This window comes from Trachypithecus francoisi, unplaced genomic scaffold (genome assembly GCF_009764315.1).
Source record: "Trachypithecus francoisi isolate TF-2019V2 unplaced genomic scaffold, Tfra_2.0 Lachesis_group17, whole genome shotgun sequence".
Lineage (NCBI taxonomy): Eukaryota > Metazoa > Chordata > Mammalia > Primates > Cercopithecidae > Trachypithecus > Trachypithecus francoisi.
The window spans coordinates 72,519,410-72,663,588 of NW_022681462.1; the positions used below are offsets into that span (position 1 = coordinate 72,519,410).

General features: G+C 35.6%; 1 protein-coding gene across 1 annotated transcript; it reads left to right on the plus strand.

The window, feature by feature from the left end:
* The first annotated feature begins 31,164 nt into the window (after positions 1-31,164).
* LOC117062856 (60S ribosomal protein L23a-like) lies at positions 31,165-91,773 on the plus strand. Its single transcript, XM_033176743.1, has 4 exons — positions 31,165-31,269; positions 33,264-33,374; positions 40,263-40,384; positions 91,287-91,773. Exons 1-4 carry the CDS (start codon positions 31,165-31,167, stop codon positions 91,771-91,773), a joined length of 825 nt encoding a protein of 274 aa, XP_033032634.1.
* Positions 91,774-144,179: the final 52,406 nt, after the last annotated feature.

Sequence of the window (144,179 nt, forward strand, 5' to 3'; positions counted from 1 at the left end):
GATCATCATCAAATCCCTCTTTAAAACAACTTGACTATCCATATATCTTTAGTAAGATTTTATGCAGCTAATTATCAAAGAAATAATGAAGTAAATTTAAATGTATTGCTATGGAATGATTTCCAAGACATAGTGTGAAGTGAGAAAATTGTTTTTAAAAAGTTTGTACAATATAATCCCATTTAAGGCAGAAAATATAACCAGTACTGAGCTTTGAATTGCTCTGCATTGCTTTGAAATCCTGAGGCTCCACAGAAGAATGGCTAGAGAATAAAATGCTCAGACCACAAATTGTAGATGGAAGGCATTGTAGAATCGATCTTAGAGGCTGGGGGAAGGGGCCGAGAAGAATACATTCCCAAGCTACATAGCACATAAATAATCTTAGATAGTTTCACTTGAAAAGAGGATAATATAAAGAAAATCATAGCAACTACGTAAATACACCATTATGGTGGGTGCCAGGGTGGAGAGAAACCTAACACGCTACTAAGTCAGATAAAGAATCCAATATGGAAAATAAGTCCAAGAAGCAGAAGAAAATTCCCCAAGAGAGCTCGTCATTAGCAAAGAATGTAGTAAGTATATTAAACAAAATATCAGAGCTCAAACAGAAGACAGTTGATAACAGGCTAAAATGAATAATAATTCTTAAGTGCAAAAACAAACCTGACAGGCAAATGAGCAACAGTATAAAAGCTGTAATAAATTCAAAATATCAATGAACAGACTAGACACACCTGAGGAAAAAAAAATTATGTAGAAGAAAAACTTGCCTTTTCAAAAGTTGAATAACAAGGAAAAGAGCACACAAATTATAGAGAATACAATAATATATGGAAGAGGAATAATCTATTATAAATATCTCAGAAGTAAAAAAATCACAAAAATGGAGCAGAGAATGTTGGAATTTAACAGAAGACAACCTTCTGAGTGTAATCTGCTGGTGAAAAGCAAACATTGTGTTCAAATTATAACAGACACAGACAATTAACACAGAGAATTATACTATTTAAGAGACTAAATCTGAAAAGACAAAAAGAACTCTGGGAAGAAAATTTTCCTACAAAGATGAAAAAAAAAAAATCAAGCTGATTTTAGACTTTTCTACAACATTAAAAGCCCAAAGGCAATGATGAAACACATCTTTCTGAGAAGAAGAAAGTATTCTACTAGAATATGTACGAAAAATTGCATCCAGGTATAAAAGCTATGGACAGATACTTTCAGATGTTTAGATTTCCCTGAGATCATTTAGGGAATAAAATATCCTTGAGTCCTTGCTAACCAAAACAGAAAATCAAAATTCCCAAAACAAAACTAGTCAACAACCAAATTAAGCTAATGAGAAAATAGGTTAAAGTGAAACACTCAAGAATGAGAAAACTATAGTAAAAAGACCAGTGGTGTATATATGTCTTAGTTGATTGGGCTGCTATAACAAAAATATGGTAAAATGTGCGTCTTAAATAACAAGCATTTATTTCTCACATTTCTGGAGGCTGGGAAGCCCAGACTAAGGTGCTAGATTTGATGTCAGATAAAGGCCTACTTCCTGGTTCATAGAACCACACTTCTCACTGTGTCGTCACATGGTGGAAGGAGGTTAGGATTTCAGCATACGAATTTGGGGAGGACACATGCATTCGATCCATAGTAATATAAAATCACTTAAATATAGACAAAGACTAAACACACTTGATTACAAATCATGATTGGAGAAATAAGAATGGATGGCTCGAAACCAGCCCTCATATTATTCAGTTAGGACAGGTTCTGGCAGCATATGGCAACATCATCCTTTTCTCAGTATGAATGTTGGTCTGGCAGTTCTGGGTTCTGGTCTCAGTAATAGTTGTGCTCCTATTCCTAGCCCCAGAAATTTTCCAAAAATGTTGTAAAAATGGATGCTTAATACAAATATGAGTTGAAGAATAATTTTTAAATGTCTTTAATGGCAGGATATATTACTTTTAATGTCAAAACCACAATTCCTTTTGTACCAATCTAATAATATTTGCATCAAGCTATTTGACTTTAAAGAATACCTATTTTTAACTACAGCCATACATCACATGCAATGCTTTTGTCCATGATGGACAACATAAATGACGGTGGTCCCATGAGATAATAATGGAGCTGAAAAATTCCTATCACTTAGTATTTACTGTAAATCACTTTCCGTTGTTATTTTAGAGTGTACTCCTTATAGAAAGAAAAAAGCTAACTGTAAAACAGCCTCTGGCAAGTCCTTCAGGATGTATTCCACAAGAAGACATTGTTACCATAGAAGGTAACAGCTCCATGCCTGACATTATTTTTCCCTGAAGACCTTCCAGTGGGATAGAATGTGGAGATAGAAGACAGTGATAATGAGTAAAGTGGTGGATACAAGGGGATAGGAGGATGGGGTGATGTAGGGTACAAAGTTGCAGTTATGTAGCATGAATAAGCCAAAAGATCTAATGTACACAACATGAAAACTCTAGTTAACATATTGTATTACATATTGGAAATTTACTAACAAAGATTTTAGGCGCTCTTACCACACACAGACACGCACGCACAAGGATAACTATGTGAGATGATGAGTATGTTCATTTGATTGACTGTGGTAATGATTTCATTATATATATGTATGCAGAAACATTGTGTTGTACCCCTAAAATATATACAGTAAAAAATATTATCTGTTCTATTTTTTTAAGCTCTAGCTCTTTGTATTAGTTTCCTGGGATATTCAGACAAGGTAGACAACGTTAGAACTTTTAGGGTACCAGTACACTTTTCTCTGACACTCCAGGGGTCCCTGTCAGCGCAACTAGAACACTGCCAAGACCTCTCCTGCTGTGGTTTCTCAATCTTCAACTCATTCATTTCTTATTTATTGAGTTCCAACTGTGTGCCAGGCATTGTCCTAAGTGCTAGTCATAAAGCAGTGAGCAATACAGACAAATTACCTACCTGTAAGTTTTAATTCGAGTAGATCAGACAAACAAAATGACAATGTTAAGAAGCATTCTTTTTCCATTGCAATAACACTGCCTTTGGGCTAACCAAGGATTTCCCAACATCAGCATGAATCACATGTGAGGCTTGATAATTCTTTGGGTGATGGACCACCCTGCACATTGCAGAATGTTTAGCAGTATCTCTGGCCTCTACTGTAATGGATTCCAGCAGCACCCCAAGTTTGGGACAACCTAAAATGTTTCCAGACATTGTCAAATGTCAACTGGGGGAAAATCACCCTGAGTTCAGAACCACTGGCTCAAGCAACTCAGAGGGCCTCCCTTTCAAAATATTCATGTTGTTATTCTTCCCAATGCTGTGTTAGTGTGTGCTCTTGCATCCTAGCTGATGCTCCTCTTTAATTCTGTTCTGGACAAATGTAGCCATTTTCCAAGTCTACAGTTTTGCAAGCCAAAAGCACCTCACACCTGGGAGTAGATACCCTCCTGGCAGAAATAATTGAAGAAGTTTCTGGCAACGTTACTGTTTTGTTTCAATGGTATATTTATTTCATTTGGATTCTAGGTGTAAGAGCTGCATATTGATAATCCATTACTTTCTTTAACTGATTCACAAAATGTCTGCTGATATTTTTGTTGTATACTACACAACTTTCTTGCTGGATGTACAACTTTCTGTAGGCCTATTTTCTGGTATATATCTAGATATGCTGGTGACTTAGCCTCTGAACTATAGAAAAGAATTTATCATTCAGGGTAGGGCTAAGTCACCAGCTTATCTAGATATATACCAGAAATTAAATGTACATTTGACAAAGCAAAGACTTAGCATTCTTTGCTTTGTCAAATTACCTCTCTTCTCTTCACTGGATTAAAAAGGATCAAATCAATGAAGAAATTAACTGTAATGTTCTTCAGAAACTAGATTCTATATCTCTCTTTGTAGCTTATTATTTGGGGGTGAGGTGGGCATTGAGTTACCCCATGATGGAAATTTTTTATTCAGAGATTTTAATAATTTTGTGTGAAATTTTGGACACCTAGCTCTGTAAACATATCTAAACTAAATAATGCTGTTATTAATCACAGCACTTTACATCCTCCTTTGGTTGTCCTTGAGAAAATAGTTACTGGCAGGGCTTAAATTTCCATTACCAATAGGAAAAAAGACAAGTAAATGTATTCTTCAATTACGAACAGTAGGTGACGATATATTTATAGTCTGTCAAAAAACTGTATAAGCTCCTTTGCAATGTTGCTCCATTTAAGGCCGGCACTGAATGGTATTTATACATGCGTCACCCCAGTTTTCTCTGCCCTGCCTTTTGTGCAATCGGTTGTGAATGCCTGTCATTTGTGGGCCTGTTGTGGCACAGGCTCCAGTGGTTCACATGCCTGAACTGAGCACCTTCCAGGTTTCCTTGTACTTCTTTTCTTATTGAAAACAATTGCTGAGAGATTTATTCTTGGTGAGCCAGACTGGATGAAACCATTTTGTGAGTAGCCATCACAACAGTAGTAGAAGCAAGATGACTGAAAAACATTCTACACTAATACACATGCACACACACACACACACGCACACACACTTTCATCTGTTGCACAGTTGATTCAAGAGCTGCAGAACTTACCTTGTAAAGTAGTATCTTAACCCTCCCATTGAATCAGGCAGTTGGTTCCTATGCTCCCTTGAAGTATATGATTAAAGATATGTGTATGTTAGAAAAGTCCTCCTTGAGAAAGTTGTATCACTATTTTGCAAAGTTCATAAAATATCTGAGAATTTTCTTTTTTTTAATCATAGAGGAATTAAAAAAAAAAAAAGGTTGTGAAGTGCGTAGAACCCAGTGGGGTGTCACTGACATGAACTTTATGCTGTACTGAATGTTCTTTTCTTAATGATGCAGAACATGTAAATTTTGACAAAAATTTCAAGGCAAAGATATGGAACTTCCAGTTGTACTCTGATCAGTGCTCCCTGACTAATGATCATGAAATTTTCTTCCTGTTTCATCTCTCACTCCAGTATGCAATGTCCAACAGTTCTTTATTTTAGCTGTAGCAAAAATGGGGTTGTAGCCTAAAGGAAAATGACAACTAGGCAACAACAGACATTAAAGTCTGCAACAACAGACTTTAATGGCTGTCTATTCCAAAATAATGGTTATTCCAAAATATAAAAATTGCAACCATGAACCCCCTTTGAATTCCTGAAGGGTTTTCAGTACTTTGCCAGTCACTTTTTCATAAAATACATGAAGATAACAAAAGAATGACAAATCTAAATTGCAGATGGTTTTTTCCTTTCTCTCATTTCATTCATTTTCAATGCAGAGGATGGGATGTTTGGGACATAGAGTCATATTTGATAGCATTTTCATGTTTATTTTGATTGTGAGACATGCTACAATTTGGATTTGAGGCACTCTTTCTAAGAATAAGTCATTTGCAATCTATGTATTTTGTTGCAGCAAAGTTGTAAATAAGCAGATTTTATTGTATCTTTCTAGTGATTTACAGTCTTCTCTATGTGTATCTTTTTCTAACCAAAGACTCAGTTTTCTTCTGATTTTAGTCAAAAATGGTTGGCTATATTTCTGGTTTTAATGCAGCATTGCTGACAGCTGTGAAGGCAAACAAAAAAACTATTAAAGTGAAATCCCACTGTTTATTTTAGGAAATAAAAATTTTCCAAATACATAAATAATGTGCTTTATGTATTTGTAATGTGAGTTTCTTCTTCAACATTTGTCTCAGAACTAGTTCCCAACATTCTACACAGTCTAGTTGCACAATAAATGCCTAGTGTCTCACTGAAGAAAACAATTCATTTTATAAGCTCTTCCTGATGACTAAGATGAACCTCATCATCAAGAAAGCTGCTCTGCAGTATTATAGACCCTCAGGCTATTTCTTCCCTTGCAAAATAAATGTTATTACAGGTATTTCATTTGTAAAAAAAAAAAAAAAAATTGTAGATAACATGCAGTTTTCTGCAATGTGTCAAATTTTTAAAAAAAATCTTTATTCCTCATTCCTACATTCATCTTGTTGCCCAACCAATTTCTCTTCTTATTGTGTAGTAAGATTTGAGATGGGGACAGACATTAAAAGATCCCAAAACTGGACAGAGTGATTGATATACTTACCTTCTTCTTCCCTTCATGGCAGAGAGCTCTTGTTGCCTAACCAATTTCTCTTCTTATTGTGTAGTAAGATTTGAGATGGGAACAGACATTGAAAGACCCCAAGCTGGACAGGGTGATTGACACACTTGCCTTCTTCTGCCGTTCATGGCAGACAGCACAGAGCGTGGTATCTCTCCTAAAGTAGAAGTTGGCTTCAAACTTTATTTAAAAGCATCATAAGAAATTTTTTCTAGTCTACAGAACTCAGGAGGTGTTTCTTTTCCTCATCCTCCTCGTGATTTCTTTCTATGCAATGGGCACAGAACTAAGTGTTGACATAGTTGTTAAGATATCTTGTTGATTTTTTTGAAATTCATTGACTCTTCCTCCTGACATGCTTAACTCCTGCAGATTTTTGAAATTCTCTTACTTAGATAAATACTGTCCAAACTGATCTCTGCTTTCTCTGAAATCTTATAAGGCCTCATACAGTTTTTGGTTATACCATTTATTTGGAACTTCATAAACTAAACTGAGAGCTCCCAGAGAGCAAAGACCATGCCTTATAATATTTAATCAACCATTTCCAGTATTTATTATTACATTCAAAAACATATTTAACATTCTAGTCCCAGATCTGCTAACAATGAATAATAGATCTCTAATGTATCCAGATGTCAGTTTCTTAATAAATAAATAATAGAACAGACAAGTAAATAAATGGAATATACAGATTCCTCTTGTAATACCAAAGAGGTCATCAGATTATTTCTACTCTGGGCTGTAAGAACTGGTTGGATATCATCTGTTAATGATATCAAAGAAAATCCTAGTTGCTTGAAAAAATAAGCTGATAAAATTTTCTAGTTTAACATTTTTTTCTATGTATTTAGACTTTTCAATGAAGGCATCTGCTATCGTTATCCTCTAAATGAGTGCTAATATATTATCATGTGAATAAAAAGTAGCAATATTAGTTAACCACATTAGAAATAGCCTATAATGTATAACTCGGCTGCTTGAATTGTTTGGTAATCATGCGTGCTTGAAGGCTTGCTGTGCTATTAAGACTTGGTGTCATATAAAACTGATTTCCTCTAAAATCTGCCACTTATTTTGTAAAAGGGGTAACAGAATCTCTGAAGCTCTATAAAATGTAGAAGTAATGCCACCATCTCCACTGGAACTGGCACATAGAAATTTATGTGTGCATAGAAATACATCAAGATAATAGAACTGTTAGAATACTTGAATCAACTCACTGGCTAAAGACAATTTAAAGAGCTACAAAGAATATATTAAAAAATTCTTAAGTCATAGAAGAAGGCTGTGATGAATAGGTTACAGTAGACCAAAGTTGCCACTAAATGCAATGAGAAAAGCCAGGGAAAATATATGTTAAGATCTATTTGAAGTTATCCAGAGCTACCAGGTAAACAACATCAAGACACCAAGATCTTAGAGAAGGGGAAGTCATAGGGAGAAGAGTCCACAATTTTGTCATAGTTTACCAAATAATAGAATTACTAAGTCTTAGAGTTAGGTGGGAGGCTGCAAGACCAGGCAGAGTGGAGCTGCCAAGAGTCAGAGAAGCGAGCAGCTTTGGCAGCCTGACAGTATTGGAATGCAAGAGTCTCAAGGCAGGCAGGATTTGAGAGGCCTAAATCTGGGGGAAAAGGTAGGTGCTGAGCAACAAGCCAAAAAAAAAAAAATTTTTTTTTTTGCTTGTTTGTTTGTTTTTGTTTCTTTCCCTAGTAGGGTTTGTTGAATTCCTAAGGTGCTTGGGAAAAGAGACAAGTTTAAACTAAAAGCATACTTGAAATGAAAATCAATACAGTTACAAAGGGTGACGTGGTAAAGGGGAGACAAAAATGGGAGTTTTTCACCAGCAAAGAAGCAGGGGCTACTGTAAACACTCCTCAGGCTCTCAGTTGAGATCTCTGAGAGCTCAACTAAGGAGCTGGCAAATAGAGATCCACAAAGCTTTCCCAAAACTGTACCATGTCTTCAAATCAACTCATTCCCTGGTTGAATAAACTAATCTGCTTCTGCTTAGGTTGCCTGAAAAAGGATAGAATCAATTATACTTGAAAGAAAAGATGTTACTTAACCACTCTAAATTTTTCATGCACAATATCTAGCACTCAAAGAAATAAAATATTAGAAAATAGGAATATGGAAAAAGCCAAGATAAGAAAAATGAAACTAACAAGAGCAACAAAGCACAGATGTTTCAGTTGTAGTTCTGAGACTAGACACACATTCTTGATTAATATATCCAAGAACACAGATAATAACAGGAAGGATTTCACTACAGAACTGTTGTCTAATGGAAAATAAACAAATGGAAATTATTGAACTAAAATGTAATAATGGAAAATAATAACAGATAGCATTACCTACAGGTTAAGCAAAACTGAATAAGTACTTTAAGTAATAATTAGTAGAATGTTAAGTGAGTAAAAATAATCTGGGCTTAAAAAAGGAAGACAAAAAGTATGTGGATGTCAGAGAAGAAAGTATAAGTGATCTATGGGACACAGTGAAGACTACTACAATACAGGTCATTGGTATCCCAGAAGGGAAGAGCATAGAGAGGCAGAAGCAATATTTGAAACAATAATTGTTGAGGACTTCCCCAACTTGTGAAAATTCCCAAGCTACACAAAAAGTACACATTATGAATCCCAAGCCCATTAAATATTAAGAAACTCATTCCTAAGTGTATTCCTGTGGAGCTTGATAACAGAAAACAAGGGGAAAAATCTTGCATGCAGAGATGCCAGAGGGCATTGCGATCGACAACTGACTTTGAAGCAGAAACAAAAGAAGTGGTAATATGATGGGATGATATCTTTAAAGAGGCAAAAGAAAACAACTGTCTTGAAAGAATTCCATTGCAGGTGAAAGTATCCTTTAAAAATATAGATGTCATAAAAATATTTCCATTCAAATAAAAACTAAAAAATTTACTGCCAGCGGATCTACACTTGAAGAAAAAAACACTAAGAAAACAAGGATTTATTAGACAGAAATGTGATTGATCATAGTTAGACGTTAAAAAATGCATGAGGGAAGGAAAGGTCTAGTAAAACTTAGTATATGGATAGATATTGACTGTACAAAACAATATTAATGTATTGAGAAGCACAAAATATATATGGAGTTAAAAATACATGATGAAATAACACAAAAAGAATTAATGGCATAAATGTATTTCATGATAATCACATTTTCAGATAAGATGTAAAAAATAATTTATTTCTAACTATAATAAGTCAAATTTACATATTATAACCATTGAAATAATTGTAAAAAATGTATAGCTGTTAAGCTAATTAAATGAAAATTGATTAATAATAAAAAAATTGAATCACAAGGAGAGAAGAAAGAACATAAAACATGTGGGACAAATAGAAAAAAATAGTAAAAGCTAAATACAAAGTCAACTATTGTCAAACAATACATTAGGTATTAGTAGACAAATGTTTTGATTAAAACAGAACAATTTAAAAATACGTTTTTTAAAAATATGATCAAAATTACTGACAAAGACAATTTTAAATATAGTGACACACAAAAGGTTAAAAGTAAAATGTTGGGAAAAGATCTATCACACAGAAAAGCTACCTTGTCAATAATAGAAGTTAAGGAGATAAGAAATATGACAAGAGATACTTAGCAGCAGTTCACAATGATGCAAGGGTTACTGTAATAAAAGGACATAACATTGTTACATTTGTATAAACTTGACAACAGAGATTCAAATTATATAATAGTAATATTAACAGACTTACACAAGAAATTCCAAATCAAAACCATTGTGAAAACTAACAGAACTCTCCCAGTAACTGATAGTACAAGCCAACCAAAAAAAATAAAATAAAATAAAACAAGAAAACAAAACAACGACAACTGTAAGCATATAGAGAATGTAAGCATTGTGATCAAAATAGTTGCCTGGTTGAAATGGATGGATTACTTCCTTGAACAAGGAAAGAATGTACAGAATTTTCCAGGGCGTGTAGAACATGTGTGCACTGAATTTTGGAAAATGTTTTATGAGCACTTGAAATATTTATGTATCCAGATATTGCTTGGAAACTAAGAAATACAATTCTATAAAATCCATAAGTTAAAAATGAAAAGAAAATATTTTAAACTAAATAATGATAAATAAAATAAATGTATCAAATTTGTGGCTAAATGTGTATTTTAAGATAAGTTTATATGTTAGAATTCATATATTCAAATAAGTTTATAAATATTAATTATATTTAGGTATCCACTATAACAAGTTGGAAAGAGATAATTGAATTCCAGGAAAGTAGAAGGAAGAAAATAATACAGATAAAGGTAAATTTTTGAAAGAAAATAAATATATAATAGAAAAAAATCATTAGGCTTAATCTTTCAAGATATAAAATTGACATGATCATCTCGACTGTGATAAGAATGAGGGAGAGAAAGAGAATAAAAGAGGAAAGAGAGAAAAAAAGGAGGAAAGAGAAAAAGAGATATGAAAGAAAGAGAGATAGGAGAGCAAATTATCATTATTAGCCAATTTTATAAATAATTATTAATTATGAGAGACAAGAGCATCAGTAAAAATCTTCTATGTTGAAAATAAGAGTGTATAATGAATAATGTTTTGCTGATAAATTTCTATATTAAACCGATAACCTCCTAGAAAAATATAATACATCAAAACAAAGGCAGGAAAAAATTTAAAAATTAATCTCCCAGTGTTATATTAAATTAATTAATCTCAATCCATATATTTTTATTGCATTTTTCAAAATATTTAAAATATAACACCAATTTTACACAAAACTTACATCAGCAAAGAAAATAGGAAATGTTTACAAATCATTTTAAAGGGCTATCATAACCTTGTTAGCAAATTATCACAAGAATATTGTAAGAAAGAAAAAAATATATAGCCAATTCCTCTCATAAAAATACATGTTGCAGCAAAAGAAGTTCCAAGAGGGAAGTTTACAGCATTAAATTCCTACATAAAAAAATAAGAAGCATCTCAAATAAGCAACTTAATGTTATAATTGAAGGAACTAGAAAAAGAACAAATTGAGTCCCAAATTAGTAAAAGGAAGAAGTAATAAAAAGCAGAAATAAGTAAAATAGAAACTAGAAAAACAATAGAAAATATTGCTGAAACTAAGTTGTATTTGTAAGGATCAACAAATTGATAAAACTTCAGTTAGACTAACACACAAAAAAGGAGAGAAGGCTCAAATAAATAAAATTAGAAATGAAAAAGGAGATATAATGATGATATCACAGAAATATAAAGGATCATATAAAGCTACTATGAACAATTATATGCCAACAAATTGAATAACCCAGAAGACATGGATAAATTTTTAGGAACATAAATCTGTCAAGACTAAGCCATAAAGAAATAGAAAACTCAAACAAACCAATAACAAGTAAGGAGAAATTCTTAGACACATACAATCTGTCAAGACTGAATCATGAAGAAACAGAAAATCCAAACAGATCAATAACAATTAAAGAGATTGAATTAGAAGTCTCCCATCAAAGAAAGGCCCAGGATCTGATGGTGTCACTGCTGAATTTTACCAAACATTTAAAGAAAACCAAACACCAGTCCTTCTCAATTTCTTCCAATAAAATAAAGAAGGAACACTTTCACACTCATTCTATGAGGCTAGCATTATCCTGATACGAAACCCAGACAAGGACACTACAAGTAAAGTATATTACAGGCCAATATCCCAGTTATACATAGATGCAAAAATCCTCAACAAAATACTAACAAACTAAATTCAACATGACATTAAAAATATTATTCAACATAATCAGATGGGGTTTATCCCAGTGATGCAAGAATAGTACAACATATGCAGATCTATAAATGTGATTATTCCAAATTAACAAAGTAAAGAAAAAAACCCGATCATTTAAATAGATGCAGCCAATTTATTTGACAGAATTCAATATCCTTTCATTATTAAAAACTCTCAAGAAAGTAGGTATAGAAAAAGAAGAAATGTACCTCAACAAAGTAAACACCATGTATGATAAATTCACAGCTAACATCATACTCAATGAGGAAGGGTTGAAGACATTTTTCTAAGATGAGAAACGACAAAGATGCCCACTTGTACCACTTCTATTCAACGTTGTACTGGAAGAGCTAGTTAGAACAATCATGCAAGAGAAAGAAATAATAGGCATTCAAATTGGAAAGGAAAAAGTTAAATTTTGCCTGTTTGCAGATGACATAATCTTACAGGGAGAAAATCCTAAAAACTCTACCAAAATCTGTTAGAACTAATAAATTTAGCAAAGTTGAATGACACAAAACCAACATACAAAAATTTGTAGCATTTCTAAATACTAACAACAAACTATCTGAAAAAGATTCAAGAAAAAATATCCCATTTGCAATTGCAAATAAAATAAAACACTTAGGAATAAGTTAACCAGGGAGGTGAATACCTGTACATTAAACTATAAAACATTTATGAAAGATATTGAGGAAGATACAAATAAACGGAAAGATATGCCATGTTTATGGATTGAAATAATTAATGTTAAAAAATACCTCCATTATCTTAAGTGATCTAGATTCCTTGCAATCCCTATCAAAATTCCAATAACATTTTTTCCACAAAATAGAAAAAAATTAATTTAAAAATTAGATATTAAAATGGAAAAATTATATCCCCAATATTAGGAAATCAATTTTAGCAATATTTTAAAAGGTTAATATATCATGACCAAGTATAATTATGCAGAAAAGATAATTTGGAATAAAATTTAAAAATCATTTAAAGTTAGTCACTACACAGAATAAACAAGGAAAAGCATCGATTCAGAAAAGGCATTTAATAAAATTCAAAATTCATCACTCATTCATGGTATAACTATTAGCAAAGTAAGAAGCTAAAGAAATTTACTAATCTGATAAGTTATCAATAATAAGCTGCATTAATCATCTAATTGATGGTAAAATATTGAATATTTAGGTCAAAATTTGGAGAATATAAAGATGTCTACAATGATCACTTCTGTACAACTCTTAATTGAATGTCTCAACCTATGCAACAAGGCAAGGGGAAAAAAGTTTTAAGCATTAGAATAAAAACTTTTAAAAATTATTTGCAGAATGCTGATTCTATACATGAAAAATCTAGATGTGTTCATGGATAATCTGGTCAATTTGGTAGGTAAATTTTAAAAAGTCACTGGATAAGTCAATACAATAAATTCAGTTGTATTTCTATACATTTTAAACAATCAGAAAACTATAAAATATTGTTTGAAAAATCAATAGAAGGATAGCATATACTCATGGATTGGAAGACTCAGTATAGCACTTCTATTAATTTCACTAACATATGTCTTCAGATTACAATATACAGATGCAATTCCAATTAAAATCAGAACATATTTTGTTATATAAACTGACAAGTTGATTCAAGTTATGTCTAAAATTTTCATACAAATGTAAAGAGCCAAGCATAGCCAAGACAATGCTGGAAAAGGACAACTATTAAAGAGGAAATAGCAGGTTGGTAGGGTTTTAATACTATATATTAAGATTTATTATATGAATCCAGTAATTAAAATTTGTATTAACACAAACATAAACAAATAGACCAAGAAAACAGAATGAAGATTTCAGAAACAAGCCAGAAGTTTTATAGCCAACTGATTTATGACAAAGGTGACACAAGTGCTACCGTAGTGAAAGCATGTCTTCTGCAATGAAGGTTGTTAAATTGACTGGGTATCTATTTGGGAGGAAACAAACCTTGGCCTTACTTCACACAATACACAAAAGTCAGTCCCAGATGGACAGATCTAATTACAAAAGGTAAATAGTAGAACTTTTGCAGTAAGCATAGGAGATTATCCTTATTCCCAGACAAGAAACTATAATTATTCATAGAGGACATGTAAGGAATCACTAATAAAAGCAAAGCTTGATAAATTGGACTTCACTAAAATTAAGACCTGTGTCCATTAAAAGACACCATTAGCACCTAAACCCATTCTAATCATGGGAATATTATGCAGCAAGTCTCAACTGAGCAGCATTCTATAACATACCTGACCAGTATTAACCAAAACTCATCAAGATTATTAAAAACAAAGTCTGAAAAGCTGTCACAGCCATAAGGAACCTAAGGAGGCTTGATGACTAGATGTAATGTGGCATGATGAATGGGATTCTGATTGTATATATATTTTAAAAAGAACATTTGAATACAATAAAGACTTTTATAAAAGATAATTATGTAAAAGTTTTGAGTAATAACAAACCAACTTCATATAAAAGTAGAGAATATATTATTCCAGAACACATAAAATGTTTCCAGAAAATGAGCATGTGTTGGATGCAAAGTCTTAGAAGTTTTCAAAGGATGGTAATAATGCAGATTACTTTTTGATCATAGCCTGATACTTCAATTAGGCTAGAAATCTATACTTAGGAGATAATTTGAAAAACACTATATGCTAAGAAATGATGGAATGTAACTTTCAAAACAAGTAAGTCAAAAATGAATTCATAATAGAAATTAAAATTTTGAACTGAATTATAACAGAAACACCATAATTCAAGTATTGGATGAAGTTAAAATAAACCTTAGGAAAAATATATCGCTTTAAGTGACTATATTAGGAAAGGTAAAAATGCATAAAATTAACTAGTAAACATCTATTAAAGAAAAACTATATATTTGATGGCATTTACTTATAATTTTCACTTTGTATATTGCATACACACATGTGATAAACCCAAAGAAAATATATTGAAAGCAATAAAATGATACAGGTACATATTAATAAAATATAAATCAAGTAATCCCTTAAAGGAAAGATTAATCATTTGAAAAGAAGAACAATAATAATTGACTTTCAGTGATCCTAATCATGAAAGAAGATATAAATCCCAAATGAACAACTTTAGGATTAAAACAAAAGATAAAAACAAATGTTACAGATTTAAAAGACAGTAAGAAAACTTAAGAATTATTTTATGCCAATAAATCTAGAAGCACAGATATGAAATGTTAATTATTCAGAATATATAACATCAAAATGAATTCAAGTAGAAATTGAAATGAGTAATATTGAAGACACTTAATCATCAAAAATATTTTCATTAATTTATTTTAAATTCAGATGGCTTCACTAGTGAGAGGTAATAACTTCAGAAACCTAACTCTGGTGTACACAAAATATTACAGGAAACAAAAAATGGGAGGGTGTGGAGAGATTGCTCCAATTAAATTAATAGGAATACAGACACATTTTGTACAGAAAAAGAAAACTACAGGTTAATTTTATTCAAAAACATTGATGTAAAACAAAATATTTGCAAATCAAAGTCTAGGCAACATATATAAAGGCTCATACCATGACCAAGTTGGAAGGTTCATTACAGAAATTAAAGGATGTTTTAACTTAAAAAAGTTATTAATAAATTCCTCCAGATTAACAAACCAAAGAAGAAAAGTCATATGATTATTTTAATAGCTGCATAAAAAACTTTCAAAAATTCAACAACATTTATTCATTTTAAACTCTTAGAAAACTAGGAAGAAAAAGAAACTTTGTGATTTATTAAAAAAAGTACCATTTCATAGGATGAAATTTATTAAATTAATGTTCCATATCATTTCTTAAAGGACATCAATATATCCAGTCATTTTACTACCTGAACACATTAAAAAAAAAAAACCTAGTAATCTAATATATCTCATTTTGTAGAAAGCATTGCTTTGTCAAGAAACTCCAATAATTTTTTGTCTGTTTTGATAAAACATTGCTTTGTTGAAAAACTCCAAGAATTTTTTGTCCCAAAACATGCAATGTTAAGCATTGCTTTGTCAAAAAAACTCCAATAATTTTTTTTGTCGAGAAACTCCAATGTTTTGCTGTCAGATTCTTTTTGCTTCTATTACTGAAGGATGAATGCCATAAATATCTATGAAGGAAAAAATCTCTTTTTCATGTTTTTCAAGTAGTTTTCAATAAAGTTAATTTCTTTTTTGTTGTTTTCTCTTCTGCATTTAATACATAATTAATATACTCTTAGAAAAAAAAGGAATATTTACCTATTATGGCATTGTAAGTATAAATTCTCAGTTTACTCATCTGTTTCTTTTTTTAGAGCGTTGTTGGTATTGTTGTTTGTCTGTTTGAGAGACAAAGTCTCCCTCTGTTGCCCAGGCTGGAGTACAGTGGCCTGATCTTGTCTCACTGCAACCTCCTACTTCCCAGGTTCAAGTAATTCTCATATCCCAACCTCCTGAGAAGCTGGTACTACAGGCACATGCCATTATGCCTGTTTTTGTAATTTTAGTAAAGACAGGGTTTCACCATGTTGTTCAGGTTGGTCTCCAACTTCTGGCCTCAAATGAATCGCCCCCTTTAGCCTCCCAAGGTGCTGAGATTACAGCTCTAAGCCACTGCACCTGGACTTTTTTAGGGATTTTATGGTTTATTTTTATTTTCTTATTCTCATCTGTTTTTTTCCCTATTATAGCACACATATGGTTGCAGATGATTACTTCTGAACATCTATGCTCATATCTTAGTGTCCAGAATCATTCATGCCTGAAAGATGATACTTTCTAAATGAAAAAATACAGTAATTTAAAAATTACCCATAAAAATGTATATTTTATTAAATAGGAGACATATTATTTCCTGTCCGAGAATACATGAAGATGGAAAGTGGATAGAAGCATGGTAAATGATCTAGTAAGAGAAGAGGAAGAGCAACTCTACCAGGCTGCATCATAGCCAGAAGAATGTCTGTTTCTATAGCAGAATCTAAATTTGCTCAGAAGTCAGGTCATGTTTCATGAAAGAAAGAGGATTGGAAACAAAAAAGACATTAAGAAGTACACATATGGAGCAGTTAGAACCCCAAGTCTCCACCTCCTGCTTGGATAATCAAATGGCTATCCATCCTTTACCACTGCAGAACATGAGTAGTGTATTCTCAGGATAAATGGAAGCAGAGAGATTTCTGATTCCAAGACATCTGGCCAAAAAGGTGGGAAAGAGTGTCATTATGAAAATATTTATGCTGAAGAATGGGAGATTCCAGTTTGCTTTTCAGCCCAAATCCCTGTGCAATAACAGAGACTTACATTTTCCTAACTTTCCTACCTACATCTCCAAAGAGGAGACTGTCAGATTCTTTTCTAGTAAATGGAGAACCCAGAAAAAAACATTCCTAAATGGTGCTATGTGGATGACTGGAAGTGAAAGACCTTGCTACATTCCCATCACTACAAGGAAGCTCAATGGTTTATACACAAGCCTCATGCACCCAGAAGTTTTTAATAGCAAAATTTAAAGCCATGTTTATTGCGGCACTATTCACAATAGCAAAGACTTGGAATCAACCCAAATGTCCATCTGTGACAGACTGGATTAAGAAAATGTGGCACATATACACCATGGAATATTATGCAGCCATAAAAAAGGATGAGTTTGCGTCCTTTGTAGGGACATGGATGCAGCTGGAAACCATCACTCTTAGCAAACTATCACAAGAACAGAAAACCAAACACCGCATGTTCTCACTCATAGGTGGGAACTGAACAATGAGATCACTTGGACTCGGGAAGGGGAACATCACACATCGAGGCCTATCATGGGGAGGGGGGAGGGGGGAGGGATTGCATTGGGAGTTATACCTGATGTAAATGACGAATTGATGGGTGCTGACGAGTTGATGGGTGCAGCACACCAACATGGCACAAGTATACATATGTAACAAACCTGCACGTTATGCACATGTACCCTAGAACTTAAAGTATAATAAAAAAAAAAAAAAAAGAAAGCCATGTCAAAATATTGAGTGATCTGAATTTCAACCAAGGGTTCAAGTACTAAGTCGCTAAAAAATGTGCCCATCTTTTAGTATTTTTCAGGGAATAAATGTAAGTTGTGCTTTAGTAAAAACGAGGTGGTAAACCAGAAAAAGAAGATAAAACAGGATCAAACCAGAAGAAGGGTGAGGAAAATTCCCTGTATGGTGGGAAAAGGAAAGCCCATGGTGATACCTGTGTTAAAAGCCAGGAGAGTAATCAATACAACTGTAGAGGGAGAGTTGGAGGATACCTAAACTGATAACTTCAAAAGAAAGAATAAAATTAGAATTGCTGATTACTGACAGGATTTTTATGAAACCATTATAGCGAGCTGGTAAATTAATTTACATATGCAAAAACAACTAAACAGATGCAAAAATAAAATAAAACTATAATAAACTCCCGGAAAAATAATTAACTGCAGATCAAAAGATATTCTACAAGACATTCAGCAGTGAAAAATATTTACAGAGATGTAATGCTGGAAACACTGTTTATAGATTTAACCAGAAGCAAATACGACAGTGGAAGTAAGTGAAGTTGGATCATCACCTACCATGTTAGGTAGTCATTTTGTAATGTTGAATGGTAAACACCAGATAGCAATACAATAGCAGTATTTAGAAAGTGAGACTATCTGCATTTAATACTGTATCAGATACAAATAAATCATGAAGATAAAAAATGAATTAGTGCCATATGAATTGTGAATAGAGAATAAATATGGTACAATTTTACTTACTGATGAGCTTTTCCTCCTATGGTAGGTTATTAGACATTCAGAATTATTTTGAGGAAACTTTCTGGTTCAAACTATCTTGTTATACTTTCTACACTGAAGAATACATCACCACCCAGTTAGGAATACCTCAAATATCCCACATTTAAATAACCTGCTGAACGTTTCTATAGGTAAAAGAAAAATCCACTTGCAATTGTTTGAGCCTTGAACTTAGTTCTGTTTTATATATAATCACCAATAGTTGGTTTTAATATGCACTGCATTTTGCAAGAATGAAACTTCTGTGTAATTCCAGAGATGACAATGTTCTTTGTGGTATTCACCTAGCTGATACAGCATACCTAGATCACTCTATATTTGTAGCTGTCTTCTTTATAATAAATAATTTGCATTATGGATAGTGGGATAGCACTGGCCAATATTAAGCTATCTAATAAATTGTTTTTATCACAAATTACGTTCTATTTTTCATTTATATTTACATTATAATCTACTGATAGCTTTTAAATTATACATATGGGGAGATTAAATTATCTCTGAATTTAATTTAGGATACTACATGGGGATTTGCAAAACATCTGCTTTAAACAGTGTTATTCTGTTACATTTGGAATAACTACTGCATAAAGATAACACATACTCTTTGGTCTTTCCTTGCCATTTGATGTTTCAATGTCCAATCCTTCCTGAACTACCTGAAATGGTCTTTTTTGAGACAGAGTCTTGCTCTCCGCCCAGGCTGAAGTGCAGTGGTGCATTCTCAGCTCACTGCAACCTCCACCCACTGGGTTTAAGCGATTCTCCTGCCTCAGCCTTCCTAGTAGCTGGGATTACAGGCACCTGCCACCATGTCCAGCTCATTTAGTATTTTTAGTGGAGATGGGGTTTTGCCATGTTGGCCAGGCTGGTCTTGAACTCCTGACCTCAGGTGGTCCACCCGCCTCAGTCTCCCAAAATGCTGGGATTGTAGGCATGAGCCACTGCTCCAGGCCCTGAGATGGTCTTTAAATAGCAATTAATTAAATAGTCATGGTGCTCTTTCCTGTTGATTCCAGAATCCTTTTACACACTGTACTCCAAGAATCCCCTTTTAATTTACCCACATTGAGATGTAATACAGAACTTACTTGTCACTTCTGAGTAGAGGTGTGCCATACCACATATTCTTATTCCCTCCTTACAAATCTGCTGTGCATTCTAAGGAAACAGGATTTTCCAAACTAGTTCTGAGACTTTATATTAAGAAGCGATAAAATTTAACTTTTTTCAATTCTGATATAATCTCGTTGTTTATAGATAATATTTCTGGTAAATTACCATGATTTCCCTTTTTCTGTATAACAAACCACTCTAACTTTTGTGGCGCAAAATAGCAATCATCTTATTTCCTTATGATTCTGTTGGTCGGCTGTTCCTTGCTTCTGATTTAGCATTACTTCTGCTCTGGGCTGACTTGTAATCAGTTGATGACTCAGGTGGGCCAAAATGTTCTAGAACAGTCTCCCTAACATGTCTAACAATTTTCAGAGTCATTGGCTGGGGCAGTTAATCTCTGCTACAGGTATCTTTTATCCTCCCCTAGGTGATCCTTTCTTAGATAGTGGTCTCAAGGTTCCAAGAAGAAGGAAGAGAGAGCGAGACCAAATGTGAAACCATTTTTAAACTCCTGCTTGCTTCATATTTGCTAATATCTCACTGGTCAAAACAAGTCACTTAACTAATCTGTTAAGTCACTTAACAGATTCAAAGGCTTGAGAAATAGACTCATCACCTGAGAATAGCTGCAAAATATTGCAGCATTGGTTTGTTCAATATACTACCTTCCTCTGAATTCTTAAGGATTATAGATAGAATCCTTATTATCTGATTGTTTTGTGTGTATATATATATATATATATACACACACATATGTACACATATATCTATATGTGTATATCTACCTATCTATCTAATCTATGACACCTTAATTCTGTTCACAATTTGATGATGTTAGTTTACATTTTGAAGTTAAGGGTTTTTTTGTGTGTGTTAACTAAACACACTTACCCACACACATATGAACCAATCTTCCAAAGAAACAAGAGTCAAATGTTATGAAAGGTTTATTTAATCATTAATTTCTGTCCCATTATTAGATCACATTTGCTGAATCAGATTGTGTTCCCCTAGGCCAGAGTAAAACTCTGCAGTATAAAAACAGTTTAAGATTCAATTCTGTACATATATTTTGGTCACCATGTACATTTATTTTAAGGGGTTTAAATAATCTAGTAAAAAGTAAGGCTATAATCATAGGCTGACATCTGTTGCTGGCATTCTTTTGGTCACTTATTTAGCCATGCCAGACAGAAACCATAGATAGCTAAAGATAACTAAAAATAATTCAGTATGTTTTTCAAATCACTTAAACAGAGATTCAAATAAAATCCTTTTTTTCAATGCAGATGCACTTAGGAATATTATTAAGTGTGAATCTAATAAAAATAGTCCTATGGAGCACTATTTAAAATAATTAAATACATAGGTCAAATATGGTATCCTTTATAATTTTCATTTCTAAATTATCTTTTTCTCCTCCGTCCAACTTATTTATGCTTGGTTTAATCCTTTGATCTCACCGAGGGAGCTTCATAACTTACCCCATATCCTTACCTTGAAATCGAATACTTTACAGGACAAACAGAACAGGCTGCATGGGTCAAAGTCTTTCCTAGGGTAGCAGCTTTTCTCTGTGCAGCTACAAATAGCTCTTTTCCATATACAGAATTCTAGGGAAAAAAAAAAAAATGCATGGACTTCGTGTTTTTGGTATTTTGAAGAGTAAATGAACTTTGCCTTATTTCTCACTCTCATTTTACTACAGATGAAACATAAGAAGAATTTGCCTATTTAATATAATTTAAAGCAAGAAAAAGTCACTTAAATCGACTTGACTATATTTTTCAAATTTGAAAAATATACTTTTCATTCTGCCTTTACAGAAAAGAGAAATCTACTTTCTTCTGAAAGATGATAAGGTGTCTTTTGAAATCCAAGTACAACCCCTAGAATTAAGCTGAAGTTGTAAATATCTAAGGACTTGTCTTATAAGACAGCTCAAATTATCTTCTCCTATAAACTGCTATAGTTAAAGAAGCAATATCACATTTCCTAGATTGCAAATATTGAATAATGAAATTAAAGATTTAAAACATACTTAAGGTAATTTCATCATAAACCCAAATAACAGATTATTTTCTTTTTTTTTTTTTTTTTTTTGAGACAGAGTCTCGCTCTGTCGCCCACGCTGGTGTGCAATGGTGGCACAATCTCAGCTCACTGCAACCTCCGCCTCCGGGGTTCCAGCTATTCTCCTCCATCAGCATCCTGAGTAGCTGGGATTACAGGTGCACGCCACCATGCCTGTCTAATTTTTGTATTTTTAGTAGAGATGGGGTAGATGCTGGGATTACAGGCATGGGCCACCACACCCAGCAGAACTATTTTAAATTGTAGAATTTCAAGTTCTAGTGTATACATGAGTACAATGTCTATTGAAACATATAGATTGTGAATGAAAAATACAGTCACTGTACATAGTGTTTGATGTTATAAGTCATATGAGGTTAACTCAACATTTATTTTTGACTTAATATTATTTTTAACAGGAAGCTCATTAGATTATAATAGATTGTCTGATTTTCCTTACATCTAAGAAATAATTGCTGATTGTTTTAAGTTTTGGTATCTCTGTCCCATTAGGAAAAATATTCTTCAGGTAAAGTTTCATTTTATAGGTGAAGAAAAGTCAACTATGTGATTTTTAAATTAAAGTTCCAGAGCAAATTAGAATGTGCTTTAGGATTGACAACTTAGTTCAAGACTGCTTTTTCTCATTTTCACATGTGGAAATTTTTACTATGCCTTTTAGTCATTGGCAAATTGCCAAAATACAGTAGACAAGGCTTCTAAATGAGGTGTAGATTGATGACTGGAATTTAAGGGTTACAAACAAGACCACCAAGGCCCAATTACCATCGTTAGGTAAATAAATTCCACCCTTGAAAGTGGCTTGAGAGAGGAATCCCAAACTCCCTATGCGAAGAATCCTGAGCTGAACAGAATCAGCAGAGAGTGAAGCAAAGACGTATGTGCATTGGCAGTAGTCCAAAACTTTATGCAAAGGTTTACTGGTGTCCATTTGAGCTAAGGAAGAGGGGAAAAAATAGTACTAATAAATTTTTAGTGCTGAAAACATGAAATTTACCTTCAAGATGAGAGAGCAAATCCATTTACTATTTGAATTATTTGTACCTACAGCTTTTTGCCCTTAACATGGTTCTGCCAGAAATTGCTTTTTTTTCTCAGTAGTTGTACATGAAAATTTCATGGAAAATGAATTCAATTTTACCTTGATTATTTTTTTCAAGATGCATATATATAGCTACAGTTATTCTTGTGAAATTGGTTTTCATATACCTCATTTTATAACACATAATACCCTAAAGTAGCAACTCAGGAAATGAACAACTATGAATTTTGCCTTGGTTTTGGTCAGGCTGACTTCACATCAGGAACAAGTGGGGACAGAGGAGAAGAAAACTACACGGAGTTTCACAGCCAATGAAGAGAAACAGAGGATAAATGTCCATTAGCCACACTTAGGCAATTATAGCATTCAGTTGATTTCTCTTTTTTTTTTTTTTTTGGTTTTTCCTTTGTACAAAATACTGTGAGCACAGTAGTTGCTCTCAATAATTTGACACTGCAGTGTAGAGAAAGGAAATGTAAACCAATGGTTCCATTCAAGAGATCCTAGTAAAATACCGATTTCCAAATTTAAGTGGTTGAGATGCAGTCTTCCAAAGGCCTGGGCTTACTCTCTAGGGCATCTGTCCTCCATGAGGTGGCTCAGTATTGCAATTCTTTATCAAACTGTGATTCCACTATTGCCTCAACAAAGAAAAGAGAGAAAATGGAGAGTTGGGCTGGGCAATTTAATGCCTCTACCTCGGTCACTTCCTCCAAGGGTTCATTGTGCATTTCAAGTCACAAGGTTCATACCTACATCAAAGATATGGGGAAGTATATCCTTCCATAAGCCCAGAAGGAGAGGATTCCTGTTCACTAATAATATTTATCACTTACTAGTTACAAATAAAATGCCAAAATGGTACAAATAGAGATTTTTAAATATTATAAAAGCTAGAAGGAAGTATAGTAAAGGACAGTGTAGAGAATTATCTTGAAGCATAATTATGCATATGATAAGTGAATATGGCAGTTCTGCATGGGAGGAACAATGGCATAAATGACACAAATATGAGAGAGAAAAGAGGCAGTGTTTAAAGCTATGAGAGTTAAGACTTGAAAATGTGTCAATTTTATCCCAAGGAACTTGGAATTTTTCATGTAGGAAGAGGGGAGCTCTCTAGGGTTTTAAGGAAAGGAGCAAAGTGATAATATTTTTTCTTAAAAAATTACCCTTGTGGGAGAAGAGAAGATGGATTTGAGAGAGATGAGTGTAGGATATTATACTTTAGGCCCAAGATGATGTGGCTCCAAAGCACATCACCAAAGCATCAACACTAAAGATGGATTTGAGAGACACTGGGAGGTAGAAACCAACATGGTCATTGATAGACTCCTGTCTGTTGGGAACTTCACTGTCCGTAAGAATATGAAGAGACAATATCTCCACCTCTAAATAGCTTATAATCAGATATGTAAGAAACAATGGTGAAAGCGTAGGTGTTCTGGGGGACAACAGAGTCTTAAGAGAAAACTCCAGAGAGCAGAGAAACATCAGATTCTGCAGTCATGCCAACATTTTCTGCCTTTTCAGACTGATATGCCCCAGGGTTATTTTTTGCCTTTCTTCTTTCTTAGTTTCATATAATGAGATTCAGCTGTTTCATACATGTCTAGCAAAGAATATGTTCTTACCTGTAGTGATCTGCTTGCCAATTCATTCTGAACCATCCTGTCCCATGAACACTTCCTGAATGCTATTGTCATCTGGAATCACCACACTGAATGAATTAATAAATTTAATAAATCTTATTCTGTGACCATGTCCTGAGGTGATAATATTTGCAATCTGGACACTTGATGGGGACAAGTAGGTTGGGATGCACCTGAAACAGAACCATTCCTCAAGTCTTTAGTGTTTTATCAATATTCTGAAAGACCAGCTTAACTTTCACTAATTATTAATGTTCTCATCATACATATAGACCAATATAATTCAGAGGACACTGCTGTCTTATTCCCAGTCTTCATTCTTCCTATGTCTTTTTTCTTTTCAGTCATCTCTGAGAATTTCTTCTATAATCCACTGCAAATAGTTTCACACTACCACACTCCTTTTTGTGCAGTGGTGTCTGAAGAGATTCTGAAATCCCTCTGCTTTCTCCTTCCCTGCCATTTCCAAGTTCTGCCAACCAGGAAAGAGCATTAGAAACTTAAGCAATTATCTCTAGCTGGTATACAGTCCTTCTCTTCCCAAGCAAGGTAAACTTTATTATTAAGTACTGGTTGAAATAAATAAGCTACTATTTGTGGCATAGAAATCATTCATGGTAATGTTATTTAGTGTAATGGAACTTGTCCTAATTCGGTTCTGTTTTCTTTATGCCATTTACTTATAATCATGTCGCACTTATATGACCACTTTAAATTTTAAGCTCACAAAGGGCAGGAAGCCCATCCCAGTTACTCTAGATAGCCCTGCAAAGTCGCATCCATAAGCTCATGATGGTTTGATGTTACTGACTTTGTTGTTTACATTAAAATTATTTGAAATTTTGGTTCAACTGTGCCAATTTATCACTAAAAAGGCCTTGCCATAAAAATAAATTTATTTACTTTATTAGATGCTAATATTCATTGGTAAATGCTAATTTCCCTAAAATATTAATATAAAGAGATGTTGAAATTCTATCTAAACCTTTTGATAATCACCAAAAGACATTGATTAAATTTATTTTCACCTTAAGTTTTTTGACAGAAATATTTTGAAATAAATACGCTGTTAAATCTCCATAAATTTTTGTTTTGTTTTGTTTTTGGTTTTTGAGATGGGTTATCACTCTGTTGCCAAGGCTGGAGTGCACTGGCTCAGACTTGGCTCACTGCAACCTCTACCTCCCAAGTTCAAATGAGTCTTCTGCTTCAATCTACTGAGTAGCTGGGATGACAGGTGTGTGCCACCATGCCTGGCTAATTTTTGTATTTTTGGTAGAGATGGAGTTTTACCATATTAGCTAGGCTGGTCTCGAACTCCTGACTTCAGGTGATCCTTCTGCCTCGGCCTCCCAAAGTGCTAGGATGACAGGCGTGATCCATTATTCCTGGCCTCTCCGTAAGTTTTTTAAATGAAACAAACTTTTCACTTGTTCATCAAACCAATCTCTCTATACATGTAGAAATTTAAAAGATTTGTGCTATTGATACAGTACTGAATTCTAATACCTAACTCAAGAGAGACCTTGGAAGCTGTTTATATTATAAAGATGAAAAAAATAAAGTCACAGGAGGTTAAGTGACTTTTTCAAGATATTTGACAAAGAGAAGCATGATTCAGTGGCATGAGCACTGGCTTGGGCTGAGGCAGGAGAATTGCTTGAACCCAGGAGGCGGAGGTTGCAGTGAGCTGAGATCATGCAATTGCACTCCAGCCTGGGCAACAAGAATGAGACTCAAAAACAAATAAATAAATAAAGCACTGTATTGGATGTTAGAAATCTCTAATTGCATTTCTAGCTATGCCAAATATTTGTTATACCTGAGTGTTCTAATTTCTTGGACAAAAAGATGGAAGGGCTACAAAATCTTTAAGTTTCTTTAATTTTAAAAGTTCAAATTTGAAGTTAAAGTCACACTACAATTAAAAAGATTAGTCAATGACTGAATTCCTGAGAGCTCAGTGTTGAGTGGACAGTCATCCCACCAGCCCTTTGTATCTGCATGTTCTGTAGCCACAGGCTCAACAAACCATGAATTGAAAATATTTTTAAAAATAATAAAAAATAACAATATGACAAAAAAGAATCGGAATTACAAAAAAATCCAATAAAGTATATCTACTATTTACATATCATTTGCATTGTATTAGGTGTCAGTGGTAATCTATAAATGATTTAGGGTATACAGGAGGATGTGCATAGGTTATATGTAAATACCATGCCATTTAATATAAGGGATTTGAGGATCTACAGATTTTGGTATGAGACAGGTCCTGCAAATAATCCCCACTGGATACTGAGATGATTTCATGAATGACTGTGTGATAGTTAACAGTGGCAACAACAGGACAGGGCAAGCAAAAAGTGTTAGCATCAGGAGGCAATTAGATAAGATGAACATACTTGTTACCAATAACAATGCATGTGAGAGAGGGTCAATTCAAGACCTGGCAACCCAGGCAGGTCAGTGCATTCAGGATCTGGTGGATAAGAAACTCTAAGGCCAGGGAAATCAGAGAGGACAAAGCAGGAATTATGAGAAAAGTTTGCAAGATCTTGAGCAACTAGACACTGGTTTGCAAGTGGTCTGCGTAAGCAGAATAGTTGTATTTCAGCAGGTAAATATGCAGTTAATAACAATCATAGAGTTTTGAGTCCAAGGTTAGAAATAATCTCAGAGGGTGGCCAGTCTTGAAGCTACAGAGAGTATACCTTATTAGAGACAGAAGGAGGCACAAAGGGACAAGGCAGAATCTGACACGGGTATATACATATATTTCATTTACTTGACTTCTCATTAGAAAAGATCTGAGCCAAGGGAAGAAGCAGCGAGACAACTAAATGCTCTGAATAGAAAGAGGATAGCAAGATTGGGTTAGTGAACTTCTTATAGAGAGTGAAAGTCTTGATGACTCAGTTACAATTTGAAAAAGAGAAGAGGAGCTGAGCTGGTGCTCCAGAAAAGATATTTGAAAAGGATTTTTTCTGAAAGATACTTTGCAGAATTTGTAATATGCAACTCTTCTAAAAATATTTGATTAAATATCAATTTCATTAATGCAATATGGGCACTTTGAGCATGTGTCAAACAGGAATGCTGCCCTTGTGTGCCCAGTTCCACTTGTTCTCTGAAAATATTCCCTCCCTCTAGGAGAGTGATTCTTAAAGCAAGGTTTGTAAACAGTAGACTCTTTGGGGAAATGTACTGTCAAATTACAAATATTCCTCACAAATATCACACAGTCCTATATCCGTACGCTTTGTGCAAACATACCCCATATCCTGCCAGAGCTACATGAGCACAATGTAATTATTCTGGTGTCCCTTTGATTTTGAAAAACCGTACTCTAAGAAATATATGCTTATTTGTTTCTGCTGCATAATAAACATGTTTTAACGTGCTTATCATAGACTTTTTTACTCATTGTATAAAACACTTTTATCTCTTAAGGCATGTTGTTGTCCCTCATTCCAGATAACTGTTGAGTTACATTCTGGTTACAGCTGAAAGGATGCTGGTAATTGAACTTCTGAGGTATGGAAAGGAGGGCAAGATCTGTGTGCCCCTGAGAATTCTCTGGCTCTTGCCCATAGCTATGTTTCCAACTGGGATAGGTACACATCTCCTTAAAAAGAAGAAAATATTTTCCACTTTTCAAAATTCATTATCTGTTCTGCCACAGATGAAGCAGGATGTAAACCTGACCCACTGGCAGCCCATCAGGAGAGATTTATCTGGAAACTTCCCCTGAGGATCCATAGCACAGCTGAAAACAACAGGTGAAACCAACACCTGAAAAGAAAGGGGAAAAACTGGTTCAACTTCTTTGAGCATGAAATATCATCCTCTTCAGCCAGCCCCCTTCACTCTTCCTCCTGTTTCTTCTGAGAGTTGAGTGCACCTTCATGAATTTCTTCTCAAGATTCTCTTTCTGTTTTGCACCCCTCCCCCATCTTTATTTACAATTTCATTTTTTGCTTTCTCTCATCCATATAATTTTATTTCATGTTTTCCCCAATGTAAAATCTTCTTCCATTCTAGCAATTTATGCCATTCCAAAGTCATATTCCTTTATTTCTTCCTTGTTTTCCCACTACTGTCACAGGATCCTTGGGGTGATTCCTTTCCAGCTGGAAACCTCTGGCCAGAGGCACCTTTGCCCAAGTTTTGCTGAGGCGCACTGGGCTTGTTCTGCCCACTCAGCTGCTCTCAGCTCATGCTACTGGCCTAGATCCCATGCCCACCAAGGCAAGTGGAGCGGCAAGTGGTGTGTGAGCTAGTGAGCATGGGGTAGCATGGGGTCCAGCCCCTGTGCACAGCCAGGCACGCTGGCAGCAGAAGGCAGGCAGATTTAGGCACTGGCCTGGGCACCAGCTCCCTGTGAGGCTGCATTTTGGACCAGGCATACTGCAAGCAGCTTTCATGGCTGGTACCAGGAAATGCAGTGATGCCCAGAAGCTTGGGGATGCCAGAAACTGCAGAACACCAAAGAGGGTGTCATAGCCTTGGCTTTGGGGTCTTCTGGGTCTGGGCTCCCTGAAGGGCCACAGCTCTTCTCTCCTTTTTTCTTTCCCTCTTGTTGCCCACAACGTGGCAAACAAAAGGCATGTTTCAGCCCTATTTGTGTTACAGATCTTTTAGCCCCACCATTCAGCAGGTCCTGAGTCCTGGTCCTGCATCTAGGAAGAATGAGGTACACAGACAAGTTGGGGGTGAGCAAGGTGAAGAAATGTATTAAGCAAAAGAACAGTTCAGGGGAGACCCAAATTGATTAGCTCCTTTCTGCAGGCGGGGTGTCTCAAAAAGTGTTTAGCTCTCAGCAGAGAAGAGACCCTGAAATAGGTAGCTCTTCTCTACAACTGGTAGTTCCAACATCTGCTCAGCTTTCAGCAGAGAGGAGACCATGGAGTGGGTAGCTCCTTTCTGCAGCTGGTCATCACATCTCTGCTCAGCGCTCAGCAGAGAGGAGACCCTGGAGTGGGTGGCTCCTCTTTGCTAATGGTTGTCTTATCATCTCCTCCAGTCTGACTGAGTCCAGGGTTTTTATAGGCTTCGGAAGGGAGGAAGTGTGTGCTGATTGGTCCATGGGCAGCCATGGGCAGCCCCAGAGAAAGCACTGTAGGTTCTCACTCCTGTCCATGGGACTTGCAGCCCGGTCCCCAGGCTTCACTTCTTTCCTGGCTTGAAGGTGGGTCTTCATCAAGGACCATCCCTTTTTGTGGCAGAGTCTGTCTGCCTCTTGCCTCTCTTCATAGCACCCAGGCTGTTCATGCTGAGGGGTGCCTGCAGGCCAGCACGGAGCTGCCCTCAGCACCCTCACACCAACCTCCCATGCTTGTTGGTGCCCAAAGTCCAGAGTCAACACTTCCCCAAGCATGTACACAACCATCTGGGTTGCTACAGTACCTGGGCTCAGCCTCAGATTTGCTCAGAGATCAGAGCTGGTGCCAGGAGTGGGGAGAGGCCAGGTAGTGGGAGCAGGCATTCCCGAGCTTGCAGGGGAAGAGGGGGGCCCTCCTGGGTCCCTTACAGTGCATAGATACCAGGGTCTGCAGCTGAGGCTTGGGCAGCTACAGCTGTGCCTGGGAGGGCAGGATTCCTGCCGGCTCCTGAACCCAAGAGCACAGGAATGCCCAGGTCCACAGTAGTGGTTTGGGAAGCTTGGGTGACTGCAGCTCTGCCTGGGAGGGTGTGGCTCCTGCTGGCTCCTGGCCCCCAAGAGCACAGGGATACCTGGGCCTGCAGTTAGGGCTTGGGCAAATGCAGCTGTGACCTGGAGGGCAGGGCTCTTGCCTGCTCCTGGCTCCCACTGGCCTTATGGAGCATGCTGCCCCACTCCCATGCAGTGTACCTCCCCCACTGCAGCCAGCATCATGGCAGTGGTGACTCCAGACAGGCGGACCCTGCCATCACTACTACCCTCAATAAATTATAACTTCTCATTTTCTGCTGAAACTATTTCCCTAAAACAATTCTCTCAAGTAGAGGACAGCCTTCCTCTTACTCTTTTCACATTGTGGTAAAAAATGGAGAGCACTTTCCACATGTCCAATGCTTCTTTTAGCTTTTAGTATTACCAATATTATATGTCAGCCCTTTTCCTTTGATGTCCTTTTCTGTACCACTTATTTGTATTATCCTCTGCTCATCCCTATTTTTATTTTGCTGTCACCAAGTTGAGTGCCTATAATGTACAAAATATCATGGTTGATACAGTGCATAGGTATTTATATTAGTATGAGACAGAAGTATAGGTAAAGTACCATGTGGCATCAGAGGAGATAGACATTTCATCTTGTTTGTATAATAAAAAAAGTCTCCTGGGAAGAGGGGACAGTGAGATCAAAATTAGGATTGTAAAATAGAAGGGAAGTGTGTGGGAATAACATTTAAAGGCTTAGTGTATACTCCAAGAAAGCCAGTCTGTCCAGTTGAATATCGGCAAATGCTAAGTATTGAGAAATGCATGTGGAGGTGATAATGAAACTATGCCAACTGGGGAGGGTGCTCAGAAAGATGGCAAAAGGAAAAGGATAGCTGACAAGACAATGGAGTACCCTTGTCCAGCAGGTGAGAGAATGGAGGGGAGACAGGTCAGAGGACAATTGTAGAGCAAAAGTCAATGGAAGATAAGAACTTTATAGAGAAATCTGCTATCAAGTTCAAAAAATGAATGTAGATCAAGTGGATTATGATCTGAAAGGAAGTTGTTGGTTTGAGGTCATTAGTGAATTTCAAAAGCATCATCTTAATAGACTTGAGGGACTAAGTGCACTGAATTAAGTGATGAGCTGGTAACCCATGAACAATTCATTTATTATACAGCAATATATAAGCATATTTTTAATTAGTGAGAAAAAATTGGGTTAAGTGTTTAGGAACTTACTGTTTCAAAGATGGGGCATTTAAAAGTTACAATGTAAAATGAAAATCTCACTATATTATAAATTTTGCTATCTTTTTCCCAGGACCCTACCTTTCCAGAATGAGAGGATTCTTGCTTTTCCTTTAACTTACTAACTTCTCTGACTTCTATAGAACCTACATAATGGGGAAATAGAGATATTGTAAGATATAAAAAGGATAAAATATATTAAATAAGGACCTGAGCAAGAGTGAGAGTTGAAAAAGATAAAAGCCTACTCAAGTGGATTTTTGAGAGTGTTTTTAGAAACTTAGAATTGTATGCGATTGATTCGGAGACAGCTGTAGTTTGTGAGGCAGTGAGAGTGAAAACTCAGCTGTAGTTTGTGAGGCATTGAGAGTGAAAACTCAGCTGTAGTTTGTGAGGCATTGAGCATGGAATTGGATGAAGAGACCTTTAGAGAAGCAGTGCTGTGTCTTATAAAGATACTCCTCTTTTGGTGACTTTGCCATAAATTTTCAGTTAAAAAATTTTTAAATTAGAAATTGTTTTGTATGCTAGATTAATAATTCTATAATGCCACATCCTGCTGATAATGGAGTGAGTGGCTCTGTTACATAGTGTTTACACAGGAATGTATGCTGTAGTCAGGTATACATTTCTGTGTGTATTTTGTGTTTAAATGTGTATAATTTAGTACAAGCATATGAGAATGCAAGAAAAAAAAAGGATAGCGATGAACTAGGCAGGGTGCATGATATCAAAAGCAGAAGAGGATAAATCCACAAGAAGAAGGGAAACTACATCCTTTGAGATGAGAAGAAAGCTAGAAAGAACTAAGAGAGAAAAAAGCTAAAGATTTTTGTATAGAGAAGTGGGTGAAATACCCTCTATAGAGAATGAGGGGTTTACTTCAATAAGTGGGAAAGAATTGGAATAGGCACGTTGGCATGGAATAGCAATTTGTTTAGAAGTATTGCCAAGCAGCAATGTCAGACCTGATGGAGATGGACAATATTCATTTCTAGGGTATTTTCTCAAATGTCTTATGAACCTGTCCCACAGCTGTCATTATGAAGAAGTAGAGGCAGGAGAATTTTATAGTGTAAACTTTACAATGAACTGTAAGCAAGGATAAACTGATGGTAGTTGGCAGTCTACTGTTAACTACTGGTGAGTGACTGGCTCTAAATTCCCTCAATCGTACATATAAACTCTCACATTCTTTGTAGGGTTTTGAAACTGAGTATAGTGATAGTAAAACTGGCCTAATTGTCCCATAGAACCATGTTTATGATTTCTTTTGAATAAACATAGAAAATATCCAGTCTTAAAATTTAAGAAAGTTACATTTGTCTTATCTGAGTTCCCTTCTCAGGAAACCAACCATAAGGCCTTCCAGATAGTATCAAGGAATTGAAACTTACCAGGTTATTGCATCTGGACGACGAGACACAGACCCCTTAGGCACCATGACTGCTTAACTGACCACCTGCTTCCTATAGACCAAATCCTCTACCTTGCCCTTACCTCATTCCTTTTTCCCCATACCTGGTTACATTTTTCTATGCTATATAAACACAAAATTTTAACCAGCTGACATGTATTTGAGAGTGATCTCTCATCTGCTCAGCTGCAGCACCTGAATACAACCCTGGCAATACTTGTTGTCTCAGTGATTGGCTTTCTATTGAGTAACCCCTGGTGTTTTGGTTACAATAGAACAAATGCAGTGAGGAAGTCAAGCTTGCAAAGGTGAGCGAAGGGAAGAAGGAGCTGATATCAGCTGATACAGGTCCACAGCTGGATCTTCAGATACATGAAGAAGGAAGGGTAAGAAAATAGCTCCTAAGCAAACAGATTAAGGTATGTACAACCTTATCAAAAGCTCATGGACAGAGGTCCATTGCATAGACATTAAATATAAAGCACTCAAGCTATGAAAAATCATGGAAAGGGCATTTTCCAATTCCTAAGCATTCCAAATATACATTATTGACCAGAGATATTAGATAGCATATATGTTTTGAATTTTCAGTGCTGGAAAGTTGTGATTTTGTGGACCACTGCTTAGTGCACCAATAATAAAGTTATCCTTGTGGAATGACCACATCTTTATACTCATCATTATGTCCTCTTCAGAATCTAGCACTTTATATTGGGAACTCAGGAACATTAAAAAATAATGATTTCATGGAAATAAACTTTGCCAGGACCGAAAATTTACAATTTTACTTACCCTTTTCTCTACCATCACCTTTTTTTTTTTTTAAAGTTTCAAATGATCATTAATCAGATGGTCATGTATCTTGTAATAACTATATACACCTCAGACTTTTGACAGCCTTTTAACTTTGCTGATAAGACCTTCCTTCCAACAAAATCAGTTAATGAGTGATAACTCTAACATTGTGTTCTTATTAAGAAAATTACCTCAAACATTTGTAGCAAACGCCAGCTTTTGGGGAAATAGTGGAAGGATAATTATATTGCTACTACCAATAATAATACTGACAAAAATAATTTTGAGTCCATTCTATGTAAGTTATGTACAATTATAAGGCTTTTACCCATGCTAATACAACTCAGTTTTCCAGGCTTCTGAGGACAGTAACATTGTTACCCCCCATTTTACAAACATACATGAGAAATAATTGTTGTATACATGGACTCCTTAACACCTCAGGTTGTTTTCTTTACTTCTTGCCTTTACTAAATGCCAAGTGATGGTGAAGAATAGACAGTCACTTCATCCTTTTTAAGAATAATCTTTTCAGACTGAGTGCTACCGCTTTCATGCCTGTAATACCAGCACTTTGGGATGCCGAGACAGAAGGATTATTTGAGCCCAAGAGTTCAAGACCAGCCTGGCCAACACAGTAAGACCTCTACAAAAAACAAACAAACAAACAAAAAAGCAAATTTAAAACATTATCCGAGTGGTACATGCTTGTAGTCACAGCTACTCTGGAGGCTGAAGTAGGAGGATTGCTTGAGCCTAGGAAACTGAGGCTGTGGTGAGCCACAGTTGCACCACTACACTTAAGCCTGGGCAGCAGAGTGAGACCCTGTCCCAAAATAAAATAACATAAAATAAAAATAACCTTTTTATTTTGAAATGGTTTTAGATTCATGGAAACATGGTGAGAAAAATCTCATATATGTCATATACAGTTTTCCTTATTGTTAACATCTCACATTAGTATGGTACAGCTGTCACATATAATGGACCAATATTGATGCATTATTACAAAGTACAGTTCATATTTGATTCGAATTTCCTTAATTTTCACCCAAAGTCTCTTTCCTATCGAAGGATCCCATTCAGGATTCTACACTTCATTCAGTCTGCGTGCCTCCTTAGGCTCCTTGAAACTGTGACAGTTTCCCGGCCTTTCTTTTTTTCTTTTTCTTTTTTTAATGAACTTGACAATTTAGAGGAGCACGGTCAGGTATTTTGAAGAATGTAGAATGTCTTATGGATTTTGCCTGGTGTTTTTCTCATGATTAGACTGGCATGATGGATTTTTGGAAGGAATGCCACAGAGATAAAGAGACATTCTTATCATGTCATTATCAAATGTATATACTATAAATATGATTTATAACTGTTTATGCAGACCATGATTGTCTGGCTGTGGAATTATTTCTCAGTTTTCTCCCCTCTAAAGGTACTCTTTTCGTCTTTCTCTATTCTCCTCTTTGAAATGAAGTCACTGTGGCATCCTGTAGTCAAGAAGTTGGGGCTATATGCCATCTTCTTGAACTAGGAGTATACATATACTTTTAATTTTGGAATTCTTCATGGAAGATTTCTCTATTATCTGCTATTTATTTGCTTACTTATTCAATTATCTATTTATATTGGTATGAACTCATGGATATTTATTTCATATTTTGGCTTATAGTCCCATACTAGCCATGATTTATTTTTTGGCTCAAAGTATTCCAGCTTTGGGCATTGGGAGCTCTTTCACAGTTGGCTGCTGTGTTCATTTGACATATGGTACTTTCATTGTTGTGTATTTAAGGTCTGCTTTTGAAAAGAGAGGGCACTTTATATAGTCTCTCAATTTTTATATCTCTATATAGATGATAATTTTAGATTATCTGTGTTTTCTATGTCAATAAAGAGCAATGCACAAAGAAGCACTTAAGCTGAATTAATATTTACCTTCCTCCAAAGCCTACTATGAGCATTTGAATGCTGTATTATGTTATTTTTTCATTTGGACCTCGCAGTGTGTGCATTTTATAAGTAAATAAATGCTTGATGCTTGAACCTGAAAGTCTTTGCCTGCTATATTTTTAAAAAGTGTGAATTTAATAGAAAGGAACCTTAGTTACATTACCTTATATAGCAAAGAAATTTGCCATTGTCTAATACTTGGTTAAACTCCCATCACAATAATCTTTATAATGCATCATTTGAAGAGAATCTTCAAGTATGCATGATTTAAGCGTAAACTATTGTATGATGATAGATGTTCCCTTTGATATCACAGAATTTCATTTCAGACTATATTTATTATCATCTACTTACTATATTTTGCCATCAGAAATTGTATTTTCACATGTATTTTTAATTCATCAGTTCTAGTGTGTCGTTTATAATGTATTTGCAATAAAATCTCAAATTAAAATGTATTTTTATTTGTGAAATTAAGCACAATTTAACAGCAGAACAAAATATTATTTGTTAAAAATTATCACGCTGTTGAAAGCCAGAATATTCTGACTATACTTTTTGATCACACAATTTTTTAACATAGCATTTTGATCTTAAGAAGGTTTGTATACTAAATGTTTAAAGTAAAACAGTAACAACATGATTGCCTTTTCATTGTGAAGCATTTTCTGGAGTAATAGTCATTTGATTCACTTAATTTTTTTACTAATCCTCTCTATAATGCTTTTAAGATCCTTTAGGATCATATGGTAGGCAGGCCCAAAACATCTTGACTCTTGTCATTCATTTAACAACTATTTAATGAATTTTATGTTCCGGGCAAAGTTACGTTTCCATGGGATACAGCAGTAAACAAACCAGGGAGAGTGCTTCTCTTATGACACTTGAATATTCTCTATACAGTGCTGTTCATCAGAATTACAATGCTGGCCACAAATATGAGCCAAATATGCAATTTGGTATTTTCTAGTAGCCATGTTTTTTAAAAAATGTGAAATTAACTGTAATATTTCTATTTAGTCCAATATCTCCAAAACATTACCTTGTGTAATAACAGAGGTAGTTAATAATACATTTTTATTCTTTTTTATATTAAGTTTTTGAGATCCAGTGTGTATTTTACACTTATAGCATGTTTCAATTTAAACCAGACATTGTTAAAGTGCTTACTAGCTACATATGGCTGGTGGCTATTTTATTAGTCAACACATTTCTATGCTATAAACACCACAATCTTGGATAATGTTAGGGTAGTTTAATTTAAGCTTGGAAGATTTGAAAGTGGATATCTTTTATTCCAAACCATAATAGAATTTGAAGCACAAATGTGAATTTTTTATATTCTAACAGAAGTTTTTATAAAATTCATCTATCATGAAATATTTTAAAAATGAGAGTAGGAGAACATATATTACACATTTTTATAATATCTGAACACCAATGATATCATTTTTAATTTGTTAAGGAAATAAAATGCAACAATTTACTTAGCATTGCTCACAGAAACTGTGCAGAAACAGAGGTAGGTTTGAAGTTTCTCATGTATGAATTTTATCGATAATTGATTAGGTGGTGAACAATCCCATAAATGGGTTATTTATCCAGTTATTTCTTCCCTCTCACTACTGTACTATTTTTATTTCAGGATCTTGTTATTCTTTCTTTATTGGTTTCTGAATCACTCGAATACTCTTATCTCCTTGGACTGTATCTTTTATCTACTGCTTAAACAAGGTGAATGGCTTAGTGATTACTAAAACTGTTTCAAAACTTTGATTCTTAGCTCAATATGTAATGTTTTTCATGCAACTTCTATTTTTTATTGGTGGGAGAATTCAAGGGAGTCAGTGATGGTTAAAAAGTTCAGGACAATTAGGAGAGGTAGGGCAAGGGCCCATAAGAAGAAAATCCAACCAAAGCGTTTTGACCACAATTCTTACCGTTAAAGTTTATGCTATCTTCATTGACATACTTCTTTCAATTATAGCAGGGCTGTTCTTGATCTGTTCCCAAACCTACATATATTATTAGAGACAACTAGTAAAAGCAGATTTCTCCTTAAATGTTGAGTAAATGTATATGTGCCTTCAAAAGTGATTACATAAATAAATAAGATAAACTTTTGCTGCCTAACAAATATTGAATTAGTAGATAATATTCAGAATTCAATTTGTTCAACTGTAATATGGCAATTTTACAAGTAAGGTATGTAACAAATTAATGATGTTTTGCCAAAATCATATCTAACACTTCTCCTATTTAAATCTGCCGTTCACTGTGTGCAAAATTTCTTCTCTACACCTTGCTTAACTACCTGATCATCACGTCCAGGGGGATGGGGGGGGGGAAGGTTGAGGTCCTTGGGTGGCCCTGTCTCTATTTCTAAGTGAATATAGTACTCTGAGCTTCCTTTGTGACTTTCTCCCATTTTATACAATTAGGAAATTAGCTCAAGATTTTCTTTCTTCATTTAAAAACACTAAGATAAAAATTACTGTATTTTATCCTTAGAACTTGAATTTAATGACTTAAAAGGAGAATAATTATCACTGGAATTCATTCCCTTTCTGCTCTACAAATGTCACGTTAGCCTGAACTTCAGAACAGAGAATAATTAATTTTATTTTGATTTGATTCTACCTAATATATAATTAAGTTTTTCTTGTTTACTCTTAATTTTACTTCTTGATTATATGTGTTTAATTCATTGTTAAGGGTGTATTCAAAATTTAACTTTAACTGGGAGTAGGAAAAAACACTTAAGGAAATTAGATTGTGTGTGTATAATAGTAAAATGTAAAACAGAAACAATACAAAAGAAAGAATATGTTTTTCTTATACTACTTTCATGTGTAGCATTACATTTTATAGAAATTAATATCAGAAAGTAGTTTTCAATTGTATATTTTAAAATAGATCCCCGTTTTCTAAGTCTGGTCTTTAGGAGACAGCAAAGGGAGTCGGAGATGCCCATGACCAAAGTCTGGCATTGACCATATTAATATGGCAAATGCAAATTTACTGGGCTGAATGGTATTTTGTAATCACATAGTTAGAACAGATTGGTAAAACATATCTGCCAGCATGGTATCTTTTACATGTAGGAGAACTTCACAAAGCTTTTAAAGCAAAGAGTAACTTAGAAATAACCTTTTTAGACTGAGTATGTTTTCTGAAATTTATGCTTTGTTTATTATAAATAAAATATAATAAAATTAATTAAATATAAATTATTTTTCTACACCTCCATTTATTGAGCTATGTCTCATCTGATGTTGCATTTCTATTCACCCACCAAAACATGCACTCATCTGTTTGTATGTACATTTATTGATGAAACATTTTTTGGAAAAGTTCACAGTTGCTACCGTCTCTATTTATAACTACGAGGCAGCCACGTGGAATTCTTCAACTGATTCCGTTCATTGTAATGAAATTTGCTTGTTTAGCAAACTTCTTCAACTACAGTATTCAGATGTTAAGTTTGGATCTTAATATCAAAGGAAACCAGAAAAAGTGAGTGACTAACTTCTAGTATCCTTGGTTCACTGGGCATTGTGATCTGCATCCCCTGTTTATTATTGCCCTTTCTTCTTTTACTTATAATATCAAAATATTTCCTCCAGTCTGAAACAAAAATTACTTAGTTCCTCAAGCTCTAAAATATTCCTGTCTCCCCCTTATGTGAGTGATCTCCAAGGACTTATTATCAGCACCTGTATTTATAAAGAAGAAAGAATAACAAAATGTTCTTACATTATGGTCTTCTAAAAACTAGCCAATATTGGTATGGCCATATATCTCCCAAAAACTTTTTTCTAATTAAAAAAATATGATAAAAATAATTTTAGAGACATACAAAAGAATCGTTGGCTGAATATCAATGTATTTACCCCCAGCCTAAAACATAAAATACTACATACAAAGTTAAAACTCCTCATGAATCCTTTTTTGATACCATTCCCCTCTCTCTATTCCCAGAGGCAACCGCTATGTTGAAATTTATATGCATTATTTATACTTTTAAAATACATTTTGTATCCATTCATGTGAAGTAGGAAGTGAGACTCCACTCCAAAGGAGGGGCTTGAACCCTAGAGGAGACTAAGGACTAGATTAAACAGGGTCAGAGCAGAAGCCGTTGTCCAATCGGACATGCCCACTAATGTGCCATGTAAATTTACCATTGCCATGGCAACATCTGGAAGTTACCATCCTTTCCATGGCAATGACCCCAAAGTTACTACCCCTTCCCTAGAAATTTCTGCATAAACTGCCCCCTAATCCACATGCAATTAAAAGTGGGTCTAAATATGACTGCAAAACTGCACTGAGCTGCTACTCTGCCTCCGGCATAGCTCTGCCCTGCAAGAGCAATCAAGAAGCTGTAATACTGCTGGAGCTGTAACACTACCTCTTCAATAAAGCTGTTTTCTTCTATCTCTGGGCTTGCCCCTGAATTCTTTCCTGGGCAGAGCCAGGAACGCTTGTAGGCTAAGCTACACTTTGAAGCTTCACCTACCCTACATTAGCTTGGTGTCCGACAAGGGATAAAGAAAGATGGCATTATGGAAGACAGTAGTCAGCAATTCAGGAGTGGCAGTGTGCAAACAGGCAATCCAGCGATGGGCCAGCAGCAGTCTGTGAAGTGGCAGTCAGTGATCAGCTAGCAGCAGTTGGTAATCAGTGGGGCAACAATCGCTGGGCTGGGACAGCAGTTGGAATGCAACTGGCAGGATGGCACTTGGCCAGGCCATAGTCAGCCAGATGAGGAGTGAAGAGGCAGCAAAACAGAGCTGTAACATCAACACTAACCAAATGCTCTTTCCGAAGTCATCATTTTCCCTAGCAGGCAGTGGAGCCAATCAGACCAGCAAGTTGCTGTAGTGCTGCTGCTTCATGTGGAACCCGCCTCTCTGATCAGCAACCCCGTGAATTACTGGCCTGCGCAGGCCCCTTCCACCCTGCAGCTGAGCCCACTGGTGGGGCATCATAGTGCTGTCTACATTGTATGACACCTACCTCTCCAACCAGCAGACCAGTGGGTTATTGCCTGGTGTAGGCCCCTCCCACCACCACAGCCAAGCTGAGCCCACCGAAGCTAAGGTATCCTGGAGAGATCTTCACCTGGATCCCATGTGGAAGATCAATCATTGCCATTTCTGCTCTGGTGGATGGGTGAGTGTCCCTTCTGCCCCTATCCTCAGAGTATCAGGATAACTAGGGAGTAAAATAAAGCCTTTGGCTAGGTGATCAGTTCAAAGTCCCTCATTGTTTGAGTGCCCCAAAGCACATCCTTGTCACTCCTTCCTCTGGTCCTTTCTCTTCTGACTCCATTGTGTTGTTCCATCAGTCATTTTATTTTCAGTCCTAAAATATGCGCAGTATTATTCTTGCTTTTAGCTTTCTATTAGTTATGTGTGAGCAATTGAGGCAGGACACTTGGTTGTATTGGTTCTTGGATGCCAGAGTCATGGTGTTCTGCAACCTCAACTTGGTCTTGAGTTCACTGTTGGCAGCTCCTGGATTGCTCCAGGAGTTTAGCGTCTGGTTGGGAGTCTTACATTGGCTGAAACTTGGGTACTACATGTTTTCACCATTGGTATTTTTGGCCACCCCTAGATGATCTCGGGTTTTTGGCATTGACATTCCCTCTAGGACTGTGGGTTATAACCCCTCTCCATAGGAGAATATTAGTCTTGCCTTTTTGTGCCTTACCAATTAGAAGTATTATTTTCCTAATAGCTGGTTGCAAGCCCCCTTCTTATGTGCTGTCTTACAAGTGCCTTGCTCAAGACCCTCTTGGTCAAAGGAACTGGGAGTTTCCAGGTTCTGGACCTAATGGATAGCCACCTACAGCAGTACACAAGTGGTCACCTGAATACTTTTTTAGTCTCTCTGCTAGTGGGTATGTTCTCTGATAAGTCAAGGCCTCTGAGGTCTCCCCTTAGGCAATGCTGTTTACTCCTTTCCCCTCCTCCCTTCCGCAGTAACCAGCCCCCTCTCTGTGTAACCCTCGCTGTCAATGGAATTTAGACTCAATATCCAACTGCCATTTGAAGCTTGCAGTCCACTTTTGTAACACTTTTTTACTATCTATAGAAAGTTGGAAATTAAAAGTGACTAGGCATTTGCTAAACTTAGGCTAAGTGAAACCCCTTGTAGTGATCCTTCCTAGACATGGGACAACAGCAAACATCCCAGAGGACTCACCAATAGAGTATCTTTTAGGTGATTGGAGCCAGGTCAAATTCAGCTTAAAGAAGGAGAAACTCATTTTCTATTGCAACACCATTTGGGTTCAATACAAATTAGAAAACCAACAAATTCGGCCTGAAAATAGTTCTATATGTTATAATGATATTTTACAATTAGACTTCTTTTGTAAAAAAGAAGGAAAATGGGAGAAGGTCCCTTATGTACAGTTTTTGACGGCGCTTTACCATCTCATGTTACTTTCAGAAAGCCATGCCTAAAAGATCCCCTCCAAGCTACTCCTCATAGAAAGCTTATGCCCTCTCCAGGGTCTCTTCAGTACCCCAATTATCAGGGAGTGGTCCCGTCAGCTCTCTAATGAAGAATTCCATTCTAAGGTCATCAGCTACCTCTCCCCCTTATCCAACTAGCTCCAGCCTGGGCCCCACACTGCCCAAGAAATTAAACCCAACAAGTGCCACCATGAATGGGCCTCATATTAGCCCCTAAAGTCAAACCTAAGTCCATGGTGGGAGGTAGCTAATGGAAGTGAGGGAACACTTAGAGTACATATGCCATTTTCTTTGTGTAATTTGGCTTTATACCAGGAAAAATTTGGACAGTGTTCAGAGAATTCAGAAAAGTTTATAGAGGAGTTTGTGAAGTTGCCTATGTTCTTTGATTTAATATCTCATGACTTGCAAATATTATCATCCACTTGCTGTGCTGTGGGGAAAAAAAGTAGAGGGAAAAGTGTATGGTTAAGCCAGTGAATTATGACAAGTTTAGAGAAATAACTCAGGGCAAAGAAGAAAATCTCACTTTGTTTCAGGGTTGTTGGGTGAGGCATTGAGGTAATATACTCATGCAGACCCAGACTCCCCAGAAGGGCAAGCTCTCCTGAATATACATTTTATTACTCAACTTGACCCTGACATTAGGAGGAAGCTACAAAAAGCAGCAATGGGACTTCAAACCCGTATGAGCCAACTCCTAAATATAGCCTTTAAAGTTTGCAGTAGAGGAAAAGCAAAAAAGGTGAAAACAAACAAAAAATGAAATCAAAGAAATACTGAAAAAAAGCAATTGTTAACAGTTGCTTTAATCCCTTCCCTCTCAAGGTTACCTGTCTTGAGAAAATGTCACAAAATCTGTGTCTGGGATGCCCAGAAAAGAGCCCTGAACTCACCAGCCCTGGGCCAGAATCAGTGTGCCTACCATGAGCTAGAGGGCCACTGACAATGAGAAAGTCCTAACTGTCCCTGGTAAGAGAAGCAAAAAAAAGGCTCCCCATCGATACTAGTGCTAACCTTCTTCCTCTAACCCCAATAAGCTGCCTTGCTTATTTTTACTGGGAGTCTTGAATCCTTGACCCAACAAGCAGCTTACTGCAGTGGCAGACAAGCAGTTGTCTGAACATTTTTCTTTGGTTTCCCCACTGCTGAATGAGCTCTCTGGTGGCTTGGGGACTCTGGGATCTCACCCTGAGCAATGCAGTTTTCCCCCTACCTTTATTATTTGATGCTATGGGATCCCCTTCTTTGTCTCCTCTTCTTTTCCATACATATTGAGGCAAACACAATTTGTCCAGGTAGATAAGTCCCAATTTAGTAAGTAACTTGAATCCAGTTGTCTTGTATGGGTAGCTTTATTTAATGTGTTTGTTTAGGTGTACATACAGGTATTGTGATATGTGTTGTGTCTAACATACTATCAAATTGGTTTATGGATTTAAAAAAGTGCTCATAAATTCAACAAGACTAGTCAGAGCTTATCGGTTTGAAGAGAATGTTATGTCTTAAATTTAACATTAAGATTTTTACTTAGGTAAATCACTGATGTTCATAGGCTTTAAAATGGTTAAAATGGTTTTCAATGGTGACTAGTTTTGTGTGATATATTGGTTCTTAGACGTAGTCTAGATGAAACTGTTGAAAGTGAAAGAGTTAAATACATGCAAATGGAATAGATGCTTAAATACTGAGTTTACTGTGTGGTTTAAAGTCTTAATGGTGCAATAATTTTCATTTATAGAATGACAATATCTGGTGTGCAGTTCAGGATTTCTTACTTCCTAGGTTTATATAAAATGTGCCAAAGAAATGTATTCTTTATTGAGAAAAATTGTCTAATTCAGAAGTTATTAAAGGGGAAGTTCAAAATATGAGAGAATCAGTGAGTTAAAAAGAGAGAATATTACGGATAGAAAATGCAGAGGTTTTTTGTTTGTTTGTTTTGTTTGTTTTACGAGGGAGGCTATAAAGAAAGAGTAATCTTATATGAGGAGGGATATTATATAGTAAAGTTTTGTTGTAGAGTAAAATGACTGCTTATTTAAGAAAGAGGTAGTATAGGACAAGTCAGAACATTCAAGCATGTTGTAGATGGTCTGTGTAAGTCAGGATGAGGTTCATAAGGGGGAATCTATGAAAGGAATTTTGTGTATAATTAAACTTGCTAAGATTAAAGAAAATCATTTGTAGTAGACTCTAAAATCTGGTCTATATATCAGAACTAAATTTTCTCAAGGTGTTAATTTGCTACATTACCAGAAACTTTGCTTTTTAATCCAGTCCTCTAATTTTTTTCTTTTTAAAGTTTCTCAGATTCATTTAACTCTCTGTTTTTAGCAATTTTTGTCAGCTACTATCTTTTCTTCCTTGATCATACCTGCTATTATGGCCTAATGCTACAGTGTTTTGTCTTAGAGGTCTGTGGGAGCAGTGTTTTCCCTCAATATAGCTTAATTCTATGGTTTATTCTTGGTTTTTCTTTATGTGTAACCTTAATTTTAGCTTTTGTTTTTCACTCTTACACTGCTTAGAAGGATTTTGGGGCTGGTGGGGGCCTGCCAAACTTCATTCCCTTCAGCTAGGAGTGGGGTACTCATTCAGTCTGTTGGGGGCTATGGCCTAGTCTGGGAGAGTGGGAGTACTTCCCCCTTCTGGAAAACAAAGACTATCTGAGAATCCCCATTGGTACAGGGGAAAAATATCTCTACAGACCCAATTTGGCAGCAAAGAATAAACATTATGCTCTGTAGGGCTTCTTTTTGTGCCACCCCGGGCTTATTTTTGTTTGTGGCAATGGATAGGAAGAAGTCACACCCTGTAACCATTCCTGACTCTCTAGGGAGTCACCTTTTGTCTTAGGACTAGCTTCCCCATATATATCAAAAACCTGAAACAGAGGTGAAGGCATATTAGCCACCCTTGCCCCTTCTGGGGTCATGGTCTCTAACCTAATAAGACTCAATTATACCAGAGGTAAGCAAGGAATAGGATTAATTCTGACAAGAATTGGTACCATGATAGGACAAACAGCACCCTGGGGTAGCTTTGCCTGCCATGAGTCAACCCTAAGAAAATTGATTCAAAGCCTAGAAACCTTCACCATCAACACAGGGCAGGCATTAAAAGGAATTTAAGAGTCCTTAGACTCCTTGGAAAATGTAGTCCTCAATCACAAACCAGCATTGGATTATTTACTAGCTGAACAAGGTGGAGTCTGTGAAGTTATTAATAAAACTTGCCACACATATATTAACAACTCTGAGCAAGTTGAGATTAACATTAAAAAACCTGGCCAGGCACAGTGGCTCACGGTTGTAATCCCAGCACTTTGGGAGCCTAAGGTGGGTGGATCTCCTGAGGTCAGGAGTTTGAGACCAGCCTGACCAACCTGGTGAAACCCTGTCTCTACTTAAAAAAAAAAAAAAAAAGCTGGGTGGGGGTGGACACCTGTAATCCCAGCTACTCAGGAGACTAAGGCAGGATAATCACTTGAACCCAGGAGACAGAGGTTGCAGTAAGCTGAAATTGTGCCATTGCACTCCAGCCTGGGCGACAGAGCAAGACTCTGTCTCAAAAAAAAAGAAAGAAAGACAGAAAGAAAGAAAGAAAGAAAGAAAGAAAGAAAGAAAGAAAGAAAGAAAGAAGGAAAGGAAAGGAAAGGAAAGGAAAGGAAAGGAAAGGAAAGGAAAGGAAAGGAAAGGAAAGGAAAGGAAAGGAAAGGAAAGGAAGGAAGGAAAGAAAGAAAGAAAGAAAGAAAAAAAAAGAAAACATTCAAAATAATTATGAGCAACCTACCTGATTACTAGATGTAACCAGAGCACTGACCCCCAACTATATCTGGCCAACTATCAAAGGTGCCTCTGCAAGTCTCACCTGGTTTTTAACTCTCTCAGCACTTTTGGTAACTATCTTATTGTTACTAATTTTTGGCCATTGCTTGTTTAAGCTCTTAGTAACGTTTGTGTCTTCTAAATTACAATAGTTCCAAGTAAAAACAATGCTGGCATAAGGCTTCCCATCTACCAACCTGGAGAATAAAAGCATCCTGCCTCTTGGCCCCTTAGATCAAGTATCCGGAGATTTTTACTCTTCTGGTACTAGGCAGGGCCTATGTCCATAAGCTTAGCAAAAGCAGTTACAAAAGACATACTTCTGCCCTTCTGCAGCACCATTAAGAGTAGGAGTAGGCCAGGTGTGGTGGGTCATGCCTGTAATCCCAGCACTTTGGGAATGCTGAAGTGGGTGGATTGTCTGAGCTCAGAAGTTCAAGATTAGTCTGGACAACATGGCGAGACCCAATCTCTACCAAAAATGCAAAAAATTGACCAGGCGTGATCAATGGTCCCAGCTACTCAGGAGGCTGAGGTGGGACTATTGCTTGAGCCTGGGAGGTGGAGATTGCAGTGAGCGGAGATTGTGCCTTTGCACTTCAACCTGGGTGACAGAGTGAGACCCCTGCATTAAAAAAAAAAAAAAAAAAAAAAAAAGATTAGGAGGAATATCTAATCTCTGAGAGGGGAACGAGGTAGGAAGCAGGAGGCAGGACTTGACTCCTATTCACACTGGTTTAAAGATTCTTAATGCCTTGTCATGGCATTAAACACATTGCTTATCCTATAAAATACATTAGATCATATAAATACATAGATAATATACTTCTGTGACTACTGAGACATAGTGTTTCTTCAACTTGTTCAAAGCTTTGCATATATCACAGAGGGAGCCAGATATCAAACTTAGTTTTTCCTTTATTTGCAGCTTGTGACATTATTATATTATAATCTCTCGTATGCCATTTTCTCAAATGTCGTCTTTGACAGTGTTCATTACTATTAGCCTCTCTCCACATTCATGAACATAAAATTTGTGATGAAGATTCATTACATTTAGCCCCAAGAAATCAGTGGACTTCCATGTTGGCTGTGCACATCTGCATAATTTTTTTCTGCTTTGTGGTTTAGGTGAAGTTAACTATGCAGTTCAAGTTATTTGAGAGTTGTTTGAATTAATAATGGTGGTAAGAGATAGGCATCAAATAGACTGGAGGCCAAAATGTACAGTGTGGCAGGCATTCATTTGTGAAGATGTTAAAATGTGTATTTGGAGAACTGTTGCCCTCGGAAGACATGACAAAGGCAGGAGTGGAGAGTTCCTGGTGATTTAGAAGGAGCAATGCTAAGATTTGCTAGCAAATTGTTAGAAAATAAAACATTTGTAATCAAGAATTGGGATTAACATTTGATTTAAGCTTCAATTTAGGGTTCAAGTTTTGGCCTAAATTACTATAATCCAGTATTTTGTGTCCGATGATCTAGGAAGATAGCAGTTCTCTTGATGAGAGGCAGCAGAATGTAAAAATTCAAAGCACTTGCTCTAGAGCTCAGGCTTCCTGGGTTCAAAATTTGCCTTTATTACTTTCCATGCTTAAGTTACTTTCTGTACTTCATGATCCTTATCAATAATTGGGCATAATAGTATTTCAACATCACAGGGTTTTGATTACTGAGGATTATTAAAAATTGCTAAGCATGAAAACTGCTTAGCAGAGTGTATATAATGAACGGTATAAGTGTATTATGATTCTCATCATTATCAGTGATAGAGAATATATGATAAATCAGCACTTTCAGGTGTCTTCTAATAAACCATTTTCCTGTCAGTGTATTTTAATCTAGGGCAGAGTACCTGAAAAATAGTTTTATTATTAAACCGTCTGGAGAATTAAACAACAATTTGGTCTCTGAGTGAAAAAATTACAAATATTCTGTGAAACAAAAGGAGATTTTCTTTGAAATGGCAGATATTCAACATCAGGAAATACACTGCAGCTGGAACATGGTGAGAGCAATAAAAACAGAGCAGTGACGAGGCCTAGGTCAGCACATGCCAGAGAAGCCCCTACAAACAACTATAGATTTTTAGTCTGTTTTTCTATGTGGGGCTCTTTTTGCCTGGCTTTTTCTAATGCATTCACAGAGGCTACCTTGACTAAGCTGAAATCATTCAATGTAAGACTGTTGTAAGTTTTAAAAGTGACTTGTCAATGCTGTTATATTTAATGACTCTACATTTCCCTGGAATGGCATACGCCTCAGGTTCCTTGTGTTTCTGACTTGTTTCTGGGTCATAATGGCAGTTGGTACAATAGTGAACCTAGTATCGGAATATTTTATTCTTTTATTAAAATTTTTCTTATAATAATAGACTTGCTATTTTATTATACATATGTGTACTATATAATTTGTCTATCATTAAAAGATGTTATATATGTATAAGTATGCTGTTACAATCATAAACATAATATTATATTTGTATTATATGTACATATGATCATCTTCTTTACCACCTAACAACTGTAAGAAGCATGTATAATGAGAGCCAATTGCTACATCACCTATTTCCTTCCCTCAATTTGGGCAATAGAAAAATAAAATAAACAAAACAACAACATCAATATTTACTTTACCGTTAAAAAACAAATATCTATTTTTAAAAAATTAATATGTTTCTTTGGAACTAATCTACCCAAAGAGCCTAAGAAAGATTGATTTAAATTAAGTAATCATAGTTGCCCTTTTGAAATTATGTCAGCTTATTAAGCATTATATAGAGAAGGCAACAATTGGAAACAAATTAAATACCCCAAAACAGATAACTGATAAACTATATGATGGTAAGTTCATATGTGCAGAATCCTTAAAAGTCACAGTTAAAGAGAATATTCAATGGCATAGAGGACTACTTCTACATTACATTATATTTTAAAAATCCAGAAAGTGAAATCTCTATACAATGCAGTTTTTCTCCCCTGCCCTACATGTGCACATCCCCCTCCTTTTGTGTATGCATAAAAATATATGCTTATACAGATTTCACATTTTTAGAAAAAAAACTAGAATGATATCACTCAGAGAGTAACAGTGCTTATCATTTGACTGTGGGATGATAGATCATTTTAAATTTTGAATCTGTCTTTTTTTTTCTATTTTTCCCCCACTGGATGTGCATGATTTTATAATGTATTATAAGATCTGTAGTGCATTTTTCCCCAGTGGATGTGTATTATTTTCTCATTTTATAATGAGAAAAAAATGTTATTTTTTAGTAAAAAAGAAAAAAGAATCAAGTTATCCTAGTATTTAAATACTTTTCTAGGTGAAAAATTCAGATGAGATTTATATCCTAAAGAATCACCCAATCTACCAGAGAACTGAAATAATTCAAAGTGTGATGAGCTTTTATAATACATAAAAACAGTATGGGGTAGAACTACAGCAGAGTATTTAATCTAGTTGTGAAAGAAAGCCCTCCCTGTGGAATAGATATTTGCATTGAGGCCCAAAAGATAAATGTGAGTAGAATTATTTTGTGTGGAGAGAAAAAGTTAGTATGAATGCTCTGGGAGCATATTTTCACCTGCAGAATAACATGGGTAAAGGCCCATAGTGGGAGAAAGGATGACACATGCAAAGAACTGAACTAGAAGCAAGGGAGAAAGGAAGGATTTTCTAATGTGAGAATGGACATGTTGGTGGGAGTTCAGATGTGGTGGCTCACACCTGTAATCCTAGCACTTTGGGAAGCAGAGGCATTTGGATTACTTGAGGTCAGGAGTTCGAGACCAGCCATGGTGAAACCCCGTCTCTACAAAAATTAGCTGGGTGTGGTGGCATGTGCTTGTAATCCCAGCTACCTGAGAGGCTGAGGCAGGAGGATCACTTCAACCTGGGAGGTGGAGGTTGCAGTGAACCAAGATCGTGCCACTGCACTCCAGACTTGGTGACACAGTGAGACTCTATCTCAAAAATAAATAAATAAATAAATAAATAAGACATGTTGGCAGGTGCCAGATCCTGTAGGAGCTGTACGCTTATTAATTGTGTTAGACTTACACACCAAGGGCTAAAAAAAAAAAGCATGAAATAACCAAGTCTTCAATTCTAATTGACCACATTGACTATGAGTAGATAACAAAACAAAGAGGACAAGAGTTAAATCTGAGAAACCAGTTAAAAGATTATTTCAGACCCAGGAAGAAAAACTAATGAATTAAGGAAATAGTAACAAGGGATAGATAAAAGGAAAAATCAAGAGAAACTTAATAGTTTACCTTGAAAGGCTTATGACAGATCTGGATGGTATGAGGAAGAAAGAGGAGTCAACAGTGGTTTGCAGGATATTGGTATGAGCATTGAGAAGTAAACACAGTCTTTGTAACAACGATCTCAGTATAAAAGGAAGAAAAATTGTATTAAGCTACTATCATAAGTAGGCAGTTGAGTTTCATGTAATTTCCAGAACCACAACACAAATGAGCTCCAAATTGTAATCCAGGGCAAATTACAATATTGAAACCAGCCCGATTGTCTGGTAGAACTGATGTTTATGGTTTCTTTTGAACAAATATAGACCCTTCCAAGTCCTAAAACATAAGAAAGTTACATTTTTTAAAATATTAGTTCTATTCTCAGGAAACCAATCATCAGTCCCCTCAGACAGTATCAAGGAGTTGAGATTTACCAGATCACCACATCTAGATAACGAGACACCAGACCCCTCTCTCATCAAGATTGCCTAACTGACCATCTACTACCTGAAAACCAGCTCCTCTTTCTTACTCCTCCGTAATTTACGTTCACCTACATGTAGTTGCCTTCTTTCCTCACTGGATAAACCCCCAATTTTGGTTGGTCAAGGAGATGAATTTGACACAGATCTCCCATCTCCTCAGCTGCAGAACCTGATTAGAACTTTCTTCCCCAGCAATACTCATAGTCTCAGTGATTGGCTTTCTGTGTGGTAAGCAGCAGGACCTAGATGGAACCCCTGGTGTTTTGGTACCAATATTCAAGCAACTCGGATCAATTTAGTCAAACTTAAATACTGTTTGAATGTTGTAACATTCACCCATTATCTAATGAGTTTCAATACAATTAAGTTTGGTGAAACACCCTTTCGGTTTCCAGGATTATCTCAGTACCAGAGCTCCTTACAGGGTCAGCTAAGGCCCTTGCTGTGACTGCATGTATTTCAGCTTCTCCCTCTGCCCAATCTTGCCCCCTTCACTCTCTCCACAGGTGTTCATTCTGAAAGCTCTCCCCAGTACATTTACTTCAGGCTAATCTCCATTTCAAAGTCTGCTTCCTGGGGAAACCAAGGTGTAGCATCATTTCAGCAAGGCCTCATTTGCTGTCCTTTCCATCTCTGATATGGGCAATATTTCTTAAGCATATATCTGTGATTTTGCAGCTTATATTCCAGTATTTAAAAACACTGGATTTTAGAAATTTAGTTGCATATGCTGATCTTTCTTCAGAAGTTAATGGTGGCCCTATAAAATTGGTATTAAGGATGAACACACTTTTGAACAGTTAATTCTTTATAGTTTTGGCATTTAACTATTAAATCTTGTGAATGGTCTTTGGGCAATTTTGATAATACTCGAATCTTATTGATGAAGTAAAATATGGTTTAGAAACAGGAATAACTATATGCCAGTCTTCAGACATGCTTTCCGTTATGGTGGTAATTATGTCAAAAGTCATCTTGTCTAGCGCTGCTGCTATGTGTAAATTAACACCTAGTTTTATAAATTAAGTGTCTCTTGAGATTAGAAAATCTCAAAACAAGGACTGCTGAAGGTAATGCAGTAGTGGAAGAGAGGCTAATTATAGAGGCTTAAAAAATCCTGTTTGCAAACCAATGTGGCATCTGCTTTAGCTTCGACTTCTCATTCCCTAAAAGGCAACCATGGACCTCCTGCTGTGTCTTTATATTTGATGTCAGGAAAACTGCTGGAAACTGGCAAGAGAAAAGCTATGTTCATCTCTAAAAAGAAGAGATATCCATGTCTTACAGGGATGTGAGAGGGTGAAGCATTATTTGAGGGAAACAACACTAGAAAAATATAATGTTATATTTTGCATCTTTGTGCTTAAGATGCAAATGCTTTGTGAAGGAAAAATAAACTGGGAGATGTTAAAAAATGGATAGATTAGATAATGTGAAAAATAGCTTTATGAGTTAAATTTTTAGGTTTAATTCATAAAATGAGACATATTGGAGATGTAGTATTGGCTCCTAACTTAAGGGTCCTACCATTCTGTAGTCCTGTGTTGAGCAAAAGATAGATTTTGTTTTACTTGTTCTGCAGAATATTGACTGCATTGGCATGAACAGATGGGCACTAGATGATTACCATTTGATGAGTGCTGCTAAGTGTCTGCAGTTGGGCTTTCAGGGTTGACTTTAACATGGCCTGAAGGGCAAAATGTGATCGTAGATTCATCTATGCTCATTGTACTTATTTGTATGGGAGGGGGCTCCTGTATCAGACAGATAGCAACTTGAAAAAGTGAATAAGCAAGATTCCTTAAGAATAAATTGCTTTCAGTGAGTCTCTGGAAACTTTAGTTTTTACCATAAAGTATTTTAATAGTTGTTCTGTAAACATAGCAGGCTACATCCTTTCTACCAACTTCCTGAAAATCGAGACATAAAAACAAAAACAAAATCAAACAATGTATAAAACCTCAAAGTATATATTTTGTAAAAAGATAACAAAAACATGAAATATAGTGAAACCAAGCAAAATATGAAAGAAACACCCAGAACATCATCTAAGCAAGTATATGTTTCAAATGTGCAGGGCATGAACTAGCATATGACATTGAATGGAAGCAAAATGTGCATAACTCATTGAAAAAAAAATTGTTTTCTTCCTAGGACAGTTGAAATTGAGAAACAGCCCTGCCTGTCCAAGATTAATTTTTATACTGAGCCGTAAAGCTGACAAAAACTGCTGGTGTGTATGAATTCATTTTCAGATCTAAAACAGAAACCTGAGACATTTCACGATTTCAAGCTTAATGCTAAGTAGATTTGAAAAACAAAGCTTTGATATGATCTAAAATTCTCATTTTATTGCTATATAATGTCTACAGTTATTTTAATAGTTCTTAGTTGTTTTTTATTTTTCTTTCAGAGTTTTAATTATTATTAAATTATTGGGCTAAATCCCTGTAAAACATGTTATTATGTGTAAGAGATAAAGACACTGAGTCTCAGTCATACTGAATATTTTCCTCCAGGAATGAGAGCAAGTCCCCTGCAAACTGAAAAACGAATTTATAGCCTTTAACATCATCACTTGCTGCGTTTATCTCCTTTTTATCTACATGAAGAAAGCTTGATGTCATTATCATATAATCTGTGATTTTTGAGAAAGTTTGTTTCTCACTTATCCTTTCATATATTTGTTCCTTTCTTATTCTCAGTACATAGTATTATTTATCAATTTAGATTCCTTAGGAGACCCAGATCAGGGAATATATATATTTTCTACAGATACATATATCTGTATAGCTGTAGATAGATAGAAATATATAGATATATGTATCAGTATATATATAGATATATGTGTGTGTGTATATGTAGATACAGATTTATATGTTTATATACATATGTATCTATCTATATATCTATAGAAAAAGGTAACCAAAGACAGGCAATTCACATATTTTGGGAATTCTGGTGTTTTAAGGGCTCCAAAAGAACAAAGTAATTTTGGAGCTGATTATCATCTTTATCCTAAATATCTGTGATTGAAATTTCATTTTATTTTTGGTAGGTACAAACAAACAAAAGCAGCTTATAAGTCTTTGTCAGTCAGAGTATTACATGCTTTACATGTATATGTACTTATTCGTTCATTTATTTAGTTAACATTTATTGAAAGCATTTTGTCATGAATGGTTTCTCACTCTATGAGAGAGAAAGACCATAAGGAAAAATTATATAACAGATACCAAGGCCGAGCACAGTGGCTCATGTCTTTAAAAACCACTACTAGTGCCTGTAATCCCAGAACTTTGAGAGGCTGAGGGAGGATCATCTGAGGTTAGGAGTTTAAGACCAGCCTGGCCAATATGGTGAAACCCCATCTCTACTAAATATACAAAAATTAGCCAGGTGTGGTGGCATGTGCCTGCAGTCCCAGCTACTCAGGAGGCTGAGGAGGAGAATTACTTGAACCTAGGAGGTGGAGGTTGCAGTTAGCTGAGATTGTGCCACTGCCCTCTAGCCTGGGCAACAGAGTGAGACTCTGTCTCAAAAAAAAGAAAAAGAAAAGACTGTATTAATACATAATATCCTTTAGGGTATCAGGGAGCATGTTAACTAGAACTCTGACTTTAAGAAAGAGAACATCAAAATGGCTGACTAGAAGCATTCAGCACTCACCTCCTCAAAAAAAGGACCAAAACAGCAAATACATAACTGCACATCAAATAACAGAACATTTGCCCACTTTTTAATCAGATTATTTGTTGTTTTGTGGTATATGGTGAAGTCAGGTAGTGTCATGTATCCAGCTTTGCTCTTTCGGCTCAGTATTTATTTAGCTATTCAGGGTCTTTGGTGGTTCCATATGAATTTTAGGATAGATGTTTCTATCTCTATGAAGAATGTCATTGGTAAATTCTTACCAAAGGTAAGAATTGCACTGAATCTGTATATGGCTTTGGGCAGTATGCCTACTTTAACAATATTAATTCTTCCAGTCCATAGTCATTTCTTTTTTCCTCTCCAATTTCTTTTATCCAAGTTTTTTAGTTTTCATTGTAGAGAACTTTTACTTCCTTGGTTCAATTTATTTATAGATATTTTACTTTTATAAGGGATTGCTTTCTTGATTTCTTTTTTGGCTAGATTGTTATTGGGTATACAAATGCTACTGATTTATGTACGCTGATTTTGAATCTTGCAACTTTGCTAACTTTGTCAATTAGTTCTAAATGCTTTTTTGGTAGAGTTTTTAGGATTTTCTATATAAAACATCATGTCATCTGCAAACAGGGACAATTCGACTTACTCTTTCCAATTTAAATGCCCTTTATTGATTTATCCTGCATAATTGCCCTGGCTAGGACGTTCCAGTACTATGGTGAAAGTGGGCATCCTTGCCTTGTTCTAGTTCTTCGGAGGAAATGCTGGAAGCTTTTCTGTATGATGCTAGCTTTGGCTTTGTCACATATGGCTTTTATTGTGTTGAAGTATGTTGCTCTTATACCTAATTTGTTGAGAGTTTTTATCAAAAGCTTTTTCTACATCAATTGAGATAATTATATTGTTTTCGTTCTTCATTCCTTGATGTGATGTATCACATTTATTGATTTGTGTATGTTGAATCACTCTTGCATCCCTAGGATAAACTCCACTTGATCCCAGTGTATTATCTTTTTGATGTGCTGTTGATTCCACTTTGCTAGTATTTTTCTGAGGTTTCTGGCATCTATCAATTCATCAGGAATATTGGCCTGGAGTTTTCTTTTGGTTGATTTTGTTTGTCTGGTTTTGTTATTAGATTGATGCTGGCCTCACAGAATGAGTTAGGAAGAATTATATCCTCATCATTTTTTTGGGATAGTTTGAGAAGAATTTGTGTTGAATTATCTTTAACAGTTTGTTAGAATTCAACATTAGAGCCATCTGGTCCTGTATTTTTCTTGGTGAGAGACTTTTTATTAATGATAGAATTTTGATACTCATTATTGGTCTATTCAGATTTTCTCTTCCTTCCTGGTTCAATCCATGAACAGGTTTTGACTTCATTCTATTCATTGATTTCCTTGATGTGGAGAAGATTTTTAGTTTGATATAGTCCTATTTGTCCACTTTTTTGTTGCCTGTGCATTTGAAGTCTTGCCCATAAAATATATGTGCATTCCAATGTCCTGAAGCATTCCCCTACTTTTTCTTCTAGTAGTTTTATAGCTTCTGTGTTACATTTAAGTGCTTAATCGATTTTGAATTGATATTTGTAAATGTGGAGACATAGGGATCTACTTTCATTCTTCTGCATATGAATATCCAGCTTTCTTAGCACAATTTATTGAAGAGGGTGTCCTGTCCCTAATGCATGTTGAAATTCAGTTGGCTGTAAATATGTGGATTTACCTCTGGGTACTCCATTCTGTTCCATTGGTCCATGTGTCTGTTTTTGACCAGTGTCATGCTGTTTTGGTTACTAGCAAGAGTGACCTTTATTCAAGTTCCCAGCAAGTTTCTTATCTCCATCTGGATGAGCTCGGCTTGGACTTCATTGCCCATATCACTATCAGCATTTTAGTCAAAGCCATTCAACAAGTCTCTAGGAAGTTCCAATGCTTCCCATATATTCATGTTTTCTGAGCCCTTTAAGACTGTAGGAAGTTTCAAGATTTCCCATATTTTCCTGTCTTCTTCTGAACCTTCAAATTGTTCCAACCTTTGCCTGTTACCCAGTTCCAAATTTGCTTTCACATTTTCAGATGTCTTTATAGCAGCACCCCACTCTCTGTGATATCAATTTACAGTATTAATCTGTTCTCACACTGCTATGAAGAAGCATACAAGACTGGGTAATTTGTAAAGAAAAGAGGTTTAATTAGCTCACAGTTCTGCATGGCTGGGGAGGCCTCAGGAAACTTACAGTCATAGCAGAAGACACTTCTTCCCAGGGTGGCAGGATAGAGAATGAGTGTCAGCAGGGGAAATGCCAGATGCTTATAACACCATCAGATTTTGTGAGACTCACTCATCATCACGAGGATGGCATAGGGGAAACCAACTCCATTATCCAATTAATTCCACCTGGTACTGCCCTTGACACATGAGGATTATTACAATTCAAGGTGAGATTTGGGTGGGAGAACAGAAAAACCATATCAAAATGTAAAAACAAAAAAGGGTCTGAAATGGATGCTAGATACATTGAACTGAAACACAAAGGCCAAGCAGTGTAGCTTTGTAGGAAAAATACTGATAGCAGCCTCCAAAATCCTAAAATGAAGTTGTGCCAGCAGGAAGGAGAGGGAGGTATTGAACATCAGGCTACTGCATTAGCTGAAACTTTCAAAGGGAATAAAAGACAAACAAGAGTTCTTAAAAGCAGCTGTAGAAAGGAAGGCAGATAATCAACACCTGAAAAAAAAAAACAAAATGTGATTAATAGAAGGCTTCCTCATAGCAACAATGAAAATAAGAGGCAAGAAAAAATATTTTCCAAGTGCTGAGGAAAAATAACTGTCAAATAATACAGTTTCAGGTAAGAATGTAGGGTGATACATGTAAATCCAAATATATCTGTAGAAAGAATACACCTACATGAACACAATTACCATTGATTATCAGATTAGAGTCTGATGCAGAGGAATATGTTATATGTCATATAGAAGAGACACGTTTAAACCTGAAACATGAAAAGTTTGAATGTACAGAAGGTCAGAAATGTTATACTAGATAAATACACATAAAATAAAGCTGGAAATGCAATATCGGTATCAGAAAATGTGGGCTTTCAAAGACAAAACACATTATTGGCAATAGAATGAGTCATTACTGAATGACCCTTATAATTATCTTTTAAGAATAGCCTTATAATTTTTATAATAATAGTCCTATGATTATCATTGTAAGAAAGATAATAACTAAAAATAGCTGATGTCAATATAGCAAACACTATATGCTAGATATTTTCCTAGAATCTTGGATACATATCTCATTTTATTTTCACCAAATTCTATGAGATATCTACTATCATTATCCTCATTTCACCAATGAAGAAATTAAGGCACTGAAATGCTAGCTTATAGTCATACAACTAGTTAGTGAAGAGACAAAGAGTCAAACCAGGAAGATAAACACCAGTCTCTATATTCTCAATTCTAATCCATAAATCTATTAAAATATTATATTCACTGAAAAAAATGTAGCGACTAAGCCAAGCAAGGTGGCTCACACCTGTAATCCCAACACTTTGGGAGGCTGAGGTGGGTGGATTACTTAAGACCAGGAGTTCAAGACCATCCTGGCCAACATGGTATAACCCCATCTCTACTAAAAATACAAAAATTAGCTGAGCATGGTGGTGTGTCCCTGTATCCTAGCTACTCGGGAGGCTGAGGTAGGAGAATAGCTTGAACAAGAGAGGCAGAGGTTGGAGTGAGCCAAGAACACACCAGTGCACTCCAGCCTGAGTGACAGAGTGAGACTCTGTGTCTCTCACACACCCACCCCCACACACACACAATGTAGCAACTATGAATATGAATGTACCTATTTTTTTAAAAGCCACAGGATAAATGAAGCCCAAATTAATAGAACTAGAGAGGAAAGTTGATAACTCCACTACCATAGTGTAAGATTTTAGCAAATTTCCTCCAATTATTAATCGATCAAACAGACAAAATATTTATTCATAAACGTGATATGAATAATGTAATCAATAAGCTTGATTAAACAAACATACAGAGTTCAGCATCCAACAAGTGGAAAATGAACATTCTTTTCTTTTTTTTTTGTTTTTTTTTTTTGAGACGGAGTCTCGCTCTGTCGCCCGGGCTGGAGTGCAGTGGCCGGATCTCAGCTCACTGCAAGCTCCGCCTCCCGGGTTCACGCCATTCTCTTGCCTCAGCCTCCCGAGTAGCTGGGACTACAGGCGCCCGCCACCTCGCCCGGCTAGTTTTTTGTATTTTTTAGTAGAGACGGGGTTTCACCGTGTTAGCCAGGATGGTCTCGATCTCCTGACCTCGTGATCCGCCCATCTCGGCCTCCCAAAGTGCTGGGATTACAGGCTTGAGCCACCGCGCCCGGCCAATGAACATTCTTTTCAAGCAGATATTGTTACTGTAGCTTGGACCCTGAGTCTTCACTCTTGGATAAATAGAAATGAACACCAGGTCAAATAGAAATTTTTCTCAGGCAAGCTTTAATAGGCTTGCAGCTTGAGCAAAGCGAGGGAGCAATGCATGGGAAAAGGATCCCAGTGCCAGGTCTCTGAAGGGCTTGGCTGTTGTCATTTTATAGAAGCTGAGGCCAGAAAAGGAGTGACATGTAGGCATCTAGAGGCAGGGAACTTTCAGCACCTGCTGCACTTTAACATACGATATGGTTTAGCTCTGTGTCTCCATCCAAATTTCATGTTGAATTCTAATCTCCAAAGTTGAGGGAGGAACCTGGTGGAAGGTGATTTGATCAGGAGGTGGATTTCCCCCTTGCCGTTATCCTAATAGTGAGTTAGGTCTCATGAGGTCTGGTTCTTTGAAAGTGCATAGCTCTTCTCTTTCTCTCTCTCCTGCCAGCCATATGAAGATGTGTCTACTTCCCCTTTGCCTTCTGCCATGATTGTAAATTTTCTAAGGCCTCCCCAGAAGCAGAACAGCTTGTACAGCTTGTAGAACCATGAGCTGATAAAACCTCTTTGGTTTATAAATTACCCAGCCTCAAGTATGTCTTTATAGCAGTGTGAGAGTGGACTAATACAACATGTTTCTTAATGTGTTGTATGTGTTATTAGCATGTTGAGTCTCCACCCCTGGGTGTGATTTTCAATACTGTAATGAGATTATAGTGAGGAAAAACTCCCTGAAAGGTCAGCACTGTAGTTTATCTTGTCTTTATGCTGCCCGGATCTGGTCTGGTTCTTTCTGGAAATGCCAGAGTCTGGCTTCAGTAACCTCAGAAGACATTACTCAAAGAGGTAAAGAGTTGGTTTCTTCTTTTTATGGTTAGGAGTTCAGCCTGGTCAGCTGAATCAGGAGAGGCCCCTCTTCTGGCGTGTAATTTGTGTCAGCTTGTAAGGGAGGCAAAAATAGTTAGGGGAGGAAATCTGCCTAGTCATGTGTGACCCATGGGGCCTTGGTTACATTGTCTCTTATCTGCCAGGACCAAGTCTCTTCTTTATACTGTTTTGGTATCACTCTATAGATTGCTTCATGAGTGGGCTTCCAGTAGAGGACTATTTCCCTAACAATTATAGCTGAAAAAAAGGGCCAAAGAACCTCCATGTAACTATGTATTCAAGGACATTTCCTGTTCAGAAGAGTGACCTTAACAGAAAGGGGAAGTTTTCCAGCTGTACTGATACAGAAGTCCCTAGTGACATATGGCCATTGAGTACTCCCAATGAGGTTAGTTCAAAGTGAGATGTGCTTTAGTCATACACACTAGAGTTTGAAGACAAAATTTGAATAAAATGCAAAATATCTTATTAATTTTTATATTGCTTTAATGTCAAAATAACATTCTAGATATAGCAGGTTGAATAAACACTTTATTAAAATTAACTTCATCTGTGTCTTTTCACTTTTTAAATACTATGGCTACTAAAAAAAATTAAATTACACATGTGGCTTGCATAATGTACCTATTAGAAAAGATGATGCTGGTCTAGAGTTTTACTGAATTCATACCAACTGAGCCAGAATTTTACTAAGCTATAGAATTGGTGGAGGAGATCAGCCTCCAGATCAAACCAAATTTTTCTGAAGGACCTAAAGAAATGAAGATCTATACTATTCCTATAAAAATGAAAGCTCAAAAATCATATACACATCAGTTGTCCTTTAATTTATCTGAAATTCAATGCAATTTTGACCAAAATACCAACAGCCTTTTTCATGAATCTTGACAAACTAATTTGAAAATTTATCTGTAGGAGTAAAGACCAAAAATGGCCAAAACTGAATAATGTACCCTACCAGTTATCAATGCATATTGTAAACCTCTAGTGATAAAGTCAATATGTTATTGCTACAGAGATACAAAAACATTGACCCACGGAACAGAATGAAGATCTGGGAAATAAGACTGTGTTTTATAACTTAATATATCACAAAGGTGCAATTGAAGATCATCGTGGAAGAAAGAGTATTCAAAATGTGAGACTGAACAATTAACTGCCCACATAAATTGGATCCTTAAATTGGATTCTTACTTTCCACCATACACATAAGTTAATTCTAGATAGAATAAGGGGAATGGTTCAAGGGGAATATTTGAAACCTTAAAAGAAAATAAGATTTTTTTTTTCCTAAATTTGAGCTAGGGAAAGACAAATTAAAATACATGTTAAGCGTTTAAAATGGACAAATTTTACTATATGTTCATTAAAAACTTCTCTGCAAAAAACACCTAAAGACAGTGAAAAGACAAAACACAAACAAACGTCTGCAGTACATGAAATTTGCAAAGGATTAGGAAGACTCTTACAAATCAGTTAGAAAAGGACAAAACTCAATAGAAAATTGAGAAAAGGACACAAATGGGCATCTCACAGAAGAGGAAACATGTTGCAAACAAGCCCGTGAAAGATGTTTAACTTTATTAGTACTAAGGGAAATACAAATTAGCATTTAAAAACTATTGGCCTGATTTTATTCCCACTGACGATAATCCCACAACAATTACAAAACCAGACAAATCCAACAATCAGAGAGGAGATGAGTCAACCAATTGCTGGAGGAAGTATAAATATAAGCAGAAATAAGCCGTCGTTATTCTTTGAGGCTGAAAATTTACATCAGCTATGATCCAACAATTTCACTCCCATGGAATACATTCTATGCTTTCTCTCTGTCAAGTGTTAAGAGAGCTACAAGAATGCTTATTGTGGCCGGGCGAGGTGGCTCACGCCTGTAATCCCAGCACTTTGGGAGGCCGAGGCGGGTGGATCACGAGGTCAGGAGATAGAAACCATTCTAGCTAACATGATGAAACCCCGTCTCTGCTAAACACACACACACAAACACACACACACACACACACACACACACACACAAATTAGCCGGGAGCGGTGGCGGCGCCTGTAGTCCCAGCTACTCAGGAGGCTGAGGCAGGAGAATGGCGTGAACCCGGGAGGCGGAGCTTGCAGTGAGCCGAGATCGCACCACTGCACTCCAGCCTGGACGACAGAGCGAGACTCCGTCTCAAAAAAAAAAAAAAAAAAAAAAGAAAAAGAAAAAGAAAAAGAAAAAAAAGAATGCATATTGTAAAACTGCTGTAATAAAAAAAAAAAAAAGAAAAAGAAACAAGGAAAAACAAAGAAGGAAGGAAGAAAGGATGAATGAAACAAAGAAGGAAATAAAAGAAAAGAAGAAGAGAGGGAAAGAAGGGGAGAAAAAGAGAAATAAAGAAGAAGGGAGGGAAAGAGAGAGATGCAGGAAAGAAACGAGGGAAAGAGAAATAAGGAGAGACCTCAAATTTTCAGAAAAAAATGGGCATGTAGAAGGATTCATTCACCCACTCAGATATTTTGCATGTGGAAATGAGTGAAATGAAGATATGTGGTACAATATGCATGAATATGGTGTAATTCATATTCAGGAAACCTACTTACAGTAAGATACTCCTTTTACAAAGGTCCAATAAAAGATAAACTGGCAATTGAATGTTTATGAATGAATATATAAGTATTGTATGTAAATAAAAACAATAAAGTATATAAAGATAGCATTTTTATATGAGTGTGCTCACATTTGTAGGAGAGGCAGTTGTAAGGAGGAACACTTAGATGAAATGGTATTGTAAAATTTTACTTTATAAATTAAATAGTGGTTTAATGGATATTCATTTTATTACTGTGCTTTAGTATATAATACAGGTATGTTACACTTTTTCATGGATCAAATACTATTACATTAAAATGTAATACCTTACATTATTACATTAAACATAAACAAATATGTAAATATGCACACCAACAAATGGTGAGTTGAGAAGATGATAATGTCATTTTCTTTGGAACTTTCTTACAACTCCCTGAACCACTGTCCCTTTCCTACCTCTTCCATATCTCCATTATAGAGCCATTTGTTTAATCTCCTTATGATTTCCTCTTTGGCTCAGCTGTTTAGTGCAGAACAATGCATGAGTTTGTTCAATCTCTGCTCAGTGTGTTGCCTCGCTCCTCATTAGTGGATGCACAACAGATGAAAAATGATAAATGAGTAGCTGTTCCAGATTGTGGAAATATTGCAAGTGATAATTCTATGAGAATTTTTAAGCTGAACACCCACCTATTTGGTTCCAAATTGCATAAATCATCTTGAAAGTAGGTTTTGTTCTAGCTCTCAAGAAACAGCACAGTCTGACATATCTGTAGGAAAATTGGATTTTTCATAATATGTTCTTAAGAGAAAGCAGTAAAAAGGGCTTCATAAAAAAGAGAAGCAAAATGCATATGCACCCTTCTGAAAATGTAAAAGCTGATGATATTTCTCCTTTGGGCATGAGATCAATCTCATACAGACTTACTAAGGAAATAGATCATTGGATGTCTAAAAGCATTTGTATTATGGGACTAGTAGAAAAACAGAATATTTTCTGCCCCTGCAATATAATGCAGACAGGTTTGATAGGAAATATATGTTGCCCATAGTCAAAATTCATTGGGAAATACAACCTCAGCATATAAGGGTCCAAAATTAAATAATTAAATATTTAAATAGTCTTTTCAACCTTATTATTATAAGAAATGACAGTTAACCTCAGAGAGTATTCTGAAGGAAACAGTTTTGGCTCAATGATTCTGCTTGCAGGTATCTTATTCTATCTTCAGAGAAGCTTGTGATATGCCAAGTAAGATCATGTTTCCCTTCAGCGTTTGTATATTATCTTGAGAATGACACCACATTTGCTGATGATATTATCAAAATATCCTTATGGTATTGACTTGGTAAATGAACTGATATGGTTTGGCTCTGTGTTCGCACCCAAATCTCACCTCAAATTATCATCCCCATGTGTCAGGGGAAGGGCATGGTGGGAGGTGATTGGATCATGGGAGTGGATTTCTTTTTTTTTTTTTTTTTTTTGAGACGGAGTCTCGCTCTGCCGCCCAGGCTGGAGTGCAGTGGCCGGATCTCAGCTCACTGCAAGCTCCGCCTCCCGGGTTCACGCCATTCTCCTGCCTCAGCCTCCCGAGTAGCTGGGACTACAGGCGCCCGCCACGTCGCCCGGCTAGTTTTTTTGTATTTTTAGTAGAGACGGGGTTTCACCATGTTAGCCAGGATGGTCTTGATCTTCTGACCTCGTGATCCGCCCGTCTCGGCCTCCCAAAGTGCTGGGATTACAGGCTTGAGCCACCGCGCCCGGCCGGGAGTGGATTTCTCTTTTGCTGTTCTCTTGATAGTGAATGAGTTCTCATGAGATCTGATGGTTGAAAAGTGTGACACTTCCCTCTTTCTCTCTTTCTCCTGCCACCATTTAAGATGTACATTGCTTCCCCTTCACCCTCTACCACAATTGTGAGTTTCCTGAGGCCTCCCCAGCCATTCAGAACTATGAGGAAATTAAACCTCTTTTGTTTTTTTAATTACCCTGTCTCTGGTGGTTCTTTATAGCAGTGTGAAAATGGACTAATACATGGACACAATTAAAAACTACATTTCCTAAATTCTTACTTCTAGCCTTATTTCTGCCTTTTGTAAAGATTATTAAATTTCCTCGCTCTTTGTTAGATTCCAATGAATGTGACCTTCTTTGTACTTTTTGAGAACATGAGCAAATATAAAGACAAAGGCAAAAAGAAATTTCTACCATCTTTTAGTGTTGGAGATTATATTTTCAATATGCCTGGTTTACTAATTATTTTTGATTAAATGTGGTTTGATTTTTCCTTTGTTGTTCTATTTCAGATCTTATAATGTAAGGAAGAAAGAGTTGTCTTAAATAATTACCTTTCATTATGAGGGAGTATAGTATGTTGTTTGAAAGTGCAGACTGGAGTCAAATAATAATTATTTTTAATGGAAATATATCTAATAGAATAATATTATTGGTAAAACCGAAACGTTAACTGGTAAAAATAATAAACACTAATAACACTAATTATATACATCTCTCTGTCCACTTCATGCCATCACCCACACAGCTGAAGGGGATTGGAGATAACACATACCCATGCCGATTAGTCTTATTTTGAATATGTGACTTCAAACTTCAAATGGCCCCAAAATGCTGCTTGACAATCACACTACCTTTTTCTGTTTCATTTATTCTGGAACTCTATAAGGTGACTCATTCCTTTTAATCTCTTCTCAAAATCTCAACCCTTTTAAGATTGCCACATTTAGTCAAACGAATACAGGATGCTCAGGAAAATTTGAATTAAATCTAAATGCTTATGTATATGTACACTGTGATAAAAGAAGAAGATGACATGTGGAATACTTATACTTAAACAATAATTGTTTACCTAAAATAAATAACAAGTATGTAAATCACCTACCTCTGTTTTTAAAAGTCATATTCCCTGATGGTTTGGCTCTCCTAAACAGTTTTTTTGTTTCACAGAGTTTGCTTATAAAATTCCTTGCAGTATGTATTCCATTTATATGTCATTCCATAATGACACAGTTTCTATAGTGGTCATATCCAATTAATTTTGTTCATTTGTTCACTGAAAAATTATTAATGATATAATACATTCAACGTTGACACTATGAGCCACTATGTTAGTATGTACTGGCCTAAAATTCACAAAGTCTCTCGCTTTTCAAACTTGATTTGTTGAAACTTACAATGCCATCTTTTTTTTTGGCATAACTTTATTCATTCCTTTCCATGGCCTGAAGAGAAAGAATATGGTCTTCAAATTTTATTCCCTTGTTGTTCAACACTACACATGAGGATGCCACTTGTTCCCATGTAACCATTATGTAAAATCAAATTCTTCAAAGTATAAAATATATTTAAAAGATACTCATGGCAAATGCCATAATAATGATACACTTAAAGATGAAATTTCTTTTTTTTTTTTTTTTTTTTTTGAGACGGAGTCTCGCTCTGTCGCCCGGGCTGGAGTGCAGTGGCCGGATCTCAGCTCACTGCACGCTCCGCCTTCCGGGTTTACGCCATTCTCCTGCCTCAGCCTCCCGAGTAGCTGGGACTACAGACGCCCGCCACCTCGCCCGGCTAGCTTTTTGTATTTTTTTTAGTAGAGACGGGGTTTCACCATGTTAGCCAGGATGGTCTCGATCTCCTGACCTCGTGATCCGCCCGTCTCGGCCTCCCAAAGTGCTGGGATTACAGGCTTGAGCCACCGCGCCCGGCCAAAGATGAAATTTCTTTTCTTGTTCTTAAGTAATGTCTCTTTTAAAACAGCTTTGACACTTAAAGAGATATTTTTCCATCACTTTTTGCTTTAACATGTTCAACAAGCTTCTGAAGCAATGGAGCACTTTTATGACACAGTGTGCTTTTCCTTCAATTTGCATAATCCTATTGTTAAAGAGATGTTGAAAAGTATTAACAAGGAATAAATAGAATTCATTCAATGAATTACTTAGAAAATCAACAAGCATTGGGAAGGGCCTGTTCAGAACTAAAGTATGATTTCAATAAGCTGGATATTCTCTCACTGTATTTGTTAAAAGAGAACCAATGGGCTTCTGAATATGAGAGAACTGAACAATCCTGAATTCCAACAAAATCTCAAAAGTCCTTTATCATGGGTTTGATAGCATACATACTGAAATTAGAAAATAATTTCATGTGATCTCTGTAATGCCAATAGGAAATATTTGATGCCAATAGCATGACATTCTTTGAGCAGTGTCATGTACAATATGGATCAAAAAGCTAACACCTTATGAAGAATCATTCACACTTTGATTCAGCTTTAAATAAACCTTGTTTGCATATTTACACATTTACTTTTATTTGTATTTTTATTACTTATACTAAAGTCAGTACATTTTTTCCTCATTAAGTCCTAACTAAAAAAGAGTCTGCAAAAATTTGCTGTTGTTTCTGAAGTTTCATCTAAAAGGAATTTTACGCTTCATAACCTTCTAAGGAAGCCTTTTTCATGAGGAAAATATTGCACAAGCAAAGGGAATTTTTTTTCTGCCTTGTGATTATTTTCACCATGGCTCTTTTGTAAAATGGCAAATCATTTTGATATTTTATGATCTCTGCCATAGTAAATGTAACTATTATATATTTGTATTATTATAGTAGATGTAATTTTGGTACTTAAAAGTTTGCTTGTGATTTTAGAATCAGAAAATGCTTTTGGTAGCTGTACATTCCAAAGAAATTTGAGCTTAAATACTGATGCTGATGTATATCGTATGGAAGGTATTCCAACTTCTACTGCTTCATATGAATTTCCCTTAATCAAATTTTTATTTTTTGCCACAATTATAGTATTAGTTAAGAAATCACATATCACTTGTGCCTATATGCTGGTTTATATCTGATTTTTTGCCATTTTCCATATCGCATGAGTAATTGTATACTACACACAGAGGTCTAAAAGAGCATTTTCTTTGTTTAGTAAATGTCACTCTTCAGAAAATTTATTGCAAAGTTTATTTCTGTGTTTTGGCATTTGAGGATTAAAATATACAAAAACACAAATAGGTAATAGAAACCACCACAAGAATTGAAAAGACTGAATTTAATAATCTCAGGGAATCTTCATTGCATTTGTCACTCACAAGTCCAAATTAATAAGTAACCATAAACAAGGGTTGAGTTGTTGAAAGGGTTGTGAACTTGCAAACTAACAATAAAGTTGACTAATATCTGGAGCAAAAGGTGAAGTTTTCCTTTGCTTACAAGTAATAGCAATATCTGTAAGGCATTGTCTTTATGTAATGTCAGAGATAACATTACATAAGGTTTCGGAAAGACTGGCTTATCAAAGCTTGGCAGACTTTCAGAGGTACGAGGGTTTAGGGACTACAGAACTTCATATTCTACTGGTGTGGTCATTGTACTAAGGCTGATGTTCACCAGCTGACTTTTAGAAACACAGAAGATACACTGAAACATTTGTTGATTGACTAATGTTTAGAAGCATGGAGTTATCACTGATTAGTCTATTTTCAAAAATGAAGTTTAATGATTGATTGACTGACTTTCAGAAGTCATAGTTACATGAATCAGGCTAGTGTTTGACTGATTTTCAGAGCATGGGTAGTAATCTGATTTTATTCCTAGTGGTGGTTACTTATGCAAGATTTGGAACCTTGGCCAAAGAATAATCTTTCATATCCTAAATATGAAAAATAAATAATTTTAATTCTTACATGTTTCTTTTGGCTTTCTTTCAGCCAACATTGCAAGAAGAAACTTAAGAGACTCTCCAGATCTTTATTTGTAGAGGTATGACTTTCAGCTTGTGTTGCCATTGAAGTGATTTAAGCTGCCAATGGGTATGATTGAAAAATTGCTCTAAAAGCCAATGTTTTGTCATTGACTGGAAAAAATACTGAATATAGAACATCTAGAGTGTCCTGGCAGAGACAATACAAGACACAGGGGAAGAGTGTTAGATTCAGAACATGTTTGCACTATAAAATAATACTTGGCAACCCTAAACCCTCATCATCATTCTTAACTTTGTTTTCTATTTCATTGAGAAAATAATAGAAAATAAGAGAGAACTTCTACAAACTGTCTACCACATCTAACCCTTACTTGAATCTATTCCCAATTATTCTAACTTTTCTCCAGTTAATAATGTAGATAAATTAATTGTGCAGCTGATAAAAGTAATCAATTCCACTTACCTAGTAGATCTTATCACCTCTTACATGAATAAGGGCATAATTCAATCAATCCTCATATTTGTCTCAAATTTATACCTATAGGTAAGACCTCTTCCCAGAACATCAGACTTGTATATCCAACTGCCTGGTAGACATTGCCACTTGATTGTCTAATAAGCATTGCAATCTTTAAGTGTATATGACCAAGATCCTAACCCATCCCTCAAGAAGCTCCCAACAACTTTACTGCCAAAACTGTATGCCACAATATTTTCTAACTCTGTCAAAGACAACACCATCATTACAGTTGTTCAGGCCAAAATCTCTACATTCACACTGTCAGAAAACCCGATTTTTCTACCTGTAAAATAATATTCAGAATCTTACCACTTCTCATTACTTCCATCATAACACCTTGATCCAAACCAAATTTAGGTTATTGCCACATCCCTCTTATGGTCTAGCTGTTTTTCTCTTGGACTTTCCTCAGTCTTTTCTTAAAACAGAAGTCAAAGAGATTCTATTATAGAGTCCAAGCATGACATGACTGTTCTCAATTCCTTTCAATTACCCACACCTCACAGAAAGAAAAAGCCAAAGGCATTGTTGTGACCATCAAGTTTGAACAGGATTTACCTGCTGTAAATTCTCTGACGTTTTCTCCTATTACTCCCTTTTTTTTTTTTTTTTTTGGCTCACTCAGGTCTAGCCACACTTCCCTCCTTGCTATCCCTCATATACTAGGCACCCTCCTATTCAGGACATTTATATTTGCTGTTTTCTCTTCCTAGAATTCTTTTCAGGATACTCCAGTTCCTCTCTTACCTGGTGTGGATCCTAACTCAAATGTAACCTTTGCCCCAGATCATAGTATTGAGGATTACAATATCCCAATATTCTGTTTTCCCTTTTCCTGCTTTTTTTTTTTTTTCTCTGTAGGATCTATCATCATTTAGCACTCTATATATTTTATGGTTTATTGTCTGCCTCCCCCAACAGGATAGTAAATTCAGTGAAGGCAGAGGTTATTGTCTAATTTTTTTTGTCTGTATTCTTGATTCTTAGAATGTCGCTTAGGTATTTAATGAATGTTTACTATTACTGTTTTTACTTTATTTTGTCACTGTCATTGTTATAAACTGCAGTAATCTCATTAAAAAGTCGAAGCTATTAAACTGCTTTCAAAATCTATTTTGAGTCTCGCTCGCATAGCTTTGCCCTTTCTCCAAATGAATTACCTGACTAGAGTTATTCAATTTAACATAATGAGTACTCTTCAAATATCTGCTTTTGCTTAATTTTAAACTACTTTGATTAAGGGAGGAATAAAAAATATAGATACTCTGTATTATTCTTAAAGAGCTTAAATATTTTTCAGGAAGATAGAATATGCACGTATAAAGAAAGAAAAGAAAATGTATGAATAATAAAATAAATATTCAGTCATTGTTTCAAATATGCAACAAATATTTCTTATATATTTATTGCCATCCATGGCTCAATCTAGATGTTATTAATGTAAGTCAATGGAGAGGAAACTACCCTTAGAAACTCATAGTACAATCAAATGCCCTAAATGCATTGAACAGAACACAAGAATGATGAGCACTAATGAGAGAGAGAAACTAAAGATGAAATTCAGGAAGGAGGTGGTATGGGACGTTTTGTCTGGACCATGTAGACTAGACAATCCCCAGTGGAAACTGAAAACTCAGTGTGTCAGTTCATTACCCAGGAAATATCCCCATCTGTCTTACCACCTTAAATTATAATTATTGTCAAGATTTCCTTGATTTTTGCTCTGGGTATAAATTATTACTACACAGGAATATTTCTACTTTACAATGGAGCTTGTGAGAAATATCATAACTTTGAAATAACATTGGGCTACATTCAAATTTAATTTAGGGATGGACTATGGATGTGGGCTAAGAAGATTCTTTGACTATTCCCCTCCTCTCTTCTTTTTTCTGGCTCAGAGTATGTATAAAGTGAGGTTTCTCTGTACCTACAAGGCTATATTTCAAAGTTTGTGTTGTTCCCTGACATAGGCTGTGAATCTGTTTCGCTTCCGTCTCTGCATGGATGTGCAGGGCTGTTATTCTGGCAGAGTTACCCACCTAACTACTCCAATGCACTTAGTTTGCCTTGTTTCCTAGCAACGGGTTCCATCTAATTTGTTTTCCTGTAGCATCCCTCCTGCATCAGACTTTCTTGTTCCTCTTTCTCTTGCTAAATAGATTTACAAGTGTCTAATAGTCTTTATGCCATATGTCTATCAAGCAATTCTTTCTCCAGAAAAGTAGGGGACTGGATAATACCATGTACCTTCAGGAGAGCAATTTTAAATTAGGGGCCTGAACATAAATTTCAGAGAGCTGTGGTCATGTACTTTGGTAATACTGTTTTATTTTGTAGTATTAAAATAACTCTGCAGTGAGAAACCACTTTTACCCCCAAGGGCTCCTTATTAAAAACAACATAGGAAATTTTTACTTTCCTAAATTCAGTTTGTAACTAATCCAAATTATGTGAATTTGATCGAGTGTGAGCAAATCATTTAATTCTTTATTGTTTCCATGACAAGTTCTATCCTTGTTTTTTAATGACTGTTAAGGAGAGTCAACTTTACATTAATCAATGGGGAACTGATCATGCACACACATCCTTTTTATAGGGTAGTGCCCCACTTCATAGAGGAATGACAGATAAGCAGCAACTCACTTTGCCAATGGCCAAGTTATACCTGCCCAATTCAAACAATAATGTAGTAATACATATAAATAATAAATTATGAGCTACTGCTTGTGCCATATATGTAAAATATAGGGGAACAGCCATGGTAAAACTTATTCCATAAAGTCTTTTTTTAAGAGACATCCTCCCAAGTAAAGGGAGGAGTGCTGTGTCAAACATCTACAGGGCTCTCCAAGGCACTACAACTCTCTACCAGCAGAGTGAATAAAGAAGTGGGAATAAGCCAGTGTTATTCTTAGGGAAAATTCCATCCTCACAGTAATTGGTAATGGTTAAATAATATTCCACTTTAACTATAAGTGTCATTGGTGTTATTTTATGGATGAAGACTTGGGTAGATTGGATTAGAAGTAAAAATGACAGCCTTGTGGGGTAAATTAAATACCCTAGACTATAAAAGCAAACACTGGAAGGCTCCTCTATAGCAATGGTTTGTAGTTAGAAAGGGACTTCAAAACAACCTGAAGATCTTTACCAACGATTTGCCGAAGACCTACTCATGGGGAGATTCTTTTCATGCAAAATGGGGTTACAGAGGCACATCATAACAAATATTAAGGAAAAGCTTTTGTAATAATAAAGACATGTGTATTCTGTACCCAAAGTAATGCTATTCTGAAATTAGGACTAGACAATAAATTTATTGCATAATTAAGGGATATTCTAGATAAATAGCTTAAGGTCACATATAAATATTGATTACTTACTATAAATTAGGTATAAATTATGTATTTTAGATATATGGAATGATTTGAATTATATTTCATCATCATTAAAAAATTACTATGCTGGAAAGTCAGCTTCTCCCTTCTCTTTTTTGATTCCAGGATTGCTCAGTAGCAATGCTCAGAATTTCAACATGGATGGAATTCTGAGCCTTGAAGACAAGTAGCCTTGTGTTCAAGGCTCAGAAATTCTCTACAGTGATTCTAATTGAAAGGGTTCTTGCTATCTTTCAAAAAGCCATTTGAATTGCCAGCTCTTACTGCAAAAAATTTACTGACAGCTCAAGTCCATGGACAATAAGTATTGTCTGTATATATTATGTTATGGTTAAAGGTTAAAGCCATCTGGGAAAATGGAATCATGTCTAACACAGAGGGAAATGTATTATTTCCTTTGTATTTTTGTCTTGCATGTTGACAAATTTTAGTCGTATATGTTTATGGAGTACAAAGTGGTGTTACAATTTTTGAATAAAATGTGGAATGATTAAATTAAGCTAATAAACATATCTATCACCTCAAATATTCAACTTGTTTTGTGATGAGAATATTTGAAATTTATTCTTAGTGACATTGTAATGTGTAGTACTCAGTTATTAGCTATATTTACCATCCTGTGCTATTGATCTAAAAAAATAAAATTTATTCCTTTTGCCAAACTGAAACTTTGTACTCTATTACTATCAATTCCACATTCCTCACCAGCATCTGGTAACCACCATTCTACCCTTGCTTCTATGAGTGCCATCATTTTAGAGTCCACATATAAATAGGAACATGCTGTATTTGTCTTTCTGTGTTTGGTTTATTTCACTTAGGGTGACATTCTCCAATTCCATCTATGTTGTCATGAATAACAGAATTTTTTCTCTTTTTATGAATGCATAGTATTCCACTGTGTGTATAGTAATTTCTTGGTATCCATGGGGCATTGGTTCCGGAATTCCTGCATACCAAAATCCATGGATGCTCAAGTCCCTTATATAAAATGGTGTAGTGTCTACCTATAACCTACGCACATTCGTCTATGTATTTTTAAATTGTCTCTAGATTTTCTAAAATGCCTAATACAATGGAAATGCTGTCTAAATAGCTGTTACGCCGTATTTTTAAGATTTGATCATTTTTATTGTCATACTGTTAATATTTATTTCAGATATTTTTAATCTGCAGTTGGTTGATTCTGCAGTTGCCAAACCTCCAGATACAGAGGGTCAACTATAAATACCATATTTTCTTTATCTATGCATCCCTTGATGGACTCTTACATTGATTCCATAACTTGACTACTGTGAATAATGCATCAGTAAACATGGGAGTGCAAACGTCTCTTCAGCATACTAATTTCAGATTTTTTGAGTAAATAACCAGAAATTGAATTGTTGGATCATTTGGTAATTCTATTTTTAGTTTTTGGAGGAACCTTCATAATGTTTTCCATAGTGGCTGCACTAATGTGCATTCCCATCAATAATGCAAAGTGTTATCTTTTCTCTATATCCTTGCTAATACTTATCTTTTGTCTTTTTAAAACTTTTCTAAATTAGCCATTCTTATAGGTGTGAGGTGATATCTCATTGTGATTTTGAATTTTCGTCTTCCCAGTGATCAGTGATATTGAGAATTTTTTTGCTTATCTGTTAGATGTACATGTCTTCTTTTGAGGAATGTCTATTCAAGTCCTTTGCCTAATTATTAATCAGATTATTCATTGTCCTTGTATAAAGTTTATAGATTCTTTTAGAATCTTAAAATTTCTCCCAATTCATAGGTTCTCTTTATTCTGTTGTTTTCTTTGCTATACAGAAGCTTTTTGGTTTGATTATCCCATTGGTTTATTTTTTTCTTTTGTTGCTGCACTTTTGGGGTGAAAATTAATATATATATATATGCACATATATACACATATATATACACATATATACATATATATACATATATATACATATATGTGTGTGTGTGTGTGTGTGTGTGTGTATATATATATATATATATATATATATAGCTTTTCCTCTGTTTTCTTCTGTCAGCTTGGTGCAAAGGTAATTGCAGTTTTGGCCAAACCCCATCACTTTTGTACCAAACTAATAGTAGTTTTATAGTTCTTGGTCTTATGTTTAAATCCTTGTCCTGCCTGCCTACTTCTTCTTATATGGGGCAGGTAACTTCATACATAAAAGATAATCAAATGTTTTTTGAGTGAATAAATAAATAAATGAGTTAATGAATTAAAATTTTTCTATGATATTTGCTGGAATCTGGCCAAGACCAAGTTCGATGATGAATTTGTTAAATGTTTAATATTTTCTAGAGTTGGATAATTCTATCATATATGCCCTAAGGGTTGTCTTTTTTGTGGGATGATCAATTAACCACTATCATCTGTTATCTCTATACTATCCTCTGGCCTCTACCATCCTCTGGTCTCTGTTGCCTAACATTATCATCTTCTGCCATTAGGGGGAAATTGGTTCCTTCCCAGTAATCTAACACAACTTTCTAATTTGAAAGTAAAAAGGAAAGGAAGGAAGAAGGTTAGAGAGAAGAGAGGAAGGAAGGAGGGAAGGAGGGAGGGAAGGAAGGAAGGAAGGAAGGAAGGAAGGAAGGAAGGAAGGAAGGAAGGAAGGGGAGAAAATGAGAGATAATGAGGGAGGGAGCAAAAGGCTATTGGCCCCCATCTGTGTTCAGCCACACCCACAACATTGTGCCTTCCCATCCTGCCTCATGTTTCCTTTGCTCTGATATGACAGTTGGAAGGCCTTCTGCCATATGATAAAATGAAAATCCATAGCAACAAGATATTTCTTACTATGTGGAAAAAATAATATAAAACCTTTTAAAATTGTGTTAATACTTTAGCATACACTGGCTGGGCATGGTGGCTCATGCCTCTGATCCCTGCTCTTTCAGAAACTGAAGTGGGCAGATTGCTTGAATCCAGGTGTTCAAGAGTAGCCTGGGCAACATGGCCAAACTCCATTTCTACCAAAAATACAAAAAAATTAGCTGGGCATGGTGGCACATGCCTGTAGCCTCAATTACTCATGAGGTTGAAGCAGGAGAATTGTTTGAGCCTGGGAGGTGGAGTTTGCAGTGAGCCAAGATTGGGCCACTGCACTCCAGTCTGGGTGACAAGAGTTTGTCTCAAAAAAAAAAAAAAAAAAAAAAAAGTTTTGACATATAAATAGGATTGATTGAGTTAAGAAGTCCCAGATTTCTCCCCATAAAAGATTCAGACTACCGAAATTTCAGATTTGGGAATATAATCTAGAAGTGTCTCATCCTGCCTGATCTGCTGCAATTCACTTAGTTCATTTGACTTCATTATAATTTGTGTGGATCAGGCTAATTAACCATAATTTATTCTGTGAATTTCTGTCTAATTAATATAATTTACTTTGCCTGTAGGCAGCTAAAAATAATATGCCAAGCTCTCTTTGTCAGAAACTTTACCAACATTTATCTTGGATTCAATTACTAGGATTTAACTGTAGTTTCAGCATAGAACTGAAGATCTGCTAGCTCCTCATGCAGAGCAGATATTATCCTAGGTCTAACATTCTAGTGAATAGTAGATATACGGTCCTTTTAGGAAGATGTATTATTGACCCTCTGGTCCCAAAGTATAATCTCCATCCTCTTTAAACATATTTCAGACAGTCTAACTAACTTGTAAGAGTAAATTGATCCAGCTCTCATTTAGCAAATTCTCCTTCATCACTTAATAAAAAAATCTATCATCAAACAATTTTATATGTATCTTGAAGGTAACTCATGTTTCTTGCGACATTTAACATGTTTCATTATGTAATATAATTTCCTGAACTCTTTTCTAGAATTTAAGTCAATCTGTACTTTTGAAGAGGATAAAAAAAGAAAAAGTAATTCTTCCAGTGGATAAAGCTGATTTCCTTTTCTTGATAAATGGAAATTTATTATTACTGTAGCAAACATAACGTTTTTGTTTACAAGAATCTAGAGTTAATTAATTAAGCTGAACTTTGTACGCTATAACTGAAGTAACAAAAATGCTGAAAGATTCCTGAATTGCATTTCACATGGACAAGCTACATAATCATTGTTTAAACAAGTCAGTTCTCTAGGAGTGTTAATCATTTTGTCCATGAAATTCATTCTTATCATAAGTGAATGTAATAATTTCAATAGATTTGAGATTGTACTACATTTAAAAAAGAAAAAGATGTTTAAAATTAGGTAGATCGATTAGATACTCTCTGCAACATAAAGTAATAACTAATACTTATCTCTGAACATGAAAGCAATAAAACCATCATAACAAAGTCAAGATGATCTTGCTCCACATAGAATATGAAATCAAAAACAAGGTTACTTCCTGGGGAGGCTTCTGTTTTCCTTCTCAGGACCTGTAGATTTATCCTGTACTAAACTTAGGTTCAGTTCCCAGAAGGGAGAAGCCAAGTATCAGTGAGATCTTAGGCAGAAATCCCGTGAAGAACTCAGTTTCCTCTGTCTGGACCAAGTGGTTCCACTAGCTAAAGGGCAGTCCTTCAATAAGAGATACAGTGGCTGCTGGCTGTTAAAAGTCCATGATTGAGACAGATATATTAGGCAAAAAAAAAAAAAAAAAAAAAGGTGAGGCATTGTCCTCCATAATATTTGTTACGTAACTTGATTGATTTTGGTGGTCTCTATTCATATTTGCCATGCTATAAGATTCCTGAGATCACGATTCATGTTTAATTTGGCTTGGTAGCTTCTAAAATAATCCACAACTAGTATGATCCCATTAAATACACATGGCACTACAAGAAATTAATTCTACCCTGCTCACAATATTTTCCTGCCTGCATTTTGAATTTTTGCAAAATTCAAAATATTGCAAAAGTATATTTGCAATATACTTTTATTTTTCACTTGTATTTTAATTCACCTGTTACTATATTGCTTTGGAATAGTTTTCAAATATTTTTATAAATTTGATGTTGTCTGATTTATGAAAGAAAGTCTAAGGATTATGAATTCCAACATCAAATTTTGTTACAGTGAAGAACTGCTGTGAAATCTATTTGGTTTCCAGTTTTTTTTTAGAAAGGTCTAGTTGACTCTGGAAATTGCAGAATAACTTTCTGCCTCACTGTATTCAGTCTGAGACATCAATCCTCTTCTGCCTTTGGATTCAGACTCAGACTGGAACTTAGACCATTGGCTCTCCTGGTGCTCAGGCCTTCAGACTCATTCTAGAACTATCCCATTAGTTGTCCTTTGTCTTCAGCTTACCAAATGCAGATCTTGGACTTTTTGGTCTCCATAATTGTGTGCATCAATTTTCTCACAGTAAATATCTTTACATATGTGTTTGCATGTGTGTATGTGCGTGTATGTTTGTTCCCTATTGGTTCCATTTCTCTGGAGAACCCAGACCAATACACCCATGCAAGAAAATTATTCAATTTATTAAAAACAAATTTTTGTTTCTGTGTACCAGCAACAAAGCTGGAAAATAAAGTTTTAAAACAAAAGAAAACAAACATCAAAAAAGAAACTACAGAGCACCTAATGTAAAAAGATGGCTCCTGCTGATTGTGCAATAAGGTGAATGCCTGGAGAGTATTTTTTTCTTTGCCCTAACTGAACAGTAAGTTATCTGAGAACAAATACTCCTCTCTTATTTCTTTAGAATTTTTTCATTAGCTAATGAAATGCTTTGTTCCATGTATGGGTACCATATAATTTATCTGACAAACTGAGTAAGACTATGATTATAATGCTAAGTCACCGAGAAACATAGTTTCTGGGACCTCTGGGCCCTGTTTGGTCTCTATTTTCTCTACCTCTGTTAATATGACCAATTGCATCAAAGAACTTTAATGTAAAACAAGTAATCAATTTCTACTTAGCTTATTATTTCAGCATTGCCCATGCTTCTGTGAACCTTGTCAAGTATGAAGTTATGTGTGAAACAAAGTGAAGCTGGGAAATTCTAGTTACTCATGTAAAAGCTTGGAAGCTTTTTATCCAAACAACTGTGAAGAAGGAGACTTCTTCACAAGGCAGCAGGAGAGAGAAGGAAAGTGAAGGGGAAGAGCCCCTTATAAACCCATCAGATCTCATGAGAATTCATTTTACGAGAACCACATAGAGGAAACTGTCCCCATGATCCAGTCACCTCCCTCCAGGTCTTTCCTTCAACACTTGGTGATTACAATTTGAAATGAGATTTGAGTGGGGAAACAAAGCCAAACCATATCACATACCATGCAAATTATTGAAAAAGAATGTTGTCAATTTAAGGAAACTACTTGCATGTGCTTGCTTCTTTCCAGTCTCGTAACCCTGTCTCATTCCAGAAATAGTTATTGTCTTATATATTATATTTATCACTCATATACTTTTTAATATTGAGTTTGCCTAATTTTATTGATTTATCACTAAACAACACATAATTTAGCTTTTATTCTTTTCATGTCTTATAAATATGGTGTCACACCGAAGGTAGTCATCAGAATTGCTTTATGGTTTCTAAATATAAGGATACATTTAATTCACTGGTTTTTCTTCAAATCAAATAAATCTTTCGCCTTTTACTAAAAAAAAAAAAAGATACATTTAAAACTCATGCATAAATTTGCTTGTATTCATTTTACTTTCATTGCTATGTATTATGCTGATGAACAAATATATGTTTCTTTCTCCAGTTGATGAGCATCAGGCTTTTTTTTTCTTACAATTTTCTTGATATGAATAAACATTGTGAAGTCATTCTATAGTCATATGACTAGGTCTTGGTCTTTTAGTAAACCTGCCTCTCTTAACTGTGAAATTCACAAGTGCTTCTGGGCCTCCTTGCACCCAGCTTAGGTGTGATAAGACAGCCAAAGTGGGCTAGAGTTAGGCACTTCCCTTTTCCCACGTGGAAGGCCAGAGAGGGCTTGAGTCAGTATTTCCCTTTCCCCAGATAGTCTTTTATTAAAACCCCAATAGTCTAGGCTCTGGTAATATAGTTTCTCTTGAGGGTAGGCCTATTTAAAAACAGAATTCCCTGGTATATTTCAATATGGTTTATTTTCCCCTCCTCCTGACAGAAACATGAGAGAATTTTTCTCTTGTATTCACTGGGAGAACATGGTTGAGGTCCCGGATGTAAATCTCACAGTGTCAGGGTCTCTCTGTGACTGGGTCTCTCTGAAATGTTTAACTCTCAGACATGCTCACTCTGAGCCTCCAGCAATTTATCAGTTACGGTCAGGTTCTCTTATTTTATTACTCGTTTTCATGAAGGTTTCTGCTTAGGATTTTTGTTTCAGTAAATTGGGCAGGAGTTTACCCTATAACTTTACTTCTGGACAAATTTATAAAGAGTTGTTAATTTTTCACTTTGTTCAGCTTTTTACTTACTATTAGGACAAGGTGACAACTTCCAAGTCCCTGACATGGTCGAATGGAAACTCAAACTCCCTCTTATTACCTAACTTTTATAGATACAATTTATATATACCGTGTTAGGGAAGATCTTTTGTGTGATATTCATTAGTATTTTCATTTTTAGAAAAACACGGATTCTTTTTTAGTGATATAATATAAGGTACATTTTTGTAAATATTCCAGGTGATATTTAGAAAAATGCACATCTTAATTCATGTGCACAGAGTTTTGGTTACATGTGTTAAATTAATCTTTTAAATGTTTTCCAAGCTTTTATCTCAATAAAAATCAGAATTCTTTTATGACATAATAGAGAAATAATGTAATATAAATAGTAGCTGCAATTGTGTAGTGTTAAAGTTTTGGTACAATGAAAGCTCTAACTCACATTTTCTCTGGAATATGATAGTAATAAAAATCTAATTTGTGTTGATGGGATTATATGGAATTATACCAATGATCTCTTTCATAAAGTATAGAGCAACAGTAACAATATAATGTACTACTATGTAAACTAAAATGTACTACATAATGTACTATTTAATATATAAAATAAATATTTTATTTATTCATATCTGAGGTTCATAATGGGTGTGACAGCTACCTCCAAGGTGCCCACAATCAATTCCATCTTTTTTGTATACATATGCCTTTTCTTCATTTAGTGATTGGCATAGGCAGGAGAACAGATATGTGGGAACAGGTATTATAAGTAATAGAAAAAATAAAATAAAAGCTTAACTTCTACAAAATATAACAGGTAAAAAAGAAATGTGTGCTTCCTGTAAATATGCATAAATGCAGAGTCCGACCAAATGATGCAATATATTGCATAAAAGACAAAAATAATATAATTTATTATAATTGAAATTTAATGTTTTACTATACATAAAAGAAATTCTTAGTATCTTTATATCTTATTTATGTATTTCTGCAACTGTTAATAGAGCTTAGTGTAATTGGCTGGCCAATAAAGGAAAGAAAGTGTCACCAGTAAAAAGGAATATGATAAGGTTTCTCAGTTATTTGTATTTTTTTAGAATGTCATCAATAACCTTCTTTCTGCAACTTAAGCAAATTGTGTTTCAAAAAGAAAGCTTGCTTTCTTGGGGCTGTCAGTCACTTCTCTTACTCTGCTGTGAAATTAATACACTTACCTTACACTCACTGTCAATCTCACTGAACTCCCATGCTTATGGACCCACTAGAATTTTATGTTCATGGAGCATAATTGACTCTGTGTATGAATGAATCATCAAGAAACAGAGGGCACATATTGCATGTATTTCCTCTGCCCGCAGGCATGCCCCATTTTTAAAATCACCTTCCACTTACAAAACACAAATTCTAAGATAAAATTAAGAACATAAAACTATAACAGATCATCAAACCAAGTGAAGAGCCCTCCTGAGTGCAGGGTCCCATGTGACTATACAGGTGAAACACCTATGAAATTGATCTACCAAGATACATCTCACAAAGAGCATAATGTCAGTAGAATGTTAGAAAATACTGAAGATTGGTTAGAAGTTTATTGATGTTATTCCATCTAGAGATCTCAATATCCCAAAAAAGCAAGAAAACAAAATAAAATTATAGATAATTATTAAAACTGTAAAATTAATAGGACTAATAAAGTTTGGGAGGTTTGGTATAGTATAATAAAACACCGTCTTCTTCTTACTGGTTCTTAACCAAGAGAGAGTAATTATAAGGAAGCATGAGCTCAAAATTAAATATCCGTTTATTCTGCAAAGAATAAAACTCCATAAGAAGTGAAATAAAAGAATGAGTCAGGAACCAGAGACTAATATGATGATTCTTCATTTTTTCTTCATCCCCAAATAAAGGCAGCTGGGGACATTGTAAAGAGCTGTCACAACTTATTAAATCAATCAGGGTTAGCGAAACTGGGCATAGAAGAGAAAATTCTTAACCAGACCTTTTAGAACTACGTTTTTCTTTTTCTTTTTCTTTTTTCTTTTTCTTTTTTTTTTTTTTAACATCTTCTACATGCAGTAAAATGAGTTAATCACATTTGAGTACAATTAGACCTAAGAGGCTAAAGGGGCTAACAACAGGGAAAAATAGGGTAAGCAATGTGAGGGAAAATCAGGCACAAGCATCGGTTTTCATATTAGTCCACCTAATGAAATAATATAACCTATTTCGTCAATTGGAGAAGTCACCTCTTTCCCATTGTGATAAACAAATCAAGGTACTGAAAATTTAAATTGGTAATGATAATGAAAATGTTGTTCCCACCTGGAAATAAATGGGGAAGTCATCTTTAGGAAACAAGAGGTTGGAGAAAGAGTAATTCTTTGTCTTTGAGAGTGATCAAATGTGAGAAGTGAGGGAGAATAGTGAGAGATGGCTCCACATTTCCTTGGGTGCAAAGTGAGTCATTCAAAAGAGAGGAATGCATAGCCAAAAACATTAAGAAAGGGCTTGGGTGTTTGTTTTGTCACTAGAGTATTTATTCTGCCATTTGGAAGAAACTCTCATAGTTAAGAGAAGTGCTTGGCTGACTTCCCCATACTCAGACGATGGGAGTTATATTTTCATTTTATAGGTATTATCTTTAATAAGTAGTAACAGTGCATTACTTATTAAAGGTTTTCAGAAGCAGTTTACTTACTGTGGTTTTCTTGATCAGCTCTGTTCCAAGTTACTTATCAAGAGCTCTATCATAATGAAATAAGCTAACATCTCCAGTGAAATCAAACATTGATAGAAAATTTTAATGAAAAATAAAAACTAAAAAAGACTTTCAGAATCCTTGGGAATAGTAAAATAAAATTGTTTAATTTAAGGAACTTCCAAATTACTCTTCTAGTCCTGCTACTTATTTCTACTTGCCTATTTTTTTCTAGATTAAGATGTGTAATTGTTTACCCATCTCTCAATTTTTATTAAACAACTGAACTGAATAATCCATGTTCTACTCACTTCTCTATCCTGGCACAAAAATAAGCACTACCATTGGTTAAACTGTCCCTATAAGATACCACTGGAGGATATTTATAATATTTTAAATAGAGTTCACAGTGAATCTTGACCACAATTCATATATCACAACAATGATTAGGGCATGCTATAGCCCATGACTCAGTTACAGTAAATACCATTATCCATATTCTGATTTCACCTTGCCTACATATTGGACTTAGTTTAACACTTTGCCATGCATACTTTAGACTGGAACCTTAAAGATGTTTTATTCATTAATTCAACAATCATTTATTAATTGTCTTCTTTGTGCTAGGCTTTTACTACATGCTTGGGATTCAGTTTATAAATGCATCCCTCAACCTCTTACACATTTGGCCCTCTTGCGTCACTCTGTTTCTTCATACCTGTCTGTTTTGTGGTCTTTCCCCACTAATTGTGGTGCTTGCTATATGCATCTCTCTTTCCTTTCTTGTTACAACAATTTGTTCTTCCATTTGTCATCTTGGATCTAGCAAGAAATATAACTCATAGATACATTAAGGGGATAATTGTCCCATGAATATGTTTGTTGACTTTCACTGGCCATTTTTGAAAGTGCAATAAAAATTTTACTGGTTTTCTATTATGACTGCCCTCACTCTGATTACTGCCCAAGCTTGCAAAGAGAACCAGACAAATCAGGTAATTTCTCCTCCTTCAATTCAGTAGAGGAAATAGAATTAAGTTAATTTACCTATTGCTTAATTGGTTCATTGTTCCATGAGGACTTTACCAGTTTCTTGGGGTTGCTCTAACAAATTACCAAAAACTTACTGACTTAAAATAATACACTTCTTCCTTTACAGTCCTGGAGGCCAGAAGTCTGAAATTAGTTCCACTGGAACAAAATCAAGGTGTCAGCTGTGTCATGGTTTGCTTGTAGGGGAGAATCACTTCCTGGCCTATTCCAGCATTTGGAGGTTACTGGAATTTCTAGGCTTGTGGCTCCATCACTCCCATCTCAAGAGTAACATCTCTAAATCTCTCTCTACTCCATCTGCATATCACTTCTCCTGTCTGTCTATATGACCTCTCCTCCTGCCACTCTCTTATAAGGACATTTGCAATAACATTTAAGACCCACCTGAATAATCCACTGCAATCACTCCATCTCAAGATCCTTAATTTAATCACATCTGTGAAGATGCTTTTTCCTTATAAGATAACAGACACAGGTCCCTGGAATTAAGACACGGATATCTTTGTGTGATCACTATTCAGCCTGCTACAATGATAAATACAAATCAGTACATGAACCTGAATTAGACTTGCACAGCAGAATCGTATTGTCATCTTCATCATCTAGAGGGTCGTTCTCAGGTATTCACCAGAATCCCTTAGGGTATTTGTTAAAAATACAAAATTAATAACATCAATCCTAAAATTCTGATTAAGTTGATTTTGTTTTTGATACAAGATTATAGAAACTTAAGAAGCAAATCTGAGTTCTTTGACCTAGGTGGTCTTTAGGAAAATACCTTGGAAAATAATGACCTGAACTACTTTGCTTTGTACTATATAAAAAAGGACTTCCTATAATAAGTTTTTATTTTAGGATTTAAAGTGAGACAAACCAGATAAATCAGATTGTTTTCTCAGTGACTTACAGGAAGTTCTGTAATTCATCAATGAAGAGTAATAATGTGATAGTTATCTCTGTGTCACAACTATGTCAGGCACTCATGTATCAAGGAATCAAAGGAATATTCTGCCTTTGCTTTGGGGGAGCTGTTAAAATGGGTGATCTGTGTCTAATTTCCCAAAGAATAAACCGGACTGAGGCAGAGTTATCTAATATTATTTCCTACCAAATCTCTTAAATCAAGTCTCAGAATCTTACTATTGACAGAGTGTATCCTGGTCCTTTTCTCCTTTCCTCCTTTCTTTATTTCTTCTCCTTATCTTAGGTACAGGTGGTTGAATTAAAGACAGTCTTCATGTCGTACTTTATTACCATTGGTCTGTACATGTACTTGTATTCCTATCTATCTGTCTATATATTTATACACATATATATGCACACACGTGTATATATATATGCAGACGCACACATGCACACACATTGCTTTTTTGGCATATCACACTCACGTTTCCCTCTTTGTTCCTTAAGAAAACATTCTCTTTTTTTTTTTTTTTTGAGACAGAGTCCCGATGTGTCGCCCAGGCTGGAGTGCAGAGTGGCAGTCTCAACTCACTGCAAGCTCCCCTTCCTGGGTTCAAGCGATTCTCCTACCTCAGCCTCCCAAGCAGCTGGGACCACAGGCATGTGCTACCACGCCCAGCTAATTTTTGTATTTTTAGTAAAGACAGGGTTTCACCATGTTGGTCAGGATGGTCTTGATCTCTTGACCTCATGATCTGCCTGCCTCAGCCTTCCAAAGTTCTGGGATTACAGGTGTGAGCCACCGTGCCCGGCTTAAGAAAACATTATTGTTTGTGTGTTTAATGTTTATATTTTATCTGTTCCTGTAAAAGGTATATTTTGCATTGTATGGCTGCCTGTATCATTTTTTAATAAACTCAAAGGATTTCTTTAATTTGAATTTTAACATGACAATAAAAGGATCAGTTAATGACTCAAATTGTAGTAGAGGTTCAGATTAAATGTTCAGATTTAATTGAACAATTCAGATTAATAAGATATATGGTAACATACTAGTGATATAATGATGTAATTTTGGTAATAATGCTAAGTGTTTGCAATAAGGGAATTTGGAAAAATGGTTAAGAGAGGAATGTCTCTTCTTGTGTTATTCTACTGGTTCTCCTGTTCTACATTCCATTTGGTCTATGTCTCAGGCTGATATGTGTTATATAACTTACATAAATCCTGTAAATCTATACTTGGAATTTCTCAAGTGAGAACTTTTAAGTGTAGTGTCTTCATCCATTATTGAAAGGACATTTGCTGTTTGGAAGTCACTCTGCCACTGTGTATCATGAATGACAGTAGGAGGTGTCATCTGGGCTGTAACAGCATAGATTTAGCTATTTAGCTAAATGCTTACCTATGTTTGAGGATACAAACATCACAGTGTAGTATTTTCCCCTAATAGACCACAAATGTGTTGGAAAATACCTAGTTCCAAATAAATGGACTTTTTTGAGATCCCCCCAATTAGATATGAGATCCATTATGATTGACTTAGTCAAGACGAATGTTTGGCAAAGCACAGTTTGAGGGCCACCTGCATCAGAATCACTTGGTATTCTTTGTTTTAAATCAGTTTCCAGAATACAATCTAAAACTACAACACAGAAATATTTTGGATGTGATCTGCGAAGATGCAATTTTAATAAGCTCCCCAGCTTATTCTGGTGCATAATAGAAATGGAGGAGCATTTAGATAAACATAATAAAATGACCTGGAAAGTACTTCACATTTTGGATAAAGATATATAAATTGGTTATCAGCTGATAATTTTAAATAATATATTAAGTACAATGAGTTCAACGAAAAACAGCATTATCTCCGACAGAATCATAATCATCAAAAGATGCTCAGCCAATGGTGTTCAATGTTCTATGTCTAGCAAGTGTATACATAAGGTCACTGTATGAGGCAGACAAATTTTAATTTAAAGATATGTACAGAACAGGTCAAGTTGTGGAAATCAGATGGCCAGTGAAACTTCAATTTTTATATGTTTTAATTAAAATGTTTTTGACGTTGTTAAATAAAAATAATACATTTATAAGTTTTGAGAATTTAACTTGTTTAAAAAGCTAAACATGATGAGAGAAAAATGTCTCATACCTTCAAATATTTTGTCCCAAATGTAACCACTAGTAAGTTTCTTGATTCAATTTAGGGAAATAAGTTGTATATTCGTGTACATACGTTTATTTGTGTGTATGTGTCAAAGCAGAATACAAATATATATATACACACACACACATACATGCATACAGATGTGTATACATACACACATTTGTGTATATATGTATATATATTCACAAGCATATATATGTGTGTGAATATATATACTTATATATTATGCTTTTTAAACTAGCTTTACTGTGGAATAATTTACATATCATAAACCTCTTTATTCTAAGTATATAATAAATGATTTTAGTAATGATTTAGTTTTAAAAATATTTTCATCAGCCTGAAATATTCTCATTCCCATTTTCATGTAAACACCACACTCTACCACGGCCCTTGGAAACCACTGATGTACATTCTGTCTCTATAAATTTTTCTTTTCTAGACTTTCTATATAAACAGAATCATACAATTTGTTTTGTATCTAGCTTCTTTCACTTAAAATGATGTTTTTCATATTTACCCAAGTATTAGCATACATTAGCAGCTCATTCATAATCCCAGCACTTTGGAAGGCTGAGGTAGGCTGATCACAAGGTCAAGAGATTGAGACCATCCTGGCTAACACGGTGAAACCCTGTTTCTCCAAAAATACAAAAGATTAGCCAGGCGTGGTGGTGGGAGCCTGTAGTCCCCGCTACTTGGGAGGAGAGGCAGGAGAATGGTGTGAACCTGGCAGGCGGAGCTTGCAGTGAGCCAAGATCGTGCCACTACACTCCAGCCTGGGTGACAGAGCAAGATTCCATCTCAAAAAAAAAAAAAAAATTGAATAGTATTCCATCATATGGAAATACAACATTTCTTTTTTTTTTTTTTTTTTTTTTTTTTTGAGACGGAGTCTCGCTCTGTCGCCCAGGCTGGAGTGCAGTGGCCGGATCTCAGCTCACTGCAAGCTCCGCCTCCCGGGTTTATGCCATTCTCCTGCCTCAGCCTCCCGAGTAGCTGGGACTACAGGCGCCTGCCACCGCGCCCGGCTAGTTTTTTGTATTTTTTAGTAGAGACGGGGTTTCACTGTGTTAGCCAGGATGGTCTCGATCTCCTGACCTCGTGATCCGCCCATCTCGGCCTCCCAAAGTGCTGGGATTACAGGCTTGAGCCACCGCGCCCGGCCACAACATTTCATTTATGTATTCACAAGGTGATAATTTGAGTTATTCTCACTTTTTTGCTATTATTTGTAATGCTGCTGTGAGTGACAGTATACATGTTTTTGTATAGACATATGTGTTCATTTCTCTTTGTTAATATTTATAGTCTAGATTTATACAGAAAAAAATTAAAGACTAACATTGAATATATTTGTTTTTACATTAGTAAGTACATATTTTAGGAGCTAATATGTACCAGACATTGTCTTAGGTCCTTAAATAAAGAAATAAAGAAAAAGACAAAATTTCCCCTCATAAATATTTGTTTTATTGTGTGGAAGACTAATAATGAATACAAGATAAAAATGTATTATACTGTATTTTAAAAAATTATTATTGGTCCAGAATTCTGATTGGTGAAAGAAGAGATTGCATTTAATTTTTTATATAATATATGAATATAAGAGTTTTTGGCTAATTACTTAATATACTTTATTCCCCAGATGATTCAAATTGGCATAATGTACCTAATATATTAAATACACAGGGTTTGACGAGGTGAAAAAATAAAAAAAATGAAAATGAAAACATATTGCTAAATTTGGAGGCAGAATATAAAGTATAAAGGAATGTTCATGTATAACATATTTCAAATTTACTTAAAAACTTTCTGAAAGCAGATTCAGCTATTTACTTATTTTTAGCTATTTTTAAACTAAAGCTCATTTTAATTATGATCACACAACATAAACATCACCTTGAGAATACTTGGGTTTCTGTATATTTTAGAATTTTCAACCTGCCCAGTGAATTTCTTCATTTCCAGCCACCACCAACTTCCAGAGGGAGATATGAGAATTTCTATTTGAAATAAGAAAATAAATTTTTTGCAAATATTTTTATTTGCAAACCAGAACAAAAGTTTTAGCACAATATTTAAAACAACTTCTGGTAATGTTTACTCATTTCCCTATTTAAAAATAAAGCTTTTTTGAGGGGCAGATCAAGATGGCCAAATAGAAGTCCATTGATTGTTCCCCCAACAGGAACACCAAATTTAACAACTATCAACGCAAAGGAAATACCATCATAGGAACCAAAAACCAGGTGAGTACTCACAGTAACTCGTTTTGACTTCATATCACTGAAAGAGGCTCTGAAGAGGATGGAAAAGACAGACTTGAATTACACCACTATTCCCCAATCCCTTGACAGCAAAGGCATGGCACAGAGAATCTCTGTGTTTGGGGAAGAGAAAGTGCAGCGACTAGGAGACTTTGCAATTGAACTCAGTGTTGCCCTGTCACGGCAGGAAGCAAAACTGGGCTGAACTCAGCAGATACCCACCCATGGGAGGAGAATTTAGATCAGCCCTAACCAGAAGGGAATTGCCCATCTCAGCAGTCTACACTTGCTTGGCAAGCCTTGCCATAGTGGGCTAATGTGCTCAGAAGCCTTAAATAAACTTGAAAAGCAGTCTAGGACACAATACAACTTATAGATGAGTCCCAGTACTGTGCTAAGCTTGGAGACAGTGACTTCAGGGCCATGTGACCTACTAAGACACCAGCTGGGGTGACTAAGGGAGTACTTTTGCCCCCTCTCCGTGATCACCAACCAGCACAGCTCAACTTCTAAAGACACCCTTTTCTTTCTCTTGAGGAGAGTGAAACCGACCCAATAGTCCCAATAGGTTTTTTTTTTTTTTCTTAATAAATGGAAACTGACCCTTCTGGTCTTAATGCTTGAAACTTAAATTTGTTTTATCTTAGTTTTTTCCTCAGGAAATGAACTTAAGGTCTTAAAAAAAAGTGTCAAGGTCTGAAACTCACCAGATCACCACAGGCACCACATTTGGCAATGTGATGCCAAATCTCTCAATCATCATGATTGCTTCCTTGCCCCTCACTAGTTCCTGTTTACTTATACATTGTTACATTTTTTTTCCTGCTATATAAACTCCTAGTTTTAGTTGGTCAGAGAGATAGATTTGAGACTGACCTCCTATCTCCTTGACTGCAGCACTGAATAAAGCCTTCTTCCTTGGCAATACTCATCACATCAGTGATTGGCTTTTTGTGTGGTGAGTAGCAGGACTTAGACCAAACCCCTGGTGTTTTGATAACAAAAGAATGGGACAAAGAAAAGAGGACTTTGTCTTGCATTTTGGATACCAGCTGAGCCACAGTAGGATAGGGCACTGGGCAGGGTTGTGAGGCCCCCATTTCATGCCCTAGATCCCAGATGACATATCTAGACATGCCCTGAGTCAGAATAGAATTTGCTGCTTTGAAGGGAAGGACCTAGTCCTGGCAGGATTTAATCACCTGCTGACTAAAGAGCCCTTGGGTCCGAAGTGAACACTAGTGGTAGCTTGGCAGAGATCCCTGTGAGCCTGTGACAGTGCTAGCCAGGAGTTAAGGTTCTTCTGCCTGTGCAAAGAAGAGTGAAGAGTGGGAAGGACTTTGTCTTGTGGTTTAAGTGACAGATCACTGCATTGGAATACAGAATGAGGTAGATTCCTATAGTTTTTTACTCTAATCCGTGGCTCCCAGCCAGCATAGCTAGACCAGTCCAGTGCCTAAGGGAACATGCTACTCTGAACAGAAGGACACAAGACTGGCTGTCTTCAACACCAGCTGATAGTACAGCCTTAGGGCTTGGAGCAAACATAGGTGGTAGCCAGGTAGTGGTTAGATTAGACCTTGGATAAGACTCAGTGCTCTACTGACTTCAGGTCTAACCCAGTACAATCCCAATGGTTGTGGTCACAGGGATGCTTATGTGATCCCTTCCGCAGCTCTAGGTGGCTCAGGATAGAGAGGCAGACTCTGTTCTTTGGGAGAAAGTAAAGAAAGGGAACAAGAGTCTCTGCCTGGTAATCCAGAGAATTCTTCTAGATCTTCTCCAAGACCATTGTGAAAGGAAAATAAATCTTGAGGCCCCCAAATCACTAAGCTAAAGGGAAAAGTTAAGCCAAGCTATGAACTACTTAGGGCCAACCTGCCTTCCATTTTGTTCAAAGTCACCCCTCTGCTCACTGAGATAAATGCATATCTGATTGCCTCCTTTGGAGAGGCTAATCAGAATCCCAAAGAAATGCAACCATTTGTCTCTTATTTACCTATGATCTGGCAGCCACCTCCCTGCTTTGAGTTGTCTGGTCTTTGCTTCTAGTCATCCCCCCTTTCCAGACCAAACCCATGTTCATCTTACATATGTTGATTGATGTCTTATGTCTCCCTAAAGCATATAAAACTAAACTATGCCCTGACCACCTTGGGCACATGTTGTCGGAACCTCCTGAGGCTGTGTCGTGGGCGTGCATCCTCAACCTTGGCGAAATAAACTTTCTAAATTAACTGAGACCAGTTTCAGATTTTTGGGGTTCACACCACCAAGTCAACACTTTTATAGATCTTCAAGAACCAAAGTGTTACTGGGTTGGGGGTGACCCCTAATGCAGATATGGCTTAGATCACAATACTCATCTTCTTTTGAATACCTGGAAAGCCTTCCCGTGAAGGACATGATACCTAATTCTTCAATGCACAAATAAAGACAAATAGCCACAAGCATCAGTTCATCCAGACACACATGACTGCACCAAAGAGAATGTAAGGTACCAGACACCAATCCTGGAGAAACAGAGGTATGCAACCTTTCAGAAAGAGAATTCAAAATAACTGTTTAGAAGAAATTCAAGAAAACACAGGGAATAATTTCAGAATTATTTCAGGTAAATCTAACACAAAGATTGAAATCATTAAAAATAATCAAGCAGAAATTCTGGAGTTAAAAAATGTAATTAACATACTAAATAATGTATCAGAGTCTCTTAACAGCAGAATTGATCAAGCAGAAGAAAGGATTAGTTAACTTCAAGACAGGCTATTTGAAAATATGTAATCAGAGGAAATAAACAAAAAAAGAATAAAAAATCATAAAGTAGCCCTTTTCACAAGACGGCGCCGAAAGCAAAGAAGGAAGCTCCTGCCCCTCCTAAAGCCAAAGCCAAAGCGAAGGCTTTAAAGGCCAAGAAGGCAGTGTTGAAAGGTGTCCACAGCCACAAAAAAAAAAAGAAGATCCGCACGTCACCCACCTTCCAGCGGCCCAAGACACTGCGACTCCGGAGGCAGCCCAAATATCCTCGGAAAAGCGCCTCCAGGAGAAACAAGCTTGACCACTATGCTATCATCAAGTTTCCGCTGGCCACTGAGTCTGCCATGAAGAAGATAGAAGAGAACAACACATTTGTGTTCATTGTGGATGTTAAAGCCAACAAGCACCAGATTAAACAGGCTGTGAAGAAGCTCTATGACATTGATGTGGCCAAGGTCAACACCCTGATTCAGCCTGATGGAGAGAAAAAGGCATATGTTCAATTGGCTCCTGATTACGATGCTTTGGATGTTGCCAATGAAATTGGGATCATCTAAACTGAGTTCAGCTGCCTAATTCTAAATATATATATATATATATTTTTTTTTTCAGCAACAACAACAACAACAAAAAAAATCATAAAGTATGCCTACAAGATCTAGAAAATAGCCTCAAAGGGTCAAATCTAAGTTATTGGCATTAAAGAGGAGGTAGAGAAAAAGTGGTAGAAATTTTATTGCTACGAGTACTAACAGAGAAGTTGCCAAACCTAGAGAAGATATCAACATCCAAGTACAAGAAGGTTATAGAACACCAAGCAAATTTAACCTAAACAAGATTACCTCAAGACATTTAACAATCAGACTCCTTCAAAATCCTAAAAGCAGGAATATAGCAAAAAGAAATAATATACAATAGAGCCCCAATACATCTGACAGCAGTCAGTGGAAAGCTTAAAGGGAAGGAGAGAGTGGCATGACATATTTTAAGTGCAGAAGAAAAAAAGTACCCTAGAATAGTACATTTGGTAAAAATATCCTTCAAACATAAAAAGAGAAAGAAAGACTTTCCCAGAAAAACATAAGCTGAGGAATTTCATCAACACCAGATCGAACCTACAATAAATGCTAAAGGGAGTTCTTTGATCAGAAAGAAAAGGATGTTAATAAGATACAAGAAACTTTGTCTGTAGGTACAAAACTCGCTGGTTATAGTAAGTACATAGAAAAACACAGAATATTATGATACTGTAATTATAATGGTGTAAACTACTGTTAAGTAGAAAAATGAAAAGAACCTATAAAAAATAATAACTATAACAATTTTGCAAGATACAGACAGAATAGAAACTACAAAAAGTTAAAAAGTGTGGGAAGGAAGTTAAAGTATAGATTTTTATTAGTTTTCTTTTTGCTACTTTGTTCACACAAGCAGTGTAAAATTGTCACCAGTTTACAATAATGGGTTATATGAGAGTATTTGCAAGTCTCATGAAAAGATACAATGGATACACACACAAAAAAATAACAAGCAAGAAATTAAGGCATACCACCAGAGACAATTATCTTCAATAAAAGGAAGACAGGAGGGAAGGAAACAAGGAAGAGAAGGCCAATAAAACAACCAAGAAACAACAAAGTTGTGGGAATAGTTCCTTACTAATCAACAAAAACAAAGAATGTAAATGTACTAAATCCTCCAATAAAAACACATAGAGTAGCTGAATGAATCCAAAACAAGACCTAATGATTTGCTGTCTACAAGAATCACACTTCATCTATAAAGACATAAATAGTTTAAAAATAAAGTGATGGAAAAAGATATTCCATGCCAATGGAAACCAAAGAACAGTAGGCGAAGCTTTACTTATATCAAAAAAGATATATTTCAAGACAAAATCATAAGAAGAGAAAAGGTCATTATGATAAAGGAGTCAATTAATCCAGAAGATTTAACTATTTAAATTAATCGAGTGTTCACTCAACACTGAAGCACTTTGATGTAAAGCAAATATTAGAGAGAAAGAGAGAGATAGACTCCAGTAGAATAATAGCTGGAAATCTCAACCTACCTCAACATACACTTTCAGCACCGGACAGATCTTAACACAAACTTTCAGCATTGGACAGATCTTACAGACAAAAAAAATCAACAAAATGACATTGGACTTAATCTGCACTGTAGACCAAATGGACCTAATAGATATTTACAGAATATTTAATCCAACAAATGCAGTATATAAATTTTTCTTTTCAGCACATGGATCATTCTCAAGGATAGACCATATGTTAGGTCACAAAACAAGACTAAAAACATTCAAAAAACTGAAATAATAACAGGAATCTTGTCCTACCACAGCGGAATAAAACTAGATATTAATAGCAAGGGGATTTTTGGAAACTACACAAACATGGAAATTAAGCAATATGTTACTGAATGATCAGAGGGTTAATGAAGTAATTATTTAAAAATTGAAAAATGTCTTGAGACAAATAATAATGGAAATATACAAAACTTATGGTATATAGCAAAAGTAGTACTAAGATAGGTTTGTAGATAAAAGCTCTGATATCAAGAAAGGAGAAAAACATCTAATAAACAACCTAACAATGCACCATAAAAATTGGAAAAACAAGATCAAATCAAACCCAAAATTAGAGGAAAACTAATAATAAATGTAAAAACAGAAATAAATAAAAATGAAGAAAACAACACAGATGATCAACAGAACAAAAAAAATTGTATTTTGAAAACATAAAACAGAATTGAAAAAAGTTTAGCCAGTTAAACTAAGAAGAAAAGAGAGAAGACTAAGATAAATAAAATCAGAGAGACTTTACAAATGATACCACAAAAATTCAGTGGTTCATTAGTGTCTACTAGGAGCAGCTATACAGCAATGAATTGAAATACTGAGAATAAATAGATCAATTTCTAGACACATTCAATATACCAAGATTTAACTACGAAAACATCCAAAACCTGAACAAGCCAATAAATGTAAGATGATCAAAGCTGTAATAAAAAAAAGTCTCACAGCAAATAAAAGTAGGGACCCAATGGCTTCATTGCTGAATTTTACCAAATATTAAAAGAAGAGCTAGTATAAATTCTACTCAAACTATTTCAAAAAAATAGAGGCGAGGGAATACTTCCAAATGCATTCTCTAAGGTTGGTGTCACTCTAATATCAAAATCAGACAAAGACACAATACAAAAAGAAAATCAATGGCTGATATATCTGACGTATTTTCACGCAAAAATTCTCGACAAAATACTAGCAAACCAAATTCAACAATACATTAAAAAGATCATTCATTATGACCAAGTAGAATTTATCCCTGGGATGCAAGGAGAGTTGAACATAGGCAAATCAATAAATGTGATAAATCATATTAAGAAAATGAAGGACAAAACCCATATGATCATTTCAATTGATGCTCAAAAAGCATTTGATAAAATTTAACATTCCTTCATGATCAAAACACTCAAAAAACTGGGTACAAAGGGAATATATCGCAACATAATAAAAGGCATAGACAACAGTTTCACAGCTAGTCTCATTCTGAATGAGGAGAAACTGAAAACCTTTTCTCTAGGATCTGGAACATGATAAAGATGCCCCCCCAACACCACTGTTACTCAACATAGTACTGGAAGTTTGAGAGCAGTCAGACAAGAGAAAGAAATAAAGGGCATCCAAATTGGAAAGAAAGCAGTCAAATTATCCTTGTTTGCAGATAATATAATCTTATGTTTGAAAAACCTAAAGACTCCAGCCAAAAAAAAAAAAAAAAAAAATTAGAACTAATAAACCAATTTAACCAATTTAGTATAGTTGCAAGACACAAAATCAACGTACAAAAATCAAGCATTTCTCTATTCCAACAGTGAGTAATCAGAAAAAGAAATCAAGAAAAAATCCCATTTACAGTATTTACAAATAACATTCAATACCTACGAATTAACTTAATCAAGAAAGTGAATGATCTGTACAATGAAAAGTATAAAACATTGATGTAAGAAATTGAAGAAGACACAAAAAATGGAAAAATATTCCATATTCATGGATTGGGAGAATCATTATTGTTAAAATGTCCAGTCTATCCAAAGTAATGTGCAGATTCCATGCCATCTCTATCCAAATACCAATGACATTCTTCACAGAAACAGAAAAAAAAATTATAAAATTTATATGGAACCCCCAAAGACCCAGAATAACCAAAGCTATCCTGAGCAAAAACAACAAACCTGGAGGAATCATATTACCTGACTATTGTAACCAAAATGCATGGTATTGGCATAAAAAGAGACACATAGACCAGTAGAGCAGAATAGAGAAGGCAAACAAAGGTGTCAAAAACATACTATGAAAAAAAATGGTTTCTTCAACAAATGGTGCTGGGAAAATTGAATATTCATATGCATGAGAATGAAAATACGCAAAAGTCAAATAAAAATGGATTAAATACTGAAATCTAAGACATTATACTATGAAAGTACTAGAAGAATACATTAGGGAAGCTCTCCATGGGATTGGACAGAGATTTCTTGAGTAATACTCCACAAGTACAGGCAACCAAAACAAAAGTGGGCAAATGAAATCACAAGTTAAAAAGCTTCTGCACAGCAAAGAAAACAATTTTAAAAGGAAACAGCCCACAGAGTCAGACAAAATAATTTCAACCAACTCATGTGATAAGGGATTAATAACCAGAATATTAAAGGAGCTCAAACAACTCTATAGGAAAGAGAATCTAATCATCCAATTGAAAACTCAGCCAAAGATTTGAATAGACATTTCTCAAAAAAAACATACAAATGTCAAACAGGCATATGAAAAGGTGCTTAGCATCGTTGATCATCAGACGAATGCAAATAAAAACTACAATATCATCTTACCCCAGTTAAAATTATTTTTATCCAAAACATAGCTATAACAAATGCTGGCAAGGATGCGGAAAAAAAGAGAATCCTTTTATATACTGTTGGTGGGAATGTAAATTAGTACAACTACTATGGAGAATAGTTTGGAGTTTCCTCAAAAAACAAAAAAATATAACTATTGTGTAATCCAGCAATCCCACAGCTAAATGTGTACCCAAAAGAAAGAAAATCAGTGTTTTGAAGAGATATCTGAGCTCCCATGTTATTGCAGCACTATTCACAATAGCCAAGATTTGGAAGAACATAAGTGCCCATCAACAAACAAATGGATTAAGAAAATGTGGTACATATATACAATGGAGTGCTATTCAGCCCTAAAAGGAATGAAATCCTGTTATTGTCCACAAGGTGGATAAAACTGAAGGTAGTTATATTAAGTGAAAAAAGCCAGGCGCAGAAAGACAAACTTTGCACATCCTCACTTATTTGTGGCAGCTTAAATTTAAAACAATTGAACTCACAGAGATACAGTAGAAGGATGGTTACCAGAGGCAGGCACAGGTAGTCTGTGTGTGTTGGGGAGTAAGATGATATGGTTAATGGATACAAAAAAATAGCTAGAAAAAATGAATAAGACCTAGTATTTACTAGTGATAGATGCAAGAGGCAGATGTGGGAGGGTCCCCAGAGAATCTCTGACCTGCCCCACAGTGTTTTTATCAGCCGCTTTTGAGCTGATGAGGGAACCTGCCCAGGGCCTTCTCTGGGCATGCCCTCAATGGACTGGGGGCCCACCTGCAGACTGGGGAAATGGGGTGGAGCCACCAGGAATTCATGCCTTACAATGTGGGGGAGAAGCCTGGCCTCTTCAGCTCATGTGTGATGGTCTAGTATTTAATCTGTGAGATGACAGCCTGTTGGCAGGACCCTTTATTTTCACTGAGCACTTTCTTTTAGTAAATTCCACCCTCCTCACCTTTCAATGTGTCTGCATACCTAATTTTTCCTGGTCGTTAGACAAGAACCTGGATTTTAGCTGAATTAAAGAGCAAAATTCCTGCATCATTTTGGTGGCCCATATGGGGACATGACAAAAGGTGAGTAAAATGCAGACCAAAACATCTCTTTCCCTTTTGTTTCTGAGCTTTTTCTTGTCCTCAGAATTATTCTGAAGGTAGAAGGAACTGCAACCCCCAAGAGTGACCCCACCCCCTGTCACTCTTGGGGATTGGGAATGTCAGCCTTTGTTCCACCTAGTCTTTTCTATAGCATTTTCCTTATTTTTGGGACTGTAATGCCATCTATCTTTTTTTCCCCTTACAGCCACAGGCACATGCGGGATGAACAGGCAAGCAGTGGTGCCCCATCCCTCTTCCCTCCTGACTGGAGCTGGGACACGTGGTCCAAGAGCCCCACATAGCAGACTGGCTGGCATTCCCTGCAATATCCATGGTGTCTTCCCCTTCGAAGAGTCCAGCTCTGTGCAAGCCCCAGGGAAGAAACAACAACTAAAAGTTTTCCTCACTAATGGAAGAACTCATTTGCATAAGAATAAGAAGCTTTTCCTCCAGGCATCTTTCCAGCTGTACTTTAAGCTGTTTTTTTTTTTTTTTTCTTTTCTTCTCTCCACCCAGCCTTGAACTTTAAACTGCTTTTTCTTTTCTCCATCAGGTCAGCAGTTAACTTTTATACAGAAGGCTTTTTTTTTTTTAGAAGACATTTTACCAGGCTAGGACCCCAACTATCACTGTCCATATTCTCTGTAAAGTTTTAATTATGAAAAAGGATTTGTGAGGTTGGTCTTAAGCTGTAGCCAATCTGGTGACTTTGCATATCTTTCTGTATGGTTCTACCAGAACGAGGGATACCTTAGGATGGGATGCAGGCCTAGGATTCCATAGGCCCACTGTTCAAGGCCTACCAGCAAACTGGTCAGTGGCAAACTTTGCTGCAGACCTCCATCTTGTTTCACTTTCTTAGAAGGATGACCTTTAATCAAGTGGCAGTGCTTTGTTTTAGTCTCCGCCATTTTACAGTGGCAGCCCGAGTTCAATCCTGAATTAGGGAATGAGTCCTTTGCGGCTTGGTATCTGAATGATTGCCATTTGCTGAATATTTTTCCCTTAGTGAACTTCCTTGAATTTTCCCTTCTCTGAGCACCTGGAAGGTTACCTTTGGTAAAGTTCAAGAGCCAGAAATACTGGCTGCTTTGTGTGGCTAAAGTCAGGTAATAGACATTTAAACAAACTTTCTTAAAGTGTACTCACCTTAATTAAAAGTGGATATCCAAGTTATAGGCATATTTGAAAGGCCTTTATGTTTTTATTTTCTTGGGTCTTGTTTTGCTGGAAAAGTTTTTGTTTTCTCAGTAAACTCAGTTGTTCTCCATTTTGCATTGCCACTCACAATGCACACGAGAGGCCGTAAGATAATTTCTTATGGCCAGGGACTCTTTGGGAAAAGCAGAAAAGGCACCATGGATTCCATTTTGGGAGAGACCTCTGTTTTCCTCATGGCATCCCAGGAATTAGAGGCAGATTCCTCACAAAATCTGTTTTTCTCTTCCAGCTATACCTGTTTATTGGGCCCTGGAAACAGCATGCTTTCCTAGCATTGCTCTTAAAGGGCTCCACCCAGAGGCCAATAATCCAACTGGGAGATTGGCAAATGAAAAATCTTATAACTACTAGATTTGCTTCTGTTTGTCTGTGTGGTTATATATGTGTTGTGTATGGGGTCTATAAAAAAGAGCTCTAATTAATTGACTTCAAGAAGGACAAACACTTCGATCAAATATTTTTTAAAGGTAAGATAAAAGCTGTGGTAACTTTCGGCTCACATGACTTTAATCTTTGAGACATAAGAACAGCTTAAAGATTATTGATAAAATGCAGATGTCATAAAAATGTAAATCTTTGCCTGGGGTTAAAGGATTGTTTATAATTAGATAAAATAAAGCTAAAAATTTAAACAAGTTGTGGTTGCAAGTTAATCTTACAAAAGAAGTTCCATGTGTGAACACTGACTAAATTCAAAAGAGTTATGAAAAGTTTTTGTTTTTTTTTAATTTCTGCATCATCATTTTGGCAAAATAAATAACTTACGGTAATCTGCAATTGTATTTCATAACATCAAGTGTTTTAAACCTCTCACATCTAATGGGCTTCCAAAATCAAAATTCAGCTTCAAAATTGTCTTCCCTTGCACCTGGCTTTTGGATACTACAGAGGGCCCCTGGATCATCCAAAAGAGAGGTAAACAGAATTAGTTGACATGTTTGGGTACATTGGATTGCCAAAATGATGTTTAATCTTCTTTAAGTTATATTTTAGGGAATAATATTAATGTATGTTTCAAAATTGTTTGGGATTTATAAAATTCTAATGTCTGCACATATGCTATCAATCACAATTAAGGTTGTTATTTTAAGTTATTATAAACCATGGAGATAACCAAATTTCTTTGTCAATCGTGCTTTTAATTGTAACTACTCTGGACATTTTGTTATCCACAGACAATTGTTATCTTGTTTTGATCCTCTTCGAAACATGGTTTATAATCTGCTATAGAACAGGTGTTCTCAAATGCATGTTTCTGGTAATTTGGAGATTGTGACATCGGAATAAAGAAAAAACTTACAGGACTCTGGAAGAGCTGAAATGTTCATGAATATCAAGCAGAACAAAAGTTACCTGAATGGCCTGTGGAAACTGAAGTACTCTTTTTTACTTTTGCTTGGAACATTCCTGATCCTTGTTTTGTTTTTCAGAGTCAAGGAAACTTGTTTTGAGCTATGTATGACCTTTAATAATTGAGTAAGGTATACACCTGTGAACAAAATTTGGAGCATATTTCTTTCTCGCTCCCTGCCTGGCTTCTCCAGAATTTGGAAACTAGTTGTGAGTATTCTTAACTTATGGCAATATAGTTATTTACATCTATGCAATAGGAGTCCTTTTTTTTTCTCTCTCTCTCTCAACAGGATGCAATTGGAGAAACTGGTTGTTTTACCCAGGCTTTGACTGGAAGGGTATGCTTCCTCTTAAGGAATTGTATGACTTCCCTCACAGAGGGAAAACTGACATCACACCTTGTCTACACAGTACCCCATACATGGTTCTTAACCTGCAGTGAGTAAAGAATGTCACTTTCCAACAGTTCCAGGAACCCTATGCTCTTGAGACCTCAAGAAGAGAAGAGTTTACCTAAGTCACAGGTATTTGAGGATACAAACCCATGGGTGGGTGCAGCTTTAGAAAGTTCTGTCTCAGATTCCTTGTGGAACAGAGTTCCATTAAAGCCAATTTAAAAAGCCTATGTAGAAATAATTATTCTTGCTGCACTTTATGGAAACAATCAGGCCAAGCATAAGACTAAAGTTTATTTTGCAAATGACCCAGTCCTATCATGATTTGTTTTTAACAAAAATGAGGACTGGAGAGAGAGAAATTGTGTTTCAAAACTTATACATTTGTCATTAAATTCTAGACTTAGTAGTTGTTTTTAAGTTTTTGTGTACGTTTTAGACTAACCCTGCTTGTTCCAGTGGACCAAAGAGACATCTCAGACGGCAGCTCAGAAAGAACAAAAAGGATGGGTAATGTAAAAATCTGGATCAATATTCTATTTCTGAGCAAATATCCTGCAAATCCTGCCAGGTGATGGGAATAAATAGGGTGCCCATCACTCGAAGGTTTCCTTTTTAGGAAAGTAAGACCAAGGGAGCCAAAGCCAAGTCTCATGCACCCAAATCTTAGCAAACGTAACTATAGCCAACAGTTATCTGGGCATGTCACAAGACATCCTTTTCTCTCCCTTGTTGGAGGACTTAATTACACAGCATCACCTTAGTGTTCAGCTTATGTAGTCTATGCAACCCCCTATATTTTTACCCCAAATTCCATTCCAAGCTTCATGTCAAAGCCCTAGGAAAGAAAACTGGACCTGAGGGATCCAGAGGCAGATGATAACAAAAGTTAAAAGGCACAGCACCAGTGAGCCTGACTGAATCTTGCCAATTAAGCCAAGCTTCCTATTTTGTGGATAAAGGTCATGCTAGTATCCATGGCATAAATGAGGTCTAGGGAACTCAAAGGCTACTGACATCAGGGAAGATAGGCCGTATATGGGTAAGAGCAAATATTCCTACTCCCTAGGTCCCCCTGTTAACATGGGCAAAAGCCACCTTGACACCCATAGGTGGTACCCTGTCATGGTTGCCGGGACTTGGGGATATTAGGACAGAAGAAAGAAAGAGAGACTACTCATTTTCTCTCCTTCACATATCCCAGGTATTCACTAGGAAGAGAAGGGATCCTGGGATGCCTCACTCCCCTCTTCTAGATGAGTAGCCATTCATCTTCAGTCTGTACCCCTTTTGAACCCATCCTGAACCCCTGGGACTCCTTTGAAAAAAACACCTTTTTTGTTTGTTTGTTCATTTTCCTTTTTCCTCCTCTGTCCTCTCTTTACAGATAGGTAACGGTGTTTCCTTACTATGGGACACTTCCCTCAGATGCATCCTCCAAACTAGGAAAAGTTAATTTCCTCATCTTAGAATTGGGCTCAGGGGAAAGGAACCCGGAAGTCTCACATGCCAGCAAAAGGGTAAAAGTTTTTTTGAACCAGTTGGTCTTTTGGCTTCCCCCTCCCTGTGCAAACAGGTAAAAGATCTTGAGATTTTTGAGCTGTCCTTACTGCTCCCTTATTTCATTTTGATACATGCTTTCTACTAACCTGGTTTATCTCTTCTAGACTTCAGGCCCTCAAACTCCAGTCATGCATCCAGAGCCTCAGACAATGGACCCTTCTGCCAGTGACTTGTAGAGAGACCTCTGAGGGAGCTGTGACTGCCATTTTCAAAAAACAGTGCCCCCTGTCAGCAGGAAGTAGTTAAGATTGGTCTTTGTCACTAAGAAGCTTATTTCTAAGGGCAGTTAGATGTGCTTCTTTAGAGGGGGGAATGATAGATGCAGGAGACAGATGAGAGAAGGTCCCTGGAGAATCTCCAACCCACCCCACAAGTGTTTACATCGATATTTTATGTGGATGGTGGAACCTGCCCAGGGCCTTACCTGGGCATGTCCAGCAACAAACTGGGGGCCCGCCTATGCACTGGGAGAGTGTGGTGGAGACACCAAGAATTCATGCCTTATGCCTTATGGAGCAGGAAGGAGCCTGGCCTCTTCAGCTCTTGTATGGTGTCCTGGTATTTACTTTGTGAGGTGAGAGCCAGTTGGCAGGACCCCTATTTTTGACTGAGAGCTTTATTTTATTTATTTATTTATTTATTATTTTGAGATGGAGTCTCACTCGGCCCCCCAGGCTGGAGTGCAGTGGCACAATCTGGCTCACTGCAAGCTCCGTCTGCTGGGTTGAAGCAATTCTCCTGCCTCAGCCTCCCAAGTTGGTGTGATTACAGGCACCTGCCACTACGCCCAGCTAATTTTTAGTGTTTTCAGTAGACACGGGTTTTCACCTTGTTGGCCAGGCTGGTCTCAAACTCCTGACATTGTGATTTGCCCGCCTTAGCCTCCCAAAGTGCTGGATTACAGGTGTGAGCCACCACACCCAGCCGAGAGACTTCTTTTAATAAATTCCACTCCTCAGCTTTCAATGTGTCCGTGTGCCTAATTTTTCCTGGTCGTTAGACAAGAACCTAGAGTTTAGTTGAACTAAGGACTAAAAAATCCTGCATCACTAGCACAGCATGGTGACTCTAGTCAATAATAATTTAATTATGCTTTAAAAAATAACATGAAGAGTATAATTGAATTATTTGTAACACAATGGATAAATGTTTGAGATGATGGATACTCCCTTTACCCTGATGTGATTATTATGCATTGCATGCATATATCAAAATATTATATGTACTTCATAAATATATACATCTACTATGTGCTCACAAAAAATAAAAATAAAAATGTTCAAACTTAAACTTTTTCTTATAATCATAAAATTTTACTTTTTTATTGCTGAATATTTTTAAAATATGTGAATTTACAAAAAGTAAAATAAGAATGTAAATATCACTACCCAGAGACATAGCTATTGATATTTATGCATTTTCATCTAATTCTTCACCTTTGTATATTTTGCAAAGTTCATGCATTAGTAAATATTTAATTTTGTAGTCTACCACTGAACTCAATATCTGCAATGCAAAATTTTGTCAAAGATGTCATAATTCATCCTAAATATTTTATTAATGGGATCATATTTTGTCCTATGATTTTAGGATAATCTTTTTTATTATCTGCCTACTTGTAATTATTTAGATCAATTTTATAAATTATGCTGCTAGAAGCATCTATGTGCTAAAATATATTTTAGAATTAAAAATAATTTTGTAATATAGTTTATCATAAATGCAATCACACAGCCAAAAGGGTACCAACATTTCAGAGCCTTAATATATATTTTCCAAAAAAATCTTATATCAATTTAGACTCCTGCCAGTAGGTATTGAGAGTATGGAGAGTGCTTATCTCATAATACTCTGAAAGCTTTGAAAATTTAACTTTATTTACTTCTTTAAGTGTCTGTCTGTTACACTATTGGTAGCAATTAAGAACCTGACACAGGATGCTTTATAGAGATATGTATTTATATCTAAAAGCAATACATTGGGATCATATATTAAATTGTAATTAAAATTCAAGTATGTGAAGAGGGAATTGAGAAGAGGTATAAGAGACCTAAATCAGCATTTGTGAATTTTACTTGGAAATAATTTAAATCTCAATTCAGGCAGAACATCTCTGAAGTAGATTCCGGTTTTGTGACTGAGAAAAACAGGGAAAATGATAGGGATTGAGAAATGTAAAGGTAGATGAGTGTATAGAGATTCCCAGAGCCAAAAAAGCAGCACCCTGTGGAATGGTATTTAAAGACCTTGAGAGGATGCCGGGAAGTCCTTGAGTCGGTAAAAGACAGTTTCATGAATAATTTAATTACATACAACTGTTGATTAAAGAAACTTCATTTAAAAAATTCAGCTGGGTCTTTTGTCATTAATACAACTGATAATCAAATGCAAGTCACCTGTCTTCACCCACAAGAAAAATCCCACAAGCCACTCAGAGACAGAACTACCTCATACAACATTTGATGGCATATTTTTTAATAAATTATTATATAAAGTTGTTCATAATTGACACAAATGTATTTTCACATTAGTCTAACAAATCTAACAGTTTCTATCAGCTGACTTTTGGATTATCACAACCATTAAAATACCTGAAGTGTGTTTTCCCCAAAGATCTTGAATTAAAAACATTTTCTAAATGGAGAAATAAAGGTGAACCTAGAATAATGTTAGAATGAGAGTTGGAAGGAACTTAAAATACTAGCTTAGTCTAACATAAATTAGAAACCCAACTTTCTAAATTTCATTTTATTATTTATTTTGAGTCAGCCTGGATTTTATTGATTTGACATAAATGCTGGAGGCATAAATATGTGAGCCAGTGAGAGTCATCTTTTGATTGATTAGGATATGTGTGTGTTTAGGCAAGCCAGAGCTTGACATTTTGCATAGATGACTCATAGTTTGTATTGTCCTCTTTGTACTGGTTTGAAATCCGTAGAATGCGTTTGTCTCAAATCAGTACAAACCCATTCTAAGCTCCTTCCAGTTTAAACCCAGGTAGTAAACCAGAGGGAGTATAGAATTTTAAGTAAGGCTGGAAAACACTTAACCAGATGTGTGACTTTAGGTAGATATTACCAAAAAGCTAGTAGAAGACAAGAAATAACTAAGATCAGAGCAGAACTGAAGGAGATAGAGACACGAAAAACCCTTCAAAAAAATCAATGAATCCAGGAGCTGGTTTTTTGAAAGGTTAACAAAATTGATAGACTGTTAGCCAGACTAATAAAGAAGAGAGAAGAATCAAATAGACACAATAAAATGATAAAGAGGATATCACCAATGATCCCACAGAAATACATACTATAATCAGAGAATACTATAAATACCTCTATACAAAAAAAACTAGAAAATCTAGAAGAAATGGATAACTTCCTGGACACATACACCCTTCCGAGATTAAACCAGGAAGAAGTAGAATCCCTGAAGAGACCAATAACAAGTTCTGAAATTGAGGCAGTAATTAATAGCCTACCAACCAGACAGCTTCATAGTCAAATTCTACCAGAGGTACGAACAGGAGCTGGCATCATTCTTTCTGAAACTATTCCAAACAACAGAGTCCTCCCTAACTCATTTTATGAGGCCAGTATCATCCTGATACCAAAATCTGGCAGAGAAACAACAAAAAAAGAATATTTCACACCAATATTCCTGATGAACATCTATGCGAAAATCCTCAATAAAATACTTGCAAACCAAACCCAGCAGCACATCAAAAAGCTTATCCACCACGATCAAGTTGGCTTTATCGCTGGGATTCAAGGCTGGTTCAACATACACAAATAATTAACATAATCCAACACATAAATAGAACCAATGACAAAAACCACATGATTATCTTAACAGAGGCAGAAAAGGCCTTTGAAAAAATTCAACACCCCTTCATGCTAAAAACTCTCAATAAACTAGGTATTGATGGAACACATCTCAAAACAATAAGAGCTATTTATGACAAACCCACAGCCAATATCACACTGAATGGGCAAAAGCTAGAAGCATTCCCTTTGAAAACTGGCACAAGACAAGAATGCACTCTCTCACCACTCCTATTCAACATAGTATCTGAAGTTCTGGCCAGGGCAATTAGGCAAGAGAAAGAAATAAAGGGTGTTCAAATAGGAAGAGAGGAAGCCACATTGTCTCTGTTTGCAGATGACATGATTGTTTATCAGCTGAAAATCTCTTTAAGCTGATGAGCAAATTCAGGGAAGTCTAAGAATACAAAATCAATGTGCAAAAATCACAAGCATTCCTATATTCCAATAACAGACAAACAGAGAGTCAAATCATGAGTGAAATCCTATTCACAATTGCTTCAAAGAGAATAAAATACCTAGGAATCCAACTTACAAGGGATGTGAAGGACCTCTTCAAGGAGAACTACAAACCACTGCTCAAGGAGATAAGAGAAGACACAAACAAATGGAAAAACATTCCATGCTCATGGATAGGAACTATCAATATCATGAAAATGACCATACTGTCCAAAGTAATTTATAGATTCAATGCAGTCCCCATCAAGCTACCACTGACTTTCTTCACAGAACTAGAAAAAACTACTTTAAATTTCATATGGAACCAAAAAGAGCCCAAATAACCAAGACAATCTTCAGCAAAAAGAACAAAGCTGGAGGCATCACACTACCTGACTTTAAACTGCACTACAAGGCTACAGTAAACAAAAGAGCATGGTACTGGTACCAAAACAGATATACAGACCAAAGGAACAGAACAGAAGCCTCGGAAATAACACCCCACATCTACAACCATCTGATCTTGGACAAACCTGACAAAAGCAAGCAATAGGGAAAGGATTCCGTATTTAATAAATGATGTTGGGAAAACTGCTAGCCATATGCAGAAAACTGAAACTGGACCCCTTCCTTACACTTGATATAAAAATTAACTCAAGATGGATTAAAGCCTTAAACTTATGACCTGAAACCTTAAAAACCCTAGAAGAAAACCTAGGTAATACCATTCAGCACATAGGTATGAACAAAGACTTCATGACTCAAACACCAAAAGCAATGGCAACAAAAACCAAAATTGACAAATGGGATCTAATTAAACTAAAGAGCTTCCACACAGCAAAAGAAACTATCATCAGAGTGAACAGACAACCTACTGAATGGGAGAAAAGTTTTGCAATCTATCCATCTGACAAAGGGCTGATAGCCAGAATCTACAAAGAACTTAAACAAATTTACAAGAAAAAAAAAATCCCATCAAAAATTGGGCAAAGGATATGAACAGACACTTCTCAAAAGAAGACATCTGGCCCACAAACATGAAAAAAAGCTCTTCATCACTAGTCATTAAAGAAATGCAAATCAAAACCAAAAGGAGATACCATCTCATGCCAGTTAGAATAGTGATCATTAAAAAGCCAGGAAACAACAGATACTGGAGAGGATGTGGAGAAATAGGAACACTTTTACACTGTTGGTGGGAGTGTAAATTAGTTGAACCATTGTGGAAGACAGTGTGGTGATTCCTCAAGGATCTAGAACCAGAAATACCATATGACCCATCAATCCCATTACTGCGTATATACCCAAAGGATTATAAATTATTCTACTATAAAGACATGCACATATATGTTTATTGCAGCACTATTCACAATAACAAAGACTCGAAACCAACCCAAATGCCCATCAATGATAGACTGGATAAAAAAAATAAAGTGGCACAAAAATACCAAGTGGCACATAAATACTATGCAGCCATAAAAAAGGATGAGTTCATGTCCTTTGCAGGGACATGGATGAAGATGGAAACCATCATTCTCAGTAAACCAACACAGGAACAGAAAACCAAACACTGCATGTTCTCACTCATAAGTGGGAGTTGAACAATGAGAAAACACGGACACAGGGAGGGGAATATCACACATCAGGGCCTGTCGGGGGTTGGGGGGCTAGGGGAGGGATAGCATTAGGAGAAATACCTAATGTAGATAACTGATTGATGGGTGCAGCAGACCACCATGTCATGTGTATACCTATGTAACAAATCTGTACATTCTGCACATGTATCCCAGAATTTAAAATATAATAATAATTAAAAAAAAAACACACTCTGAAACTTAGTGCCTTATTAATTTACCAGCACCTTGTGAAGGTTAAGGAGGCAGGGTATAAACAACTCTTATGGATCCATAAATTTAATGCCTTCCCTACCTCCTTTCTTTCTGTTCTTGCTCTATGCCTTGCATCATTCAGCATACCCTTCATTCCTTCCGAACATTTTGCTTCCTAATAGCTATATTTTTCATGGCTCCCTAAAAATACTTACAACTCCTCAAACTCTAATTAGGTGACTCATCAGAGCTTTTATCCTTTTCATAAGATAAGTAAAATTCAAAAATTGCATATATTTGTACTTCTTTACAATTTGCTTGTTTTTTTTTATGGGAAAGAAAAGCATTTGCCCTGGAAGGTGGCTTTTTCTGAAGGGTTTCTGCTGCAAATGAAAGACTCAACATACATTTTCCTTACTGTTAATTTCAACCTAGCATCAGCTCGCACTGTCATCTGCAGAATACTGATAGGGAGAATTCCGTATTGTGTTTTATTTCCAAGAGAGGGATCTTACATACAGTTCTGGAGGTATGGGATGTCCTTATTCAATTGAATAAATGGCATATTGAGCACCTGTTATGTGCCAGTCATTGTGCTGGTCACAAGGAACACATACGTAAAGATTTTCTGTGTTATCCAAGGCTTTCACGATTGGGTATACCTGCTACATAGCAGTTCTGTAATGTAATGCCTGCAGTCTGACAGGTGTGTGCTGAAATGTGCTTAAGGATAGGCTCATCGAGGGGGTAAAATTTAAACTCATAATGAAGTTGGAGTTTGCCTTTCAAAGACTGGGGCTGGGTAAGTGAGATAATTGCATTTTAGTCAGAGGAAAGAAATGACATGTACAAAGGCAAGGAGCCAGGAATGAGCCTGGCATTTCCTGAGAATGACAATTAATTCAGCATCAGCAGAGCCTAGGATGTATGTGGGAGAAGGGAAAAAGATCAAATTCTACAGATAGGCAGCAGTTGTGTCCTGATGGGGAGTCTATGAAACTTTTATAGCAGAAAATTTACTTGATCGTATTTGCATTTTAGAATTAGCGCTCCGGAGGCAGTGATTGTGGAGGATAAATGGTAAGGAGTCAAGTCTGAAGTTGAAGGGTCAATTTTCTGGTCTATTGCAATAGACTCCAGGCAAAAGATAACAAAGGATAGCAGAAAGTGTAAGATGAAAAGACCAGGTGTGGGGTGGTGGTTGTCCACATTGATTAAGATTATACACTTGAGAAGCATATTACTTCAGAAATGTGCTGAACCTTTCTAATTTTCTGTTTTCTCATTCATAAAATGGAGATTATGCAACTTAACCTATAGAGTTGTAGAAAAAATGGAGCAAGATGGATTATGTACTCAACATAATACCTGAGATGTAATGCATTTTCAATTATTAGTATTTATGCATTAATATGGAACGTTGTTTTGTACTTGAACAGAGAGCAGAATGAGGAAGAAGAAAAGGCCAAGATATCTGCCACTTATTTATAGAAAGGCAGGTTTTGATGGTTATGATTTCAACTTTGGTCATATTTAGTTTGAATTGCCTATGGCACAATCAGCTGAAGTTGTCCATAAATGTGGATATGTGTTACGTGGAGCACATAAGACTGATCTGAGGACACCTCCCTGAAAAGCACTTATTTCTTTATTCTTCACCCTCCATTGAAAGAAAGAGGCTTCCATTTTTAATGGAATACTATCAGAAGAGTGTATCCAGCCATTTCTTTACTCATTCTTCGATGTAAATGGGATGATAAAACAGGGATTCAGTAAGTGTAGCTTTGGCCCTATCTTCTCTTTCTTTATTATTTATTCTCTCTCTCCTCTCTTCTCTTTCTCTCTCTCTCCCTTATCCTTTGCTCCTGGCTGTTTGACACTGGTCCACATGTACTAGATACTATTGAGAGTTTGCTTCTTAACTAACACTTGAAGATATTTTCTTTCTTTCTCTTTAGGAACTCAAAAGAAGAGAAGCAGGAAATGAAAGCATTTGCTCTGAAGAGGTAAACAGAGCCTGCAAACGTGTGAAGGAGGAGAGCCAGAGAAATACTGGAGCAGAGTTGAGAATGAGAATAAGTCCTCTGGCATCAGAACCAGTTTAATGCAGACTCTTTCCAGTTAAAAACCAAAATGAAACAACACGAATGGCAGCCTGTGCTCAAGAAGGGTCTAGTATTGTGACATCCAATACCTCATTTTCCCAACACACATTCAAAGGAACGTTTCCAAGCAGAGACAGGGCAAAAAATGTAGTAAAATGTTAGAATAACAAGGTTTGGAGTGAAGTAAAGGGGCCATCAGAGCATCATGTTCCATCAAGAACAGGCCCACTTCAACTGTTGACCCTTTTCATCTCATTGAAAAGTATTTGTGCATCTATGAACTGATCTAAGCCTCCAGATATCCATAAAGATAGTATACAACTTTCCTTAATATCAGGTGTTGAGTTGGTACTCATTATTTCATTAGACAAATGTGAAAAAGACAGGCAATTGTGGAAATACAAATTACAACCATATAGAACAGACTTTGAGGCCGGGCGCGGTGGCTCAAGCCTGTAATCCCAGCACTTTGGGAGGCCGAGACGGGCGGATCGCGAGGTCAGGAGATCGAGACCATCCTGGCTAACACGGTGAAACCCCGTCTCTACTAAAAATACAAAAACTAGCCGGGCGAGATGGCAGGCGCCTGTAGTCCCAGCTACTCGGGAGGCTGAGGCTGGAGAATGGCGTAAACCCGGGAGGGGGAGCTTGCAGTGAGCTGAGATCCGGCCACTGCACTCCAGTCCGGGCAACAGAGCGAGACTCCGCCTCAAAAAAAAAAAAAAAAAAAAATAGAACAGACTTTGAGAAAAAACAGCAAGAAAGCATAGACAGTGACAGTGATCAAATTGGGTTGATTTTAGAGCTAGTATAAGAGGACAGACCATGAAGTCCTATTAAATTACTCTTATGTTTTATGGAAATAAAATATCTCAACACACTGTTTTTGATGAAGCCAAATTGCTGTAGACACTGAACCAGGGTAGCCAGACATACTGAGACAAGCTGATATGGAAGCATCTCTTCGAAAGACGTGCCTCTTTCACTTTAGAAATTAAGTGATTCTTGGAGTACTTTATTGAGAGACACTAACCAGAAAAAAATGCAATTTAATAATGATGTCTCGGAGAAGTAGAAAGAAGGTAATAAAGCTACCAAATGTTGACTTTTCCTTTCCATATGAAAGCGTCAAAACATCTCATTTATCATTTATCCAGGTCGCATCCTTTTCCTGTGTAGCCTGTGACACTGAGAAGAGTTTGATACATTTTCTGTTTCGACAGATAATTTACTTTCTCCTCAGGTATATGGAAGGTTTGGGTGACATAAAACTCATTGAATATTAGAAATCTAACAGTCATTCAAAACAAGTCATTATTTAAAAAGTATTATTATTTTATAACCTATTCCAGCCACTAAGCTACATGCATGGCATGCATCGTACGCATCATTCACTTTATTATTATTTTTTTTGAGACAGAGTCTTGCTCTGTTACACAGGCTGGAATGCAGTGGTGCAATCTTGGCTCACTGCAACCTCCTCCTCTCTGGCTCAAGCAATTCTTCTGCCTCAGTCTCCTGAGTAGCTGGGATTACAGTGCCTGCCACCACATCCAGTTAATTTTTGTATTTTTAGTAGAGATGGGGTTTCACCATGTTGGCCAGGCTGCATTCATATTAATTTAAACCAATCCTTTGTACTATAAGATATTATTTTCTACCCATCAGATGAGGAAACTGAGATCTAGAAGATTGAGTATCTTGCTAAAGATTTTATAAGTAATAAGAAACAGAGCAACAATGTCTTTGGGCTTCAAAGCCATTATCTTAATCTTTCTCTTTTATTTTATATGTTATGCAAATTATTACTTAGTTTACAACACTAATAATTGTGACAAAGTTAAGAATGGTAGATAATCTAATCAAGAAAAACAGAATAGTGTGGATTGAGACAGGTGAGTGATGAGAAAGGAGATCAGTAGCTTCCGAGTGTCAGAGTTTCTCTCTCCCAAACTCTCAAGCACACACTCCCACTTAAACTTGTCTGATATACATCAAACAGATGGAGAAACCTCACAGGAATGTTACAGGCAGTAAAGAAGAAACAACAAAGATAAGCACATCAAATGAATTTATGTCAACCGAAAAAGAGGCAAGGTCGGACGGGCTCAGCCAAGCTGGGAAAATGCCGGAATTTTAGGATTATTGATGTTGGAGAATAACATCCTAGTCTATCAAGAGTTTTTGCTCACCAAGATAGACTGATTATGAAACAATTTTGCAGGTAGCGGTGAAGAGTCAATGTGGAATATATTTGAAAGCATGTGCTTGTTAAGGATGAGTGAGTGCTATAAATCATGAATGTCCGACCACTTCATGTTCATAGCTGGATGCCACAAATGGCAAACTTAACAACATAATTGAAGCTAATATGTCACCAAAGAGATTTGAATTTAAGAGAGAACCCCCCTTAAGGGACATTGTTTGTTCTCCAGGGATTTATTAAGCGTGATAGAGGTAGTCAGCTCGTAATTTTTCAGCCTCTTCGTTTCAGGAGAAGATAATGAATTTTAATTAGTGAAGAAGACAGCTTTCCACTAAGGAGAAGAAAGCAAAGAAAACAGGAACATCGGTGTCTTTGGAGAATAATGTTAAAGCACATAACACCCCTTATTAATGCTAAATTGATGAGCAAAGCTTTTTGCCCTCTGCTGTTGTATAACATAAAAATAAAAGCAAAAACTGAGAAAATGTGCTATAAACTGTGAGAATATGGGAAAAACGTATGACTAAGATTGATAAACAGATTTTTCCAGATCACAAAGTCCTTAACACACTGATCATCACTCTTAATCAATAGTAATTGATGGTGACACATTTTCAACAATGCTTGCTCTGCCTACTGAACATTCTGTCGGTCCTCTTTGTACTAGAGAATTAATAACTATTAAGGTTGGCCTATTATGAGACAGGAATTTCTTTCTTTTGTTTTCCAAGTATTTTAATTAGGCCTAAATGGTCCCGTATTGGCTATCTGGGAGAATTTGCAGAAGGTAAAAGATACAACGGTAAGATATGGCTTGACTCATTGTTAGCTAAGCTCCTTTTTCCCTTGTTAATTTCAGCTGTGTGTGTGTGCCTATGCACAAGCACATATGTTATATGTAAATAAAATATCTCAGCACGTTGTTTTCGATGAAGCCAAATTGCTAGAGACACTGAACCAGGGTAGCCAGACATACTAAGACAAGCTGATGTGGAAGCATCTCTTCAAAAGACACACCCCTTTCACTTTAGAAAGTAAGTGATTCTTTGAGTACTTCATTGAGAGACAGAAACCAAAAAAAAAAAATTGTGGAAAATAGAACTGCCAATTTAATAATGATGTCCCAGAGAAGTAGAAAGAAGGCAATGGTAAATAAAAGAAAGAAGGTTCGTGTTTGGGGGAGGAGTACTGATTACAGTATTTTGGAAGGAGAAGTTGGTTTTGATTTGGTTTTTGAAGTATCTATCAAACAATGAATAAGAAGCTGTTTTATTTTATTGAAAGCCTAATTAATTAGTAAAAGAGGCCAGAGTCAAATAAAGAAAGTGGTAACCTTTATTTGCAAATATGCAAGCGCTCTCCGGCGAGGTTCTCTGGTCCACGAGTAAGGAGGGCCAGGGAACTCGCGGGCCGGAGAAGTCGCGCCTGCGCCTGCGCCTGCCTGCAGTGGACTTTTATGCATTGCTAGCGGGAAGAGGAGGGCAGTAGGCGGGATTGGGGCGTTTCCATAGGTGTGGTCGGGTAAGTTTTGGTTTCTTCAAATTGATGTCACGTGGCGCATACTCATTTGATCCGCATTTTCCCGGGCGCCAGTAAATTGGTGATCAAGAACCCGGAAGCAACAGGGACTGTACCATCTTGTTCACCTTCCTCCATCTTGTTCTTTTTCCCTCACCCAAACAGAAGCTACCCTCTTTTGTCATTGTTTTGTTATATTGATGGTCCTTGTAGTCATTCTACTCACAAACCCTGGGACCTCCATGCAAAAGCTACCTTTGCTAATAAGGCTTTCATTCAGTAAGCATGCTGTGCCCATAAATTATTTGACATCTATTGCCCAAAATTACAAGCAAGTATATGCAGCTTTGCTTTACTGCCCTGATGTAAATTCACATGCAAATGTTATTTGAATTATGACTGTGATTGATTTTCAGTGACGCCATCTGAGGAGACTAATGAGTTTATTGTGCTTTTCTGGCCTCCACTGTGAGTATCTGGCTACTCTAGATGAGGGCCCTAAATACTCCCAATTAGACCCATTAAAAAAGACATATACTCACTTTCTATTCAGGACAGCTTGAGAAAACTGGACATGTCCTCTGGCCTGTGTCACTGCTATTACCTGCTATATAACCTCTTGACTGAAGTGAAGTTTCTCTCCTGACCAGAAAGGATAAATTTGAGTTGCTCAAGAATATAAAAGAAGCAGAAGACTCCTATCCCCCTTTATCTACTCTATAAACTTGTGTGCACAGTCTAAAAAGAAAAAAGAATTGTAATTGTTTTTTTGTAAGAAATAGAGACCTTCTGTTCCATCCCCTTCCACTAAGTTTTGGTAACCATAAGGTAAGAGGTGATGAATAAAACTTGTTTTGGTTTTATGCCTCTCTAGTAATTCTTTATGACATCTCTAATCTCTAAGGCCCTCTTTGGCTAAAGGACTAGACCCTGCTCTTAGAAACCAAGAAATTAGTCTTTAGCAGTCTAAAACAGTAGACCAGTGGTTTTCAAGTTACAGATCAAAATCCACTAGTGAGCCAATAGGGGCCTTCTTAATAGGTCAGTATTTACTCAGAAACCCAAGGGTTTTTCTTGAGTTATGATACATAAATAATCAACAATTTCATTCAGGTCTATTTGGGGTGAAGAGCAAGGGCTACTTCTTTTGGATACTAAAAGCTGATGTGCATAAACCAATATTAGCTCAGTAGTAGAATTCGATGAGACGGTAACATAGTATTATATTAACATGTAAAATGCAAAGTTCCTCCTAGACAGTCATGTATGTAGTTAGAATTCTTCTGAATTTCCAAGAATTATCGGTGTTCCATTGACTTAGTTGTGATTGTCATAAGCCACTCGTTTTGCTTCAGAATGATCAATTGTGGTTAGTTTATCATTTATCTTTTGCCACTTTGAGAAAGACACTTCTTGGTTGGTACAGCTGTCTGCTGCATTGCCTAGCTTTTGACATTCCTGGAATGACATTCCTGACTTTCCCACAATGTTTCCCAGACAACATAATGCCCCCAAATCATCCTCAGATTTTCCCAACTCTAATCTAAATGGGCATGACTGTTCCTGGCTGAAAAATTAGTTCTACCAATTCATACCAATAATTTGTGGGCATCATTTACTTAATTCCAAAATGTGCTCAGATAAGCATAGGACCTTTATTTTATAATAAAAATATTTAAATGTTAAACAATATATTATAAGTTTATGAAACTATAATATTTTATAAATGAAGAAAATATTAAATATTCTTTTAATTGTGCTTATACTGAAAACATCATTGATGTTATACACCCATGACTATGTACTATTCATATAATGTAAAATTTTATTAGGCAGTGTGTGGATTGAATTGTGTCCATGAAAAGAAATGCTGAAGTTCTAACCCCTTCCATCAACTCTTTAGAAATAGGGTTATTGCAGACATAATTCTGTTAGGATGAGATTATACTGGATTAGGATAGATTCTATTCTAATATGACCAGTGCCTTTATAAGAAGAGGGGAAAAGATAGGAACCCACTGAGATAATGCCATGTGACAACAGAGGCAGAAGTTGAAGTGATGCATCTGCAATTTAAAAAAATGCCAAGGATTCTAGGAAAAGCTACGAAGAGGAAGGAAAGATCACCTCTTAGAGCTTCCAGAGACAGCATAGCACTGCTGACTACTTGATTCTAGACTTCTAGCATCCAAACATGTAGATAATAAATTTATGTTGTCTTAAACCACCCAGTTTATGGTAATTTGTCATAGCAGCCCTATGAACTGATATAGACAGGTTGCCTAACTTCTCTATGTATCCAATTCCTTCTCTGTTGAATAGAACAAGTACAGGAGTTCTGAGCAATAATACATTAATATTAATAAAACATTTAGAATTAATGTATGATACATGACTGTAACATAATTAGAACAGTATGTGTTAGCTATATATACTTTAAGTAGCTGCATTAAACAATATTTCATAATTTCTGCTTCTAAGATAGTTTATTAATTAAAGCTTGAGGTTGGCAAACTGTGACTCTTGGGCCAAATCAAAACTGGCAACTGCTTTTGTAAAGTAAGTCTTTTTTCATTTTGTAATGGAGCCATATTTGTTTATCTATTTTGACATAAGTGACTTATTTATATTGCTTGCCACAAGTTTCCTGCAACTTACTTCTTTTGCTTTTCTATAATTTGGGCTCTATTCCAACTCAAAGCACAAATGAATAGGGTAGATGAACTGGTGGGCTACTTATTCCACATAAGTTCTCTTTTTTTTTTTTTTTTTTTTTGAGACGGAGTCTTGCTCTGTCGCCGGGGCTGGAGTGCAGTGGCCGGATCTCAGCTCACTGCAAGCTCCGCCTCCCGGGTTCACGCCATTCTCCTGCCTCAGCCTCCCGAGTAGCTGGGACTACAGACGCCCGCCACCTCGCCCGGCTAGTTTTTTGTATTTTTTAGTAGAGACGGGGTTTCACAGTGTTCGCCAGGATGGTCTCGATCTCCTGACCTCGTGATCCACCCGTCTCGGCCTCCCAAAGTGCTGGGATTACAGGCTTGAGCCACCGCGCCCGGCCATAAGTTCTCAATAGTTAAGTGTTTAAAGCCACTGATTCAGATATACCCTTAGTAGAACTGATGATTAAAATGAGGACTAAAATAATACATTTTTATTATCTCTGTGTTTTCTAATAAGGCTTTATGTAATGATGACTCATGAGAGTTTAGTATGCTTTAACTAGAAACCACATTTTCCTATTGAGAATCATCTTTGTTTAAACATTTTTTTTAAGCTATTGATCATCACATCTAATACTGCCAAATGAATTAAACAAAGCAGTAAAGTAGAAGTAATGACCCCAAACTCAAAAGTTAATATATAAAGTGAAAATTACAAGCTTTTAAAGCAAGAACATGGGTGATACAATCATTGGATGAGGAAATTGATCTGTGGCAGCTTGCTCGGAGTTTTATATGCACTTTCTGAGGAAGGGAACAAGATCCTATTGTCAAAGAGCTGAGAGTCTACCCCTTTGTAATCTTCAGGGGATTTCTAATTTTCATGTTGCTTGTATGGTTAGCTTATCAGCTCTTATCATAAAAGTATCCTTTCTAACCCTAAGGAGAGTGAAAATTCTAGGTTGAGGAGGGCTTAGGTTGAGAGACTACATATTTAATTATTTTCCTGTTTCAAAATTCATAGGTGAAAGATGGGCCATTTACAAGCAGTGGTTTTCTACTACATATTTATCTCTCCATGAGGCTCATTTGTTTTCGTAATAACAAGTTTGGCTCCTTGGAAGGATCTGTTCGTGGTGTAAAGAACAGAACATTGCATTAGGGTTTAAGAGGGCTCAACCAACTCTAGGTCATCTCAGGTCAGGATAACTGTCAACACTAAATTACTTGTAGATCATTTGGAGTTTCTACATTATATTATATGGGCTAGAGGGTTCTGAGACCTAATTAAAATATCAGTGTTTTCTGAAAAATTATTCAAATTATTGGTAAGGCCTAAGAATCACCTAGCAATGCACCTTATTTGTGAAAAGGTTTGCAGCAGTCATTTAAAGCAATTTTAACTCACTTCTAAAGGGTTTTATCCAACTGGGCTTACCTCAAGGTAATTTATTCAATAAACGACAATTGAAGACTTACTAATTAGTAGACACTATGCTAACTTACCTTATGGTGAAGAGAAAGAAACAATAAACAAAATAATGTGAATACCATTTTAGAAGTTCTTAAGTACTATGGAAGTGTTACACAATTGCTAAGAGTAGGAAGTGTTATAAAATTGCCAAGATGGGTCAAAGAGTTGGGATTTTAGAAAAGATAATCAGAGAAGGTTTTACTGTGAAGGTAAACAGTTAAACAAAAATTTGATGGACATTTAATCAAACATCATTTGGGGACCATCTTTGTACCCACAGCTCCCAAGGACAAATGTGGGCTCTGCCTCTAGCTCAAATGAGTCATTGGTGAAGCAGAACTTGTTCCTGTAGAATGGAAAACCCCACATAGAATCCTTTAGCAAAATGAGCTTGTATAAGGATTGGTCATGGAAGACATTAGCAATCATAGCATCTTGACTGTTTTTAAATAACAGAATTAAGGGGGAAGTTTTTGACACTAGGAACAGGGACTTCAGCCCCTGCCCCAAGATCTGCAGATACAGCCTCCCCACTCCAACCATCACACACTTAAGTCACCACAAAATAATACCATCTCAGTTAAAACTATGTGATTTGGTTGTTATGCTAATATAGCTTCAAGAGGAGTCTCATAATTTGAACATAACAACAGAATGGCAGATGGAGGCTAATGTATTACATTTATGACCAAATAAATCTAATTTTGAACATGTATTAAAGTAGGAGACCCATATGGGCTAATCCTCAGAAATGCATGGACCAAGCAGAAATCAAAGGTAAAGTAGTAAAGAATGTGAAAGTCACTTTGCAGCCACCAGTAAGGCAAGAATAAATATGCTAAGAGAAATTTAAAGCAGAGAAAATGAAGACTGGTACAGGTCTCTGAGGATATTACAGTTAAGAAGAGGTCAATTAACGTATGTGCAGAAATACTTCTGGAAGCAAAATGTCTCTGGGTTGAAGTGTAGAACAAAACAAGAAGAATTGGACCAATAATTCTATCTTAGAACATTCAGAACGTGTGTCATTTTTACACAAGAAACTTAAATAAATGTTATATCATTTTATTTGTTTGTTTTGATTAAGCTCTGTTGAAGAAACAGAATCGGTATACAGAGTCAATAAAGCTTACTGAAAGGGTGTGTGTGCTTCTATGTTTCAGAGGATGCTAAGTTTAAATAATAAATATAGCAACCTTGAAAAACACAATAGAGAATATGTAAATGAATAAACAGTGGGTAAGGATAATGATGCATATATTCTTTTAAGTCTTACAAATAAAACATGTTTAGCATCTAATACAGCCTTGTAAATCTAATAAAATTATTGGACAAATTTGATGAGGTGTTGTTGGTTAAAAAAAAAAAAGAACAATGAGAAGTATAGAACAGTTAAATATGTGCAAAATCAGGACTGTAAATGCCAAAGCAGGTAGGAATTGAACAGAGTTGCTTGATGAACTGAATTTAACATAGGATAAAGGGAATACAATGACTAAGAGGTTGAAGTGTCACCGTGTACTTGAAAAATAATTAGACTTCCCTGGAGATGTACCGGACAATGATGTTTGATGACTCACCTTCATAAATTAGTAAGAATATCAAACTAGAAACTTATGTCACGAGTTGCTGGAAAATGCAAAAAAGTAATGAAGGCATTTTGTGCAAAGTATTTCAAGATTTTAAAAGCTGGGCTGAGTTTGCTAAGAAAGTTTACTCGCATAAGCACAATCATTCCCTTGCCCCTGAAAGTAACATTTGGGAATTTTATAGGAAATTGAAAATACAAATCATCTTAGTTCTGTAAGTCTGACTTTGTCATCTCTTTTCTCTTGCTCTTCCTCAGCTTCCTTCTTCTCCTTCTCCTCCTCTACTGTTTTCCCTTGTCCTCTCCCTCCATTTGCTTTTCAAAAATCTTTCTGCAAGTTATTGTGTTCTATCTTTGTGAGAGTTATTAGAGAAGAAAATTGCCTGAATAAATTAAATGTTGTCAGATAAGAAAAATTTGAAAATGACCATAAGCTCATATTTACGCTTAAACTTACTTTCTCTTAACGTTTTTATTTTAAATTATGCCTTCAAGGGACAGGGAAATAAGGGTGCAGCTTTCATCCTCTGCTTCACTCTTCTCACAGAAACAAAACTATATGGCTCTGATTAGGGATAAAGTGAAGTTCTTTTTGTTTGTTTCTTTGTTTTTAATTTGTAGGTGGTTTTAATATAGTCTGCAAGGATGGACAAATAGAAATTCTGGATCATCGTAATCTTTTGTTGGATATTCATATTGTAAATACCCCTTCCAAATGTATGTGTAGGTTGCATTTGTTTCTCTTTTAGTGTTTTGATGAACTACAATTGATTTTGATGAAGTCAGTCTTTCTTGTTTTGTTGATGGTTGGCACTTTCTGCATTTTTTTTTTTCTTTTGAAACAGAGTCTTACTCTGTCGCCCAGGCTGGAGTGCAGTGGTGTGATCTCAGCTCACTGCAACACTTGCCTCCAGGGTTCAAGCGATTCTCCTGCCTCAGCCTCCCAGGTAGCTGGGATTACAGGTGTACACCACCATACCTGGCTACTTTTTGTATTTTTAGTAGAGATGAGGTTTCGTCATGTTGGTCAGGCTGGTCTCAAACTCCCGACCTCGTGATTTGCCAGCCTCGGCCTCCCAAAATGCTGGGATTACAGACATGAGCCACTGTGCCCCGCCTCTGCATCTTTTAAAGAACATTTTGCCTACTGCAAGGATATGAAGATAGCTTTCTTTCAATTTTTTTAACCTTTTAAATTTATATCTACATTTAATATGAAACTGATTTTTGTCTGTGTTCTGTAGGAAGGGTCCAAGTTATTTTTATTTTCATTTTTCCTTTTTTTTTTTTTTGAGACGGAGTTTCACTCTTGTCGCCCAGGCTGGAGTGCAATGGCGTGATCTCGGCTCACTGCAACCTCTGCCTCCCAGGTTCAGGCGATTTTCCTGCCTCACCCTCCCAACTAGCTGGGATTACAGGCATGAGCCACTACACTCGGCTAAGTTTGTGTTTTATTAGAGACGGAGTTTTACCATCTTAGCCAGACTGGTCACAAACTCCTGATCTCAGCTGATCCTCCCACCTTGGTCTCCCAAAGTGCTGGGATTACAGGCGTGAGCCAATGTGCCCGGCCTCAAGTTCTTTTTCCACATAGAAAACCATTGTTCCAGTATTGCTTATTGAAAAATATTACTGTTTTTCTACTTTGTTTAATAGCACTGTTGTCATAAATTTGGTGACCATATACATGTGGGTTGATTTATAGAATTTGTTTTCTGTCTTGTGATCTATCTGCCCAGCCTTGTCCTAATAGCACAGTTTTAAAAATTATTGTAACTTTTAAGAAGATGTGGTATCTGCTATTGTAAGTCTTCTAACAATATTCTTTCCTCTCAAGATTGCTTTGATTCTTCTTGATCATTTGCATGTCTGTGTAATGTTTGGAATCATCTTGTCAATTTATTTATGCCCATTGACTAATAATGAATAATAGCAATTTTTGCTGTATTAAATGCTCTAATCTCTGCACATTATTCTTCAATTTAAGTCTTCATTAATTGCTTTTCATAATTCTTTGTACTTATTGTATAGATACCTTATAGTTATTTCATTAGTATTATTCCAATGTGTCTGATATTACTGGTGAAATGGACTCAATTTTAAATTAATTTTCTAATTATTTATTTTTACTTTGTAGAAACAATCTTTGTTACACCAAATCTAATAGTTTATATGAAATTAAAATTTTTTAAACTACTTTTAACCTATATAAAAACACTGCAAACAATTTTTTCCATTAAAACTGTATCCTCTTTTCTTTTTAAAAAAAAATTTCCTTGACAAAGTTACCTATGACAGTGTTGAATCCAGTTGGAAGTACCAGAGATCTTTGTTTTTTTCTCAATCTCAGAGGAAATTTTCAATAATTTTCTATAAATGTGATTTTTGCTGTAGTTTTTGGTAATTCTTTTTTATCAGAATAAGGAAATTCTTATGAATAGCTCTTAATTTTATTCAGATACTTTTTGTACATCTATTGAAAAGATTTTATGATTTCTTTCTTTTTGCCTATTGATTTACTAAATTATATTAACTTTTAAAAAATGTTAAACTCATATTCTAAACTGAAAGGTAAACAAGTTGGATATATACATTTTATGTATCATGACATCAGATTTGCTAATAATTTAGCAAGGAGTTTAACACTTATTTGCATGAAAAATATTTGAAAACTTTACTGGTAAAACCAACTTTGAAATTATGATAGTAAAAACACAAGTAAATTAAAAATTTATTTTAAAATATTTTATTTTAATTTTTTTTAGAGATGGGGTCACACTAGGTTACTCAGACTGACCTTGTACTTCTGGGCTCATGCAATCCTGCTGCAGCCTTCCAGTTGCTGAGACAATAGGCACATCCCACTGCATTAAAAAATTGAATTTCTAAATAAAATACCTATCGGATACCACACTTATCACTGAAGTGATGAAATAATCTGTACATTAACCCCCTGTGACATGCAATTTACCTGTATAATACACCTGCACATGTATCCCTGAACCTAAAAGTTAAAAATAAAAACATGTTTTCCCACTCATTAAAAAATACGTTATTAAAAACAAAAACAAAGCAAAAAATATACAATTTTTAAGTTTCTATTTTTTACATCAATTTTAGTAAGTTTTATTTTTCTTATAATTTGTCTATTTCATCTTAATTTTAAAATATAGACATAAAGTTTCATGTGATATCTTCCTAATATCTTTGCAATGACTGTAGGATCTGTAGTTATGTTCTTTTTCCTTTTTTTACATTGGAAATTTGTATTTTTCTCTTTTTGTTTTGTCAGTTTTAGTATGGATTGGAAGATTAGAAAAGTATCCTACTCTAGACAGATGCAAACTTGTATCAGAGTGCGCAGTTTGGCAAGCAAGTGCCAGCTGGATTTCAACTCCTAACTTAAACATTCAGTATTTTGTATAGTAGATTAAATGTGTAGATATAAATCATGGCCAATGTACTTACATTATACGTATATATTCCCGACATATAGACTAGAAACAGTAAAGCACCTTAAAGTTATAAAGACTTATTCCTCACCTGACCTGTGTCAAGAAGCTCCCTCACACATGAAGGCAATGGCTGCCCCCCGTATCAATCTTTCAATTAACATTTTGTGATTTGCTTTTTGTGTGTTTCCTGACATATCCACTGAAACAGGATATAGGCTAGGACGTTTACAGTGGTGTTATAGTTATCAAGAAAATTTGTTTTCTTGTGCTTACCAGTAGAAAAGTAGAAGTTAATTAGTGATGATCAATTTAAATTATGTTACAAGAGATCCTATCAGATACATATTTGCTATTTAGAAACTCAGGTGTATCACATAATAAATGGAAATTGGTGGGAAAATAATGAATTTTTAAAACTCTGTGTGAAGCTTTTATTTAGGCAGCACATTTAAATTAAAGCAATAATTACTTCTATCTTAGACAGCCAAAGAATTTCATGTTTTGTTCTGTCACTATTTAGATAGATTTATGACATGTAAGGTCACATTGTTCAGCCATAAAATTATAAGAGAGTGTGTGTGTGTGTATGTGTGTGAATTAGAGCAAGCACTATGATGTCATATTGTTAGAATCTAAAAGTGAGATTTCAAGGCCTGTATAGGTGTTTAATAAATATCCGGTGTTAGATTATTCCTTGGAGATTATTTTGTTGATGTGGTAATTTTATTTCTGCCTGTACCATTTTGTTTGGACATAAGGTATAACATAAGAAAATTCCTGGTGAACAGCATAATACCTGCACACTCATGTAACATACAAATTATTGAATATAATGTGAATAAACAATCTTGCTTCTTATTTCATTATGGGGTTTGGGGATTCATGTGGAAGAAATAATTTTAATGATTTGCAAAAGAAGCATCTTGTTACTGCCCAGACATGAGAGATTGTGTGAATTTGTCTTTTGAAGCTCAGTTTTTGATCAGGAAGCTACTAGTAACACTACAGAGGTTGAAAATAGTTCTTTTGTAAATATTTACAGCAATCAAAGCTGTGACAGAAAAGCTGATGTGTTGAAATTATGTAATACACGTATTTCAGAAAGTAATTAGAAGTGGAAATGGAGAATAAAGGCTTATAATCAAACAAATAATCCACATATTTTTCAATAAGAAATACTGGGCATTGGCAAGGGAAATGTTAGAATATTTATAGCTATGGTAAAAACTTGGGATTTCACCAGGCATTTTTTAAGCATCTATCATAATTACGTTTTAAGACTGTCACTCAGGTAAGAGGACAGATCTAAAGATAAATATTTGAGAATCATGATTTCAAAAGAATAATTATAGCAATGAATATTCATGAGCTATTTGAAGTAGTGAATATGAGGAGCAGAAATGCAGATTTATTCCGGGGTACACTCAACTGTGAGGAGAAGGAAGTATGCTCAAATGAATTGACAAAAAACGAGGCTAATGTAGAACCGTAAAGCAGTTAAAGTCTAGAAGTCACAAAAAGTTGAATTGTAAGTAGAAAGAGTTAAACTTCAGCACCAATTACTTCAGATAGACAAGAATGTAAAGTGGAAAGATTTTCAAATATTTAATAATACATTTTATTTACAGAATTTACCTCAGGCTTTTCACGGGAAGAGATTTTAATAAAGTGAATATTTGCAGATGTCTGGGCAGAGTTAGGAAACAAATGAGAGATGGTGAAGTACTGGAAGTTTAGCAGCAGTGAAAAGCAGTTCTTTCCCACTCCCCAGTCCTTGGCTGGTGGGAATACTTAGCTATCAAATAGGTGCTACTTAGTGAAAACTCTAAACATGGAGAGTTGTTCCAATTGCTGCTTCCAGGGAGCACTCTCTTTACAGCTGTGTCTTTAAGTTCCATTAGCTTCCCTCTCACCTTCACCTAGTGGTAGGTGGTAACATCTTTCTGCTGCTGCTTGCCTTGAGGTGACTTACCATAATTCTTGGTTTCTCCTTACTGTACCTACACACATGTAAAGAGATCCTTTGTTGAATTTCCTTAATTACTTTGAGTGTGCCATCCTTTTACTGGATTGCCTCATCTCCATGATAAAAAGCAGTGATGTGAGGTAGATATTTTTACCTCTCCCCATTTACACATGAAGATGTGTAAATTGACTTTCCAAAGGCAATACACAGTAAATGATACAATCTCTCTCCTTTCCATGCATTATACTGCTTATTTCAGGGCAAAGAGAAAAGAAACAACAGAAGGAAAAAATAGTTTTCATCAGGAGTGATGAAATGATGCAATGTAGGCGAAAGTTAGGAGAAATTGTTTTTTTCTTTTACAAGAAACAGCATGTCTTTTTCAGTTTAGATGGAAGACTGGAATAATTGCTGTAGAAACAGAGACATATTGAAATATGCATGAATACTGAAGGTGGTGTAAATCTCATAATTACCAGGAAAGGGTTAGTGATCGACTTCTTAGAGGAAAAGTAATAAGATTTGCTGTATGGTTGGCAAAGAAGGGAACCATTCCATGATCAAAAAGGGCACCTTAAAAATGGCCAGACCTTTTTGGAAGTATGTGACATGTCAAAAGGAATACCAAATAGACACTTCTAGTCGGTGCTATGTGAAAACATCCCTATTGCTTGTGAAAAACTTCAATTAACATATTGTACTATCCAAAGTTGCTATTCCCATCTTTATATGTGAATTACCTTATTCCGTAATTATCTTGAGTTTTATTTTTACTTATAATTTTTCATCTGACTAAATGAATTCTGTTATCATTGCCCTGTTTCATTATCAGTAATGACACCAAGATTGCTAACATATGCCTTTATTTTAAAATCTTATTGTAGACTGGTTTGTTCTATGCACTTGTGGTTATCAGTTAAAGAAATCTAGAAAGTATTTAATTTGTGTGGACTTAGATCTTAAATCTGTTCTTCTCTTGATTATTATTTTTATATTTATAATCTTTGCTACATTCCTTAGCTGCTATGCCTGCCAGTTTCAGGACCTTCTCAATCAATACTTCTGACTTGAAATATACCTAGTTTGCTTCCTAACTATACAGTATATTCTTATTCCTGTCACTATAATTATTTTATTTTTTTTGTCTAATTAATTAATTAATTTATTTTTTGAGACGGAGTCTCTGTCTCTTGCCCAGGCTGGAGTGCAGCTGTGCGAAGTCGGCTCACTGCAACCTCTGTCTCCTGGGTTCAAGTGATTCTCCTGCCTCAGCCTCCTGAGTATCTGGGAATACAGGTACATGCCACCACACCTGGCTAATTACTTATTTATTTATTTTTTATTTTTAGTAGAGACAGGGTTTCACCATGTTGGTCAGGCTAGTCTCGAACTCCTGACCTCATGATCCGCCTGTCTCGGCCTCCCAAAGTACTGGGATTACAGTTGTGAGCCACCACGCCCAGCCTCCTGTTACTATAATTCTTTAGATTAATAACCAATAAGGTAACCTGCCTCTCCCAATCCTGCTGCCTGATTTTTGGCTGGGATCTAGGCTCTCATGTCTATGCACAGGCCTCAAAGACTCATCTTACTAAATGTAGCTGGATTTGCCAGCTTCTTGATTCTGTCTAATGTAAAGATGTAGAGTCAGATCTCCATATTTAAGTTAAGGAGAAAATTTGCTAGCAGGCATATGACTACCTTTGATACCAGAACTCCCTCTACTGATTAAATGAATTAAACAAAACAAAAGGATAAAACGTTTCGTGCCAAGATAAAAGTTTACACATGTTTTTCATTAAAAGTTACTAGGAAAATCTTCTGCATTCCAGATTCTATCTAAATGTATAGTACCTGTGTTGATTTTCAACTGTGTCTCACTATGTTATTTAGGCATTACCAGTATAAAATAATCATAAAATGTCAGTGGGATACATAATTAACTAATTAGTAATTAATTAATTTCCAATTATTCAGATCCACTAAGAGACTTCTAATCTGGTCCAGGCTTGATTTCTTTTGATTAGGCTAATTCTTACATATGTGATCAGCTGGCAGGATGGCTAAGGGAAGACTTATCTAGATTGACCTCACAGCTTTGGAGTTCTAGCGGTTATTTTCTGGTGTCCAGAGAGTGAGGGAGCCATATGTCTCATATCATCCAGCTGGTTAACCTCTTTTTCTCATGTTGATTTTTCAAGTTTGAGAACAAAGAAAAGCATATAAGATCTCTTAGGGCTAAGTCTAGAAATGGCATACTGTCACTTTCACCACATTTTACAGTCAGGGATAGTTACAAGGCCATTTTAGATAGCATGGGTAGGTAAACAGACTCCACTTCTTAATGGAAAAACCTATCATATGACAGGTTTGTGGACAAAGGAAGGGGAATAATTGAGACCACATTTGCAATCAATCTACTTCCTGTCTGATGGACATAGGTTCTGCTGACTGGGCAGTCCCTGTGTTTGCTGACTACACTGCCTACTCCAAGACAGTAACTAAGTCCCTCTTGGGCTGCCAACTGCTTTGGTTTCTTTCCAGTATAAAATCTGCTGTAGTCTCTTCCTGCTCATCTAGACTCCTGGGCCCAAACCCTACTGAGAATCCCTTTCGTATCGCTGCCAAAAATTCCTTGCAATAACTTAATGGAAAATAAAATACTTTATTGCTCATTTTTTTTCAGTCAAATTCAATTTTACCTTGGAAATAAGTCTTCATTCAGAGAGTGAAATATCTATGATTCTTTTTACTTTCTGGATGTTAATTCACACGACACAAAGGCAGGCCTTTTTCATGAAGAGCATTGATTATTCAATTAATACCTTTGATGAACACCAACAAAAATTTAGAACCCATGCAGCTGCATGAATATCAAAAAGTCACTGGAAGAGAAAACATGACTGAGCAAACATGGTAATTACTATAATCCTGTCCCTACACCTGGATGACTTACTAAACCCACCCTGTAAATAAAGAAATTACTAACCTGTTTTAAAGCTCTGTTTTGGGTGAGAGAAGCTATGAGTTGCTTTTTTTGTGAGTGCTTGGAGTTTTGATTATATTCAAGTTTTTAGACCCCTGTCTTATTTGGGAAGTTAAAATATTCTACAAATACAGTTTGTGGATCAGGAAAGCTGAATTCCAAATTAGAAGAACAGGCATATATCAGGAGCAGGAAAAGATCATGCATGGGTGAGTTTCAAAGGCTAGTTGTGTGCATAAGCACATGTAAAATCAAAGAAAAATATTATGTCAGGGCCATTAAAAGTTAATGGTTGAAATATCAGAGTACCTAGTAAAGGGAAAAAGCTGTGTTTGGGAAGAAGGTAAAAAGCCATCTCGCCAAAAAACTGTGGGAAAAATGTGTAGGAATATAGGTTAAAATATTCTTTCATCAAGCACTCGCTATGTGACAGAAGCTCTACTAGGTGCCATTGTGGCACAAAGATGAATAACTATTCAAGAAGGGGATGATTTACTGAAGAATCCAGATAGTTTAGTACAAACCATCATACAATGTGGTAAGTTTTTGCCAAAGAAAGAGTAAGTATTCGTTGGAGGCAATATGAGAAAAATATTTTTGCAGGTGGGATACTTATATCTGAAGTAAACAAATGGATTTTTTTTCAGACTGACAGAAAGATCGTTCTAACTACAGAATTAGTCAGCAAAGAAGTGTAAGTGTGTAAAATTCTATCGCGAATTTCAGAAGCAGTGAGTTCTCAAAAAATATCCTGTATGTTGTGGAGTGTCAGGAAATACATTTGGAAAAGTAAGTTCATATAAGATTTTAAAAGACCTTAAATCATTTTCTAAAAATATACAAAGCTGATACATGGTTACAAAATCTAACAGATCATTTTAGTTGAAAAATATGGAATTCCTTCTGGTAAAAAGATTGTAGAAAAGGTCAGGTACTTGGAGTTAAAAGCAATGCGATCATCTGATTAAAGTGAGGAATACTAAGATATGGAAAAACATGTTGTCCATCAAACCAGCTCTCCCACAGTTAATAATTACAAACTCCAGACAAAATATTTTTAAAAATTATCTAAAGAGTAAATAAAATCTGGATGAAAGTCAGAGAATGCTACGGTGTTTGTCCTTGTGACTGGCCTCTGGTTGGCCTCCAGAGGTCAGCCACAAGGGCAAACATGGTAGCCAGAGAGTAAAGAGGAAAATCCAAGTAAGGAGAGAGAAAGTAGAGTCACAAATTCTGTGCATAAACTCTGCAAATCACATATCCAACAAATGACTTGTATTCAGGATACATACTATAGTCTCTGGGTGATCCCTAAATTGTGCAATGTAGGGCAACCTCCATTCATCTAAGGCTAAATAAAACTGAAATTTGAGTTGCTCACTATCACAAGGGGACAAAGTTTTACAGTTTGAGTTCAGCCGAGTTACCAGCTTACTCAAACATCGAAATCAAGATCAATACTCTTCAGAAGAAGAAAATATAATGGACAGTTTCTACATCAGTTTGCTTCCTCGTCAGCATTTGGAATTATTGGATGCATTAATCATATTTAATTTAGATATTGTAGCAATTGTGTAATGGTATCTGATTGTGGCTTAAGTTTGCATTCTGCTAATGAGTGATGATGTTGAGCATCTGTTTGTGTGTCTATTTGCTTTCCATGTGTCTCCCTGGATGAAGTCACTGTTATCTTTTGCCATTTAAAAATTATAATTATTTGGTTTTAAATGATTTTTGAGGGTTCTTTTTATAGTTTGAATACAAGTCATTTGTTGGAAAAATGGTTTCAATTATTTTTTTCTTAGTTTATCGGTTGTCTTTTTATTTCCTTAACAGCAGTGGTAGCTGTTTTCTTCTTTTCTTGGAACAATAATTTGATTAGTTCATGTATCTGCAAGACTCAGGAAGGAAAGCACATGTCAGATTCATACAATGTCAGCTGGGATGAATTGACTGAAGACTACTGGATTCATTTCTAAGATAACTCACTCACCGGGTTTACAAGTTGCTTTTGACTGTGAAAATCTTTGCAGAGATTGAGGGCCAGGGAATTTAGATTTTTCGATATGGTCTTCTCTGTAGGCTATTTGATCTTCCTTAAAAAATGGTGGCTGAATTTCATGAGGAAGTTCCAAGACACAGCAAGTGGATATTGCCATTTTTTTTTGTTGTTGTTATTTTGTTTTTTTAAGTCTTGGGCCTGAAAATTGACCTAGCCTCACTTCTGCTGTATTCCATTGGTCTTTGCTCATGTTGTATAATTCTTATTATGCATTGGTGGGTCTAATTTGTTAATTCTTAAGGATATTTATATCTAAGTTCATGAGAGATATTTGTAGTTTTCTTTTTGTACTGTCTTTGGTTTGGCATCAATGTTGTATTACCTCACACAATTAATTGGGAATTATTCTCTTCTACTTTCTGGAAAACAGTGTGTAAAATTTGTGTTAATTCTGTTGAATATTTAGCAAAATTCTCAAAAGAGGACATCTGGGCCTAAAAATTTTATTCTTGGCGGTTTTTGAATTACACTTTCAGTATCTTTAATGGTTATAAGATTATTCAAGTTATTTATTTATTGTTGTAGAAGTTTGGTAATTTATACTTTTTGAGTAATTATTCTACTTCTACGTTATTGAATTTATGAAGATAAAGTCATTTGCAGTATTCCTTGTTTATTCTTTTGATGATTGCAGGATCTGTAGCGATATCTCCTATTTCATTCCAGATATTTGACATGTGTGTCCTTTTTCTTTTATTTTTATCAATGTTGTTAATAGTTTATGAATTTTATGGATTTTTTCCAAAAACCTGCTTTGGGTTTCATTAACTTTTTAAATTTTTTTCTGCTACTAATATATATCTACTTTTTGAGTTTTATTTTTTCCTTTCTTGTTTCTTTAGATTTAGTTTACTCTTGTTTTTCTGTGTTTTTGAGGTACATACTAAAACTATTTATTGGAAATCTTTTTTATAATATAAGCAAATGTGTTGTAAATTTAACTTTTAGCACTGCTTACTTGTATTCCACAAATTTTGATAGGTGGTATTTAATTTTCATTCAGTTCTATGTATTTTTAAATTTCCTTTGAGATTTCCTCTTTGACCTATATATTGTTTGGAAATGTGCTTTTTAAATTTCCATGTATTTCCAAATACTTGGAAACACTTCCTGTTTTTCTGTTATTTATCCCTAGTTTAATTTCATAACATCCAGAGAATACATTTTGCATAATTTCAGTTCTTTAACTTTGTGAAGACTTTTTTGTGACCCAGGATACTGTCTTTTGTAGTGAATGTTCATTGAGCCATTGATAAGAATGTGTACTTTGCTGTGTTTGGAGTGCTTATCAACATCAACCAGATCTTATCATTGGATAGCATAGTTTAGTTTATCTACATATTTGCTGTTTTCTTTTTTGTCTAGTAGTTCTAGTAATTGTCAGAGAGGAGTGCTCAGATCCCCAACAATAATTAAGAATTAGTATATTTTTCCTTATAGCTGTATCAGTTGTAGTTTCATATATTTTGAAGCTTCCTTTTAGTTTCTATACATTTAAGATTGCTGTCTTCTTCGTTGATTGATCCTTTTATCATTGGGTAATTAACAGAAAGGAATATGGGTAATATCTCTCTTTGAAAGGAATTGGGTAATATCTTTCTTTGTTCCTAGTAATTTATTTGCTTTGAAATCTACTTCACTTGATATTAATAAAATAATTATTGCTTTAAAACTATTTTTATTAATATTAGTATATATTTTTCCACCTTTTACTGTCAGCCTACCTATACCGATTGTGTTTGAAGTAAATTTATTGTAGTCAGCATATAGCTGTTATTTTTAAATTCTTTCTCTCAATTTTTGACTTTTAATTAATGAATTTAGAATATTATATTTAAAGTAATAATCAATATATTGTTTAAGTTTGTCATTTCATTCTACATTTTCTTTTTTCCATTTTGTTCTCTGTTTTGCATTATTCTGTTTATCATTTCTTTCCTTTCTGTTGATTAATATTTTGCAAGATTACATCTTGTTTTATTTATACTGTTTCCAAAGAAATCAATTCTGTTTTTGTTTTTGTTGTTGTTTCTATTTCTTTGTTTCATGTTCTTATTTCCATTTTTTAAAATTTGCTTTGGACTTACTGTGGTCTTCTTTCTATGATTCCTCAAGGTTGAGACTTAGGTCAATTATCTCAGACTTTCTTCATTCATAAATGCAAGCATTTTAAGCTACAAATTTCCCTCTCAGTATGACTTTACTGCATCACACAAAATTTGATATGTATTTTTCCTATCTGCCAGTTTAAAATACTTTCTTATTTCTCTTAAGATTTCTACTTTGGGCAGGGCACAGTGGCTCACGCCTGTAATCCCTGCACTTTGGGAGGCCGCGGCAGGCAGATCACCTGAGATCAGGAGTTTGAGACCAGCGTGGCCAACATGATGAAACTCCATCTCTACTAAAAGTACAAAAAAATTAGTCGGGCGTGGTGGCAGGTACCTGTATTCCCTGCTACTCGGGAGGCTGAGGTGGAAGAACCACTTGAACCTGGTAGGCGGAGGTTGCAGTGAGTTGAGATTGAGCCACTGAACCCCAACCTGGGCAACAAGAGTGAAACTCCATCTCAAAAAAATGTAAATAAATAAAAAAGATTTCTACTTTGGCACGTACATGTATGTAAATATATATTTGTAAATATATATATATAGTAAATACATATAATGTATGTGTCTAGATATCATATTTTTGTTTCTCAGTTGATTGCATTTTGGTAGAAGAACTTACTTTGGGTACCTTGTATGACTTTAATTCCTTCACATTTGTTGAAATTTGTTACATAGATATCTGAAAAACTAGAAAATATTTGGTAAATAAACAACACTCTTCAAAATTAGAAACTATTTTGAACTCAATACAAATTCAACACTCCTTCATGATAAAACTCTAAGTAAAACAAGATTTAAAAGAAACTTCTTCAAATTGATTAAAGATATCATCAGAAACCTACAGATTCCAATATGTTTGATAGCGAAAGATTTAATACTTGCACCCTGAGTTTGGGAACAGGGCATGGATGCCCATTGCTACCACTCATACTCAACATCATACTAAAGATCCAAGAAGGAACTAACTTGAAAGAAAAAAGTAAAATTATGTTTATTTACAAATGACATGATTGGCTAGGAAGAAAATCCTAAATGTTTTACAAAACGTTCTGAAACTAGTAAATATGTGTAGCAAAGGACAGGATAAAATAAAAAAATATAAAAATAATTTACTATATTTCTATATACTAAAGAGGTACAACTGAAAAAATATTTTAAAATAATACAGTTTACCACAGTGTCATAAAAGTAAAATACTTTGATATTTAAAAACATATGGGCAAGGTTTTCCTGTTGAAAACTATAAAACACTGATGATAGTAATGACATAACACCTAAATAAATATAAAGGTATACTGAACTCATAAATGGAAAGACTCAGTAGTATTGTTTTATTAATTTTCTCCAATTTAATCTAAATATTCAATGTAATCATAATCAAAATCTTAGCAGGTGTTTTATATATAGAAATCCATAAATTGATTAACATACATTAATTTAATTGTAAATACATATTTGTATGTCATTAATAAAGAAAAGTGCAACAGACAAAACAATTTTTTAACAGAAGAGCAAATTTAGAGAACTCACACTATCTCATTTCAAGACTTAAAACTACAGTAATCAAGACAGTAAATATACAAGGATATACAATGGATCAATGAAATAGAAGAGAAAGTTCAGAAATAGGCCTGCACATGTATATTTAACTGATTTTCAACGAAGGCATTAAGTTAATTCAAAGGAGAGAAAACTATTTTTTCAACCAATAATGTTGAATAAATAAAAATATACCCATAGGGATATCCATATGTAAACTATAAAATTGTATTTATCCTTTGCTCCACATACATAAATTATCACCAAATGGAACAAAGACACAAATGTGAAGCCTAAAACATAGGACTTCTAAAATACATTATAGTAGAATATTTTTGTGACTTGGAATTAGAAAACTATTCTTATACATGATAAAAAGAACTTAAATCATTTTTTAAATATGACTAATTTGTCTTGATTTAAATAAAAAGCTTCTGTTTTTTTGAAGATATTTTTAAGACTAAGTCTCATTGTAGCAGAAAATATTTGCAAAACACTTATTTGATAAGGAACCCTCAAATGTCAATAATTAAAAATAATCAAGCAGGACAATAAAAATGTGTGAAATTCTTGAACAGGTTCTTCACCAAAGAAGATACAGAAAACAATTAGCAAATAAAAAGATGCTCAACACTGTTAGTCACTAGGCAAGTGAAAATTAAAACCACAAATGTCAAGTTCATGAGAGATAAACAAGACAAATAATTTTAAATTGAAGAAGGGTAAGAAACATATAAATTCAACATGATATCTTGAATTCAATTCTAAATATCCATGACATTCTAGAGAAAATTGACAAAATATAAATAGAGGTTTTGATTAGATGGGCAGTAATAAGTAAATATTACTTTTTTGACTTTGATGATTCGTCATTTCGAATGAGATCACAGGCTTTCAAGAAGTGAAGAATCTGAGGCCGGGCTCAGTGGCTCACTTCTGTAATCCCTGCACCTTGGGAGGCCAAGGCGGGAGGACCATGAGGTCAGGAGATTGAGACCATCCTGGACAACATGGTGAAACCCTGTATCTACTAAAATACAAAAAATTAGCCCGGCACGGTGGCGGGCTCCTGTAACCCCAGCTACACGGGAGGCTGAGGCAGTAGAATTGTTTGAAACTGGGAGGCGGAGGTTGCAGTGAACTGAGATCGTGCCACTGCAGTCCAGGCTGACAACAGAGCAAGACTCCGTCTCAAAAAGAAAAAAAAAAAAAGTGAAGAATCTAAGTAAAGTATATCCCAAAGTTTTTGTAGTATTTATGCCACTGCTCTATACTTCTACTTTTTTTCAATTTAAAAGCTTTAAAAAGTAGAGGTAAAATATACATATTTGTAGAAAAATACTAACAGAGAGTACTTCTGGAAAACAGGCTTTTTCTAAATGAATTTTAATTTTATCGTAATAATAATAACCCAAAGGGTACACAATATGGATAACGGAAATGATTACTGGCCACTGAAGTACACGAAATTCCGTATAGTCGGAGGAAATAAAGAAATATCGATTAACATTAGAAATTGTTGATATGTCTTTTGAAAGTTTAAAGATAAACACTGAAATAAATTGAATGCATAATTTTCAAAACAGTAAAGTGAAAGAGAACAAAGAAAACTAAAAATAAAGCTGGATTAATCCAAATGATTTGAAAGAAAATATAAAAATAAATAGCACATCATATGTTAGTAGAAATCAATCCACATAAATTAACAATTGAAATTATAGGCAAACAAATTAAAGTTGCGAACAGAAAGAAGTGTACTATCTAAAGGTAATAAATACATAACCAATAAAGTATAAAAATGCTTAACTTGTATATCCCCGGATCACACAAATATATATAGATAGATAGATGGATGTGCATACAAACATCCACACACATATATGTAGTTGACCCTTGAATAACATGAATTTGAACTGAGCAGGTCCATTTGCACATGAATTTTTTTTTCAACAAGAGTGATACTCAGTATGCCTACCTCTCCTTCCTCCCCTTCCACATCCTTCATCTCGTTTGCCTCGGCCACCCCTAAGAGATCAAGACCCAGTCTTTCTTTTCCTCTTCCTTCTCAGCCTATTCAACATGAAGACAACTAGAATGAAGACATTTATAATGATCCACTTGCAGTTAATGAATAGTAAATATGTCTTTTTATGATTTTCTTAACATTTTGTTCTTTAGTTTACTGTATTGTAAGAATACAGTATACAATACACATAACATACAAAGTGTGTGTTAATTGACTGAATGTGTTATCAGTAAGGCTTCTCGTCAAAAGTAGGCTGTCAGTAGTTAAGTTTTTGGAGACATAAAAGTTACACAGGAGTTTTCAACTACATAGGAGAATAGCACCCCTAACTCTTGTGTTGTTTAAGGGTCAGGGGTATGTGTGTGTGTTTATAGATTTCAAACAGAAACCTTAATGCTCTGTCTCTGTTATTTAAACAAAAATTACAAATAATTTTGAGGTTTAATAAAAGATATTATTGAATATATATATTTTTTCTACCCACCAAATAGAACATGTACTTTAAAATATTTTAGAACATTTAGAAAAACTAACAATTTCTATGTCATAAAGAAAATACAAACCTTAACAATTATCATAGAATAAAAGCTTATAGACTTCATTCTTTGACATCTATGAAATAAAATATCATTGAGTACTAGTAATCAAATATTCATACATGAAGTTAAAATTTAAAAATATATTTCTACATTTTAAATGAAAAATAATTAACTATAATAAATATGAAATACTTAGATCTCAATGTCAACACATAACATGGTACATTCCTAAACTTACAGTGTGCAACTAAAAGAATATTTATAAAGAGACATGCATGCTACGTACCTGTGTTAAAAAGTCGATAGTGTACTAGCTTTTCAACCCAAGAGTTTAGAAATGAAATAGTGCATTCTTGTATAAAAAAGCAAATGAAAATATAAGAGCAGAACACTTACAAATAGAAAGTACAGGGACAACAGAGAAGACTAACATAACCCAAAGTAGATTTTTTGATTAGCCTAATAAAATATATACATCCCCAGCAAGACTGATCCTTCAAGAAATAGAAACAAGGAGAGACAGAAGAAAAAAAAGAGAATAAAAATCATTGACTACAGATGTGACAACAATTTTAAATATTACTAGAAAATGTTGTGCATAGTATTGTGCTAATAAGTTAAAGACATGAATATAAGGGATAGTGTACCAGATAGTTTAAGATCCAAGGATAAACAAAAATTCAAGAATCTAAATATTACTATAATTTGTAATTTAGAAATTCTTCCCTATATAACACAGGGACTAGATGATTTTATTTATTGTTAATTATATTTTGTTTTATTTGCTTTCATTTTTAAAATTTTAATGGCGATAAGAGTACGTAACATGTAATTTATCTTCAATAAACTCTTAAACTCACTCTGTAGTATTAACTGTAGGCACAATGTCATAGAGCAGGTTTCTAGAACCTATGCATCTTGCATAGCTGGAACCGTATATCTCTAGATTATGGTAAATACTTATTTTAGCTTATTTTAAGTAAGATATTTTGTATCTTTTAGCACTTAAAAAAGAAGCGTCATTTTCTCATTCCATTTTATGAGGCAAATGTAGCTGTGATAGCAAAAGCAGACAAGGGTGATATGAAGATGCCATAAGCTAATTGTGATTATAAATATAGATACAAATATTTTAAATTAAATGTTACTAAACTGAATCCAGCCATTATTTAAAAATACATCCTAATGACATTGCATTATTCCAGGAATACAAAGATGACTTAACATTAGAGTATCCCTTAATATAGCTTCCCATATTGAAAGTTTAAACAAGGATTTTTGTATGACAACAGGAACAAATGAACGCAGAGATGTGATAAAGTTCAATAGCAGTAAAAATCAGTTACTTCTGGAAATCCAGAAAGTGACAGGAATTTCCTTAAGGCAGATAAATTTAGCTTTCAACAGTAATAGCAAACCTCAACCTTAATGAAAAATATTAGAAGAGTCACTGTAAATTAGAACAAAAAAAAATCATAGATTATCCTCTGTTCTGATTGTCTTCAACATTGACCTGAAAGTTGTCTTAGCCAGTGAAAAATAGCAAGAATACATTTTAAAAGGTACAGTTATCAAAAAGAGAAATAAAATTGTCATTAATGACAGATGATTTTCCAAATAGAAAATTAAAGGAAAATCTTCTGACAAATTACTAGAGTTCTAGATGTTGAAGAGGGTACAACTTTTGCATCAATTGAGAGCATTAAAGAGATTGACAGAAGTCAAAATACCTCCTTTGTTACTGAAAGGTTTTTATGGCTAAAAGCATGAGTCAGAAGAGCCTGCTTTTACTCCTTGTCTCATTACCCACTCCCTGTCTAGATGATTCATATAAGAAAAAGCTTCAGTCCCCAGTGTAGGTAGACACGCTGGCCAAGGCTCCTATCTTTCAGTGGTCTGTGATGGAGAGGAGAGTGAACAGGTGAAGAAGGGCATGCTGCTGTGTTTAACACTTTTGGTAGGGTCGAACCAAAGGAAACGTATTACAATAACTGTCCTCCACTAAAAGATCATTCTCTCTAGTCCATTATAAGAGTGAATGATGGTATAGCATAAATGTTTAGAAAAAATTCATCCCCTTAGATGTCAGGAAAATGAAGAATTATCTCTCAATGAACAAAACCCAATAAACTAATAACATTTAAAGCTTCTGGATAAAAACTAATTATATTTCTGTATCTGTAACAAATTTTGAAGTGTAATAAAAATAAGAAGATACCATTTACTACAGCAACAAAAGCTATAAATATAAAACTACAAATCAATTTAAAACAAAAATAGGCATAAGAACTTTATAAAGAATATGAAAAAAACTTTATCAAAAGACCTACAATAAATCCTAAGTAAATGGAGATATAACATGTTCAGGTTGAGGAAGTCTCAATATCATAAAGACGGAAATCCAAATAAAATTATAAATCAAAAGCAAGCACAGTAAAAATTCAACAAGGTTTTTACATGGAATGTGAAAATTCTCAGAAGCAAAAGGAAAGTTAGATTTTTGACAACAGACTCAGGAGAGGATATCTTATGTCTCTAGTCAAAGAAATGCAGATTAAAATAAAATATGTATGCCCACTCTTAACACTGGAAAAATCTATATGTCTACAATGAGCAAGTGCTGCTGTGCACGAAAAAAAAATTCATTAGATATTGTTGAGGGTGGGTATATACTTAAAACAACTTGGGAGAATAATTTGATATCTAATCAACCTAAAAATATTTCTTTCCCTAAGGCCCCAGTAATGCTATTTACATCTATTGTAGGCATAAATGTACATTTACATATATATATGAAAACATATAGATGATATTGATTACTATTTGAAATGATGAAAACATGAAAAGCACCCTACTGTCTGCAACAGGGAACTGCAAAGTTATTTCATTTTTTCACAGAAAAGAACCATAAAGACTAATTGAAATAAACTTCTTCTGAATGTTTAAACATGTATATATTTCAGAACCATAATATTATGTGAAAAATTCAAACAGTATATAACAATATTTACCATATGATCTCATTTATGTTTGTTTACAAATAATAATACAAATGTTTTATTAATGCTACCACCAAATGAGGTAAAAATTTAAAAACATACATGAATATGATGCATATCAACATTATGATATGATTAATTTAGGAGGACTGTTGAGTGTGAAGGAAAGCAGTGGGGCTTTATTAGACTCCCTAATATTGCATTTTATTTCAAAAAAGATATCTGAAACAAATATGGCAAATTGTAAACACTAGTTTATTCTCAGCATAGGTACACACTGAGTATCATATTACTTTATATATAATTTTATATTTTCATAATAAAAATGTAAAAAGTTAACTGATTATAAGAAGAGTAAAGCTTTTAATTCAAAATATTTTTAAAAACCAGTGACAGGAGAAATGGGATAAGTGAGGCAAATATGCTCATACAGCCTCAAAAATAAAGGACTTCATGTTATATTATATTAAAATTTTTGGGAAAAACACTAGAAAAATAGCTTTCCCTTATTTAATAATGTCTTTATTGGAAAAACGAATTAAAAAGTGAACACATTTGAAAAAGAGAAAAATACAAAATGAACTAGGCTATTTCTTTTATTTTATATATATATGTATATATTTATATATATTTTACTTTTTTACAAATTTTACTTTAGGTTCTGGGATACACATGCAGAACATGTAGGTTTGTTACATAGTATACACATGCCATGGTGGTTTGCTGCACCTATCTACCTGCATCAAGGTTTTAAGCCCCAAATGCATTAGGTATTTGTCCTAATGCTCTCCCTCCCCTTGTCCCCCACCCCCCAACAGGCCCTGGGCTGTGATGTTCCCCTCCCTGTGTCCATGTGTTCTCATTGTTCAACTCTCACTTATGAGTGAGAACATGCGGTGTTTGGTTTTCTGTTCTTGTGTTAGTTATCTGAGAATGATGGTTTCCAGCTTCATTCATGTTCCTGTAAAGGACATGAACTCATTCTTTTTTATGGCTGCATAGTATTCCATGGTGTATATGTGCCACATTTTCTTCATCCAGTCTATAATTGATGGGCATTTGGGTTGGTACCAAGTCTTGGCTATTGTAAATACTGCTATATAAATGTCTTGTTTTGAGAGTGTCTCTTTATATCGTTTGCCCACATTTTGATGGGGTTGTTTGTTTTATTCTTGCAAATTTGTTTAAGTTCCTTGTAGTTTCTGGATATGAGACCTTTGTCAGATGGATAGATTGCAAAAATTTTCTCCCATTTGGTAGGTTGCCTGTTCACTCTGATGATAGTTTCTTTTGCTGTTCAGAAGCTCTTTGACTTAATTAGACCCCATTTATCAATTTTGGCTTTTGTTGCAATGGCTTTTGGTGTTTTAGTCATGAAGTCTTTGCCCACATCTACGCCCTGAATGGTATTACCTAGGTTTTCTTTTAGGGTTTTTATAGTTTTAGGTTTTACATTCAAGTCTTTAATCCATCTCGAGTTAATTTTTGTATAAGGTGTAAGGAAAGGGTCCAGTTTCAGTTTTCTGCATATGACTAGCCAGTTTTCCCAGCACCATTTATTAAATATGGAATCCTTTCCCCATAGCTTGTTTTTGTTAGGTTGTCAAAGATCAGATGGTTGTAGATGTATGGTGTTATTTCCGAGGCCTCTGTTCTGTCCCATTGGTCTATATATCTGTTTTGATACCAGTGCCATGCTGTTTTGGTTACTGTAGCCTTGTAGTATAGTTTGAAGTCAGGTAGCATGATGCCTCCAGGATTTTCTTGGCTATATGGCCTCTTTTTTGGTTCCATATGAAAATTAAAGTAGTTCTTTCTAACTCTGTGAAGAAAGACAATGGTAGCTTGAGGGGGTAACATTGAATCCATGAATTACTTTCAGGAGTATGGCTATTTTCATGATATTGATTCTTCCTATCCATGAGCATGGAATGTTTCTCCATTTGTTTGTGTCCCCTCTTATTTTCTTGAGGAGTAGTTTATAGTTCTCCTTGAAGAGGTCCTTCACGTCTCTTGTAAGTTGTATTCCTAGGTAATTTACTCTCTTTGTAGCAGTTGTGAATGCGAGTTCACTCATGATTTGGCTCTCTGCTTGTCTATTTTTAGTGTATAGGAATGCTTGTGATTTTTCACACGCTGATTTTGTGTCCTGAGACTATGCTGAAGTTGCTTATCAGCTTAAGGAGATTTTAGGATTAGACGATGGAATTTTCTAAACATACAATCATGTCATCTGCAAACAGAAAAAATTTGACTTCCTCTCTTCCTATTTGAATACGCTTTGTTTCTTTCTCTTGCCTGATTGCCCTGCCCAGAACTTCCAATACAATGTTGAATCATAGTGGTGAGCTGAGAGAGGGTATCCATGTCTTGTGCCAGTTTTTAAAGGGAATACTTCTAGCTTTTGCCCATTCAGAGCAATATTGGCTGTGAGTTTGTCATACATAGCTATTATTATTTTAAGGTATGCTCCATCAATACCTAGTTTACTGAGAATTTTTAGCATAAAGTGGTGTTGAATTTTATTGAAGACCTTTTCTCCATCTATTGAGATAATCCTGTGGTTTTTCTCATTGCTTCTGTTTATGTGATGGATTATGTTTATCGATATGCATATGTTGATCCAGCCTTGCATGCCAGGGATGAGGTTGACTTGATCACGATGGATAAGCTTTTTGATGTGCTGTTGGATTCAGTTCACCAGTATCTTATTTTATTTTCATCAGGGATATTCGCCTGAAATTTTCTTTTTTGTTGTGTCTCTGCCAGGTTTTGGTATGAGGATGATGCTGATAAAATGATTTAGTGGGGAGACCCTCTTTTTCTATTGTTCAGAATAGTTTCAGAAGGAATAGTACCAGCTCTGCTTTGTACCTCTGGCAGAAATAGGCTGTGAATCTGTCTGGCTCTGACTTTTTCTTGTTGTTATTGCTCTATTCAGAGATTCAGCTTCCTCCTGATTTAGTCTTGGGAGGTTGTATGTGTCCAGGAATGTATCCGTTTCTTCTAGATTTTCTAGATTATTTGTGTAGAGGTGTTTATAGTATTCTCTGATGGTAGTTTGTATTTCTGTGGGATCAGTGATAATACTTTTTTGTCATTTTTTATTGTGTCTCTGATTCTTCTCGCTTTTTTCTTTATTAGTATGGCTAGCAATCTATCTATTTTGTTAATCTTTTAAAAATCAGCTCCTGGATTTATTGGTTTTTTTGGAGGGTTTTTCTTGTCTCTATCTCCTTCAGTTCTGCTCTAATCTTAGATATTTCTTGTCTTCTGCTAGCTTTTGAATTTGTTTGCTCTTGCTTCTCTAGTTCTTTTAATTGTGATGTTAGGGTGTCCATTTTAGATCTTTCCTGCTTTCTGATATGGGGATTCAGTGCTATAAATTTCCCTCTACACACTGCTTTAGCTGTGTCCCAGAGATTCTAGTACATTGTCTCTTTGTTCTCATTGGTTTCCAAGAACTTCTTTATTTCTGCCTTAATTTCGTTATTTACCCAGTAGTCATTCAGAAGCAGGTTGTTCAGTTTCCATGTAGTTGTGAGGTTTTGAGTAAGTTTCTTAATCCTGAGTTCTAATTTGATTGCACTGTGGTCTGAGAGGCTGTTTGATATGATTTCTGTTCTTTTGCATTTGCTGAGGAGTGTTTTACTTCCAATTACGTGGTCAACTTTAGGATAGATGCTATATGGTGCAGAGAAAAATGTATATTCTGATGATTTGGACTAGAGAGTTCTGTAGATGCCTATTAGATCGCTTGATCCAGAGCTGAGTTCAAGTCCTGATTATCCTTGTTAATTTTCTGTCTTGTTGATCTGTCTAATATTGAGAGTGGGGTGTTCAAGTCTCCCATTATTATTGTGTGGGAGTCTAAGTCTCTTTGTAGATCTCTACGAACTTGTTTTATGTATGTGGGTGCTCCTCTATTGGGTGCATGTATATTTATGGTAGTTAGCTCTTTTTGTTGCATTGACCCCTTTACCATTATGTAATGCCCTTCTTCGTCTTTTTTGATCTTTGTTGATTTAAAGTCTGTTTTATCAGAGACTAGCATTGCAACCCCTGCTTTTTATTTTTGCTTTGCATTTGCTTGGTAAATATTCCTCCATCCCTTTATTTTGTGCCTATGTGTGTCTTTGCATGTAAGATGGGGCTCCTGAATATAGCACACTGACAGATCTTGACTCTTTATCCAATTTGCCAGTCTGTGTCTTGTAATTGGGGCATTTAGCCCCTTTACATTTAGGGTTAATATTGTTATGTGTGAATTTGATCCTGTCATTGTGATGCTAGCTGGTTATTTTGCACACTGGTTCATGCAGTTTCTTCAGAGTGCCATTGGTCTTTATATTTTGGCATGTTTTTGCAGTGGCTGGTACTGGTTTTTCCTTTCCATAATTAGTGTTTCCTTCAGGAGCTCTTGTAAGACAGGCCTGGTAGTGACAAAAATCCCTCAGCATTTGCTTGTCTGTAAAGGATTTTATTTCTCCTTTGCTTATGAAGCTTAGTTTGCCTGGATATGAAATTTTGGGTTGAAAATTCTTTTCTTTAATAATATTGAATATTGGCCCGCACTCTCTTATGGCTTGTAAGGTTTCTGCAGAGAGACCCACTAGTAGTCTGATGGGCTTCCCTTTGTAGTTAACCTGACCTTTATCTCTGGCCGCCCTTTACATATTTTTTCCTTTATTTCAACATTCGAGAATCTGATGATTATGTGTCTTGGGGTTGCTCTTCCCAAGGAGTACCTTAGTGGTTTTCTCTGTACTACCTGAATTTGAATGTTGGCCTGTCTTGCTAGGTTTGGAACATTCTCCTCAATAAAATCCTGAAGTGTGTTTTCCAGTCTGGTTCCATTCTCCCCATGACTTTCAGGTATACCAATGAATTGTAGGTTTGGTCTTTTCACATAGTCCCATATTTCTTGGAAGCTTTGTTCATTCTTTTATTCTTTTTTTCTCTAAACTTGTCTTCATACTTTATTTCAGTAAGTTGATCTTCAATCTCTGATTTCCTATCTTCTGCTTGATTGATTTGGCTATTTATACTTGTGTATGCTTTACGAAGTTCTTGTGTTGTGTTTTTCAGCTCCAGCAGGTCATTT

What these genes read in the sequence shown, in the direction of transcription:
- LOC117062856 (XM_033176743.1), top strand. Translation starts at nt 31,165, where the DNA reads ATGCCAACTGGGGAGGGTGCTCAGAAAGATGGCAAAAGGAAAAGGATA. An exon ending in AGATACATGAAGAAGGAAGG is followed by an intron (nt 33,375 to 40,262) that starts GTAAGAAAATAG and finishes ACCCTACATTAG; the next exon opens with CTTGGTGTCCGACAAGGGAT. An exon ending in CAGCAGTCTGTGAAGTGGCA is followed by an intron (nt 40,385 to 91,286) that starts GTCAGTGATCAG and finishes ATCATAAAGTAG; the next exon opens with CCCTTTTCACAAGACGGCGC.